The 119,902-nt window shown below is 50.5% G+C and overlaps 4 protein-coding genes and 1 pseudogene across 8 annotated transcripts; 4 read left to right on the top strand and 1 right to left on the bottom strand.

The window, feature by feature from the left end:
• Positions 1–6,947: 6,947 nt before the first annotated feature.
• On the top strand, positions 6,948–10,126 carry LOC142008345 (uncharacterized; annotated as a pseudogene).
• A 2,046-nt stretch (positions 10,127–12,172) lies between these two features.
• LOC142008344 (uncharacterized) lies at positions 12,173–18,933 on the top strand. Its single transcript, XM_074985524.1, has 4 exons — positions 12,173–12,247; positions 14,857–15,223; positions 15,815–16,167; positions 16,778–18,933. Exons 1-4 carry the CDS (start codon positions 12,173–12,175, stop codon positions 17,069–17,071), a joined length of 1,089 nt encoding a protein of 362 aa, XP_074841625.1. The 3' UTR covers positions 17,072–18,933.
• A 5,209-nt stretch (positions 18,934–24,142) lies between these two features.
• On the top strand, positions 24,143–47,775 carry LOC142008164 (uncharacterized). 3 transcript variants are annotated; one of them, XM_074985208.1, is made up of 9 exons: positions 24,143–24,288; positions 24,775–25,137; positions 25,736–25,862; positions 28,539–28,694; positions 33,879–33,992; positions 34,210–34,314; positions 35,705–36,510; positions 45,599–45,645; positions 45,724–46,528. In XM_074985208.1, exons 1-9 carry the CDS (start codon positions 24,265–24,267, stop codon positions 46,517–46,519), a joined length of 2,538 nt encoding a protein of 845 aa, XP_074841309.1. In that variant the 5' UTR covers positions 24,143–24,264; the 3' UTR covers positions 46,520–46,528. The 3 variants fall into 3 exon arrangements, with proteins under 3 accessions (XP_074841309.1, XP_074841308.1, XP_074841307.1); XM_074985207.1 differs by lacking the exons at positions 24,143–24,288; positions 24,775–25,137; positions 25,736–25,862; ... (2 more) ...; positions 34,210–34,314; positions 35,705–36,510 and adding exons at positions 38,528–39,000; positions 39,502–39,864; positions 40,463–40,589; ... (1 more) ...; positions 43,823–43,936; positions 44,155–44,259 and having other exon boundaries at positions 45,381–47,775; XM_074985206.1 differs by lacking the exons at positions 24,143–24,288; positions 24,775–25,137; positions 25,736–25,862; ... (2 more) ...; positions 34,210–34,314; positions 35,705–36,510 and adding exons at positions 38,531–39,000; positions 39,502–39,864; positions 40,463–40,589; ... (1 more) ...; positions 43,823–43,936; positions 44,155–44,259 and having other exon boundaries at positions 45,381–47,774.
• Positions 47,776–48,607: 832 nt separating this feature from the next.
• LOC142008343 (uncharacterized) lies at positions 48,608–93,400 on the top strand. Its single transcript, XM_074985523.1, has 22 exons — positions 48,608–48,752; positions 49,242–49,604; positions 50,268–50,394; positions 54,293–54,448; positions 54,915–55,028; positions 55,276–55,383; positions 56,235–57,456; positions 61,927–61,991; positions 63,578–63,943; positions 70,698–70,870; positions 71,023–71,121; positions 74,187–74,588; positions 75,100–75,226; positions 76,170–76,283; positions 79,390–79,503; positions 79,889–80,008; positions 84,888–85,602; positions 86,008–86,087; positions 86,651–86,722; positions 87,604–87,708; positions 88,956–89,069; positions 89,410–93,400. The coding sequence occupies exons 1-22, from the start codon at positions 48,729–48,731 to the stop codon at positions 90,396–90,398; spliced, it is 5,769 nt and encodes a 1,922-aa protein (XP_074841624.1). The 5' UTR covers positions 48,608–48,728; the 3' UTR covers positions 90,399–93,400.
• A 6,019-nt stretch (positions 93,401–99,419) lies between these two features.
• LOC142008165 (uncharacterized) lies at positions 99,420–109,627 on the bottom strand. 3 transcript variants are annotated; one of them, XM_074985211.1, is made up of 5 exons: positions 109,369–109,390; positions 106,954–107,168; positions 106,153–106,826; positions 102,596–102,799; positions 99,420–101,595 (listed from the first exon to the last, which is right to left on the bottom strand). In XM_074985211.1, the coding sequence occupies exons 3-5, from the start codon at positions 106,685–106,687 to the stop codon at positions 100,556–100,558; spliced, it is 1,779 nt and encodes a 592-aa protein (XP_074841312.1). In that variant the 5' UTR covers positions 106,688–106,826; positions 106,954–107,168; positions 109,369–109,390; the 3' UTR covers positions 99,420–100,555. The 3 variants fall into 3 exon arrangements, with proteins under 3 accessions (XP_074841312.1, XP_074841311.1, XP_074841313.1); XM_074985210.1 differs by lacking the exons at positions 106,954–107,168; positions 109,369–109,390 and adding an exon at positions 109,502–109,627; XM_074985212.1 differs by lacking the exons at positions 106,954–107,168; positions 109,369–109,390 and adding an exon at positions 109,502–109,627 and having other exon boundaries at positions 99,420–101,592.
• Between the last annotated feature and the right edge of the window lie 10,275 nt (positions 109,628–119,902).

The raw sequence follows: 119,902 nt of genomic DNA, 5'->3' as shown, positions 1-119,902 counted from the left end.
TTTTTGTTATTCTGATTGCTCTTAGTCTTATATTTCCTCTATTAAATGTTTGCTTTTATTACCTGGATGGTAAGCAGTTAAAAGATACAGTTTTTCAATTTTTACAATTTTACAATTTTTCATATTGAAAGCAGAACTCTTCAAAAGGTGGTCCATGGGCTCGCTGACTGGTGCTGTTTGTAGAATTGGTTCTCATGTTTCTAGCTTGTCCTTCGAACTGATAAATCACATGGAAAAACAACTAAACATACATTAAATACTTTCCAGCTACTACTTTTCCACATCAGCAGTTGCTGTAGAGTGTGCTCCTAAATACAGATTCTCTGCAATCATGAATCAGTGGGCCTTTGATCCCTGAAATGATCTCTGAATCAAAATGTGATTCAGACCATGAAGTGGTTCAAGAAACCCCTGTAATAGCGGAATACAGTAATCTACAACTAGTCGCTCAGGTGCAACTGTGGGCAGAATCTGGTTAAAGGATTCTGTGTAGAATGTTTGCTCAACAGCAAAAGTAGTTCCCACCTTTGGGACAGTTGCTTGGGGTAGCAATAACTCAGTTCTAGAGGTCATACAGAGCACATCCTGATAACAGGTATAAGATAAAGCAGAACACCGAACAATATCAGTAATCAATAGCTATTGTGAACGCAAAACTTCATCAGCGAACCCTCAAACTCCACAAGTGCTTTGCAGAATAATAGTAGGACTTAGTGGCTACATGTACACTAGCTCCTTTTCAAAAGGGGAATGGTAATGAGCGAGGTTGGAAGAGGCCAATGAGGAGCTGCTATGAATATGCAGTGCCTCATTAGCATAATTATTAAAAAAGGGATCGATAATAAGACAAAAGATATCATACTTCCCCTATATAAAACTATGGTACGCCCACATCTCGAGTACTGCGTGCAGATGTGGTCTCCTCACCTCAAAAAAGATATATTGGCATTAGAAAAGGTTCAGAAAAGGGTGACTAAGATGATTAGGGGCTTGGAAAGGGTCCCATATGGGGAGAGGCTAGAGAGACTGGGACTTTTCAGTTTGGAAAAAAGGCGATTGAGGGGCGATATGATAGAGGTATATAAAATCATGAATGGTGTGGAGAAAGTGAATATAGAAAAATTATTTACCTTTTCCCATAATACAAGAACTAGGGGACACCAAATGAAATTGATGGGTAGTAGGTTCAAAACTAATAAAAGGAAATTTTTCTTCACACAGCGCACAGTCAACCTGTGGAACTCCTTGCCCGAGGAGGCTGTGAAGGCCAGGACTCTATTAGGGTTTAAAAAAGAGCTTGATAAATTTTTGCAGGTCAGGTCCATAAATGGCTATTAGCCAGGGATAAAGTATGGTGCCCTAGCCTTCATAACAAGGGCAGGAGATGGATGGCAGGAGATAAATCACTTGTCTTCTGTTCTCCTTCTCTGGGGCACCTGGCATTGGCCACCGTCGGCAGATGGGATGCTGGGCTTGATGGACCTTTGGTCTGACCCAGTATGGCCATTCTTATGTTCTTATGTTCTTATAATGGTGGCCACAGCAATTCAAAAGTGCTGCTTTCGAATCATGCACAGCTTGTGTAGCTGAGGGCCTTTCTAAAGGAGCACCCCCATCTTCGAAAGCCCCTTATTCCTTTCCCTCATCTACATGGGTTGTGCACGATTCGAAAGCAGCACTTTCAATTTGCAGTGGCTGCTGTTATGCTAATGAGGTGCTGCATATTCATGGTAACACCTCCTTCGCATCTTCTGACCTTGCTCATTACCATGCCCCTTTTGAAAAGAAGGGGCTAGTGTAGACATAGCCAGTATTTATTTAAGCTTGGCATAATTTGATATTTTTAATATTCTAGCAGATCAGTATATTAAAGCATTTTTAAAATTTTATTTACATTTTCACTGTGCAAAGTTATACTTTTTTTTCCCTCAGTTTTGAATTTTCGCAGGAAATTATCTGGGGGTTCACACAATTATTTAAAGATGCAAAACACTAAAGCTTTATAAACCATTAAAACCCAAGTTTTCCACATCACATGTCAAAACATCCATATGTCAATGAATTCTACTTGTCTTTATTATTCATGCTCTAGTCTATTTATAACAAGCCTAAGTCAGTAGTCTTTGAAGTTCTCAAACAGCATTTTTATTTCTTTGCCTTTACATAAAGAGTAGTTATCAATGCAATTTTTTTGTTGATTGGTGTGTGATGAAATTGACATTTATTGATTTAAAAAAATTTAATCCTTCCAAGCCTAGCCATATAGCATTTTATATGTTGAAATGTGCAAATGGTAATGAAATAAAATATTAAGCAGAAAATATTGACCACTGAAGAGGGTTGGCAATAAAATTAGATTTTCCCATAGAGTACAGTGAAAGCTATTAGGCAATAGGGTTCAGCTGGTGAAATGGGAGTTAAGAACTAGAGGAGTGATGAGTTTGGGACAGGTGTAGAAATGGCATTCTGTGGCTTTTGGACCACCAGGTGAAAATCATGAAAGGAGACCAAGATCCAAAATCGCTTTTTGTTTAAATTAATTTTTTTCCTTAGATGGAAATGAGGTGAGTAAAAGAACCTGGAATCATGAGTCTGTCTGTCACTGTGTGACAATTGTACTTTCATTTGCACATGGATAGAAGGACAGTGATATGTTGTCATTTACCCACCCTGTGCTTTTCCCTAATCAGGGACTGAGCACATCTGCAAACTGAGAACCACTTCCCTTTTTAAACTTCTGCTAAGTGTCTCACTGAGTTAGCCTTTTTATAGCCTGTTTAAAGCAGCTGCTGTGATAGAGTACAAAGACTTTATGTCCAATAAAGTAAAAAAGACAACAGGGAGCTTCCGCAGGGCATTTGGAACTAACAAAGGTATATTTTGGCTGTGGTCACACTTGGCCAAAACTTTGAAATGGCCATGCTAATGGCCAAACTGAAGAAGATTAATGAGGCACTGAAATAAATATTTAGCACCTCATAAGCATGCTGCCGGCTGTGGCACTTTGAAAACACCGCTTTTGAAAGCACGTAGCTTGGCTACCTGGGGCTCCTTTTCGAAAGGATGCTGCACACTTTGAAATCCCCTTATTTCTATCAGCTGCTAGGAATAAGAGGATTTTGAAGTCTGCGGGGTCCTTCTGAAAAGGACCTCTATGTAACCAAGCCACACACGATAGAAAGGGGCACTTTTGAAGTGCCACAGCTGGCAGCATGCTAATGTGGTGCTAAATATTTATTTCAGTGCCTCATTAGCAGCAGAAAGGGACCTAGGGGTTCTAGTAGATCACAAGTTAAATATGAGTCAACAGTGTGATGCTGTTGCAAAAAAAGCAAACATGATTCTGGGATGCATTAGCAGGTGTGTTGTGAACAAGACACGACAAATCATTCTACTGCTCTACTCTGCACTGGTTAGACCTCAGCTGGAATATTGTGTCCAGTTCTGGGCACCCCAATTCAAGAAAGATGTGGAGAAATTAGAGAAGGTCCAGAGAAGAGCAACTAGAATGATAAAAGGTCTGGAGAACATGACTTATGAAGAAAGGCTGAAAGAATTGGGCTTGTTTAGCTTGGAAAAAAGAACATTGGGGGGGGACATGATAGCGGTTTTCAGATATCTTAAAGGGTGTCATAAGGAGGAGGGAGAAAACTTGTTCTTCTTGGCCTCTGAGGAGAGAACAAGAGGCAATGGACTTAAACTGCAGCAAGGGAAGTTTAGGTTGGACATTAGGAAAAAGTTCCTAACTGCCAGGGTGGTCAAGTACTGGAATAAGTTGCCAAGGGAGGTTGTGGAATCTCCCTCGCTGGAGATATTTAAGAACAGATTAGATAGATGTCTATCAGGGATGGTGTACGTAGTGGTCGGTCCTGCCGTCGGGGCAGGGGACTGGACTCGATGGCCTCTCGAGGCCCCTTCCGGTCCTAGTGTTCTATGATTCTATGATTACTATTCTTCGATTTGGCCATTAGCATAGCCATTACGAAGTTTTGGACAAATGCGGCCACAGCCTTTATGTCTTAACAGCTTGTTCCTGGTTTTATTGAACTTAATGGGAATTATGTTACTGACCTAAATGGGAGATAGATGGCACCCGTAGCGTATAAGTGAATAGTTTGTATGTGAATATAATCTCTCCCCTTCCCCACAAAAGCAATTAATGTTGTAACATGGAAAATTAGTGGGTATTTTTCACGTGAGGCTAGTCATTTTTACTACGTTATTTTTGAAGATATCTCTTCTCAGTTAAATTGACACCTTATTTAATGTTCATTCCTTGACTCTCTACTAAAATTATCTTTATTTTCTCAACACTGATCCAGAAAACATACTTGGGATTTATTCCTACCATTAATAAAATATGAAACAGTGGGGCTAGTATGATGACTTAAACAGAGGTTTTCTAATCCATTCTTTACCTAAGGACTGTTGTAGAGCCAGTTACTGTCTCCAAACAAAATGAGCAAACACACTATAAACAGTATGATGTCTTCTGGTAGATAAAACTGTGTTTTCTGTGTTGCTTTTAATGGCATCTTGTTACGTGAAAACAACCTACCACAGGGATGATCACTGAAGGTAGTTTAGTGTTAACGCTCAGTAAAGATTATTTTAAAAAAGTGATTGCAGTTTAATTACAAGTTACTGTATGAGCAAAACAGGAGTGAGCACAACAAAATAACTGATTGTCCTAATCCAGGGGCCTGGGCTAGAATAAATTAGAGTTGATCTGAATTCTGGGTAGTGAATGCAGGGAAGATACCACATATAATTCTTTTATCCAGCATTTGTTTAGAAGATCCCCACAAGAGTGTATAGGGGCGGTTTGAGAGAAGTGACATTACAGCCCCAGGAGTAACCAATATTTACTACTGGTGTTACCATAGTGACTAGGAGCTCTAGTCACAGACTAGGCTGCCATTATGTCTCTACGGGTAGAGCTCTGCATGTCCATGGATATCTGCTTCATATCTGTGCTTGGGGGGAGGGCTTTGCATTCTATTCCCACACCCAGCAAAATCTCTCAGCTACCAGGGGCGAGTTTCTAGTCCTCCGTGCCACTGTGACCTACCTCCCCCTGCTGCCCCAGCCTCAGGCCCCCAGCCGATGCTCACAGGGCTGGGCCCAGAAGAACTGCAGTGGCCCTGGCCACTGCTCCACCTACTGCTGTTGCAAGGCCAGGAAAAATCACTGCACCCATGACCCCGCCCCACCCTGGCTTCTCCACCCCGGAGGCTGATGTTACAGCAGGCAGGGGAAAACTGCAGTGGCACTACCCTCTGGCCACAGTGCCCTGACGCTGTCACCAGGAAGGGGAAAACTGGTGCAGCCACACACCCCAGTGCTCAGCCCCACCTTTGCCACTGTGGCTGCCCGCCAGTAAGACCCCAAGACCACCCAATTCCCTGACCTAAGCCTGCTGTTCTGCCATCTACCCCTGGTTGGGTCCCCTCCACACCCCCAAACTCTCTGCCTTGAGCCTTCTACCCCCTGCCCTCACTCCACTATCCTCTGCCCCTGGCCTGAGGCCTCCCCTACACCAAAACCCCTCTTTCAGTGGGCATGATGTTACACATAACAACCATCTACCCCATGGGCTGAATTGCAGAGGACGTGAGCAGTTCTTAAGGATGGGAGTATCTTAATAATCAATTAATTTCAAGCCAATCTGAAATATTTTGTAGGAGCTCTCTCTAATTCACATTTTTATGACACTTTTCTTGGAAGCCTATCCTGCAATGTAATAAACTTCACCACTAGTGACTTTCTACTGAAATTCAGCCTACAATTTGACAATGGGATCTCTTGGGGTGAGGTCCACCAGCCACTCAAACTTCTGCAGGTGTTGAATGCAGCTGTCCAATTTGCCCTCTGGCAAAGAGAAAATTGTCCACAAGGGAGCCTGTCGTTGATGCCAGAGTGAAGGGAAACCAAGGAAGAGGTGGGGTCAAGAGCAGTCAGTGGTGCTGACCTCCTGCCAGAGCCGTGCAGAAAAGTGTCAGCATTTCAAAGGGGCCCAGGGCTCCAGTCACCGCCAAAGTATCAGTAATTATGACCAGAGCTCTTGACACCTTTGACAGGCTGGGCCCCAGAGCAGCTACCCTCTTTGTCCCCTCATCGGTGGGCCTGCTGCTGAGACTACCCTTCTCTGGAGCTAGTGCATGTATGTCTCTTCAAGCAGAGAATTACCTCTGCAGCTCCAGCGCAGACCATCTCTGGGGATCTGCAGCAAGTAGCCATCACACCACACTCATTAATTCTGTTTTGATCAGATTGTTGTAGTGATTTAATGTTGTTTGTACATGAACAGGATTAGAAAAACTTTTGCTTTACACTGTGGGTTTCCTCAAACCAATTAGGACAGCAAACACTATGCACGAGACATTTGTTCCGTGCCATTCCCACTGACACGTGCCAGTGAGGATTGCAGTGAACATGTCAGCAGCCTCTTACCCATCACTTCTGGCACATGGGCTGGCGACAGTGCTAAAGATACAATCCTTGAACAGTCTGGGCTGCCCTTTGCATGTGAGCAGTTGCTTGCCCCGATTTCTTTGTAGATAACTTTGTCGATAGGGAAAGTGACCTCAACTCTGTTTTCATTTTCTGTCCTTGAAACAGGTTGATGAATGGGAGGTGGAATCTCAGCCCTTGGCAGCTTTACAGGCCCCTGTACTCCCTGTGCAAACATCTGTGCCAGAAACAGTGCCTCTCAGTGCAGATGATTCCCTTTGGACTGTATTAGCTGCAGTCCAGGCTGTTAAGAGGAGGTTAGAATCTCATGCAATGTGGTTGCTGAGTCTGGAAAGGAGAATGTGGGTGGCTGAAAAAAAAAAACTAATAGGCTGTGAGAAAATAATGAGTTTGGGAAGCAGCTGGAGAGTAAGCGGTCCATGCTGGGAACTCTGATCCAGGAATACGGGCTGCTGTAGAGGCGTCTGGAGAACATGGAGAACCTGCTGAATAACAGTAATTTCTGGCTCCTGAGGCTCCCGCCAGACTCTAAGAGGTAAGTGCCCCAGGTAGCTGGTAGTAAAACCTGAGAGCAGCAGTCACTGACTGTGACCCCTCTGCAGCAGGTGTTGTCAGACACAGAACAAAAAGACAGACCTAAGGAGACTACAATACAAGTATTGGATGATCTGGAATGGGTGGTACAGGAAAGGAGGCATTTCTTGTTGGTGTGGTGGGCAGTAGAGCAAGGCAGAGAGGTGTCCCCAAGATCTGTGGTCAGAGTGAGAAATGAGTGGGTGGAATAAATTTTTATGTGCACAGATGTGCAAATGTGCACCACCAGTAGAAGCAAAACCTAGCTGTGGATGCTCTGCTAATCAGCTGAGTATCATTTGAATCTCTCCTTGGTGGCCCCACAAGCACACCTCTGACAGGGAACACTGGAGGAGGCAGAAGCAACTTGTGCTGTATTGAAATGTCTGTCAGGTTTTCGCAATGCCCTATGTTAGGTATGTTTGCAGTACTGAGCAGATACACCAAATGCCTAGAAGCAGCATTGGACGGGGTAGCAGGATGTAATCTCTTCATCTGTATTGGGCCGCAGGCTAGCTGTGTAATAGCCGTTATTATAACTCATTCACAAAAAGCAATTTTTGTGTTATGACTTTGCAGTTTAACATTCCCGCCCACAGCCCCAAGTGTACTAAGCAGATATTCCTCTTGAAGGACTAGCTACGTGTGAAATTTGAAGTGGGCTACATTCTCAGCTGTTGGATTGCTGGCGCTGCATTACAGTCAATGGAGAAATGTCAGTTTATCCCAGCTGAGAATATGACCCCAAAAGCTTAAATAATACTTAGTGCCAGTCTGAGCTGTAAAATTCCAAAACTGAGGTTAATTATTTTTCCATAAAAGTCCAAATAAATCTAACTCAAACATTGTTGGGGGCAGGGAAGGGAAATCTCCTTTTGTTTCAGACCATGTAAGAAAAGTTTCAGGGCAAAGGGGTAATTTTTGAAGACTGAATTCCTGAAAATAGGATTACAGTAAACTCTTTCTTACACAGCAACCCCAGGACCGGGAGGTTGCCGGATATTCAAATTTGCTGCTTAATAGCAAGGTAGATGGGGATCCCCAGCAGGAGGGCAGCGGACCCTGCCAGCCCCGTGGCTAGGAGCTGGCTGGCGTGCGGAGCTCCACCAGCCACTCCAGCCCTGGGGAGCTGGCCAGACTGCCAGGCTTGGGGAACTCCCAAAGCTCCAGGGCTGGGGGAATTCCACTGGGGTGGGAGCTCTGTCGGCAGCGCTGGGGCCAGGGTAACCCCGGCAGCCGGGGGGCTAACTGGCAGCTCCAGCCCCAGGTCCAGAGAAGCCCCAGCCAGGAGAACCCAGGTGGAGCCAGCAGGAGATTATGCTGGTTAATTGAGAGTTCCGGTAGAACGAATGCTGGATAAGAGGGAGATTACTCTATAATGGAAATAAAATTACAATCATCCCTTGATAGTTTTGCTGTTCAATAGTGAATTTTACTCTCCAGTTGTCTAGATCTTATGGGCTCAGCACTGATCTTTCATTCTTCCTGATGCTTATATAACACCCTTTTCCCAGACCTCCACCTAAACGTGTGACGCTTCTGGTTTACAGACAAGTTTTCAGGCCAGGAATCTCCTCTCTCAGTTCAAACACTAATGGGCTTATTTTTCACAAGCACTGAGCAGGAAGTGGGATGGGGGAGTTACTCTGCTGATTTGAAAATTGGGTCCTGGACCATGTGTGCTCATTTTTTATCTTGGATAAAATTTTCAAAAACCTAAATCCCAGTTTCCACAGTCTCAAGTAACTTTCAAAAATGGGACTCAGTTTGTCACCTTTATCTGCCAGGTTCCATAAGCTGGCATGGTTATTTTTTCTGTGTTGAGTCATGGAATGGCTTAATCAGCAGAGGCTTCCTTTCTCTCACTCATGCAGGCAAAGAGAGTGCTGAAATCTCTGATTCCCTCTCTCTTGCTGCAGATGATGTGATTGTGATTAAAACAGAGGTGCAGGAGAATGGGGATAATCCTGAAGGCTTAGAGCCACATGAAACGCTCCTGGGAAGTTCAGGGCAAAGTGTTTCCCAGAGTCCAGTTGCTACTAGGACCTGGGAAGATCAGTGTAGCTCAGTAACACCACCTAGTAGCAAGGCAGGCAATGTCTTGGGAGAGTTGACTCCACATGGAAGAGATTTTGGTGCCATCAAGCCTGTCCTGGTGCATCAGGGAGGGAGATCGCATATCACACATACTAAGGATGGGATGAACATCCATCTGAAAGGGACCTTTGGGAAGCAGCACAAGAGCCGGGGGAGAGGGAGACCCCATAGATGTACAGTGTCGGAGAAACTCAGAATGGCACTAGAAGCTCCTGGTGCACTCAGTGCAAGTTCTCCTGGGAAGAGGACGTGTAAATATTCCACCGGTGAGCAGACCTGCGGTTGGAAATGGTTCCTTCTGAACCATGGACAAGTCCCCGTGAAGGAGAGGCCGTTCCAGTGTTCTGTGCGGGAATTGCTTCCAGATGGAGGGGAGTTTCCTCAGATACCAGCAGGGCCACAGGGAGGAGAATCCCCAGGGGTGCATGGAACGTGGCAAGGACTACAGCTGCTTGGTGGCGCTCTGTGGGGGCCAGCAGCTCCATGCCACAGGGAGGTCAGCCAGTGCGCTGAAGGTGAGGGAGACATCTGGTCAGAAACAGTGTCTGTTGAACAGCCAGCAAGGGTGCCATGGTGAATGGCCATTCCAGTGCACCCTCTCCAAAAAGAGCTGCAAGGTCAGGGCCAGCTTCCACAAGCACCTGCGGAGCCACGAGACCAGGAAGCCCTGCAAGTGTGCCAAGTGCAGAGCTGACTTCCCATACACGCCACCACCACAGGATCAGCAAAGGGTCCACCAGACAGAGCAGGCTTCCCTAGGGCTGGCTGGAGACCATGAAGACACCGGGGAGCGGGATGGTTGACTAGGTTGTACCTAGTGCGTTATGTCTACTACGGCCCCTTTTCATCTCAAGAGATGGTGGTTAGCAGTGGTGGTGAGGATCTATGGGCACTGTTTGAGTCTGCCACTTCTCTCATGGCTTATCTGTCGAATATTGGATTTGCATGGTCCATTGCAATAATCACGTCAGTCTGTTTCTGAATGCTTGAGTCTTAAAGTTTTTCCTTCTAAGATGAAGTTCTTTCGCATGGCTTGCACATATACTATCAAAGGATGATGTGCCCTGTTGTAGCAATCGTCACCAGGTATTTCAATCTGATGACCTAGATTTCCAGGATTTTGGATGGATGTTGAATTTTTTCATGGCGTTTTTCATTGTATCCTTGAATCTTAGCTTTGGTCTTCCTCTTATTCTCAACCCACATGACAGATCACCAAAGAGCATTTCTTTGGGAAAACGTTCATTACCCATTCTTCTCACGTGACCAAGCTATCATAGTCTTCTGCTGTTGAGGGTTGCTATGAGGCTGGGTATGCCAGATATAGACAGGACATCTTCATTTGAAACTTTATCTTGCCAGTTGATATTCATAATTCTGCAGAGGCAGCGAAGATGGAAGCTGTTCAATTTTTTCTCCTGGTTTGAGTAGGTGGTACATGCCTCAGAACCATATAGAGGATACTCAGTATACATGCCTGGTAGATAAGTATCTTTGTTTTCACTGTCATCTTAGGATTGTTCCATGCTCGTTTCGTAAGTCTGCCAAAAATCGTAGCTGCCTTCCTGTTCTGATGTTCAGTTCAGTTCAGTAGCTTTGCAGTTACAGTAGATCCAAGGTAATGGAATTGTTGAACCACATCTAATGGGCTGTTATCCAGAATAACATTGGGTCGCTGAGATATACTTTGAGTGAACACAACAGTTTTCTTCATGTTTATGTCAAGGGAAAACAACTTGCAGGCTGTGGACAGAGAATTCATCAGTGACTGCAGAGTGTCTTACTTATGAGCAATGAGAGCTGCATCATCTGCAAAGAGGGGTTCCCTGTTGAGGACTTTCTTGACCTTAGTTTTGCCCTTGAGTCTTGCCAGGTTGTAGAGAGAGCCATTTAATCTTGTGTGGAGAAATACATCGCTGCGTGAGTTTTGAAATGTGGAATTTAGTGGAACTGAGTAGAATATGCCGAATAGGGTAGGGGCAAGAACACACCCTTGTTTGACTTTGCTGTTCATTGCAAACAGTTCCGATGCTGATTCATCATATTGCATTGTTGCTTTCATGTTTTCATGAAAGGATGTTAAGAGCTTGAGTAGGGTCAGTGGGCAGCTAATCTTGGTTAATACTCTGCATAGTCCTGATCTAATGACTGTGTCAAATGCCTTTGTTAAGTCCACAGATGCCACGAGTAACAGCTTTCCTTGTTCTCTGCATTTTTCCTGTAGTTGTCGAAGTGAGAAAATCGTGTCCATTGTTGACCTGCCAGCTCTGAAGCCACATTGTGTTTCTGGATAGATGCGATCTGTGAGTTTTTGCAGGCATTTGAGAAGGACGCAGGCAAATGCTTTGCCTTTGAGGCTCAGTAACAAGGTGCTGCTGTAGGTGTTGCAGTTACCCTTGTCACCTTTGTTTTTATAGAGAGTGAGGATGTTTGCATCCTTGATGTCATGTGGGACATCACCTGTTCTCCAACATTTTAGGAGTAAATCAAAGAGGAAGGGGAAGAACACAGCCTTGTTTGCCTTCCTGACTTCAGCTAGGATTCTGTGTTTTCCTGGTACTTTTCTACTGGAAAGAGCATCAAAAGCTCGAGAAGGTTCCTCCGCCGTAGGCTCTGCCTCTAGCTCAGAGATTTCTGGAAGAGTTGAGATGAGGTTGTCAAGTTCAGGTTGTATTGTACGCTCGTGGGAATAAAGACTTGAGTAGTGTTTCACACATCTGGACATCTGCAGCAAACATGGTCCATGCTGAGAGATGCAATATATGAATGCGCCAAATCTGCCTTTGGAACATGTAAATTTTCTAACAAAGACTGCATCAATTAAAATGCTGACATTCTTAGGCCTCTTCATGAAGAAAAACACAGGGCTCATCTGAATAACATAAAGAACCCATCTCAAAGCACAAGAGATCAACTTCAACACACAAGATCTATTCTTCAGAGAGAATCCAGGTGGTGTGCGAGCAAATATGGGGCCGACCTATGTTCTAATATTCAAAAGGCATCTGATTTGGGTGACGTGGAAACCATGTATGATGGATTGAAGAAAACACTTGGGCCAAATCTTACCAAAGTCGCCCCGCTGAAGCGTTTAAATGGACAGGTGATCACAGACAAAAAGCGTTATGTCTAGGACAGTTTACGCCTGTACTTAGATGGCTGTGAAAGTGTCCACAGTGCTTCTCGTGGCTTCCAGGGCTTGAGTGTGGGTGGGTGGAGCAGGGCTCTCCCTAGCCACTTGTAAATGACCCTTTTGGGTGGAAGTATATCAGGTATGTTGTGAACAAGACACAAGAAGTCATTCTGCCGCTCTACTCTGCGCTGGTTAGGCTTCAGCTGGAGTATTGTGTCCAGTTCTGGGCACTGCAGTTCAAGAAAGACGTGGAGAAATTAGAGAGGGTCCAGAAAAGAGCAACAAGAATGATTAAAGGTCTAGAGAATGTGACCTATGAAGAAAGGCTGAAAGAATTGGGCTTGTTTAGTTTGGAAAAGAGAAGATTGAGGGGTGACACGATAGCGGTATTCAGGTATCTAAAAGGGTGTCATAAGGAGGAGGGAGAAAACTTGTTCTTGGCCTCTGAGGATAGAACAAGAGGCAATGGACTTAAACTGCAGCAAGGGAGGTTTAGGTTGGACATTAGGAAAAAGTTCCTAACTGTCAGAGTGGTCAAACAGTGGAATAAATTGCCAAGGGAGGTTGTGGAGATATTTAAGAATAGGTTAGATAGATGTACATCAGGGATGGTTTAGACAGTACTTGGTCCTGCCATTGGGGCAGGGGGCTGGACTCGATGGCCTCTCGAGGTTCCTTCCAGTCCTAGTGTTCTATGATTCTATGATATTGCCAATGCAAGTTTTTAGTAAAGTTCCAGAAGCACAATTCAATGCTTATATAGCTAACAAACCAGACCCAGTTACATTTGTTAGGATAACAAGATATAAGAGATTTAAAATCTCTTGTTTCAGGGAATTTATTCTCCATCCCCCCATTTATTATTTATATTTTGTTTGAGCCTTCAGTCCTCCATCAGAGATCAGGGTGCCCTTGGATAAGCTTATCACTAATTGCCTGGGATTAGGAAGAAGCTTCCACTATGGAAATTGTTTCCTTGAAGGAGCTGATGTCACTGTCAGAGAAGGACCACTGGTGGTGATTGGAGAACTGGTCTCACCTGGAACAGCAATTCTTTTGTCTCTGACTTCCATCATCAAGAAAGTATATGAGAAGCAGTATATTTATTTCAAAATCATAGCTCCCTTACATGCAGCTACAAAGCTGAGCATAAAAATAAGCACCTGAAACTATTTATCAAGGTGCATAACTTTAAGTAGGAGTAGTCCCGCTGAAATCATAGTTAGGAGTTGAGTTGGGAAAAGTTAGATCTTTTCATTCAGGTTTGCAATACTGTGGTAATCCAACCCCAGCCACAGTGTACATGTATTCCAGCATCTGGTGCTTCATTTATTAAAGCTGGGGCTGCAGGTCTCACAATTTCCAAGATCACTTAGAATACTTGATGTCAACATATGGGCTTGTCTTTATGTGCACCACTGTAGGGCTTTAGCACTTCTTGCTTTGGTGTAATAGTTAATTCACCTCCCCGAGAAGCGGCAGCCATGGGTCTGAGAGGAATTGTCCTGACACTGTGGCACTGTCTACACAATGGGTTAGGTTAATATAACAGCATGGCTCAGGGCTGTGGATTTTAATATGGCTTCCTGAATTCTTAACGGGTGGGGACACCATAGATTGTGCTCAGTTTCAAAATAACATGCAGGCTCTGGCACTGATCTTAGAGCTCATTTCATATGCTTCTGGCTTAATGAAAGTTAGGCCCAGCCCTTCAGCGGGTGGATATCACCATAGCTCAGTGGAAGCTAACAAGGCCAGGCTGTTCTTTGCTTCTGAGGAGCCAGCCCGTAATTTCTTAATGAAAACTAAACTGCTGCAGAACCCAGGGACCATGCTACAGAATAGGTGTTTGTTTGCTGGAGCTGGCTTTGGAAGCATCTCCACCTGTGTCTTTCACATGAGCAAAGCTTGAGGGGACTGAGCCCTCGATCTTGCCCATGACCCTTTGAATGCAGGTGGCAGTGACTTGCACAGGGTGTGATCCAGCTTTGCTTCCCAGCATGGCCACAGCCTGGACCGTGCCTCTGGGGTCAGGTATTTACTTATTCACTGTTGCTATTGGAGAGGGCATCCCAGGTGTGTAATAGGGGCTGGGGGTGAAACACAATGGCTGGGACAGGAACTCAGTCCAGGGCAAGGGGTCGACAACCAAAATAGCAAGAAGAGCCATTTTTTCCCAATTTGGTAAAAAACTCAATAATTCAAGAGCTGCAATGCATGTGAATATGAGACGTCCTTAATAAACAACCTCTAACCATACTTTTTGTAACCCATGTGTTAAGAACAGCGCGCACACAAGGATTTGCAATGCGATACCTGATTCCTGCAGGACGTTCACAAACTTTTTACATATTCTATTTCCTCACACTTTACATGCGTGTTTGTACCTGTCTTCCTGACGTGCACCCCCAAACCTTCTGTCTCTCTGGAGGACGCTCGGGGGAGTACTCGGGCCATTTGAGATCACGTACCGTTGGCTGTTTAGATATGAGGGGTTCCTTGTTGGGCTTTTAGACGTTCACTGTCTATCGAAAGTAATCAGGAGGGTTTTGGTTGGTTTTGTTTTAGGTTGCAGTTAGAGCGGTGGGAGCCACAAAGAAGCCCTTAAAGAGCTCCACAGCCCGGTCTCGGGGCTCTCCTGGGCCCTGAGGGGTTCCCATCTCTGCATCAATAACGAAGGGACATCCCTGCTCCGAGCCCCGCTTGGCTCCCACAGCCTCACCCAGGGACGGGGGTGGGACCGAGCGAACCCGCCCGAGCTGCGTTCTCTGCTGCGCCCTGCAGGTGGCGCTGTCCGCTCGCTGCGCCCTGCGGAGCTGGCGCCAGGTGCTTCTCTTGACAGGACCCTGCCGGCGGGGTCCCGCCATGCACCGCGCTCCGCCTGCCGGCGGGAATCCACTCAGCGCCGCTTGGGGCCGGGCCATGGCCGAGCGGGCCGTTGCTCAGGTAAGGGTCTGGCGGGGGCTCGAACCGTCCCTGGCGGGCGGGCTCGGCCCGGTCCCTTCCCCGGAAGTTGGTGTCCCGCTCGCGGGGAGCGCGGGGCTGACTCGGGCGCTGGGGTCCGCGGCAGCGGCGCTTGGCCTGGGGGTTGAGATCTGCCTGCAGCCAGAGCGCAGCACCTGGCGCTGAGGGGAAGAAGCCCTGTGCGGGTGGGGACAGTGTCCCCCGGGCCGCCTGTCGGTGGGTCTCACACAGTCTGTGCCGGTGATTTCGTTTGGACTTGGGAAAAAAAATCGTGGTCCCTTCCTCCCGCTAGAAAATATCCCTCCCCGCCCTGTGCCCTCAGCGGGCGCAGCTGTCACCAGAGTGTGCAGCCCCCGTACCTCAGGAAAACGGAGTTGGAGGGTTGCACCCCATGGTGTGAGACCCCCTGCCTAGTTATTCGGCTCCGCACAGGACGAAGTGAGTAAAACTGAATGGCCTGTGGTGTGGAGAAGGTGAGGCTCAGAAGATCCTTTCGCGTGTGGATATTCCATGATTAATATGAGCCAGACATTGCGGGAAATCTTTCGAATCTGCTTCAGTTCCTCCCTATAGCGGCAGGCCCCGGCGAAGCCCCTGTGAGAGAAGCCCATTCTCAGGCTGCGGAGATCTCCTTGTGGACGGTGGTGGCCGCCATCCAAGCCGTGGAGAGGAAGGTGGAGTCTCATGCCACACGGCTACTGAACCTGGAGGGGAGAACAGGGACAACGGAGAAGAAGTTAACCGAGTGTGAGAGGACAGCCCGGGAGTTTGGGAACCAGCTGGAGAGTAAGTGGGCAGTGCTGGGAGCCCTGATCCAGGAGAACAACTTCCTGCAGAGGCGGCTGAAAAACATGGAGAACCTGCTGAAAAACCGGAACTTTTGGCTCATAAGACTGTCGCCAGGCATGAAGGGAAAAGTCCCCAAGGTAACAACATGCCAGCAAGTGCTGAGGAGTAGAAACTTAGATACTGAACAGGTTTCATGTCTTCTGGTATGGCAGCCCTTTAATTCACCACTGGATGAGACGCAGGGAGTGATCTTACTAACTTCAAGGTGTCCAGTACGTCACTGGCCAAACCCTGTTGGTTCAGTTCTTTATGGGTAATGTGCAGGACTGAGATGACATGTGGGTTCTATTTCCATTTTAGTCACTGATTTGCTGTTCATCTCAGGTAAGTGCTGAGATGAAAAAGTAAAATGAGGAACATAGTTATGTATTGCTTCTAAAGAATTTGGAAACGGTGGTTGGAAACCTACATAAGAGCCAGTTCATCAGATGCTCTTAACAGAGCACCTGCAATTGCTCCGTTTGGTCAGTAAGAGGTGCAGGAGCACTGCTCCTTTTAGAGGACACTTATCTTTTTCTTGAATTTGGCCCTGACTAATCAAAGTTTCTGCTAAAATTAGTGGTTCAATGTAGGTGCATCTCAGCACACAGCATAATACACACTGTATGGAAGAAGGGTCTTCTCCACAGCCTGTGGATGTCAGTGGCATGCACTTCATTGGAGGTATTGTAATCCTTCTGATTCCAGGTACCTGTGACATTTGATGATGCTTCAGTTTGTTTCAATGAGCAGGAGTGGGAGAACTTAGAGGAATGGCAGAAGGAGCTTTACAAGAATGTAACGAATGGGAACTATGAGACTCTGATTTCTCTGGGTAAGATTATTTTTCACTTTCCAATTAGAATTGGCTCCTCTCTGGTTCTAGTTGCAGATTATACACCATTTCATTTGATTTCCAGTGGATCACTGCTTCCCAGAGTATTTGCAATAGACAGCTCCTACCACATTCCTCCCTATTTAAAACTAAACTGCAGATGTTGATCCAGTGCACTGCTTCCTAAGTGTGGATAACCATTGTAGTTATATGACTCAGTACACAAGGACCATATTTACAACTGCCATGCCTCTTTTTTCAATATTTAGTTTTCCCAACATTCTGAAGCATCTGAAAAGTCTCTCATTGACATCCTGGGGCTGTGGGTCAGGTTCTGCAAATTTAAGTGACTTGCCTGAGTTCAAAGAGGGAATCCGTGGCACAGCCAGGAATGGAACGCAGGGTGTGCTTAGTAGCAGGCTAGTGCCTGAAATACAAGACCATCCTTTGTTTCTTTAAAAGAGATGGATCACCCCTTGTGTGGTTAAATCAGATCTCTGCCTATTAAAATTCACAGTCTTAATATTGTACTAGCTAATTCTTTTAGGCCGTGTCTACAGGTGCCCCAAACTTCGAAATGGCCACACAAATGGCCATTTCGAAGTTTACTAATGCAGCGCTGAAATGCATATTCAGTGCTTCATTAGCATGCGGGCAGCCGCGGCACTTCGAAATTGACGCGCGTCTCATGCAGACGGGGCTCCTTTTCGAAAGGACGCCACCTACTTCGAAGTCCCCTTATTCCCATCATTCCCCTTATTCCCATATGCATTTCAGCGCTTCATTAGTAAACTTCGAAATGGCCATTTGCGTGGCCATTTCGAAGTTTGGGGCTAGTGTAGACAGCCTCTGGGTCACATATGAAGCTTTCTGTGTGTTACATGAGCTGCGTCAACAAGATATGTAGAATCCCTGAATTGTCATGAGGATGTCACATGAGCAAAAGCTGTGTGGTGATTGGCTTATGGGTTGAGGTCCACTTTCTTAAAGAGTAACAGAGAGGAAGCCGTGCTAGTCTATACACTACCAAAACAAAAAGCAGTCAAGTAGGAACCTTTCCCTGCAACAAAGCCCGCTGCCAGCTTTGTCCACATATCTTCTCTGGAAATACCATCACTGGACCTAACCAGGTTACTCACAGAATCATGGGCACTTTCTCATGCTCCTCTGCTAACATCATATATGCCATCATGTGCCAACAATGCCCAGATGCTTTGTATATTGGACAGACTTCTAACTCCCTTAGACAAAGGGTCAACGGGAACAAAACAGACATCAAAACACTCCAGATCCACAAACCAGTTAGTCAACATTTTAATGGAATGGGGCATTCTGTCAACGATCTCAAGGTATGTGTGTTACTGAAGAGAAATTATCTCTCCGTTTTCGAAAGAGAAGTGGACAAACTGACATTTATATTCATATTCGGAACATTAACACATGGTTTAAATCGTGATGGGAACTTTCTGAGTCACTATAGGGGTTCGTCTGCATACTTGACTCAACCTAATTCTTGATCTTCCCCCCCACCCCTCCACTCTCTGGTTTGCTCACCTTGATTATCTTTTTCTGATTTGTCCTCCTTGCTTACTGTTTTTGGTTCTCTGTGTCTTAAATATTGAGTCTGTTCTGGTCTGGATATAGTCTGAAGAAGTGGGTCTGTCCCACGAAAGCTCACCTAATAAACTATTTTGCTAGTCTTTAAAGTGCTACTTGACTGCCTTTTGTTTTGATGGAATGTTAGTGTGTGAATTCAAAGAGATGTTCTCCCAGAGTCTGGGCCCAGGATCTGTGTGGACAAGTCACCAATGGATATATTTATTTGGGCAGGTGGGCCACTTGTCTCTGTGGGATAGTTGTGTTCTTTCTTATGTAAAATGTACATATCTGAGCATGACCCTTAAGATCTAAATATCACATTGTCATCTCTTCCCTCAGACGTAAAAGGCCATTCTTCATCCCATCCCTACCTCCTGACACCGCCTTGGCTATTTCAGGGTTTCTCCCTTAATGTTTTATTTGGACCTGTGTTCTGTAATTAGCCGTGTCCATGGTTAACAATGGTTAAACGGAGCCTCTTGAATGAGCCCAACTGCCATAGGAACACATCTCATTACATCACAGAGAGCTTCCATTGCCTCCTTCAGTGTTTAGGATATCTTAAGAATCTTTAAGAAGCAGCAAAATGGCAAATGAAATTTAATGTGGGTAAGTGTAAGTGTAATGCATGTTGGAAAAAATAACCCAAATTATACGTACTACATGATGGGGTCAAATTTAGCTACGACAGATCAGGAAAGGGATCTTGGAGTTATAGTGGATAGTTCTCTGAAGACATCCACGCAGTGTGCAGCGGCAGTTAGTAAGGCAAATAGGATGTTAGGAATTATTAAAAAAGGGATTGATAATAAGACAAAAGATATCATACTTCCCCTATATAAAACTATGGTACGCCCACATCTTGAGTACTGTGTGCAGATGTGGTCTCCTCACCTCAAAAAAGATATATTGGCATTAGAAAAGGTTCAGAAAAGGGCGACTAAGATGATTAGGGGCTTGGAACGGGTCCCATATGGGGAGAGGCTAGAGAGACTGGGACTTTTCAGTTTGGAAAAGAGGCGATTGAGGGGCGATATTATAGAGGTATATAAAATCATGAATGGTGTGGAGAAAGTGAATATAGAAAAATTATTTACCTTTTCCCATAATACAAGAACTAGGGGACACCAAATGAAATTGATGGGTAGTAGGTTCAAAACTAATAAAAGGAAATTTTTCTTCACACAGCGCACAGTCAACCTGTGGAACTCCTTGCCTGAGGAGGCTGTGAAGGCCAGGACTCTATTAGGGTTTAAAAAAGAGCTTGATAAATTTTTGCAGGTTAGGTCCATAAATGGCTATTAGCCAGGGATAAAGTATGGTGCCCTAGCCTTCAGAACAAGGGCAGGAGATGGATGGCAGGAGATAAATCACTTGATCATTGTCTTCTGTTCTCCTTCTCTGGGGCACCTGGCATTGGCCACCGTCGGCAGATGGGATGCTGGGCTGGATGGACCTTTGGTCTGACCCAGTATGGCCATTCTTATGTTCTTATGTTAGATCACACTTTTAAAGTGGGCCCTATTGCAATGTAACATGAAAGCTGCTGTTGCTTTTTCATTTCAGTTGCTCGTGTCCTCCCTTAGTTCTTGTTGCATTGATTTTCTCCGAACTGATTTTTAATAAAACAAAACAGCAGAAATGGAGCACTTTTTGCTAATTAGGAAGCAGAACCTTCATTCCCACCCCAAAACAATGTTAACTCTTGCATTCTTGTCTCAAGTCTTGGGATATTGTTTTTCAAGCCCCAGCTTTTAGAAGTAACTGAGCTTCTAAAGCTCTGAGTTTTTGTGTAAAACCCCCACGTTTTTGTCCTTATTGTGGAGAAAAGCTTCAAAATGTGACCAAATGTAATCTTTGAAGGCAAAAATTGTCCAACATTTATTATTTTTAAATTATGATTTTGAGGGGCCTGGCTCACAGTGTTTGAACTTACGGAGTTGGCAATGCTGCAAGTATCTCTCTTCTGTGGCTGTATATCGTGGGTGCCCCTCCCCTCACACCTGTAAAGAAACTGCTCTGTCTGTGTCCCATAAGGATTACCACGTTTCAACTTCTTTTGGCCTGACACTTATGTATTACTCGTGTCAGGGTAAATTTAGAAAGACTCCAGAAGTCTACTAAGCCGCTTAGCCAAAGGCTTAAAGCTAGACCGCAGGCTTCAGGAAACTGTGCAACAAACAAAGCTGCAGACAAGCAGGAATCATGCTAAACCACATATACAACCACAAGCTATGGAAGCCATTTTCTATTAAGACTTTGCCAGTTAAGCTGATGCTTTAATACTTGCTGATGTTAGAAGTTTATATTTTATATCAAATAATGAGTAAAGCAAATAAGCAGACGCTAGCCAATGGGGATGGGATGCCTGATTGTGCCAACCTTTAAACCACCAATTGAAAACTGCCATCACAGCAAAAATTAGCATGGAAGGCGAGAAAACAGAATAATAAGTATCTAGCATGGGAAGCATAAAAATGGAATAACGAGGCCAAAAATTATCATGGTGAGCAAAAAAATGGCAAAATGAGAGGGGAAAAACGCAGAATATGATTATGAACTGTGAGTACAAAAGGTCTCATCACCCAGTCACTCATGGCAAGCTTGAGGAATGAGGTACCTTACGGGTGTTAAGCTTGCCATTCGGGGACGCTCGATAGGATGGTTGAATGCTGCTGTTGCTGGTGCAAACAACAAGATACAGGGACTGTCTGTACACTGGATTGCCTCTAAATACCTCTATGCTCCATGAGGACTGGGCTTAGGTAAGACCTTGCCTGGCTAGGGGATCAGGCCCCAGTTGTGAGTAACAGAATCACAGGGCTGGAAGGGACCTCAGGAGGTCATCTAGTCCAGCCCCCTGTTTCAAGCAGGATCAACCCCTACTAAGTCATCCCAGCCAGGACCTTGTCCAGCCGGGACTTAAAAACCTCAAGGGGTGGAGAATCCACCACCTCTCTAGGCAACGCATTCCAATGCTTCACCACCCTCCTGGTGAAGAAGTTTTTCCTAATATCTAACCTACACCTTTCCCTCTTCAACTTCTGACCATTACTCCTTGTTCTGCCATCTGACACCACTGAGAACAGCTTCTCACCCTCCTTTTTAGAGCTCCCCTTCAGGAAGTTGAAGGCTGCTATTAAATCACCTCTAAGTCTTCTCTTCTGTAAACTAAACAAGCCCAAATCCCTCAGCCTATCCTCATAGGTCTTGTGCTCCAGACCCTTAATCATTTTTGTTGCCCTTTGCTGAACTGCTCCAGCAAATCCACATCCTTTTTATACTGGGGGGCCCAAAACTGAACACAGTATTCCAGATGTGGCCTTACCAGTGCCAAATAAAGAGGAATAACTACTCTAGATCTGCTCGAAATGCTCCTCCTGATGCAGCCGAGTATGCCGTTAGCTTTCTTGGCTACAAGGGCACACTGTTTACTCATCTCCAGCCTTTCATCCACCATAACCACTAGGTCCCTTTCCATGGTACTGCTGCTGAGCCAGTCGGTCCCCAGCCTGTAACAATGTTTGGGATTCTTCCTTCCCAGGTGCAGGACTCTACACTTCTCCTTATTGAACTGCATCAGATTTCTTTTGGCCCAGTCCTCCAATTTATCCAGGTCCCTCTGGATTCTCTCTCTACCTTCCAACGTATCTACCTCTCCCCCTAGTTCTGTGTCATCTGCCAACTTGCTGAGGGTGCAACCCAGTCCTTCATCCAGGTCATTAATAAAGATGTTGAATAACACCGGCTCCAGAACCGAGCCTTGTGGCACTCTGCTTGAAACAGACCGCCATCCAGATATTGAGCCATTGACCACTACCCATTGGGCCCGACCATCAAGCAAGCTTCCATCCATTTTAGTCCAAGGATCCAATCCATATTTCCTTAGCTTATGGACAAGAATGTTGTGGGAGACTGTATCAAAAGCCTTGCTGAAGTCAAGGTATATCACATCCACTGACTTCCCCATGTCCACAGAGCTTGTTACCTCGTCACAGAAGCTAAAGGAGCAGTAAAGTAAAGTACTGCTCTAAGGAGCAGTAAACTAGGCCTAAATAAATGTAACCTGGAACCAAGATTGCCCTTGGGGACAAAGGAATTTGGGGAACCTCCGGTAGAGGGTCCCCACTGTAAAGGCTGGTAACGATCACCAAGAGGTAGGCCCCCTTAGCCCACCTTGGCCCTGGAAACTCTGCATCTTTAGTTGTGGAGTTAGCTATAACATGGTTAAAAACGGAATAAATGTTCAGTGTATCCAGGGATGACCTGGAATGCATTCTCTCTGTTTGTATTGTAAACACCTGTGTATCTCTAATTGTTCTCATTCTCTTATGTTTAATATTAATAAACTTTATGAAAAACAAGTAAAAAGCCTTAAGGTGTTAACAGTGATCACATTAATTTCTAATTAAAAATAAAAATTAATATAATAAATAATAATAAAAGGGGTAAAGTCCATGCTTGACCACACAGCCAAGAAGACCCCCAACTTTAACCTCTCACAACTCTTTTGACTTTGATGGAGTTATTGTTGATTTACACCAGAGTAGGTGAGAACAGACTCAGGGCCTGGGTTTGCCTAACAGATTTTCCTCAAAGCGTGTTTGTCCTTGCCCATAATACTCATCTCCTGGCAAAGCCTTCTGATAACACCTTGCTGCTCTGGTTGCAGCAAAGTTCAATCCATCCTTTGTCATCTTTTCTTATCCACATCTATGCTATTTTAGATATTATTTTTAAAAGCTGATTTAGTGATGGATAAACATTAAAGGCAAAGTTTAATAGGAAGGTAGTTTGTTCACTTTAGCAATGGGGTTTTGCATGTTTAATAACTAAATTGCTCATCTTAAAAGAGCATAATGTAACAGCCACAGTGGGTCACACCAATGGTCTGTCAAGCTACTGTCCGAAGACAGCATGCAGAGCCTTTGTTAGGGTGGTTTGAAGGTTCAGGGACACCAACTGTATAGTGTTGTGTCTCTGGCCATCTGGATGGACTTATCCTTGAGTAATTTAGCTATTTTTTTAGATCTATGGTTTTGGCTGTCAAATTGTCCAGGGGCAGCAAGTTCTTACCCAGCCAATACATTGTGGGCCTGAGCCTATTACAGCCAGGGGAGAGGGAAGGGGAAATATACCTGTCAGCTCTCAGAAGTAAAGAGCAGGTGCCGCACAGCACCCAAAAATGGGCGGATGGTGAGGAGGGGGAGACAAAAGGGTTAGACTTATTTTACATTTTTATCCACCTCTCCCTAAGTGACGCACAGTATGTGGCCGAGCAAAGTTGCTAACAACCTTTCATTGCAAACAGCCCCTTTCCTCCCCTGCCCTGGTTTTACCTCCAGCCCAGCAGCATAAGGAACACTACAGGCTTTGCTCTGCTCTCCGAGCCAGTTTCCTGGGGCTGGGTTAGCCTGTGGCTGGAACTCCTTGCAGGGCAAAGGGCCGGGATGGGGAGCGGGCACCCCGGGGCTGGAACCCAGAGAGCGTCAGAGCTTTGTTCCCCGGGCGTTGCTTTACCTCCAGCTCTGCCTGGCGGGGTCGCGCACGTGTTAGAACGGGGGGGGCGGTTGCCCCGCCCCGTCCCTTGTAGGGCGGGGAAAGGCGGGAGGCGGGTCCTTCCGGCAGGGGCCGCTACAGCCGCGTTGTGTTCTAGTCCCAGCATCCCGGCCGCGGCTGCCTCCCTCCCTTTCTCGCTGCTGCGCGGGCCGGTGACAGCGGCGGGACTGCCCAGCGTGCGGCGGGAGCGCAGCTCGGGGCCATGGCTGAGTGGGCCGCTGCCCAGGTAAGGGCCCGGCGCGGCTCCAAGGGCGCTGCTGTGCGGGGCGGGTCCTTTCCCGGCTGCCCTGGCCCGGCTCGGCTCGGTGCTTCTCTGCAGACCCGCTCGGCGGGCCGTGTCCTGGCCGCAGCCCGGGCGGGGACGAGGGCGCTGGCTGTGCGCGGGAGCCGCCCCGACCCCAGGGACCGATCCGAGGCTCGGCCGAACGGGCGGGGCCTGCGGGGCTGCAGCTCGGCCTCGGGCGGGCGGTGTCCGGCCTCTGGGCTCAGCGCCAGGGCCCCTGGGTCCAGCCGAGGGGCCGGTGGTGCGCGGGGGGTGCGGCTCCGAGCCTGGCATGAATCCAGAGCTCACGAGTCAGCGAGAGGCTCCCATTGAAAGGTGCCCGGGCCCGTGTCTCCCCGGCTGCAGCCTGGCGGCGTGAGTAGATCCCGCCCCGGCGAGCGGAGCGGGGCCCTGGGCTGCTCTGAGGCTGGGGTGGGTTTCTCTCCATAGTGGCAGGCCCTGGCTGGCCCCGGCGAAGCCCCTGTGAGAGAAGCCCATTCTCAGGCTGCGGAGATCTCCTTGTGGACAGTGGTGGCCGCCATCCAAGCCGTGGAGAGGAAGGTGGAGTCTCATGCCACACGGCTACTGAACCTGGAGGGGAGAACAGGGACAACGGAGAAGAAGGTAACCGAGTGTGAGAGGACAGCCCGGGAATTTGGGAACCAGCTGGAGAGTAAGTGGGCGGTGCTGGGAGCCCTGATCCAGGAGAACAACTTCCTGCAGAGGCGTCTGGAAAACATGGAGAACCTGCTGAGAAACAGGAACTTCTGGCTGTTAAGGCTGCCGCCAGGCACAAAGGGAGAAGTCCCCAAGGTAACAACATGCCAGCGAGTGCTGAGGGGTAGAAAGTGAGACACTGAACGGGTTTCATGTCTTCTGGTATAGCGGCCCTTTAATTCAGCACTGGATGAGATGCAGGGAGTGATCTTACTAACTTCAAGGTGTCCAGTATCTCACTGGGCAAACCCTGTGAGTCCAGTTCTTTATGGACAGTGTAGAGGACTGAGATGACACCTGGGTTCTATTTCCATCTCAGTCACTGATTTGCTGTTTATCTCAAGTGGATGCCAAGATGGAAAAGTAAAATGAGGAGCATACTTATGTGTTGCTTCTAGAGCATTTTGGAAACCTGTATGAGAGCTAGTTCACCAGATGCTCTCAGTAGACCACCTGCAGTTGCTCCATTTGGTCAATGAGAAGGGTAGGAACTCTGCTTCTTTGAGGAGACACTTACCCGTTTGCTGAATTTTGCCCTGACTCTTCAATGTTTCTGCTAAAATTAGTGCTTCAATGTAGGTGCATCTCAGCACACCACATAATATACATTGCATGCCTGAAGGGTCATCTCCACAGCCTGTGGATGTCAGTTACATCCACTTCAGTGGGCTTATTGTAATCCTTCTGATTCCAGGTACCTGTGACATTTGATGATGTTTCAGTCTATTTCAATGAGCAGGAGTGGGAGAACTTAGAGGAATGGCAGAAGGAGCTTTACAAGAATGTAATGAAGGGGAACTATGAGACTCTGATTTCTCTGGGTAAGATTATTTTTCACTTTCCAATTAGAACTGGCTCCTCTCTGGTTCCAGTTGCAGATTATGCACCATTTCGTTTGAGGTCCAATGGATCACTGCTTCCCAGAGTATTTGCAATAGACACCTCCCACCACATTCCTCCCTATTTAAGCTAAACTGCAGATGTTGATCCAGTGCACTGCTTCCTAAGTGTGGATAACCATTGTAGTTATATGAGTCAGTACACAAGGAACATATTTATAGCTGTGATGCCTCTTTTTTAATATTTAGTTTTCCCAAACATTTTGAAGCACCTGGAAAGTCACTGGTTGACTTCTGGGAGCTGTGGGTCAGGTTCTTTTGGCAAGATTGAGTGACTTGCCTGTGGCCAAAGAGGGAATCTGTGGCAGAGTCAGGAATGGAACGCAGGGTGTGCTGAGTAGCAGGCTACTGCCTGAAATACAAGACCATCCTTTGTTTCTTCAAAAGAGACGGCTCACCACTTGTGTGGTTAAATCAGCCCTCTGCCTATTTCAATTTGGAGTCTTACCATTGTACCAGCTGGTTCTTCTAGCATGCGTCACTATGGTGCTGCACCCCAGGAGGCATGCAGGTCACGTGCTGTTGAGTTGAGACTACAAAGCAGTGTCTGCAGCCCCACGTCTGCCAGCATGATGTCTCCATATGAGGGGATGGACGTCAGCTACTTCTCAACTACCTGCAGCTGGAGACAGAGTGGCTGCATATCTGCTGGTTCTCAGCTTCCTGCCTTTCTTAACATAGTGATTTTTTTTACAGTAATAAACTTAGTTTTTCATGTGAACTCAGTTGTGTAAGAAGGAAGATTATCCTGTCCCCATTTTTTTTATCTGTTTTATATTCTGGTCCATTAGTGTTCTTCATTATGCCAAAGATCCTGGCATTTAAGTCCTGCAAAGCCTGCTGTGGGTCTTGTCTCTGTTGTGACAGGCATTCAAACTGCATTTGAGACCCCCATGTTTTGTCCAGGTGTAAGATCAGTTCGGAGTTTAAAGGCAGCTCGTCGGAAAGACGGACTAGATTGAAGCTCCCTTTTATGGAACACGCAGGGGCCTGGTTTCTCCTGTACAGGGGTGTCCATGTGTCTTGCAGTGCCAATATCAGGACTTCTACCTCTCCCTCAAGACTCAGCTTGGAGAGCTCAATGCTCTTATTTCACACCAAAATAAAGCTCCCTATCAGTGTTTTACCCAAGCCTCTGGAGAGGAGATCTGTCTACTTACCCTAGTGTCAGAAGGGTTTTATCTTCTACTTTAACAGAACTGACACCTGGGCTTCACAAATAACAGGTAGCCCTGTAGCACCTTAGGGACCAACACATGTATTAGTCATATGCTTTCATAAGTAAGACTCACTTCCTCAGATGATGTGATCCTTAAGAAAGTGCCAAAGTGAAAATAGCAACATATAAATGACTCTTTGCCCATAATCACCTTTAAACATGTTAAATTAAAACACTTGAATTTTGTTTTGATTTTACCCAAGTTATACAATTAAAATAAATTTTCCCTCCCAGTTTTGCCTTTCTTGAATTAACATGAGCCATGCTTCCCTGTTGTGGGATTGACAACAGAAATAACTGGCTGCAAAAATGTACCAGTTTAGGATAACAGCCTGATATTTGCTCCTGGGCTCAGCCTCCCATCTCTCAGAGGGCACTCCACTGGCGTGGACCCAAAATTATTACACCCAGTTCCAGAAGTGTCTAGATATGGCATGCTAAGTCTGCCAAGCACCATTGGTCAAGGTACAATTTACTTTTATCCCCTCTCCTCATAGATCTCTTAAACCGGTGATACTCAGTCAATTTAACATTGTCGGCCACATATTCAGCTTCCTGCGTATTGTGTGGGCTGCATCAACACAATAGTTAGACTACCTATCCTGTCATGAGGATCTCACATGAGCAACAGCTGTGCACTGATTGGTTGTGGGTTGAGATCTACTGTCTCAAAGAGATATCTCTCACATAGGCAAGTTGTAGAGCAACGAAGGGTCCTGTGGCACCTTATAGACTAACAGAAAAGTTTAGAGCATGAGCTTTCGTGAGTTAACTCACTTCTTCAGATGCTGGACCTGATGCTGGATCTGCATCTTGGGATGCAGCATCTGAAGTGAGTTAACTCATGAAAGCTCATGCTCTAAACTTTTCTGTTAGTCTATAAGGTGCCACAGGACCCTTCGTTGCTCTACAGATCCAGACTACCACGGCTACCCCTCTGATAATAGGCAAGTTGGTTACACATGTATGGTACTGTGAGCACACCCACAGGGACAAAACATCTGAAAGAACTCAAGTTACATTAAGGTAGGTAACCTTTCCTTTTGTTTCCCCTGGAAATACAGCATTCCACCCTGAACTGGCTCTGGCCTTCAAGAGATTCTGTAGACTTTGAACAGGTTTAGCTTCACAAACACAAGTCCATATACTACTGTGCATATCCACTCCTCTACTATGTGGTGACCCGTGGTGGTTCCCTTGGGAGCACACTCCTCAAGGAATGGTGTCTTTTTATGGGATGCTTGTGAGTTATTGGCTTAATTTCAGATCCATCATCAGCTCCAGTGAGAGAAGGGGAGCTGGTTTAAAATCATTTAGCATTATTTGCAATGAATATTAATAGGCCATGATGTTCCCTTAACATCTACCACCGTGAACAGACTACGCTGTTTCTAAGCCAGATGTCTTGGCCCGCATTGAAAGAGGAGAGGAGCCATGTGTCAGGGATGAAGGGGAATCTCTGGAAGGACTAGAGGAAAGAATCCAGATGAAGGAAGGGCTGGTGGAAAGAGAGATCCCCGTGGATCCCAGCACAGGTGAGTTATGCTAAGTATCTCGTGGTAAGGGCCTGTGAACATGTAGGGTTTGGAGGAGGGCTGTGAGAGAGTTGTGGTCTGGTAGGCAATGAGTCCAGTGCTTTGTTACTCATCATCCAACAAGCTGAAGGAAGATGGGAGGAGCAGGACAGCAGTTGTAGGTCAAGGTGTCATAAAAGGCCCCATGGGCAGCATAGAATCGTAGAATACTAGAACTGGAAGGGACCTCAAGAGGCCATTGAGTTTCAGCCCCCTGCCCCAATGGCAGGACCAAGTACTGTCTAAACCATCCCTGATAGACATCTATCTAACCTGTTGTTAAATATCTCCAGCGATGGAGATTCCACGACCTTCCTTGGCAATTTATTCCAGTGTTTCACCACCCTGACAGTTGGGAACTTGGTCATGCTTTCCAAGTTAAAGCTCCCTTGCTGCAGTTTAAGTCCATTGCCTCTTGTTCTATCCTCAGAGGCCAAAAAGAACAAGTTTTCTCCCTCTTCTTTATGACACCCTTTTAGATACCTGAAAACTGCTATCATGTTGCCCCTCAATCTTCTCTTTTCCAAACTAAACAAGCCCAATTCTTTCAGCCTTTCTTCATAGGTCACATTCTCTAGACCTTTAATCATTCTTGTCGCTCTTTTCTGGACCCCCTCTAATTTCTCCACATCTTTCTTGAACTGTGGTGCCCAGAACTGAACACAGTACTCCAACTGAAGCCTAACCAGCGCAGAGTAGCGTGGAAGAATGACTCCTTGTGTCTTGTTCACACACCTGTTAATGCATCCCAGAATCATGTTTGCTTTTTTTGCAACAGCATCACACTGTTGACTCATATTTAGCATGTGGTCCACTATGATTCCTAGATCCCTTTCTGCTGTAGTCATTCCTAGATAGTCTCTCCCCATTCTGTATGTGTGAAACTGATTGTTCCTTCCCAAGTGGAGCACTTTGCATTTGTCCTTATTAAGCATCATCCTGTTAACCTCAGACCATTTCTCCAATCTATCCAGATCATTTTGAATGATGACCCTATCCTCCAAAGCAGTTGCAACCCGTCGCAGCTTAGTATCATCTGCAAACATAATAAGCATACTTTCTGTGTCAATATCTAAATCGTTGATGAAGATATTGAACAAACTCCTGCAGAACCCCACTTGTTATACTTTTCCAGCAGGATTGACAACCATTATGAACTACTTTCTGAGTAGGGTTATCCAGCCAGTTATGCACCCACCTTTTCGTAGCCTCATCTAAATTTTATTTGCCTAGATTTTTGATAATATCATGTGAGACCATATCAAATGCTTTACTAAAGTGTAGGTATACTACATCTAGGGCTTCTCCCCTATCCATGAAGCTCGTTATCCTATTAAAGGAAGCTATCAGATTGGTTTGACGTGATTTGTTCATGCTGGGTGTTCCCTCTCACCTTCCAGGTGCTTGCAGATGATTTCTTTAATTACCTGCTCCATTATCTTTCCTGGCACTGAAGTTAAGCTGACTGGCTTATAGTTTCCTGGGTTGTTGTTGTTCCCCTTTTTATAGATGGGCACTATATTTTTATATGATTCCAATTTTATTTTGAGATCATGCAAGATCTCCTGGTTAAGCCAAGGTGGTCTTTTGCCATATTTTCTATCTTTCCTATGCAGCGGGATAGCTTGCTTTTGGGCCCTTAATAATGTGCCTTTGAAAAACTGCCAGCTCTCTTCAGCTGTTTCCCCTCAGTTTTGCTTTCCATGGGACCTTACCTACCAGCTCTGAGTTTACCAAAATCTGCCCTCCTGAAATCCATTATCTCTATTTTGCTGTTTTCCCTTCTTCCCTTCCTTAGAATTGTGAACTCTATGATTTCATGATCACTTTTACCCAAGCTGCCTTCCACTTTCAAGTTCTCTACCAATTCCTCCCTGTCTGTTAAAATCAAATCAAGAACAGCTTCTCCCCAGTAGCTTTTTCAACCTTTTGGAGTAAAAAATTGTCTCCAGTGCAACCAAGAACTTAGTGGATAGTCTGTGCCCTGCTGCATTAGTTTCCCAACATATATCTGGACAGTTGAAGTCCACCATCACCACCAAATCTGGGGCCCTGCATGACTTTGTTCATCATCAGTCCCTTGACCAAGGTCGTTGGGGTGCCTTCGTGACAACGTTCTTTATAGTGTCTCTCCATTTTTGGCGGTCATGTGCCAATTCTTGAGTTGCAGCAAAGCTCATCCCTGTCCATTCTTTAATGTTGTCTGTCCATTGCTTTTTCTGTCTGCCACGTCTCCTTTTACCATTGACTGTGCCTTGCAGTGTGGTCTTGGACAGGCCTGATGATCTCATTGTGTGTCCATACCATCTTATTTTGCTCTTTTTCACTCTGGATAGTAGGTCGTGATGAGGTCCTATTGCTGAGTTGATGATGTTTCTGACCTCTTCATTACTTATACGTGCCATGTAGGGGATGTTAAGAAGCTTGCAGTATAGCCTCATTTCGAGGGCCTTGATCTTGCGCTCTAGTTCTGCTGTCAGAGTCCAGGTCTCACAAGCATATAAAAAGGTGGAATGTACAAGAGCTTGCATGAGCCTTACTTTTGACTTTAGGGATATGTTTTTGTCTTTCCAGATTGGTTTTAATTTTGCCATTGCTGCGGTTGTTGTTGCTGTTCTGGCGAGTAGTTCTGGTTTTGTACTGGCATCAGAGATGATCAACCTGACGTATTTAAATTGTTTCACTTTTTGCAATTTCTGTTTTATGGATATTTGTGCGGATATACCCCTAAGATTGTTGGTCATGAGTTTTGTCTTGTCTGCATTTTATTTCCATGCCATATTTTGTTGAAGTTTATGTAGGCATTTAAGAAGGTTATCTGGTTCTTTTTCACTCCTGCCAGTCCAACAATGTCATCTGTGAAACGTAAGTTGGTTATAGATTGACCGCCAATACTTACGGTTCCAGAGTGGTCATCTGGAGCATCTATCATGATATGTTCCAGAAAGATGTTAAAAAGCGTAGGAGAGAGTATGCAGCCCTGTCGTACTCCTACAGCAGTAGGGAACCAGGCACCAATGGCACCATTGAATAAGACTGCACTACTGGCCTTTTCGTATAAATTTTTAATTATGTCAATGAGTTTACTGTTGATGTTAAATTGCTTCATTGTTGCCCACAGTGCTGCATGCCAAACTCTGTCAAAGACCTTTTTAAAATCAATAAAAAACAAGGTTCAGGTCTTGCTGATGTGAATTGTATTTCTGACAGAGTAGAGAGAGGTTGAAAATCTGTTCAGTGGTACTCCTGCCTGATTGAAAACCAGCTTGTTCTTCAGAAATAATCTTTTCGGCCTGGGGTGTTAGTCTGTTCAGTATGATTTTCAGCATCACCTTGCTAGGGTGGCTAATTAAGATGGTGGTCCTGTAATTTTCACAAAACTGTTGGTTTCCTTTTTTAGGAAATGTTATAATTAGTGATTTAGTCCAAGTTGTTGGCCCTTCTCCACTCTGCCATATTTTGTTGCAAATCATCACGAGTATGTCAACCATACTGCTGCCTCCATTTTTTTTACAAGTTCAGATGGGATGTTATCTATGCCAGGTGATTTGCCTGTCTTTAGTGATTTAATGGCTGCTTCAACTTCCTCCTGTAGGATGGAAAAGTTTGTTTCTTCTGTTGGGCTGTTAACTTTCAGAACATTGGGATCTTCATTGGAGTTATAGTTGTAGAGCTCAGAGCAGTATTCCGTCCATCTATTTATAATGTCCTTTTCTCTTGTATGGTACTTACTGTGTTCTGTAGTCTGTGTTAACCCTTTAATAGTTTTAAAAGCTTTCTTACTGTTGTTTGCAGTTAGGCTGTCTTCAATCTCTAAACCAATTTTCTTTGGCTGCTTTCATACTGGTTTTTATTCTGTTGTTAATTATCCTATATTGTGTTGCTCCTTCAGCTGATTTTTTTTCTTAAGTTTTCTTCTTTGGTCACAAAGGTTCAAAATCTCATTTGTAATCCATTGTTTCTTTCTGGGACAATATGTTCCTAGTATCTCTGTAGCTGTTTCTGTGACTATGTTTTCGAAGCTTTTAGTGAGGGTTTCTAGATCTTGCTCAAGTGTGAGCAGGGGAGCAAATTTCCCTCCTATTGTAGCTTGGAACTCATTGACAGTATTTGGGTCTTTAAGCAGGTCCAGACAAAATTTAATGTGACTGTTCTTTGGTTTAGAAATCTTTTTCAGAAATCTTTGACTTTGTCAATTTGTTTAAAAAAAACAAACAAACAAACCTCATACACTTCTTCCACCTGGGTGGGTGGCCTGAAGTAGACTTCTAGCAGAACATCACTCTTGTTTTTTACCCCTCTTAGTCTAACCTAGAGACTCTCAACATGTCCATCTCCACCTCAGTCCAAATGTGTACATTTTCAATATATGAGGCAACACCTCCCCCTTTCTTCCCTGTGTGTCCTTCCTAAGCAGGCTTTACCCTTCAATACCAACATTCCAATCGTGTATTATCCCACCAAGTTTCTGTGATGCCAACAATGTCATAGTTGTATTTATTTATTAGCACTTCCAGTTCTTCCTGCTTATTACCCATACTTCTTGCATTTGTATATAGGCATCTAAGACATGGATTTGATCTTGCCCTCCCTGTTTTGCCCTGACCCTCTTTCAACTCGACATTGTTGCCCATGCTGCCTCCCATTTCTGACTCATCTTCCAGGTTTCCATGCTCTCCATAGGAGGCACTAGTCTTCCTGGTGGAAGTGCAGATACAGAGTATGCTCAGATGAACTGCTACTTCTGGGTGGCAGTAGGCATCTATGAGAGCCCTAAAATTATCTGTCCCATAGATCATTTTCATGAACTGGATTTGCGCTTGGAAACCTACATAGCAGCCATGCCCGCTCTCAAGCCCTGCGTTGACCCCTTGTCACCTTGCCCCCTGCCCAGGCAGAAGTGAATACACTGAGGCCAAGAGGATGGAAAGTAGAGGCGGCAGGGGCACTGGAGGCAGCAGTGTTATGGGAATGTGGAGCATCCTCAGGCTCCCATGGGGCAACATTTAATTTCCTCGCAGTGATGTGCTTTCCTGGACATTTCCAGTTCTTCCTCTGTTCAGCTAAGGTTTAAAGTCACACATAAGTACGTGGTGAATATGAATAAAATGCTCATTTTCCCTTGAACTCTTTCTTCATGAATAGGCCAGGCCATTTCCAAACCTAGCATCCTGCCTCAGGCCGAAGGAGGGGAGGAGCTGTGTACCAGTGACCCAGGGAGCTTGACGGACAAATACATTCCCCTGGATCCCAGCACAGGTGAGCAGTGGGATAGAATTTGGACTGAGTGAGAAGTGAACACCACTTGGCCCATCCACTCGCATGACTGCATCTGTCCAAGTGTATTTTCTCATTTGTTTCCTTCACTACACAACATATTACTTGCCCATCATAGATCCTTTTGTAGAACAGGGTCAGCAGCAGATGGCAGAACTCACGCTGATGTCCTTCTGTTTCTTATTAACGAAACCATCAGGTTGCACATCTGAAACTTTAACCTGGATAAAACAAGAGGCAGAGCTGGAACCTGGGGACCAGCATGAGCTGGGAGAAGGAAGACTTCTCACGTTTTCCAGCATAGGTGAGCAATGGCTTCCTCCTGCAAATCACCCTTGTCCAAAACTTCTGATGGCTCTGAGGGTGAGTGGGGCCCTATAGGATTGAAATGCCCTGAAGGAGATGAGTGATGTAGCTACACATGGCTCCTGGGAGCCCCGCACCTCTGGTTTTTCCTACTTGTTCAAAGTAAAAATTTATTATTATTTTTATTGCATTCCCGGATGAGGGAGCTGTTGTACTAAATGATGTAGGAACACAGAATAAAAGACAGTCTCTGCCCTAGAGAGCTTATAGTCTGATAGCCCTGTTTCAAGTGCACAACCATTGCTTGACAGCATGTATCAGTCACAGCTCCACACCTGTGCAGATTAATGTGGGCTATTGATCTTGTCTTTCTGAGCCTACGTCTGTACTAGGGGCAAACTTTGAAATGGCCATGCTAATAGCTAAATCAGAATACAAGTGAGGCGCTGAAATGAATATTCAGTGCCTTGTTGGCATGATGCCGGCCGTGGCACTTAGAATGTGCCGCGTTTCGCTCATGTGGCTCGTCTACAAGGTGGTCCTTTTTGAAAGGACCCTGCAAATGTTGAAATCCCCTTATTCCTATCTGTTTGCAGGGTCCTCTCAAAAAGGACCTCCTTGTAGATGAGCCGTGTGAGGGAAACGTGGCACTTTTGAAGTGCTGCATCTGACAACATGCTAATGAGGCACTGAATATTAATTTCAGCGCCTCATTAGTATTCTCCAATTTGGCCATTAGCATGCCGTTTCGAAGTTTTCACCTAGTGCAGATATAGCCTGAGTGTTTGGTGGATGCAGAAGTGCAGGCCCCCTCTTTCACCCTGCCTTCTGTGCGGTAGTATTTCTCCTAGACATCCAACTTGGTTTTCAGCCTTTCAACATTAGTCGTGACGTGATGCGGTAGGAGTCTAGGTTAAAAGTGTCATGATATCCGACCGAAATTGTGTTGTCTAGCACATACAAATATAATAAGCCAGCATAAGCCTTCCTTTAGGTCTGTTGTGTTTGTACGCTCCAGCCATAAATTATTGATTAGACTATTAAAAGTATCGGAGGGGTAGCCGTGTTAGTCTGGATCTGTAACAGCAACGAAGGGTCCTGTGGCACCTTATAGACTAACAGAAAAGTTTTGAGCATGAGCTTTCCTGAGCACAGACTCACTTCATCAGATGCTGGTCTTGGATTTCCAAGACCAGCATCTGATGAAGTGAGTCTGTGCTCAGGAAAGCTCATGCTCAAAACTTTTCTGTTAGTCTTTAAGGTGCCACAGGACCCTTCGTTGCTGTTACTATTAAAAGTGTCAGGTGTTTTCTGCACAGAATCCCTTTATCATGGGTGTTTCGCTTCCAGGTCAATGTAATAACGCTTGGCTGTCTGTATTCTGTCAGATCGTGGGACAGAGAGCCAACAGAAGGCAAAGGTGCAGGAGGGATGTGTGGAAAGGCCAGAGCCCCATGGTTTGTCGCTGGTGAAATCAGATGAGGATGTTTTGCAGAGCCTACAGCAAGGAGATGGTGCACGGCTGGCTCACCCTGCAATCATCAGAGAGGAGGAATCTACCCAGTGCGACCGAGACCGTGTCCTGCTCAAGGGTTTGGTGGTGCAGCCAGGAGAGAAGCCCTTTGGCTGCAGTGAATGTGGGAAGAGCTTCCGGCTGAGGGGAAATTTGGTTGAGCACCTGTGGAGCCATGCCAAGGTTCAGCCATGCAAATGCGCCGAGTGTGAGAAGAGCTTCAACTGCAAGTCAGACCTGCTGCGTCACGAGATAATCCAACGTGGGGAGAAGCCCTACAAGTGCAGCGAGTGTGAGAAGAGCTACAGCCGCAAGTTGTACCTGCTGAACCACCAACTCGTGCACACGGGGGAGCGGCCCTTCCAGTGCACGGTGTGCGACCAGAGCTTCCGGCAGAAGGCCGTGCTTATTTCACGCCAGCGCCTGCACACCGTCGAGCATCCCTACAAGTGCACCCAGTGCAACAGCAGCTTCAGTGAGAAGTCCAGGCTCAAGAACCACAACCGCATCCACAGGGGAGAGCCGCCCTACAAGTGCAACGAGTGTGAGAAGAGCTACAGCCGCAAGGTGTATCTGCTCAACCACCAGCGCCTGCACACTGGCGAGCAGCCCTTCCAGTGCGCTCAGTGCGGCAAGAGCTTCATGCTCAAGATGAGCTTCATGAAGCACCAAAGAAACCACGTGGAGGAGAGAGCTTCCCAGGGTGGTGCAGCAGGTAAAGGTCACGCTGGGACTGTTGGCTGTCAGGGTAGGGATTTGAGACAAGGTCTGCAGTGCTGCACTGAGTGTGGAGAAAGCTTCCTTGGGAAGCCTGAGCTGGAAGCACATCAGCAGGTCCACAGGAAACAGCCACATCCGTGCGGTACGGGTGGGAAAAGCTTCCAATATAAGGAATCCCTGAAAGAACATCAAAGTCTGCACAGTGCAGAGACAATGCATCTTGAGGTTTCTCAGATCCCTGGAGAGGAAGCAGAGGCCAGGCTCCTGACTGTAAAGGTGGAGGGCATGTGGTAACGCATGGAGTTAAGATACAGCAGGTGTGTGTTAGAAGGAAGACAAGAGGAGGAATTGAAAAGTCCCTGATTTAGAGAGGGCTTCAGATTAGGCTTTGTCTAGATCCCTGGAGGTGATGTAGAAGCTCAGCCAGTGGGCTTCCTTCTGTCCCCACCTGAAGGCGGAACCAGGCCCATCAGCTGGGGAGGCTTCTTCTTTCTGAACTGAAATTGCAACTGTGGGGACACCCAGGAGCACTGTTCTCGGGTTCGGATAAAATTCATCCACGCTGGCAGGCAGGCGGCACTGGGAGAGAAAGAAGTAGAAGGGCCATGAACGACTGGAAGCAGGAGAACGATGGGCACTCTGTACAAGAGACCTGTTACTGGGCGGCACTGGACAAGACAGAATACAGGTCACGCTTTTAATGAGTGCTTTATTGCAGTGTCATGTGAAAGCTGGTGTTCCTTTTTCATTCCCGTTGCTTGTGTCCTCCTTCAGTCCAGTCCTTGTTGTGTCGATTTTCTCCGAACTGATTTAAAATGTTTTTGCTAATTAGGAAGTAGAACCTTCATTCCCACCCAATAGACGCTGTTAACTCTTGTATTCTTGTCTCAAGATTTTGGGATATTGAGTTTTTCAAGGCCCAGCTCCTAGAAGCAACTGCGATTCTAAAGCTCTTGAGTTTTTGGATAAAACCTCTGCATTTTTGTCCTCGTTGTGGAGAAAAGCTTGAAAATGCAACCAGGTGTAATCTTAAGTCTTTGAAAGCAAAAATTGTCCAACATTTATTGTTTTTAAATTATGATTTTGAAGGGCCTGGCTCACAGTGTTTGAACTTGTGGAGTTGGCAGCTCTGCAAGTCTCTCTCTTCTGTGGCTACATCTCATGGGTGCCTCTCCCCCCGCACCTGTACAGACACTGTTATGTCTGTGTCCCGTAAGGGTTACCTCACTTGAGTTCTGTTGGCCTGACTCGTACGTACAACTCTTTTTGACTTTGGTGGAGTTACTGTTGGTTTCCAGCAGTGTGGGCGAGAGCGGAGTAAGGGCCTGTGTTTGCTTAACACATTTTCCTCGAAAGCATATTTGTTCTTCCACATAATACCTATTTCGTGGCGAAGCGTTCCTTCTCATAACCTGTGCTGCTCTCACTGCCGCAGAGTTTAATCTATCCTTTGTCATCTTTTCTTATCCATGTCTATGGTATTATGGATATTATTTTTCAAAGCTGATTCAGCAGTGGATAAACACTAAAGGCAAAGTTTAATAGGAAGGTGCTTTGTTTCCTTTGGCAATGGGGTTTTGTTTGTTCAATAATTGTATTGCTCATCTCATAAGAGCATGTGATGATAACCACCCTGAGTTGAAACTAATAGTCGGTCTAGTCACCGTCCGAAAAAAGCATACAGAGCTTTTGGTGGAGTAGTTTGGAGGTTCAAGGACACGGAGTACATAGGGTTGTAATCCTGTCCATCTCGAGGGACTTACCTTTGAGTACTTACCTATTTTTTTAGACCTATATTTTTGGGTGTCATGCCATCCGGGGTAGTAAGTTCCTACCCACTCAGTACATTGTGGGCCTCAGCCTTTTATAGCCAGAGGTGAGGAAAAGGGGAATATACCTGTCAGCTCTGAGAAGGAAACAGCAGGTGCCCTACAGCACCCAAAAATGGGATGAAGATGAGGAGGGGGAGACCAAAGGCTTAGCCTTATTTTAGATTTTTGTCTACCCTTCCCTAAGTGATGCACAGTATGGGGCTAAGCAAAGTTGCAAACAAACTCTCATTGCAAACAGCCCCTTTCCTTCCGTCCCCGCCCCTGGTTTTACTTCCTGCCCAGCAGCATAAGGAACACTACAGGCTTTGCTCTGCTCTCCGAGCCGGTTTCTCGGGGCTGGGTTAGCCTGTGGCTGGAACTCCTTGCAGGGCAAAGGGCCGGGATGCGGAGCGGGCACCCCGGGGCTGGAACCCAGAGAGCGTCAGAGCTTTGTTCCCTGGGCTGAGGATAGGGTATGGGCGGGGAAAGGGAGGAGGCGGGCCCTTCCGGCAGGGACCGCTTGGGCCGCGGCTGCCTCCCTCCCTCTCTCGCTGCTGCGCGGGCCGGCAACCGCGGCGGGACTGCCCAGCGTGCGGCGGGAGCGCAGCTCGGGGCCATGGCCGAGTGGGCCGCTGCCCAGGTAAGGGCCCGGCGCGGCTCCAAGGGCGCTGCTGTGCGGGGCGGGGGGAGGGTCCTTTCCCGCCTGCCCTGGCCCGGCTCGGTGCTTCTCTGCAGACCCGCTCGCCGGGCCGCGTCCTGGCCGCAGCGGGAGCGGGGGCGGGGGCGCGGGCGCTGGCTGTGCGCGGGAGCCGCCCCGGCCCCGGGGACCGATCCGAAGATCGGCCGAACCGGCGGCGGGCGGGGCCTGCGGGGCTGCAGCTCGGCCTCGGGCAGGCGGTGTCCGGCCTCTGGGCTCAGCGCCGGGGCCCCTGGGTCCAGCCGAGGGGCCGGTGGTGCGCGGGGGGTGCGGCTCCGAGCCTGGCGTGAATCCAGAGCTCACGAGTCAGCGAGAGGCTCCCATTGAAAGGTGCCCGGGCCCGTGTCTCCCCGGCTGCAGCCTGGCGGTGTGAGCAGATCCCGCCCCGGCGAGCGGTGCCGGGCCCTGGGCTGCTCTGAGGCTGGGGTGGGTTTCTCTCCATAGCGGCAGGCACCGGCTGGCCCCGGCGAAGCCCCTGTGAGAGAAGCCCATTCTCAGGCTGCGGAGATCTCCTTGTGGACAGTGGTGGCCGCCATCCAAGCCGTGGAGAGGAAGGTGGAGTCTCATGCCACACGGCTACTGAACCTGGAGGGGAGAACAGGGACAACGGAGAAGAAGGTAACCGAGTGTGAGAGGACAGCCCGGGAATTTGGGAACCAGCTGGAGAGTAAGTGGGCGGTGCTGGGAGCCCTGATCCAGGAGAACAACTTCCTGCAGAGGCGTCTGGAAAACATGGAGAACCTGCTGAGAAACAGGAACTTCTGGCTGTTAAGGCTGCCGCCAGGCACAAAGGGAGAAGTCCCCAAGGTAACAACATGCCAGCGAGTGCTGAGGGGTAGAAAGTGAGACACTGAACGGGTTTCATGTCTTCTAGTATAGCGGCCCTTCAATTCACCACTGGATGAGACGCAGGGAGTGATCTTACTAACTTCAAGGTGCCCAGTATCTGACTGGGCAAACCCTGTGAGTCCAGTTCTTTATGGACAGTGTAGAGGACTGAGATGACACCTGGGTTCTATTTCTATCTCAGTCACTGATTTGCTGTTCATCTCAAGTGGATGCCAAGATGGAAAAGTAAAATGAGGAGCATACTTATGTGTTGCTTCTAGAGCATTTTGGAAACCTGTATGAGAGCTAGTTCACCAGATGCTCTCAGTAGACCACCTGCAGTTGCTCCATTTGGTCAATGAGAAGGGTAGGAACTCTGCTTCTTTGAGGAGACACTTACCCTTTTGCTGAATTTTGCCCTGACTCTTCAATGTTTCTGCTAAAATTAGTGCTTCAATGTAGGTGCATCTCAGCACACCACATAATATACATTGCATGCCTGAAGGGTCATCTCCACAGCCTGTGGAGGTCAGTTACATCCACTTCAATGGGCTTATTGTAATCCTTCTGATTCCAGGTGCCTGTGACATTTGATGATGTTTCAGTCTATTTCAATGAGCAGGAGTGGGAGAAGTTAGAGGAATGGGAGAAGGAGCTTTACAAGAATGTAATGAAGGGGAACTATGAGACTCTGATTTCTCTGGGTAAGATTATTTTTCACTTTCCAATTAGAACTGGCTCCTCTCTGGTTCCAGTTGCAGATTATACACCATTTCGTTTGAGGTCCAGTGGATCACTGCTTCCCAGAGTATTTGCAATAGACAGCTCCCACCACATTCCTCCCTATTTAAACTAAACTGGAGATGTTGATCCAGTGCACTGCTTCCTAAGTGTGGATAACCATTGTAGTTATATGAGTCAGTACACAAGGAACATATTTATAGCTGTGATGCTTCTTTTTTAACATTCAGTTTTCCCAAACATTTTGAAGCACCTGGAAAGTCACTGGTTGACTTCTGGGAGCTGTGGGTCAGGTTCTTTGGCAAGATTGAGTGACTTGCCTGTGGTTAAAGAGGGAATCCGTGGCACAGCCAGGAATGGAACGCAGGGTGTGCTGAGTAGCAGGCTAGTGCCTGAAATACAAGACCATTCTTTGTTTCTTTAAAAGAGATGCATCACCCCTTGTGTGGTTAAATCAGCCCTCTGCCTATTTAAATTTAGAGTCTTACTATTATACCAGCTTTTTCTTTTAGCGTGCGTCACTATGGTGCTGCACCCCAGGAGGCATGCAGGTCATGTGTTGTTGAGTTGAGACTACAAAGCAGTGTCTGCAGGCCCATATCTTCCAGTGTGATGCTTTCAGATGAGGGGATGGAAGTCAGCTACTTCTCAACTACCTGCAGCTGGAGACAGAGTGGCTGCATATCTGCTGGTTCTCAGCTTCCTGCCTTTCTTAACATAGTGATTTTTTTTACAGTAATAAACTTAGTTTTTCATGTGAACTCAGTTGTGTTAGAAGGAAGATTATCTTGTCCCCATTTTTTTTTATCTGTTTTATATTCTGGTCCATTAGTGTTCTTCATTATGCCAAAGATCCTGGCATTTAAGTCCTGCAAAGCTTGCTGTGGGTCTTGTCTCTGTTGTGACAGGCATTCAAACTGCATTTGAGACCCCCATGTTTTGTCCAGGTGTAAGATCAATTCAGAGTTTAAAGGCAGCTCCTCGGAAGGACGGACTAGATTGAAGCTCCCTTTTATGGAACACGCAGGGGCCTGGTTTCTCCTGTACAGGGGTGTCCATGTGTCTTGCAGTGCCAATATCAGGACTTCTACCTCTCCCTCAAGACTCAGCTTGGAGAGCTCAATGCTCTTATTTCACACCAAAATAAAGCTCCCTATCAGTGTTTTACCCAAGCCTCTGGAGAGGAGATCTGTCTACTTACCCTAGTGTCAGAAGGGTTTTATCTTCTACTTTAACAGAACTGACACCTGGGCTTCACAAATAACAGGTAGCCCTGTAGCACCTTAGGGACCAACACATGTATTAGTCATATGCTTTCATGGGTAGGACTCACTTCCTCAGATGATGTGATCCTTAAGAAAGTGCCAAAGTGAAAATAGCAACATATAAATGACTCTTTCCCCATAATCACCTTTAAACATGTTAAATTAAAACACTTGACTTTTGTTTTGATTTTACCCAAGTTATACAATTAAAATAAATTTTCCCTCCGAGTTTTGCCTTTCTTGAATTAACATGAGCCATACTCCCGTTGTGGGATTGACAACAGCAATAACAGGGTGCAAAAATGCACCAGTTAAGGACAACAGCCTGATATTTGCTCCTGGGCTCAGCCTCCCATCTCTCAGAGGGCACTCCACTGGAGTGGACCCAAAATTATTACACCCAATTCCAGAAGTGTCTGGATATGGCATGCTAAGTCTGCCAAGCACCATTGGTCAAGGTACAATTTACTTTTATCCCCTCTCCTCATAGATCTCTTAAACCGGTGATACTCAGCCAATTTAACATTGTCGGCCACATATGCATCTTCCTGCGTATTATGTGAGCTGCTTCAACACAATAGTTAGATTTCCTGTATTGTCATGAGGATGTCACATGAGCAACAGCTGTGCACTGATTGGTGGGTGGGTTGAGATCTACTGTCTCAAAGAGATATCTCTCACATAGGCAAGTTGGTTACACATGTATGGTACTGTGAGCACACCCACAGGGACAAAACATCTGAAAGAACTCAAGTTACATTAAGGTAGGTAACCTTTCCTTTTGTTTTCCCTGGAAATACAGCATTCCACCCTGAACTGGCTCTGGCCTTCAAGAGATTCTGTAGACTTTGAACAGGTTTAGCTTCACAAACACAAGTCCATATACTACTGTGCATATCCACTCCTCTACTATGTGGTGACCCATGGTGGTTCCATTGGGAGCACACTCCTCAAGGAATGGTGTCTTTTTATGGGATGCTTGTGAGTTATTGGCTTAATTTCAGATCCATCATCAGCTCCAGTGAGAGAAGGGGAGCTGGTTTAAAATCATTTAGCATTATTTGCAATGAATATTAATAGGCCATGATGTTCCCTTAACATCTGCCACCGTGAACAGACTACGCTGTTTCTAAGCCAGATGTCTTGGCCCGCATTGAAAGAGGAGAGGAGCCATGTGTCAGGGATGAAGGGGAATCTCTGGAAAGACTAAAGGAAAGAATCCAGATGAAGGAAGGGCTGGTGGAAAGAGAGATCCCCACGGACCCCAGCACAGGTGAGTTATGCCAAGTATCTCATGGTAAGGGCCTGTGAAGGTGTAGGGTTTGGAGGAGGGCTGTGAGAGAGTTGTGGTCTGGTTGGTAACGAGCCCAGTGCTTTGTTACTCATCATCCAACAAGCTGAAGGAAGATGGGAGGAGCAGGACAGCAGGTGCAGGTCAAAGGGTCACAAAATGCCCCATGGCCACCATAGGAGGCACTAGCCTTCCTGGTGGAAGTGCAGATGCAGAACATGCTCAGGTGAACTGCTACTTCTGGCTGGCAGTAGGCATCTGTGAGAGCCCTAAAATTATCTGTCCCGTAGATCATTTTCATGAACTGGATTTGCACTTGGAAACCTACATACCAGCCATGCCCACTCTCAAGCCCTGCGTTGACCCCTTGTCACCTTGCCCCCTGCCCAGGCAGAAGTGAATACACTGAGGCCAAGAGGATGGAAAGTGGAAGCGGCAGGGGCACTGGAGGCAGCAGTGTTACGGGAATGTGGAGCATCCTCAGGTTCCCATGGGGCAACATTTAATTTCCTAGCAGTGATGTGCTTTCCTGGACATTTCCAGTTCTGCCTCTGTTCAGTTAAGGTTAAAGTCGCATGTAAGTATGTGGTGAATGTGAATAAAATGCTCATTTTCCTCTGAACTCTTTCTTCATGAATAGGCCAGGCCATTTCCAAACCTGGCATCCTGCCTCAGGCTGAAGAAGGGGAGGAGGTGTGTACCAGTGACCAAGGAAGCTTGACGGACAGATACATTCCACTGGATCCCAGCACAGGTGAGAAGTGGGATAGACTTTGGACTGAGTGAGGGAAGTGAACAGCACTTGGCCCATCCGCTTGTATCACTGCACCTGTCTGGGTGTGTTTTCTCATCTGTTTCCTTCACTACACAACATATTACTTGCCCATCTTAGATCCTTTGTAGAAAAGGGTCAGCAGCAGATGGCAGAACTCACGCTGATGTCCTTCTGTTTCTTATTAACGAAACCATCAGGTTGCACATCTGAAACTTTAACGTGGATGAAACAAGAGGCAGAGCTGGAAGCTGGGGACCAGCATGACCTGGGAGAAAGAAGACTTCTCACATTCTCCAGCATGGGTGAGCAATGGCTTGCTCCTGCAAATCACCCTTGTCCAAAACTTCTGATGGCTCTGAGGGTGAGTGGGGTCCTATGGGACTGAAATGCCCTGAAGGAGATGAGTGGTGTAGTTACCTGTGGCTCCTGGGAGGCCCCATCTCTGGTTTTTCCTACTTGTTCAAAGTGAAAATTTATTATTATTTTTATTGCATTCCCAGATGAGGGAGCTGTTGTGTTAAATGATGTAGGAACACAGAATAAAAGACAGTCTCTGCCCTAGAGAGCTTACAGTCTGATAGCCCTGTTTCAAGTGCACAGCCATTGCTTGACAGCATGTATCAGTCACACCTCCACACCTGTGCAGATTCATGTGAGCTATTGATTTTGCCTTTCTGAGACTAGGTCTGTATGAGGGGAAAATTTGATATGGCCGTGCTAATAGCTAAATCAGAATACCAGTGAGGCACTGAAATGAATATTCAGTGCCTCATTAGCATGCTGCCAGCCGTGGCTCTTCGGAAGTGCCGCATTTTGCTTGTGTGGCTCGTCTACACAGTGGTCCTTTTCAAAATGACCCTGAAAACATCAAAATCCCCTTATTCCTATCTGCTGACCCCTGTGTAAACGAGCTGCACAAGCAAAGTGCGTCACTTTCGAAGTACCGCAGCCGACAGCATGCTAATGAGGCGCTGACTATTTATTTCAGCACCTCCCTTTGTATTCTCCGATTTGACCAAAAGGATGCCATTTCGAAAAAGTTTTCCCTGAGTGTAGATATAGCCTGAGTGTTTGGTGGATGCAAAGGAGTAGACCCCCTGTTTCAGCCTGCCTTCTGTGGGGTAATATTTCTTCTAGACGCCCAACTTGGTTTTCAGCCCTTTAACAGCAGTTGTGATGTGATGCGGGAAGCGTCTAGGTTAAAAGTGTCATGATATCCATCCCAAATTGTGTTGTCTAGCACATGAGATTATGATAAGCCAGCATAAACCTTCGTTTAGGTCTGTTGTGTTTGTATGCTCCAGCTATAAATTGTTGATTAGACTATTAAAAGCGTCAGGCGTTTTCTGCACAGAATCTCTTCATCATGGGCATTTTGCTTCCAGGTCAATGTAGTAATGCTTGGCTGTCTGTCTTCTGTCAGATGGTGGGACAGAGAGCCAAGAGAAGGAGAAGGTGCAGGAGGGATGTGTGGAAAGGCCAGAGCCCCGTGGTTTGTCGCTGGTGAAATCAGATGAGGATGTTTTGCAGAGCCTACAGCAAGGAGATGGTGCACGGCTGGCTCACCCTGCAATCATCAGAGTGGAGAAATCTACCCAGTGCGACCGAGACCGTGTCCTGCTCAAGGGTTTGGTGGTGCAGCCAGGAGAGAAGCCCTTTGGCTGCAGTGAATGTGGGAAGAGCTTCCGGTTGAAGGGGAATTTGGTTAAGCATCTGCGGAGCCATGCCAAGGTCCGGCCGTACAAATGCGCCGAGTGCGAGAAGAGCTTCAACTGCAAGTCAGACCTGCTGCGTCACGAGATGATCCACCGTGGGGAGAAGCCCTACAAGTGCAGCGAGTGTGAGAAGAGCTACAGCCGCAAGGTGTACTTGCTGAACCACCAGCGCGTGCACACGGGGGAGCGGCCTTTCCAGTGCATGGTGTGCGAGAAGAGCTTCCGGCAGAAGGCCGTGCTTATCTCGCACCAGCGCCTGCACACCGGCGAGTGTCCCTACAAGTGCACCCAGTGCGACAGCAGCTTCAGCGAGAAGTCCAAGCTCAACAACCACTACCGCATCCACACAGGAGAGTGGCCCTACAAGTGTGCCAAGTGTGAGAAGAGCTACAGCCGCAAGGTGTATCTGCTCAACCACCAGCGCCTGCACACCGGCGAGAGGCCCTTCCAGTGCGCTCAGTGCGGCAAGACCTTCATGCTCAAGACGAGCTTCATGAAGCACCAAAGAAACCACGTGGAGGAGAGACCTTCCCAGGGTGGTGCAGCAACTAAAGGCCATACCAGGACTGTTGGCTGTCAGGGTAGGGATTTGAGACAAGGTCTGCAGTGCTGCCCTGAGTGTGGAGAAAGTTTCCTTGGGAAACCTGAGCTGGAGGCACATCAGCAGGTCCACAGGAAACAGCCACGTCAGTGTGGTACGGGTGGGAAAACCTTCCAATATAAGGAGTCCCTGAAAGAACATCAGAATCTGCACAGTGCAGAGACAACGCATCTTGAGGTGTCTCAGATCCCCGGAGAGGAAGCAGAGGCCAGGCTCCTGACTGTAAAGATGGAGGGCATGTGGTAGCCCACGGAGTTAAGATACAGCAGGTATGTGTTAGAAGCATGGCGAGAGAAGGAATTGAAAAGTCCTTAGTTTAGAGAGAGCTTCAGATCAGGCTGTGTCTAGGTCCCTGGAGGTGATGTAGAAGCTCAGCCAGTGGGCTTCCTTCTGTCCCCACCTGAAGGGGGAACCAGGCCCATCAGCTGGGGAGGCTTCTTCTTTCTGAACTGAAATTGCAACTATGGGGACACCCAGGAGCACTGTTCTCGGGTTTGGATAAAATCCATGCACGCTGGTAGGCAGGCGGCACTGGAGGAGAAAGAAGTAGAAGGGCCATGAACGACTGGAAGCAGGAGAAGGATGGGCACTCTGTACAGAAGACCAGTTACTGGGCCGCACTGGACAAGACAGAATACAGGTCACGCTTTTAATGAGAGCTTTATTGCAGTATGACGTTAAAGCTGCTGTTGCTTTTTCATACCAGTTGCTTGTGTCTTCCTTCAGTCCAGTCCTTGTCATATTGGTTTTCTCCGAACTGATTTAAAATGTTTTTGCTAATTAGGAAGCAGAATCTTTATTCCCATCCAATAGATGCTGTTAACTCTTTTATTCTTGTCTCAACTTTTGGGACAGTGAATTTTTCAAGGCCCAGCTCCTTGAAGCAACTGAGATTCCAAACTCTGAGTTTTTGTGTAAAACCCCCACATTTTTGTCCTTATTGTGGAGAAAAGCTTGAAAATGTGACCAAATGTAATCTTAAATCTTTGAAAGCAAAAAATGTCCAACATTTATTATTTTTAAATTATGATTTTGAAGGGCCTGGCTCACAGTGTTTGAACTTGTGGAGTTGGCAGCTCTGCAAGTGTCTCTCTTCTGTGGCTACATCTCATGGGTGCCTCTTCCCCCGCACCTGTACAGACACTGTTATGTCTGTGTCCCGTAAGGGTTACCTCACTTGAGTTCTGTTGGCCTGACTCGTACGTACAACTCTTTTTGACTTTGGTGGAGTTACTGTTGGTTTCCAGCAGTGTGGGCGAGAGCGGAGTAAGGGCCTGTGTTTGCTTAACACATTTTCCTCAAAAGCATATTTGTTCTTCCTCATACTACGAATCTCTTGGCAAAGCCTTCCTTCTGACAACACTGTGCTGCTCTCACTGCCACAAAGTTTAATGCATCCTTTGTCATCTTTTCTTATCCATATCTATGGTATTTTGGATATTATTTTTCAAAGCTGATTTAGCAATGGATAAACACTAAAGGCAAAGTTTAATAGAAAGGTGCTTTGTTTCCTGTGGCTATGGGATTTTGTTTGTTCAATAATTGTATTACTCGTCTCATAAGAGCATAAGGTGACAGCCACAGTGGGCGAAACCAATGGACTGTCTAACCATGGTCCGATGAGAGGATACGGAGCTTTTGCTGGGGTAGGTTGGAGGTTCAGGGACAGGGAGTATAGAGGGTTGTGTCCCTGGCCATCTTGGTCAACTTATCCTTGAGGAATTGAGCTATTTTTTTTAGACCTATAGTTTTGGCTGTCAAGCTGCCCAGGGTCGGCAAGTTCCTACTCAGCCCCTACTTTGTGGGTCTGAGCCTGTTACAGCCAGGGGAGAGGGAAAGGGGAATATACCAGTCAGCTCTCAGAAGTACAGCAGGTGCTGCACACACCCAAAATTTATGATGGGGAGGAGGGGGAGACAAAAGGCTTAGAATTATTTTACATATTTATACACCCTAGTATGTGGCCGAGCAAAGTTGCTAACAACCTTTCATTGCAAACAGCCCCTTTCCTCCCCTGCCCTGGTTTTACCTCCAGCCCAGCAGCATAAGGAACACTACAGGCTTTGCTCTGCTCTCCGAGCCAGTTTCCTGGGGCTGGGTTAGCCTGTGGCTGGAACTCCTTGCAGGGCAAAGGGCCGGGATGGGGAGCGGGCAGCCCGGGGCTGGAACCCAGAGAGCGTCAGAGCTTTGTTCCCCGGGCGTTGCTTTACCTCCAGCTCTGCCTGGCGGGGTCGCGCACGTGTTAGAACCGGGGGGAGGGGCGGTTGCCCCGCCCCGTCCCTTGTAGGGCGGGGAAAGGCGGGAGGCGGGTCCTTCCGGCAGGGGCCGCTACAGCCGCGTTGTGTTCTAGTCCCAGCATCCCGGCCGCGGCTGCCTCCCTCCCTTTCTCGCTGCTGCGCGGGCCGGTGACAGCGGCGGGACTGCCCAGCGTGCGGCGGGAGCGCAGCCAGGGGCCATGGCTGAGTGGGCCGCTGCCCAGGTAAGGGCCCGGCGCGGCTCCAAGGGCGCTGCTGTGCGGGGCGGGGGGAGGGTCCTTTCCCGCCTGCCCTGGCCCGGCTCGGTGCTTCTCTGCAGACCCGCTCGCCGGGCTGTGTCCTGGCCGCAGCCCGGGCGGGGGCGCTGGCTGTGCGCGGGAGCCGCCCCGGCCCCGGGGACCGATCCGAGGATCGGCCTAACCGGCGGCGGGCGGGGCTTGCGGGGCTGCAGCTCGGCCTCGGGCGGGCGGTGTCCGGCCTCTGGGCTCAGCGCCGGGGCCCCTGGGTCCAGCCGAGGGGCCGGTGGTGCGCGGGGGGTGCGGCTCCGAGCCTGGCGTTAATCCAGAGCTCACGAGTCAGCGAGAGGCTCCCATTGAAAGGTGCCCGGGCCCGTGTCTCCCCGGCTGCAGCCTGGCGGCGTGAGTAGATCCCGCCCCGGCGAGCGGAGCGGGGCCCTGGGCTGCTCTGAGGCTGGGGTGGGTTTCTCTCCATAGCGGCAGGCACCGGCTGGCCCCGGCGAAGCCCCTGTGAGAGAAGCCCATTCTCAGGCTGCGGAGATCTCCTTGTGGACAGTGGTGGCCGCCATCCAAGCCGTGGAGAGGAAGGTGGAGTCTCATGCCACACGGCTACTGAACCTGGAGGGGAGAACAGGGACAACGGAGAAGAAGGTAACCGAGTGTGAGAGGACAGCCCGGGAATTTGGGAACCAGCTGGAGAGTAAGTGGGCGGTGCTGGGAGCCCTGATCCAGGAGAACAACTTCCTGCAGAGGCGTCTGGAAAACATGGAGAACCTGCTGAGAAACAGGAACTTCTGGCTGTTAAGGCTGCCGCCAGGCACAAAGGGAGAAGTCCCCAAGGTAACAACATGCCAGCGAGTGCTGAGGGGTAGAAACTTAAATACTGAATGGGTTTCATGTCTTCTGATATGCAGGCCCTTTAATTAAGCTCCAAATAAGATTGTGGTCAGTGGGTGTAACATTACTGTCTTCAAGGTATCTCATAGCTTACTAGCCAGATGCACTTCATCCCGTCATTTGTGGATAACGTACAGGACTGAAAGTCAAGAATATTTGGGCTCTGCTTCCAGCTCAGTCATTGATTTGCTTTTCACCTCTAGCAAGTGCTGGTATGGAATAGTAATGCTGGCGTTGTACTTAGGTATCACTTCTGATGCAGTCTGTAAACACTGATTGGAAATCTACTTGAGAACCAGCTCCCTGTGCCCAGACCACTACATGTTCTGCACAGACCACTTGCCAAAGCTTCATTTTTGTCAGTGGGAGTCGAGGGAGGGAGCTTCTCTACCTGTAAGGACACACTTTATCATCTTGCTGAATTTGGTCCTGACTCTTCACAATTTCTGCTTACATTATTGCTTCAGGCTTGATGCTTCTAAGAGCACAGCACGAAGTACTTTCTCTGTCATAAGGATCTTCTCCAAAGCTTATGGACATCAGTGGCATTCACTGCACTGGCCTTTGAGTCACGGCCAAAGCTTATTGTAACCCTTGTGATTCCAGGTGCCTGTGACATTTGATGATGTTTCAGTCTATTTCAATGAGGAGGAGTGGGAAAACTTAGAGGAATGGCAGAAAGAACTTTATAAGAATGTGATGAAGGGGAACTATGAGACCCTGATCTCTATGGGTAAGAACTGTTGTTCACTCGCTTGTTAGAATCAGCTCCTTCTCCAGTTCTAGTTGCAGATTATTTTCCATTTCCTTCTATTTCCAGTGGCTCACTGCTTCCAGGAGCATTTGCAACAGACAGCTCATACCCTGTGCTCTTACGTTTAAAACTAAATTGGGAACTGCCAACGGACATCTAGTCAGGTGACCCCTGGCTGCAGATAACAGTTGTAGTTATATGCCACAGAGAATGCAAGGAGCCTGTTTGTAGCTGTCATGCCTCTCTCATTCTAATATCTAGTTTTCTCCAGCCCTTTGAAGCATGTGGAAGGTCTCCCATTGATTTCCATGGGCGTGGGTTTAGATCCAGCAAGTTAAAGTGACTTGTCTGAGGTCACACTGGGAATCTGTGGCAGAGCCAGGAATGGAACCCAGGTATGCTGAGTAGTGGGCGAGTGCTCAAAATACAAGACCATAATTTCTTTCTTTAAAAAGTCCCCTCCTCATCAGACCTCTGCCTATTTAAATTCCAGGTCCTAGAATTGTATCGACTAATTCTTTTGAGTATATGTTCGTAGGGTGCTCCACCATAGCATGCATGTATGCCATGTTCCTTTGACTGGAGATTACAAAACAGTGTCTTGGGGCACCTTGTGCCTCTAAGAGAAGGAATATAAGGGGTCATGGACCTGCCACCCCTCACTTTCTTCTGAGTTGGTTTCATCACAAGATGGAGAACTTGTATTTCTTCTGGTTCTCAGCTTCCCACCTTTCTTAACACAGTGATTTATTGTTAGTTTTTGCTTTATTTCTATGGTTATTTATTTCTGCTTACAGTTTTCAAGTGGTGTTGGGAGGAGGGCTCCCCCGTTTTCTTTCTGTCTTTCCTTTTGGTTCATTAGCATTCTGCGTTGAGTCAAAGATTCCAGGGTTTAAGTCCTGCCAAACCTGTCACAGTTTTTCTCCCTGTGGTGACAGGCATTCGAGCTGCCTTGGAGACACCCACATCTTATACACCAGAAAGACAGAGGCTAGGCTGAGCCTCTTTCTAATAGAACGCTTGCTAGCCCTGATGCGCCTTGTGTCTTTTTCTCTACATTGACTTCAGTGCGCCAGGCCACCCCAGCAGCACCTCGAGAGGCGAGGACTTCTGAGAAGAAGCTGTTTCCTGCCCTTATCAGGAAAAAGAGGAGGAGAGGGTCACCCACTAAATTCCACTGTAAGGAGGTCTCCTGTCTTTATAAGGAAACAGCTGAGGTTCTGTCTGATTCTGGACTTGAGCCCTGGTCACCTCACAAGAAGCAGCATGCAGAGAAGTTGTATAATAAGTAGCACAGGAAGTCATCTACCTCAGTCCAGAGTGACCCCTCTCAGCACGGAGATGTGCACAGGCCTTGTACTCATGCTCCAGGACCATCAGCTGCCCTGCACCATAGCTGTGAGGTCAGAGAAGTTCTACAAGCACCTCTGGTACTGTTCTCACAATCTCATCACTGTGCTCTGCTCCAGGCTCTGGTACAGACTCAGACTTGCTCATGCACCTAGAGGTTGCTGTAGGACTACAGTCTGCATCAAGCAGGCCTTTTTGTACCAGGGGAACCAGAGAGTCCCCAGTCACTGACTGCTGTGAAAGCCTCTTTTCCCCAGTACTGCTCAGGGTTTTGGGCTTCATTTCAATCTATTTATTGCAACAGCAATACTCCTGGATTGAATGGCAGTCAGACATACAGCCTCTGCTACTGGCTTCTGTACCTGGTGCTCTCCTTTTCAGCCAAAGGAATGATATTCCTTCAGACTCTGAGGTTTCACTACAGGGCTCTTTTTCAGCACTGTACCATCACACCCTGCTGAGCATTCTGAGGAGTGGTCAGTATCCCACAAGATGCTCCATCTTCAGGTGTTACAAGTGTGTGTGGTGACCTTTTCCTACAAGTCCCCTACACGGGCTTCCTGGAATCCCTTGGGTCACCTTGATGAACGGTTTTATAGAGTACCAGCCAGAAAGAGTTCCCAGATCTGCAAAGCTCTAGGTGGGTTCTGAGCATGGAATTAACCCGTTTGGATTTAGTCTAGTCAGTCGTCCTAATTAGCAGTAAAACTAACACTTTGAAAACTTATTTTCGAAAGGGGGAAGGCTTCTATTCCTGCTGTTCTCTGCACTCTTCTCAAGGATCAAGGGTTCCACTCCCCAATGTCATGGGCTGCCTGTTGGATTTGAAGGCACAGGTCCTATTAATGAATTCAGGCTAGGTTAATTCTTAAAATGCTGCAGCAGTGCTGTCGCATCCCTGGATTAAAGACACTACTATGTCAATGATAGCACTTTGGCCAGCTGGTGTCATTAATTCACCTCTGCTAAAGATGGTAGATACATGGAAGGAAGAAACCTCTTTATCAGTATAGCACTGTCTACACTGTGGGTTAGGTTGGTATAACTGTATTGCTCAGGGTATGAAAATGGTGTAGTTTATAACATGGACCTGCCATCAGTATAAACTTGCCGTAGTCAAAGTACATTTGGCTTTCTTCAGTCTTCCATTCACCTATGGGGGCTTCTTGTTTTTTACCCGCCTCACTTACATCAGATTTCTCAAGTGGTTATATAACTTGTTTCCTCCTGCTCCTCTTTCTCAGTTCTTTGGTCCTTGAGAACTCTCCCCGTTGTACCTGTGGTCACTTGTTCTCACCTCCATCTCTCATTCCTTACAGCCGTCTCTTAAAGAATGGGAGGGCTTGGTGCGCTTACCACAGACCTGCCATTTACTAACTTCTGTAGAGATGAGGTTACATTGCATCGCCATCCTTGCGTCCTTCCTAAGATCTCTTCAGAATGCCTCTTTAACCAAGAGAGTCATCCAACTGTTTTACCTAAAGCCTCCTGAGAGGAGATCAGTCTACATACACTATATCAGAAGGGCTCTCACCTTCCTAGTCTCCGGAAAACTTCTGGGCTGCAAGATTATTTGTGTCCTCTGCAGAGAGGAGGAAGGGAAACCTTGTTTCTGGTCAGAGTGGCCAAGAGTTTTGGGCTTCATTTCAATTTGTTTAGTATGCACTGGAATGCAGCCCCCTCAGAGTGACAGCACACTCCCCTGAGACTTCAGTCCACAGGTATAGCACTGCTGAAAGAGAGTCCAGCTACACACATCGGTAGGTCTTCTGTTTGGTCTGCCATTGTTGCTTTTGCCAAGCATTAGACCGTCATATATACTTCTGGGGTGATAAAACTTTAAGTGACACAGTCCTCCAGACTTATTTGGACTTGCCTCCCTGTCAAGTTGCTGTTTGGAAGTCTCTTCCATGGGGAGACACTCTCTGAGAAGTCAGAGAGATGACTGTCATTAGAGGTACTTGAGCTCTTTGAGAGGTGTCGTCCCTATGTGTGCTTCACCTTCTCCCTTCCTTCCACCTGGCTGCAGAAGTTCTGCTTCCCAGCAGGGAAGGTACTTAGTGGTGATGAGTTCATGCTTCCTTCTGTGGCCTTTTTTGAGGCACGATGTGCTCCTCTGCATGGCCGCATCTTACTGTGAGGACACCACTAGGGAGAGACGATCTCAAAGAACTCAGGTTATGGTGAGTAACCTTTCCTTTTGTGTCACCTGGTAATATTGCATTGAGCATTTAACCCTGAACTGGCTGTGGCCTTTAAGGGACTCTGTAGATTTTGTCCAGTTTAGGTTTGCAAACAGGGGGCAATGTACCACTGTGTCTATCAACTTCCCTCCCTCCTGGGGAGCACACCTGAACAGCACAACAAATAGTTTCTTTTTACAGGATCCTTGTTAGTTATTGGCCCCTACAGCTCCATCGTCAGCTCCAAGGCCCATCCCAGACAGCTGGTTTAAAATCATGTAATGTTATTTGCAATGAATATATGTAGGACATGATGTTTCCTTAATATCTGCTACCATGAACAGATTACGCTGTTTCCAAGCCAGACATTCTGGCTCGCATTGAACGAGGGGAGAAGCCGTGTGTCAGTTATCAGCGGAAATCCCTGAGAGGACTAGAGGAGCAAATCCAGAGGAAAGAAGGGCTGATGGAAAGAGAGATCCTTGTGAATTGCAGTGCAGGTATGTTATACTGAGTATCACAAATCCACGTCTACTGTTTGGAAGTGCAGCTGCAGAGTAGACTCAGGTGAAATGCTACACCTGGCTGGCAATAGGAGTTGCTGAGAGCTTTAAAATTTCTTCCTTGCACATCGCTTTCAGGAGCTGGATTTGTACTCTAAAAACTTCAAGACAGTCATGCCCTGTCTCAGCCCCAGCTATGTCCCCTGTTCACCTCTCCTCTGCCCAGGCAGAGGTGTACCAACTGAGGACAAGAGGATGAAAAGTGGGTGTGCCGGGGACCACAGTGTGGTACTGGAGGCAACAATATTACAGGAGTGCAGGAAATGCATTTCCTCACAGAGATCTCCTTTCTAGAGGATCACCCGTTCTGCCACTGTTCAGCTAAGGTTTAAAATTACATATAAGTACCTGGTGAATAAGAGTAAAATGCTGATTTTTCACTCAACTCTTTCTTCATGAATAGACCAGGCCATTTCTCACTCTGACACCCTGCCCCAGGCTGAAGGAGATAAGGAGCTGTCTGCCAGTTACCCAGGGAGTTCAACAGACAGACATGTTCTCCTGGAGCCCAACACAGGTAAGCAGTGGGTTAGAATTTGGACTAAGTGAGGGAAGTGAACAGCACTTGGCCCATCTACTTGTATGACTGCAGATGTTCGGATGTATTTCCTCATCTGTGTTTTCTCTTCTGCTGCACAAAATGTTACACAACCGTTTGCCCATCCCAGACAGTTCTAGTCCCAAATCCTTTGTAGAAAAGGGTCAGCAGTGGTTGGTAGAACACACACGAATGTGGTTTTGTTTCTCATTAATGTAATCATCAGGTTCCACATCTGACACTTTAACCTGGATGAAACAAGAGGCAGAGCGGGAACTGGGGGATCAGCAGGAACTGGGAGAAGAGGGAAGACGTCTCTCAGTCTCCAGCATGGGTGAGCAACGGCTTGCGCCTGCAAATCACCCTTGTCCAAAGCTCCCGATGGCTCTGAGGGTGAGTCAAGCCCTACAAGACTGAAAAGCCTCGAAGGAGATGAGTGGAGTAGATGCCCTTGGCTCTTAGGAGCTTGCCCGCCTCTGGGTTTTCCCACTTGTTATAAGCGATAGTTAATTATTATTTGTATTGCACCCTCGGATAAGTATCAGAGGGGTAGCCATCTTAATCTGGATCTAAAAGCAACAAGGAGTCCGGTGGCTTAGTCTATAAGATGCCATTGGACCCCTCGTTGCTTTTACTCTCGGGTAAGGGCATTGTTGCAAGAAGTGCTGTAGGAACAAAGAACAAAAGACAGTCTCTGTCCCAAAGAGCTTACGGTCTGATAGCCCTGTTGCAAATGCAGAGCTATCTCTTGATGTGGATGTCAGTCACAGCTCCCCACCTATCTGGACTAAAGAGGGCAGTTGATTCTGTATTTCACTTTTCAGAGTGTCGTGTGGCTTGACAAATAGTAGGTCCTCACCCTACCTAACCTCCTGCCTTCTTAGGGAAATATTTCTCCTTCAGCACCAACTTTGTTTCCAGCCCATTAACCCCAGTTGCGCTGTGATGCGGGAGGAGTCTAGGCTAGAAGAGTTATGGCATCCAATGTAAATTGCGCTGTGTAGCACATGAGATTGCAAGCTAGCATAAGCCCTCCTCTAGGTCTGTTGCATTCATATGTTGCAGCTATAAATTATTCACTGCGCCATTAAAAAGGATCAAGTTTTCTATGTGTGTAATCTTTTCGCCATGGTAGTTTTCTTTCCAGGTCAATGTAGTAACGCTTGGCTGTCTGTGTTCTGTCAGATGGTGGAACAGAGAGCAAAGAGAAGGAGAAGCTGCAGGAGGGATGTCTGGAAAGGCCAGAGCCTCATGGGGTGCCATTGGAGAAATCAGAAGAGGAGGTCTTGCAGAGCCTATGGCAGGGAGATGGTGCACGGCTGGCTCACCCCGCCGTCATCAGAGTGGAGAAATCCACCCAGTGTGACCGAGACCGTGGCTTGTTCAAGGACTTGGTGGTGCAGCCAGGAGAGAAGCCCTTTGGATGCATCGAATGTGGGAAGAGTTTCCGGCTGAAGGGGAACTTTGTTAAGCACCTGCGGAGCCACGCCAAAGTCCGGCCCTACAAGTGCAGTGAGTGTGAGAAGAGCTTCAACTGCCAGTCCGAGCTGCTGCGTCACGAGATGATCCACCGTGGGGAGAAGCCCTACAAGTGCAGTGAGTGTGAGAAGAGCTACAGCCGCAAGTTGTACCTGCTGAACCACCAGCGCGTGCACACGGGGGAGCGGCCCTTCCAGTGCACGGTGTGCGAGAAGAGCTTCCGGCAGAAGGCCGTGCTTATCTCGCACCAGCGCCTGCACACCGGCGAGCGCCCCTACCGGTGCATCGAGTGCGGTAAGAGCTTCACTCAGCAGTCCAAGCTGACCAACCACTACCGCATCCACACTGGCGAGCGCCCCTACAAATGCACCCAGTGCGACAACAGCTTCAGCGAGAAGTCCAAGCTCAAAAGCCACTACCGCATCCATACGGGAGAGCGGCCCTACAAGTGCCCCCACTGTGACAAGAGCTACAGTCGCAAGGAGTATCTGCTCAACCACCAGCGCCTGCACACCGGCGAGCGGCCCTTCCAGTGCGCTCAGTGCGGCAAGAGCTTCATGCTCAAGAGGAGCTTCCTGAAGCACCAGAAAAACCACGGGCAAGCGGAGCCCTCACAGGGGGGCCCAGCTGCCAAAAGCCAGGCTGGGTCTGTTGGCCCTCAGGGTAGCAATTCGGGACAAGGGCTGCAGTGCTGCACTGAGTATAGAGAGAGCTTCCCAGGGAAGCCTGCACTAGAGAGACACAAGCAGGTCAATGCTGGGAAATGGCCACATCAGAGTGGCACGGGTGGGAGGAACTTTCAATACGAGGAATCCCTGAAAGAACATCAGAGTTTGCACTGCAGAGAGCCAGGGCACCCTGAGGTTTCTCAGAGCCCCAGACAGGGAGCAGAGGCCAGGCTCCTGGTTGTAAAGGTGGAGGACACATGGTAGCCCATGGAGTTAAGATGCAGCAGGTGTGTGTTAGAAGCAAGGCAAGAGGAGAAGTTGAAAAGTCCCTGGTTTAGAGAGAGCTTCGGATTAGGCTGTGTCTGGGTCCCTGGAGGTGATGTGGAAGCTCAGACAGTGGGTTTCTGTCCATCCCCACCTGAAAGGTGAGCCAGGGACACTAGCTGGGGAGATCTCTTGTCTCTGAACTGAAACTGCAGCAGTGGTGCTGTGGGGACACGCAGGAGAACTATCCTCTGCTTAGGATAAAATCCATGCATGCTGGCAGGCAAGCAGCACTGGGAGAGGAAGAACTAGAAGGGCCACGAATGACTGGGAGAAGGAGAAGGATAGGCATTCCGTATAGAAGACTTGTTGCTGGGCCTTGCTGGACAAGACAGAGGATATTTACATAGTTTAAGCAAGATGTGCCGGTGAGAGATGTGATATCGGCCAGGAGGCATGCACTTCTGAGACAGACACAACCCGGATTCTGGGTTGGCTTCATTTTATAGTTGCTTTTGTTCCGTAGGTAACAGCAGAATTCCCCCTCGAGTAAAAGCTTGCTGTTACTTGTTGCTTGTTGTTTCAAGTTGCTGTCAGGGCTCAGAGTTCTTCCATTAAATACTTTTTTGAAAAGCAGTAATAATCCTGATACATTGGTAATTTGAATTAAATGTTTCAAAGTTCTAAAATCAGTGCTTGAAGCAGTTTAAAAGATTCCGGGTATTTTAAAAATGTGCTTCTTGTAATCATGACGTTCTGTGTTGGAAGTGACAGCAATGTTTCATTAGTAGATTTTCAGCAACGTAAAGCAAGTCTTTTTCTTCTGTATTTAAACAAAGATACTAAATTTAAACAAGAATTAGATTTGATGAGTACTATAACAAGACAAAGAATATTTACATAGTTTAAGCAAGATTTGCTTTATTGTTGTAGGGATAAAAATTGTGTCTGAATTCCATATATATGTAACCCTCCTGCAGGTAGCAGTTGGCAGCAGTTAGGGCTGGATTCAATATCTTTTCATCCATCTCGCACAGGAACGGCTCGAGCCCCCAGCCAGTTGCCTGGGAAATTCACACACCCCTGGGCACCTCGGAGAGGCAGTACTTTCCCACTCACGAGCACAGAGTCTGAGTGTAGAAAAGAAACTTTTAATGAAGGAGGCAGAGAAGTCACATGGCATTAGCTTGGGAAAAATACCACACCCAGAGTTCGTAACCAATCCCCAAGTAACTGTCCCAGCTCAAATGCATTGAACTGTGTCCTTTCGCTCTCAGGCTCACCAGTCCAGCAATGTAAGGGTCCCATTCACATACCCAAACTTTCTCCGTACCCCCCAGATTAATACCTTGCTGTTGCTTGTTGTATCAGCTTGCTGTCAAGGCTGTGAGAGTTTTTCCATCAAATGTTTTTTGAAAAGTGATGATAATCCTGATGCATAGGGAACTTGAATGAGATCTTTCAAAGACCTTTCTCTGTATGGGGGACTCCTTCCATCTGATGTAGCCACACAAGACATACTTGTAGCACTGCCAACCTTACTTGTTCAGAAATTGAGACAACCCCCTAAAAATCATGATTAAAAAAATAAAAGTTGGGTTCTTGGTGTTCTGAAATTGTAGGTTACATATAACCACATTTTCAAGTTTTTCTCTGTGAGGAATAAAAATGTGTGTTTTAAGATGAAAGCTTAGAGCATTATGTGATCAGCTGCCTCCAGGAGATGGGGTTTAAAAAGAACAGCATTACCCCTTTCATCTGCCTTTGGCCTGACTCTTGCCTCATGCAGGACAGTGTTACTCCTTTGACTTCAATGGAGTTGTTCTTGATTTATGCCAGTAGGAGTGAGAGCAGACTCAGGGCCTGTATTTTCCTAATAGATTTTCCTGAAAGCATGTTTGTCACACCTCACTAAACTCTTCCCTGCACTAAGCCTTCTGATAGCAGCAGCCAGTAAGGCACGTGTCAGCTTTATATACCCCTCTTTAGTCACTGACATGATGAGACCAAGGAAACTTGCTAACAATTTTGCATTAAAAAACCCTTTTTCTCATCAGCTCACTTCTATTCCCCAGCTAGGTTTTACCTCTGGCCCTGTAGCTCAGAGCCAGTTTCACTTGGGGCACAGTTAGAGATTGGCTGGAACTCCTTGCAGGGCAAAGACCCTAGCTGGGGAGAGCTCCGGGTCCCTTAGGAGCGGGAACCCCAGGACTGGGTTGTTTTCCAGAGCGTGGAGAGGGAGGGGTCTGAGAGCAGGGACAGCTATTCTCCGCCATGACCACGGGGCAGCAAGCGCGGTGGGGGGAATTTAGAGTGCAGAGTAACCACAGGGGGGCAACTGCACCAGGAAGAGTGGCCAGCTGGGGCTGGAGTTCTCCATATTTTTGGCCATGTGACCAGGTAAGTTTTCCCCCCCCTCCCCACATCATCATCCTCATCATCAACAATCATGGGTTCAGCGCTTGTTGGTGTCTGATGCCCCCCTCACTATTTCCTTCCATCTTTCTTGGTCCAGTGTGGCGTGGCTTAGCTTCTGTAGGCTAGCTCTGCGACAATCTACTATGTCATCTCCTTATTCTCTGTGGGGTCTGCCTCTCCCATTCGAACCGTGCATTATGCCAAGTACCAGGGTCTTGATTTTTTGTTCATCATTCATTCTGCAAATATGCCCAAATAGCTGTAATTTCTGTTGTATAACCATCTGCAGTAGGTTCTCGTTCAGCTGTATCTTCCTATATAATTCCTTGTTGGTGACCTGCATCCGTCCTATTCTCAGGATTTCTATAACAACTCCTCTCTACTGCCAATATTCTCTTCAAATCTTTCATTATCACCCGTGTCTCACATCTGTACAACATGCTGCTGAATACACATTTTCAAGATGCTCAGCTTTGTTCCTAAACTAATAGCTTTGCTTTTCCAGATCTTAACCATCGCCTTCAAACTCACTCTTGCTTTTGCTGTTCCCTTCTTGCAGTCTAGATCACACATTATGTTGCTCCCCAGATATGTGAAGTTGTCTACATTCTGTAGTTCAATCCCATCTGTGCTGATCTTCCTATTTCCTTGTCTCCAAATTCCATTGTTTTGTTTTATCAATGTTCATAATCAGTCTGTGCTGCTTCCCTTCCTCATTTAGCACCTACACCATTTTCGCTAGCTTCTCATCTTCCTCTATGATAACTATATCATCCGTGAACCTCAAGTTGTTAATTCTCATGATCCCATGCACCGATATCCCTTCTGCTTCTTCCTTGATCTTGTCCATTGCTCTCTTTAGGTGCATGATGAAGATACCCGGCGATATCAGATCTCCTTGTCTCAGTTCTCTCCTCATTCTAATCCAATTTCCCAAGTCCCTGCACATTCTCGCTGCTGCCTCCACATTGTCACTGATATCCTTCATAGAATCATAGAACACTAGGACTGGAAGGGACCTCGAGAAGCCATCGAGTCCAGCCCCCTGCCCCAATGGCAGGACCAAGTACTGTCTAAACCATCCCTGATAGACATCTATCTAACCTGTTCTTAAATATCTCCAGCGATGGAGATTCCACAACCTCCCTTGGCAATTTATTCCACTGTTTGACCACACTGACAGTTAGGAACTTTTTCCTAATGTCCAACCTAAACCTCCCTTGCTACAGTTCAGCCAACTGATACGGTTGTTATCCACTCCATACCACTCCAACACTGCACAAGTCACTTCCTGATCTATACTGTCAAATGTCTTCTGAAAATCGACAAAGCAAGTGTAGGTGTTCTTGTTCTTTTGTCCAGCTTTCTCCACTATCAGTCTTAGCACCCGTATCTGCTGTATGGTACTTCTATCTCTCCTGAACTCCACTTGCTCGGCCGCTAGATGTTCTATCTGCGATCTTAGTGTCTCCATCAGTATTATCATCAGAACCTTGCCTAGATGACTTATTAGGGCAATCACTTTGTAGGTCTTGCACACCAATGTACTTCCTTTCTTATGTATTGTCATTAGCATGGATCTTACCCATCTTCAAGTGTCCCCGTGGGTGCTCCACCTTAGATGTCAGGGTCACCCTGGTGCTGCAGACCAGAGATCTTGATAGCTATTTCTGTTGGACCATGCACGCGCAGCTCCTCTGCTCCCTTTGTGCTCTTTTCATCACGTACACCGTCCAGTTTGATCCAGTTCCTCTCAACCGCCAATGGCTGCAGACGGCGCTTCCAACTGCTCTCTTCTTGGCTTCAATTCTTTTTGATTTTTTTTTTCCCCCGTAGCAGGTACTTTTATTGTTTAGTTGACAGTTTAGCGTTTAGCCATTGTTGGGCTGATGCTTAGTTCTTGTTAGTTGTTTGAATCCATTACCGGAGCAAGGACTCCATCTGTTTAGCACTTGTTAATATACCTGGGTTTAAGAAGTGTGAGTCTTGCTGGGAGGCGATGCCTGCTTCTGATGGCCACTCATACTGTGTCTGGTGCTTGGGTGAAGGCCACGTACCTGCAAAGTGCCCCCATTGTTCAAAGTCAACGGCAAGGGCTTGCAGAGACAGGGAGGTGCGTCTTCGCTTGCTCCCGTTTGAGAAGGCACTGAAAACGGCTCTGCTGGAGAGTGGTGAGCCCTCTCAGGCGGGCCACCCTAAGTGTAGTGCGTTGTCTACCAAGGAGGTAGCATGTAAGTGCCCAAGAGTCTCCCCCACTCGATCGCTACCCAGTCTGTCTGTGGGTCCGATAAGTGAAGCTGAAACAGGCTCAACTAAGGTCTCTGGCACTCATAAGAAGGCCAAGGCCAAGAGAAAGTCGTCTTCCTTGATGCGGGGGATACAGCCTGGCACCGCCAGAGCCCCTGACCACCCTGAAGCAGCACTGGAGGCTTCAGTCCTGGCAATGGCAATGTCCAAGTCTAGAGTGCTGTCAGCACTGATAGCATCTCCACTGACAAAGTCTAGAGAACCGTTGGCACCGGCACCAACAACACCAGCACCAAAATGCTCGACCTCGGCACTGACAACCACGGCAGCAATAACTCCAATCCCGAAAACCGCAGCACCGTGGTGTTCCTCGATGGCACCGATGCCTTCTGTGCCACACGCTAAAGAACTGCGTCCTCCATGCTCAGCATTGAGTTCATTGGTGCCAGTGCAAGCAACAGAGCATGGAAAGGCAAGGAGTAAATCCTCCTGCACCCATCTCAGGGATGCCCCACGTCAGCACTCTGTATCACCTATTTCTGTCACCTCACAGATTTCTTCGGGATGCTATTGTAGGTCTCCTTACCACGCTATGAGGTCACCATCTCCAGTGTTGGGGCCGCAATCCCCCCACTGGCGTGATGTCCGGACCAGAGGGCGACAGAGTAGTGACAGATCCAGATCACCATCTCAGCATGGCAGGCGCTCTCATTCAAGTTCATCTTATGAATGTGACTATGAACGCTACTCCCCTGCTTGTCAATACTACCATTCTCCATGCTGTGCAAGGCGTCGGGACTATGAGCAGCACCGGTCTTCCAAATGCCATGTGATGAGCCAACAGAATACCCAGCAGAGAGGCTTTCGGTGGCGTCCTGGTCCCCTAGCTCCTCTCCAGTGCCTCCACCTCCGCTGACCACACAGCCATCCTTGCCACTGTCTGGAGAAGAAGAAGCTCAGTTTTCAGAGGTTGACTTCCCTCCAGGCCCTGCTTCATCACACGATTCATCCTCATCTTCACCAGATGAGGCAGTCATTCTGGGCGACGTCTCTTCCCCTGATGACCTCCGTGAATTCCAGTACTTGTTTTGGAGGGTGGCAAAATCCCAGGGGATTCAGTTAGCAGAATTGCCTGAGAAGAGACAGGGGTTGCTGAAGAACTTAAGGTCCCCCATCTCCACCCAAATTGCCATCCCACTGGGCAGAGCTATTGGAGAGGCAGCCGACAATATCTGGCAAATACCAGCACCTACATCAGCCACTAACAAGAGAGTGGCCAAAAGGTATTTTGTCCCTTCTGCGGCATGGAGTACTTGTTTACCCATCCACAGCCTAACTCTCTGTTGGTGGAATCCTCGCTACAGAGAGCCAAGGCCCCACAATATAAGGCCCTGGAGAGAGACTCAAAATGGTTGGACTTATTTGGGCGTAAAGTCTATTTGTCCTCCACAGTGTTGCTGTGCATGGCAAACTATGCTGTGCACCTGTCCAATCGCAACTTGGACAACTACTCCAAGCTTACATCGCTTATGGAGTACTTGCCTGATTCAAAGAAACCCCTGTTGAAGGCCATCGTACAAGAAGGCTATGTGGCCTCCAGGACTCATATTCAGATTGCCCTCAATGTGGCTGACACAGCGGCTCACTCCACGGCCAAAGTCATGAGAAGGGCTTCATGGTTGCAATCTTTGGGCATCCCCAAAGAGCTTCAATCTAAGGTTGAGGACCTGCCCTTTGAAAAACAGAAGCTCTTTGCTGAAAATACAGATGCGGTGTTGCATTCAAGCGAGGACTCACGTACTACCCTCTGGACTTTGGGTACGTACACACTGCCATTTAAACATAGGTGATAGGGGCCTTACCAGAGGAGGTACTCCCAAACTTTCCAGTGGCCGTACCATCCCAGACAATACGAACAGCCCTGGTCTTCCCAGAGGCCACCCAGGTGCAGGCATACACAGCCTCGTGGCCTGCAGCAACAGCAACAACAGCCGAGGCAACAAGTTTGATGGCATCGTTGTCGAGAGCTGAACCTCCCCCGAGCCAGTAGCTTCATCCTCCCCTTGGACACTGTTCCACTACCGCCTGTGACCGTTTTTCAACCAATGGTCCAAAATTACGACAGACAGATGGCTGCTAGAGAAAGTGTCTGCAAGTTACGTGATTCCGTTTCGCAGCACCCCTCCTATCACTCCACCGAGCATGCCCCTCTGCAAAGACCCCCCACACAAAGTCATGTTACGGCAGGAGGTAGACCACCTCACCATAGGGGCGACAGGGCCGGTGCTGGAGGAATTCAGAGGAAGAGGCTTCTACTCCTGTTACTTCCTCACGCAAAAGAAAGCCGGAGGGTTGAGACCTATTTTGGACCTCCGCAATCTAAATCGCCATCTGCAAAAGCGACAGTTCAAAGTGTTCACATGGGCCTCTCTAATTCCTGTGCTTGAACAAGGGGATTGGTTTGTGGCTCTCGATCTATACGATGCTTGCTTTCACGTCACCATCCACCCCACACACAGGCGATTTCTTCAGTTCATGGTGGGGGAGGACCACTTTTAGTACCGGGTGCTACCCTTTGGCCTCGCTACAGCTCCCAGGGTATTCTCAAAAACCCTTGCAGTGGTGGCCGCTCATCTGTGCCACCTGGGCATCCTTGTCTTTCCATACCTAGACGACTGCCTCATAGAAGGACCCTTCTGGGAGGAGGTCTATATGATGGTCTGGGTCACCAGGGCCAGCTTTCTCACTCTGGGCCTACTGATAAACGAGCAAAAGTCGACCCTGGAAGCAGCCCAGGACCTAGAATTTATCGGGGCGAGGTTGAACTCAACCACCGCCCGCGTGTATCTGCCACCTTTCTGCTTTTGAGCCATCCAGGACCTTGTTCACATGGTGTTGGCAGGTCTACAGGTGCAGATCATAATGTGCTTACTGGGTCACACGGCCACCACTACCTATGTGGTGCAAAACGTACAGCTGCGTTTCTGATATTTCCAACTCTGGATAGCAACTGTTTACAGACCAGTACACAGAAACCCACTCAAATGGGTGACAGTGCCAACTGATGTGTGCAACTCCCTAGGATGGTGGACAGTGCCAGGCAATTTGTTGGCTGCAGTCCCCTTTCAACGCTCACAGCCCAAGGCTCTCATAACGACAGACGCCTCCTTGTTGGGCTGGGGAACGCATCTCAATGGACAGTCTGTGCAAGGTGGATGGTCTGCAGCGGAATCGACCCTGCGTATAAACCTACTAGAACTCAGGGCAGGACGCAATACCTGCAAGCTTCTTCTACCGAGCATTGTGGCATGCCCGTCAAAGTCCTCACGGACAATGTTGCTACAATGCATTACATCAACCGTCAATGGGGAGCCCGTTCTCGGCTCCTCTGTATGGAAGCTATCTGCCTATGGAACTGGTGCATCTGCAACAGGATAACGCTAACTGCATGCTATCAACCCAGGGTCAACCATACGGAAGTGGACGCACTGAGCAGACACTTTGCACCAGATCACGAGTGGGAGATCCACAGAGACATCCTTCTCGTGGTGTTTCGTCTGTGGGAGTTTCCAGCAGTGGACTTGTTCACGACACACAACAATCACCAGTACGAGCTATGCTGCTCCAGAGTGGGCCCGGGACTGCACTCCTTAGGCCATGCGTTCCTGATGAGCTGGAGGGGTTCACTGCTTTATGCATTCCCACTGATGATGTTGATCCCCAGAGTCTTACAGAAGGTCAAGGGGGATGGAGCCAAGCTCATACTCATAGCGCTAGCATGGGCGTGTCAGCATTGGTTCCTGATCCTGCGCAGAATGTCGCTTCAAGAGCCTCGGCTCCTACCCTGTCCTGTAGCTCTACTGACTCAGGAGAAGGGAATGATCCTACATCCACAGCTGCACAGCCGCACACCCTACACCTCACGGCTTGGTTGATCACTGGTTCAATGCGGCAGAGGATTGTTGTTCAGACCAAGTGAAAGCTGTCCTCATTCAGAATAGATGAGAAAACACATGAAAAACGTATTCTGTGAAATGGTGATGATTCGTCACATGGTGCTCAAAGAGACAACTAGTATTGTGTGAGACAGAAATTCACTCAATACTTGACTACTGACTTGAGCTAAAAAGTCAAGGTTTAGTGCTGGCATCCTTAAAGGTACATTTGGCTGCTATATCAGCCTTTAGACATATGGTGGATGGCATGTTGGTCTTTGCGCACCCAGCGATGGCACGATTCCTCAAAGGCCTAGCGAACATGTGTCCACCAAGGCGGCTGGTAGCGCCCCCTTGGAGCCTCGATCTGGTCCTAGAGACACTGTCGAGAGGCCCATTTGAACCCTTGGCCACAACTTCGTTCAAATTGCTGGTGCAAAAGAATGCCTTCCTTCTTGCAATCATGTCAGCCCGAAGGGTGAGTGAGCTACCAGCCCTCATGGCAACCTCGCCATATACGATCTTCAACAAGGACAGGGTGACACTGAGGTTACATCCCTGCTTCATCCCTAAGGTTGCCTCGGAATTTCACGTCAACGAACTAATAGTGCTTCCAGCATTCCACCCAAAGCCATATGCCTCAGCGCGGGAAGTGCAGTTGCATTCCTTGGACGTTAGAAGAGCCTTGGCCTTCTACATTGACAGGACCAAGCCCTTTCAGAAGACTGAGAAGCTGATGGTGTCCATAGCCCATCGCTCTAAGGGCGAGGCAGTTTCCTCGCAATGACCCTCTAACCGTACCATGTCCTGCATCACAGCCTGCTACTCACTGAGGGGCATGTCCTTGCCGTGCCAACAGAGGGCACATTCAATGAGAGCGATGGCAGCATCGACAGTGTTCTTCAGAGGAGTCCCCCTTCGTGATATCTGCAGGGTGGTGAGCTGGGTATCTTACAACACGTTCGTGAAGCACTACACCATCTACTGATAGCTGACTGAGGATACCTCCTTGTCCATAGTGGTGCTGTCTGTCCTGGACAAGACCTGACTCCAGTACCCGCCTCCTAGTTTCCTGGGGGGAGGGGACCACTGCTACTCAGTCACCTAAGGTGAAGCACCCACGGGCACACTCGAAGAAGAAAGAGAAGTTACTCACGTTCGTGCAGTAACATTGGTTCTTCGAGATGTGTCCCTGTGGGTGCTCCACCACCCACCCTTCCTCCCCGCTTCAGATTCTTCTTTGAGCTTTATGTTTCAGATCCGGAGCGGTTTCAACAAACTGGATCAAACCGGACCACACCCATGATGAAAAGAGCATGAAGAGGAGCAGAGGAGCCGTGCATGTGCGATCTGGTAGAAACAGCTATCAAGATCTCCGATCTGCAGCGCCAGGGCGAGCCTGACACCTAAGGTGGGCTGAGGTGGAGCACCCATGGGGACACATCTCGAAGAACCATCGTTCCTGCATGAAGGTGAGTAACTTCTTTCCTCAGGCACCTTCCCTTCTTTCCATGCTCTATTACATAGTCTCTGTATTTCCCAAATCATATTTTCTCTACCGTATTTGATCATCTCTCCTGTAATCTTATCATTTCCAGGGCTCTTGTTGTTCTTTAGATGTTTCACTGCTCTTTCTACTTCCTCCTTCAAAATATCGGTCTCGCTGTCGATGCTCAGTGGAGATATCTCTCTCAGTTCTTTGGTCAGTCTCTCTGAGACACACAGGTCCATCTGTGCTTCAGACAGATCGGTGCAATAGCTCATCCACTGCTGCACAATCTTCTTGTTCACGAGCACCTCTTTGTTCTCCTCTTTGATCACCATCCGCTTCGGCTGCCACTTTCTATTACTATTTCTAGTCATCTTATACACCTCCCTGGTCTTACAGTTGCCGTAATACCTCCCCATGCCCAGCCTAGGGAGCATCCCTATGTTTGCGCAAGGAGCTTCCACAATAAAGGAGTGCCTGATGGATCACACCAGGCTTCATGGCATGGAGCTGGGTCACCTGCACACTGCGCCCCACCCCAGGTAGGTACTACAGATGGGCACTGTGGTGTGAGAATAAACACTGGTGCTCATAGAAGTCCAGTGAATAGGCATTAAGAAGAGCAATGTGGCAATGGAGCAGGAAATGGACAAGCCCCAAGCGCATCTGTTCCTCCTAGGGGGACATTGCAGCCAACGGGAACCAGTGTCCACTCAAGTAGCGTGTGTCTAAAGCAGAAAGCAAAAGCAATCTTCCCTGTAGTGGTTTGTGTAGAGAGCGTCAGGGAGGGAACGTCAGCAAAGGGAGTGCAGGCTGCCATTCTGCTTTCTAAATACAGGAAAACAATTTAATAACAGAGTAGGTGACAGAGCACTGGGTTATTCCCAAATTGCCAGTTGTGTCATTGACTCAGTCCAGGCCCTTGCAATGCGAGCTGGGGATCGCCAGAGTTCCTGGACAGCCCCATTAGGGCCAGAGGAGTGAATTTAGTAAATGGCTGATGCCAGGTTTTCCAAGGATACGTCTCTAATACAAAAAAACGTTTAGAGCTGGCCTGGGTCAACTCACTCAGGCTTGTGAGCCTATAAGATTGCAGTGTAGTCACCTGGGCTCTGGGGCCCTGCAAGGGGTGGGGGTGTGAACCTGGGCTCCAGTAGGCATTGATACAAACGGGATCAAAGTTTGGCCCTAAATATCAATTATTTGTGTATATATTTATTTGCTTTCTCCTTGCTGAGCCTTTCCGCAACGCGCCTCTGGCCCAGCTTTTCTCTGTAGCCACAGGGGGTTAGAAACAGACCAGTTCTTTTTAAACAAGATGGTTGTCAGAAGGCTCCAGTGTGGTCTCTGGCTGTGTGCAAAGATAACTGTTGCGTAGCTTGTTTGTGCTCGCCCTGTGCTCTGTGTTGAGTTTGCGCAAGTAGTCAGCCTCCAAAGACCACGCCCTCAGGTAAAGCTCGAAGGCACCAGCCCGGGTTTATTGTCAAGCAAAATCACATGATGGTTCAGTGGAGTCCGCTGATGATTACTACTACGTGGATGTACCGGATGTGGCTCACTCAGTAACATGGGTCACTGTACCCTGGGCCAGACAAAGACAGCCCCTCCAAGACATAGCGTAGAATCCTACAGCTGGAAGAGACTTCAGGAGGTCATCAGGTCCAGCCCCTTGCCCAAAGTACAACCAACCCTAACTAAATCTTCTCAGCCAGGCCTTTGTCCAGTCGGGACAGAAAAACCTCGAGGGATGGAGATTCCATCACCTCTCTAGGTATCTTTATATGCAGGTACAAACAAGTTACACATCACACCTGACCACAGCTGCCTTATCCGTAGGACAAGGTGAGGCAGCTGCCCCAGGCCCTGCTCTTTTAGGGGCCTGGGTGGAGGCTGCCCCAGCCAGCCTATGGATGGGAGTTGGGGAGGATTACCTGGGCCAGGGGATTACGTGGAGTCAGGGGTTGCACGCAGTACATATGCTGCAGCAGCAGCGGGCAGTCACCCTCCCCAGCACTCATCATATGTGTGGTGGCAGCAGCAGCCTGCTCCATTTCATTGCCTGCCTGCCCAGCTCGCTGCACCCTGCTTCTCTGCAGCAAGCTGGGGGACAGGTTGCCTTTTCTGTTACCTGTGGGGCGGAGGGGGCCCCTTGCTGCTGCTATCACCACTGTGTGCAACCCCTGGCCCCAGGGGGGGATAGGGTAGGGGGAGGGGCAAGGCCTGGGGCACAGGAAGGGGTTGTCCTGGGCCCCTGCCTAGAGAACTGATGGGGAGTTGCCCCAGGCCCTGCCACTGCCTTGGGGTGGCCGTGCTTTTCATGCATCAGGGTGATACTCTCTGACATTACTTAGATACCATCCATCACCTTGGTTCAACCAAACCATCTGTCTCTGTCATGCTGTCATTTTAGCTCCTGTTCTTAACCTGGGCTGGTATGTCTCTGCCATCTGCAGGGAGCGTGGGGGAGTGTACTATGGTGCTTCTTAATGACCTGCTGTTTCCAGTGCTTTGGAATGTGCTTTCAGCCCGTGCCTGCTACCACTTAGTGTTTCACGCTTGTGCCTAGCACCAATTAGTGTTCTGCACTATCAGCCCTCCTGGGGCCAAGTCCTTTGAGCAGGGTCCTGCCTCTTGCTCACAGCTTAACTGCGCTTACTCCTGCAGCCAACATCAGGTGTGGTCTGAGCCTGGCCATACCAAGCATGTGGTGTTACTGTGGGTCCCAGGGGAGGTGACACACGGTGGGTGAGGTCAGCTCTTTTCTTGGACCAACTTGCATGGACAAGTCCTTGGATTTCCCAGAGGACTAGCATGATGCTCCTGCTTGTTCCTGGAGAAGCGCTCAGGTGTGGGGGCAGGCTGGTAACAGACATGACTTTGTTCCCCAGATCCTGTGCATGGGTCAGTACCTGCCAGCTCCCCGGTACAGATGAGTACCCTTTGGCCAGTTGAGGGATCAGCACTGCCTGGCCTTGCTCCGGGATCTGGGTAGGGACCAGCAACCCTGGGGCCAAGTCCTCCATAGGGTCCAGCACTGCTCAGACCAGGGCTGGTTTTGAGTGGGGACCAGCCCTGCTGGGCCTCGGGCCAGGATCCGGGTAGGGACCAGCACTGTACAGCCTTGGGCTAGGTCCCCTATTGGTGCCAGGATCTGTGCAGTGGGGACCGGCACCGCCCAGCCTCGGCCCGGGATCCTATAGGGACCGGCACCGGCACCGCCCAGCCTCGGCCCAGGACCCGTGTAGGGGCCGGCACCGCCCTGCCCCGCGTGTCCCCGCCGAGCAGCAGCGGCGGCGGCCGGAGCTCGCCGCTCCGTGCCCGGTAGGCGGCACTGCTCGGGCTCGCCGCCCCTGGCGCGCCGGCCGCCCGTGCTCTTCGCAGGACCAACGAGGCGGCGGCGGCGGCTCGCTCCCAGGCTGCACTCGGGCCGCTCCCTCCCCAGCATGGCAGCGGGGCCCAGCCCACGCCCCTAGGGAGCCGCGGGCCGGGACGCGCGGAGCTCGGGCTCGGCCGGGCCGCTTCCCCCGAGAGCCAGCCAGCGTGGGGCCATGGCCGAGTGGGCACCGGCCCAGGTAAGGCCCGGCGGGGAGCGCGGCGCTGGGGCCCGGCCCGGCTCGGCTCGCCGGAGGCGCGGGGCGCGGCCGCGCTCATCCCCGGCCTTTGCCGAGTCGCGCCCCGCCGCGCCGCGGTAGAGAACCAGCCCTGCCGGGCGATCCCGCTGCCCGCGCCCGAGATGCAGCCACCTTTGGGGGTGGTCACTGTCGTGCCCCGGCAGCGTGGCGGAGGCAGCGGGGCCTTCGGAAGGGGCCTGGCGGCTGACTTGGGCGCCGGGAGCCGAGCCTTTGGTTTCAGGGGAGCCGGGTTGGCCTGTGCCAGGGGCTGCAGCCGCAGGCCGGAGGGGGAGAGGGACGCTGGGGTCGGGAGGTTGTGTTCAGTCGAGCTAGGCACGAGTCCTTAGGCGCCCGCAGCCTTCTGGGGAGGCTTTCCCCGAGCCATGGGCACCTCCAGTCCTTTGTTCCTCCTAACTGAGCGCTTGGTTTCGCACCCAAATCAGGGCAGTGAGTTCTGCAGCTCACCCAGTTTTGCTTGTTTAAAGTAATTTACTTTTCACTTTGAACAGGGGCTCCTGACTGCCTGTCTCTAAGCCGAGTTCGCTGTAAGCTGTGCTGCTGGCCCAGGAGAAGGTCAACTGCCCTCCAGCTGATTAGCAGCTAGGTCTGGGGCTTCTGTTGGTGGTGCACGTTTGCACATGGCTCAGTGGACGTTAAAAATTTATTCTGCACATGGATGGAAAAAGATTAGTGGGAACATTACTTTAGGCCATTCGCTACTCTGTGTTCCTATATCATCTTCCACTCCGTGTAAATTAACCATTCCCAAGCTCTTAAGTCTCTTCCCATGAGGAAGTCTTTTTCAGGCCTCTTAGTTGCTTGTTTTCCAGCTCTGACCCCCTTCTACTCTGCTTATTTTGTCTGAGAAGGAATGCCCAGAGCTGATCGAGGGATACAGCTGCGGGCGTCCCATTGACTGGTGGAAAACACACATTCAGTTTTGCGAAAATGTTTGAGATATCGATTTATTTCCCCTCTGCACCAGAAGGAAACAAGGATCATTAGGTGGCTTTTTTTTTGTTTTGTTTTGTTTTTTTTAAATGAAAAAATGTCAGTGAGCGATTTCCTCTGTGCAGATACAAAATTGGTATCTCCACCTGCTTCTGCAAAAATAATCTACGGAGAGCTGTGTCTACATTTGTGGATGCCAATACCTGTGGATATCTGCAAATTTGAAGGGTTCTGAATACAAAATTTGTATCTGTATCCGCAGCCACAAAAATTGCCATGGATGGCTATAGATATCTGAGGATTTGCAAAGCTGTACCCAGTGGTGAGATATGTGGGGCCCTCGTTCAAATGCCTGCTCACCCACATCCCCGGTGAGCACTCTAATCACTGGGGAGAGATGCTCTCTGGTGTGGACCAGAAATTCCATGTTAGTCCTGGGAAACCAACTTGATATAAGTTTGATCCATTTCTGTGTAAAATTTCAAATTACACAAATCAGCATTTTCCGCTGTATGTGAGTGAGTAAAAGTTCCTAGCTTGCTAGAAGAATGATCTGCTCAACATTGACCAGAGCTGTACATTGATTTGTTAGGCTGAAGTTTGAATCACACACAGCCAGTCTGGGAAGCTCAAATACATTCTCCACTGTGAATCATGTTCATAGAATGCTAGGACTGGAAGGGACTTTGAGAGGTTGTCGAGTCCAGCCCCCGGTTGTGTTTGTCAACAAGGAATTTCATCAGCTCTTGTGCTCCCCATCTACCTGGCTTAGAAAGGTCACACTCTAGTTCCCCACTGTCATCTTTAGTTCTGACTAACCTGAATTATTTTTTGCCATCATCAGATTTATCCCCTTCTTTCCAGTTAGTAAATATTTCATCCATTGATCCTAGTACTTTGGGAAACTGACTTCACCATTTGCCATGATGGAAACTTGGCCATTATTCCTGTTGGCTGTGGAAGGTCAGCCCAAAGCCAATCAGGCTTCTGAGACTCTGACTTCTGTTTTTCTGCTAAACTCTCTTGCTCCGTGTTGCTGTGATCAGATGAGGAAGATGCAGGTTCGGAAGATCAATTCCTCTTTTGTGTCCGGACTCTGACTTGTAGCTTGTGAGTTTTCTGGAGCAAAGTCTCTGTCATTTTTTCTGTGCGGCGTTTACCGCTACAAAACCTTGATCCTCTGTTGGGCTTCCTAAGCCCTGCTGTGATGACAATGAAAGGAAAGACTTCTGTTGAGAGCAGAGGGCTTTGGATAGGTCTTCCCTGATGTTACTGGGAACAGATGTCCCTTCTAGCTGCCCCACTGATGCGTGTGGTGTAAATACTTCGGCACCACTGAAATAACTGAGCACACAGCACAAGACAGTGCACGGTCACTATCCAGGTGACACCAGGGAGGTGTTTTGCTGGGATGTCTCTCAAGTGCTGTGTGTGCGTTTGTTGCGACTGAAATGAATTTCCATTATCTCGTCTACACACGCGTTCTTCCTTCCTTAGACTTGCTTCTCACCTAGTCTCTCTCTCTCCCTGCCCTGGCTGGACAGTCGGCCGTGGGTTAGAACGGTGTGGGAGGAGGACATGACTCCAATAAAACCTGACCTTGTTTGCATGTTCTTTGTTTGGTCTGTGGATTGGTGACTCTTTCTTTCTTGTTGGGATTGTTCCCTCTAATTGTTTTCCGTTGGGGCAGAATAAATTTTGTTACATGCACCCAGGCATGTCCAGATGTGCACCACCAATAGAAACATGTTGCCAGCTGTGAGCGCTCGACCAGTCAGTTGGGCAGCACCCAAATCTCTGAGCTCACAGGGAATACTGACTGGAAGCTCAAGGTGTGAAATACAGTGGAGGGGGAATGGAAGACCTTGTATTTCTAGATAGGCTAGAAAAAGGATGCACTGAAATTCACAGATGTGAGTGCAAGTGCCTGAGAAATCCAGGCCAATTCCCAGCCCTTGGGGTTCAGATAAACGTTGGGTAGTTTGGATCCTGATCTGTGCCTCCCTGGCCCTTTAGCGTTTTGCCGGGAAATCAATATGACGTCAGCCAGTGTCGATTTCTCTCCCTGCAAACAGATTCAGGAATGGAACGTCGAGGCTCAACACCTGCTGCCGCTGCAGCCCCCCCTGGTCCCTGAGCGCGCTCACATGAGAGAAGCACAGCTGCACACGGCAGAGGCCTCTCTCTGGACTGTGGTGGCTACGGTTCAGGCCATGGAGAGGAAGATCGACTTGCTGGCCACGCGCCTGCTGAGCCTGGAGGGGAGATCTGGGACGGCCGAGAAGAAATTAATAGACTGTGAAAAAACAGCAATGGAGTTCAATAACCAGCTGGAGAGTAAGTGGGCCGTGCTGGGGTCTCTCATCCAGGAGTACGGGCTGCTGCAGAGGCGGCTGGAGAATGTGGAGAACCTGCTGAAGAACAGGAACTTCTGGGTCCTGAGACTTCCCCCAGGCACTAAAGGGGAGGTGCCCAAGGTAACGATATCCCAGCTGGTGCTCGGAGGGTAAAAGCAGGTACTGAAATGTTCTGTGATGCCTGTGGGATGTGCAGGTCCTTATAGTCACTGCGGTGGAATGGCTTGGAATAAGGAGGAGGGTAATGGTGGATAATCTGTGCGTCGAGGAACTCCACTTTCTTTCCTGGGAATCGGTGCATGACGTTGGTGTTGGGGGAAGATGTTGGGTGGTGGCATTAGATACCGAAGGTGATCATACTCCGAGTTTCCCTCCACTGGACCACGACCCTCTGCAGAAGGGTGATTGAATTAGAGCAATTCTGTCTCCATGGCCTGTTGGACTGCCAGCAGAGGCATCCCTTGGCCCCAAAAGGGAGGGTGACGTTGGCTGTGTAGATGCTGTTCCCTGGGCATTGGATTGGGACCACCAGCTCACACAGACTGACGTAGGGCCCGTTGTGGTTGTCTGCTCTGAACTCCCGCCTCGCGCAGGCCACTGTTCCTGACCTCTTGCACGCTTGTGATCGCAGATGCCGGTGACCTTTGTGGACGTGGCTGTCTATTTCTCCGCGGAGGAGTGGAAGAATTTGGAAGACTGGCAGAAAGAGCTGTATAATAACCTGATGAAAGAGAACTATGAATCTTTGAGCTCGCTGGGTAAATACTCGTTTTCACTCGCTTCCTGGATCCATGATCTGCAACCAGCTGGGGCAGCCCCGTTCAGGCCAGAACTCTAGGGCTTTTCATTTCAGCTGGAGCGGTGGTTATGCCCTCCAGATCGGGGTGTCTGATACATTCACCATTGGGCACGTGTGGCGAATAGGGCACTATGTTGTGGTGAATATAGGGGTGGCCAGCTGGCGGCTCTCGAGCTGCATGCTGCTCTTGGGGCCTTTAAATGCAGCTCCTTCTGAGAGCTGCACACTGGGCGCGCCGTCTGCCTGCTCTGTGCATGCACCCCACTGCTTGTTAGCAGAATGTGTGGTGGCAGCAGTGGCAGTTCCGGCGGCTCTGGTGAGTCGTCGGCATTGAATTAGAACAGGGGCTGGGATAACCTGGCTCTGGGGGAGGGGGAGGACATTTATTTAGAGCTGGGGATGAGGACAGGGCTGGAAGTACCTGGCTCTATAAAGTTCTGTATGCTGTAATGTGGTGAATGTGCAAAGACGACAATCCACCCTTCAATTCACATGCCTTCCCATTCAAAAGGAGCTACTTATCTCCCCTGTGGTTGGGGGCATGGGGCGGAGGTCCAGTCTGCCATCTCCAGGGCTTGTTGTATCAGGAATGGCGCTTGTTGACATCAGGGCTAAATTGGCACAATGCTGATCCTCACATAGGCACGCTCAGCATGGCCCTGCGTGGCAGTGACGAAAAATCTGCTTCATTAATGGGGAACCAGGTGTGTAATGGTGCAGGCAGGTGCTGCTTGCCCTGCCTTGGTCTGGCTTAAGCTTCTGTAGCTTTATGAAGAGGTGAGCGGCTTCCTTTGTCTGTAAGCTCCTCTCTGGGAACGTAGAGCGCAGCTGAAGAATTGTAATAACAGTCGCACACTGTAAAATGAGACCGTGGGTTCCCCTGTTCTCTTGTTTCTGGACAGACCGTACCCGTTCCAAAGCAGAGCCTGAGCCCCGGATTGAACGAGGGGAAGATCTGTGTGTCCAGGACCAGCAGGGTTTGAAAGAGAGGGAGATCCCTGCAGAGCCCTGCACAGGTGAGCCATGAGATGCCAACAGCCCAGAGGCAGGAAATGGAATGCAAATTGCAGCCATGTGGCTGTATCCTGGAGGCCTGTTTGTGTTGCTCATGGTTTTTCTCCAGTCCTGACTGCTTCTGTCTCTGCTCTGTTAGCTGTTCTGGGCATCTTCCCTTTGGTATGCCTGTGTACTTGGCTGCACTCCTGTGCTTCTGATTGCTCGCTCCTTCGTGCAGATGATGGCTGTGCTTTGGGGTCTAGACCATGTCTCTCGTGGCTTAGCTCCTGCTCTGCTTCACCAGGCCAAGAGCGTAAGAGGGTTCAAAAAACAACTGCGTATATTTGCAGAGATCTATGAGTGGCGATTAGCCGGGGGAATCAGGATGCCACCCTGTGAGCCGGGTGTGCCTAAACCGTTGGCTGCTGGAAGCTGAGAGTAGAAGACAGGTGGGTCATTCCCTAATAGCCCTGCTCTGTTCACTGCCCCTGAAGCACTGATACTGGCCGCTGTAGGAGGCAGGATGCTGGGCTAGCTGAGCCGTTGGTCTGACTCAGTGTGTCAGCTCTGATGTCCCAGGAAGGTGGTGATTTCCAGCTGGTGAGCACTGAGATTTGGAGAGAGGAATTCTGGGTTCTGCCCCTAATTTTGCCACTGACTTTCTGTGTGGTGCTGGGCAAGTCACTTAGGCTCATGTGTTAGAAGTGGCCTCTGCTTGTTGGTGACCTCCATTTATGGTGCCCAAATTGAAACCTCTCATGCCTGACTTTTCAGGGGTGCTGATCCTGTAGCATTCCCATTGTCCTTAGATTACATTCTGGATGCGCAGTGTCTAGATTATTAGTGGCTATATTAATTAAATTAATTAAAGCACACCAGCGGGTCCAGTGCTCCAGGTAACTAATGTGAAACAATGTGGACATAGAAGGGAGCTCAGGAAAGTTTCACTTTCAGTTGTCAAACAAGGAGGTCTTTGGCACCTTATAGACTAACAGACATTTTGGAGCGTAAGCGTCCATGAGCAAATCATAGAATCGTACAACACTAGAATGGGAAGGGACCTCAAGAGGTGGTCAAGTCCAGTTCCCTGCTTTCTTGACAGGACCAAACACCATCTAGACCATCCCTGATAGGTGTCTACCTAACCTGCTCTTAAATCTCTCCAGTGATGGAGATGCCGCAACCTCCCTAGGTGACTTATTCCAGTGTTTGACCACCCTGACAGTTAGGCAGTTTTTCCTAATGTCTAATCTAAGCCTCCCTTGCTGCAGTTTAAGCCCGTTGCTCCTTGTCCTGTCCTCGGAGGCCAAGCAGAACAATTTTTCTACCTCCTCCTTATAACCCTCTTTGAGGTACTTGAAAACTGCTATCATGTCCCCTCTAAGTCTTCTCTTTTCTAAGCAAAACATGTCCAGTTCTTTCGGTCTTCCCCTCATCGCTCACGTATCTGACAAAGTGGGTCTTTGCCCATGGACGCTTATGCTCCAAAACATCTGTTAGTCTACAAGTTGCCACAGGACTTCTTGTTGTTTTTGAAGATACAGACTCATTCGGCCTCCTCTCTGGTACTTTCATTTGTGATGTATATTTCCGTAAGACCGGCCATCCTGAGCCAGACCAATGGTCCATCAACCCAGTGTCCTGTCTGCCGACAGTGGCTGGTGTTAGATGCTCCAAAGGGAATGACCAGAGCCGGGCGGTCACTGGGTGATCCATCCTCTCAGTTCAGTCCCAGGTTCTGGCAGCCAAAGACTTAGGAACACACAGAGCAGAGGGTTGTGTCCTTGACCACCTGTGCTAATAGCCATTGACGGACCTTCCTTCATGGATATATATTCTTTAACCGTATTATCCCTTGGGCCCTTACAACCTTCCCCGGCAGTGGATTCCATTGGTGACCTGTGTGTTGTGTGAGGATATGCTACCTTTGGTTTGTCTTCAGCCTGCTGCCTGTTACTTTCCTTGGGTGACCCCTGGTTCCTGTGTTATGTGAAGGGGAAAAAACGGCTTCCTTTTGCAATCTCTCCACATCATTCCTGGTCGTCATAGACCTCTGCCGTATCCCCCCTTACGTGTCCCTTTTCCAAGCTGAGCAGTCCCAGGCTTTTTCGTTTCTTTTTGTGGTGCAGCTGTTCCTGACCCCTCATTGTTTTTGTTGCCCTTCTCTGTCCTTTTTCCCCGGTGCTAGTGCAGCTTTGTGGAGATGGAGTGACCAGAGCTGCCCATTGTATTCAGCTCCTGTTTGGCCACTTTTTCTGAGAGAGTCGTGGCTGGATGAACCAGGAAGAGTTGGACATAGAATCATAGAATTCTAGGGCTGGAAGGGACCTCAGGAGGTCATCAAGTCCAGCCCCCTGCCCAAAGCAGGATCAACCCCAACTAAATCATCCCAGCCGTGATTATGTCAAGCCGGGACTTAAAAACCTCTAAGGATGGAGATTCCACCACCTCTCGTGGTAACACATTCCAGTGCTTCACCACCTTCCTGGTGAAATATTTTTTCCTAATATCCAACCTACACCTCTCCCTCTGTAACTTCAGACCATTGCTCCTTGTTCTGCCATCTGTCACCCCTGAGAATGGTCTCTCTCCATCCTCTTTAGAGCCCTTCTTCAGGAAGCTGAAGGCTGCTATCAAATTGCCGCTCGCTCTTCTCTTCTGCAAACTAAATAAGCCCAGATCTCTCAGCCTGTCCTCATAGGTCACGTACTCCAGCTCCCTAATCATTTTCGTTGCCCTCTGTTGAGCCCTTTCCAACACATCCACATTGTTTCTATACTGAGGGGCCCAGAACTGGATGCAGTACTTCAGATGTGGCCTCACCAGTGCTGAGTAGAGGTGAATAATAACTTCTCTAGATCTGCTAGATTTGGGCACCAAAAAGGGAGGCCACCAACCATGCTGTGCAGGGGATTCACCCTGGAGCATAATTCCTGCTGATGTCATGTCCATGCGTAGCACGCTCACATGCTGCATGCTGTGTTCACCCTTACGCCCAGAGCCTGTCTCTTATGTCCTAGCTACTGAGAATACGCCCCCTCCGCCGTTCAGTAGAGGCATTGCTTTGAGATGGGGGTGAAGGGTACAGGTGCACCAACATCTTCTCATTCTCTGTCCCTCGAACAGAATCCCTGATGTCAACGCCCGACATTCTGTCCCGGATCAAGCAGGAGGAGGGGCCTTTTGTTGGGGAGCAGCAGTTCTCGGAGGAGAGAGGAATCCCTGTGGACCCCTGCGCAGGTGACTAGTTGACTCAGACAACTTCCAAATAGTGAGTGTGGCGGAGAAATTGAGCAAAGCTGCCTCCTAGAACTCTGCCAGTTCTATGTCACTGCACCTCCCTTTCCTGCCACTGACTTATTGTACAGCCTTGGGCAAGTCACTTGAGGCCCAAATTTAGCGGCCTCTGGTTTTGGAGGGGGAGAAAGCTCCATTTCCCCTGTCTGCTTCTAATCTCTCATTTTTGTGAGCATTTTTGCCCCCCATGGCACAGTACAGACCTCAGTTGCCTTGTGAACCTGCTGCCGTTCCCACAGCTCCCCTCAGCAGAGAGAGTGGCCATCAACTTGAGAGCGGAGTGTTCCTGGGATTTTGGAAAGCACCGTGTCTTCCTTTTCTCCCTCAGGCGCTGATGCTTTGATTTCTGCCCATGACTTTTTATCCTGGATTAAACAAGAGGAAGAGCCCTGTGTCCGGGAGCCGTGGGAGCTGCCTGAAAGAGAAATCCTCACTGGCCCTGGCCCAGGTGAGCAGTGGCTTAAAAGAAGCCAGAACCAGTGAGTAAAGCCCCGAGGCTGGTGGTCCCTTTGGGTGCTCTCCTGCCGCTGGGAAGGAGGTTGGTTCTGTCTTGGTGGCAGGCATTAGTTAGTAGATTTTAAGGGACCAGGGTCGTCCTGCAGTCTGATCTCGTGCATAGCGCTGGCCAAGGAATCTCACTCCCAGGGATTCCTGCAGAAGCTGCCTGATAGGTCTGGCTCTGGGCAGCATCTCCCTTCCTTAGTTTACACTGCCTCTCGCAGGGGCTTCCGCCGGCTGTGCCTGTAGCAGCGTCAAACCGGGCCTACACCAGAATTTTCTGTGGGCATAGCTGTGTTGGCAAGAGTGTGAAAAATTCCCCTCTCCCCAGTACCTGCTTGACCTGTGCCATCAAACGCCCCAGCAAGGACCCAGCACAAAGTCTCTCTGCTGAGATAGCTCATATCACCTGGGGAACTGGTATCAGCACGACTGGCAAAAGCACTTGTCTTGGTCTAGACTGCCTGTCTGCTGAGCAGGGTTGTGCCAGAGCCATAGAAGGACAGTGACAGAAGCAAGGAGCTCAGTGCGTTTAGCTAAACAAAGAGATGGGGAAGGGGTGCTTTGACCCCAGTCTGTAAGTACCTACCGGGGGGTGCATGCTCAGACTATCAGCGAGATGTCTAACGCATCCTGCTGGCTGGAACTTGCAGCCAGACTGATTCAGGCTGGCAATGAGATGCAGTTTTTTAACAGGAAGTCCTGTGGCACCTTATAGACTAGCAGATATTTTGGCGCATAGGCTTTCGTGGGCAAAGAAGCGGGTCTTTGCCCACAAAAGCTTATGCTCCAAAATACCTGCTAGTCTATAAGGTGCCACAGGACTTCTTGTTGTTTTTGAAGATACGGACTAACTCAGCTACCCGTCTGATAGTTTTTTAACAGTGGGTCATGGTGGGTTTCACTGAGGATTGTGCTGGTTTCTCCATTCCTAGCCATTTAAAAATCAAGGTAGGATGTTTTAGAAAACAAATCTGCTCTAGGGATAATTTGGAGGCAGGTCTCTGGCCTGTAGGACAGAGGAAGTCAGCCTAGATGCTCACAATGGTCTCTTCTGATCTAATGTGGACAAGGCCTTCGTCTCCTCTGTTATCATCGTCTCCTACGTGCTGTCCTAGATGGCCCAGAGCTCAGGTAACAGTGGGTGAAGCTGATCTCTGTGCAGAGCACCTCAGTGAGGCCTAGTGGGGAACTTTGCTCCAGAGCAGGGTTGGGCTTGTGGTTAGAACCTCAGTGATGGTCACTGTTGAGATGCAAATAAATACTTTTTCATTTCCACTTCTACCTCCTGGAATAAGCCCTGTTCTGAAAGAATACAAAATACTTCTGCCCTCGGCCGGAGACCTTGGAGTCTTGGGTCTATTTCCCCACCTCTCTGCATCTGTTCAACTCCATGTGTGACCAGCCTCTGGGAGATGGCTGCTCCCAGCTGGGAAGATTCACCAAGCTGTGCGGTTTTGGTTTCAGCCTACAACTAGTAAACGTGCTCAGCTGTGAAAACGCGTGTGTGAGTGTGTGTTTTCGTAGCTGAGTGTCTGGCTTGGTGTTTCCAGTGCCGATCGCTCCTTTGGGTTTCGGTAGAGCCCACAGGCTTCTAGAAGAGATCATGCTGGGTGCTGTGTAGCCAGGAAAGCAGCCCTGCCACGAGAGCTCACGAGCTAAACAGGCCGGGCAGAGAAAATCACCGCTGTGCAGATGAGCAGCAGAACATTTTGCAAAGGAATTAGATAAATTCACGGAGGACAGGTCCGTGAGGGAGGATGGGAATGGTGTCCCTGGCCCAGGGGTCTGCAAGCAAAATAGCGAGAAGAGCCATTTTCTCGGATTCAGTTGCAAAGCCAAGATTTGAAGAGCTGCCGGGCAGGCGAATATGAGGCAGTGCTTGATCAATAACGTCGGACCGCAGCTTTTGCAAGCTCTGGTGTAAGAACCGTGCGCGTGTGTTGGTTTGTGCCAGTTAGAAAGTTTTCGTTACTTTCACCCCTGGGTTGGAGAGCAAATGAGCGCAAGGAAAATGCTGCACCTCCTGGGCTCTAAAGCAGGAGGCAGCAATTTTGCTTCAACCCTCCATGCGCCCACCGCTATTCCCAGGCTCTACCTACCTTGGCCCACAGACCACCCCCCACCTCCAGGTTTTACCCACCTCAGCCCCCAGTCCTTCCCCTGACCCCCAAACTTTACCCCCCCATCCCTCAAACCCGCTCTCCCATCCCTCGGCTTAACCCCGTCAGCCCCCCACCCATCCCCAGAATTAACCCGCCTCAGCCGATGAGCTCCTCCAGCTGTGCCCAGGGTGGCTCCTCGTCCTTCTTGCAGACCTCGCACAGCTTGAACTGTAGGTGCCTGTTGTACCGGCACGTGCGCTTGCGCTCGGCCCGGAGGAGGCGGTATGGCTCGGTCAGCTCAGTGCGCTGCTGCTCCTCCTCCGCGGCCACTGCCTCTCCCCACCTCCTCTTCCTCCACCTCAGGGAGGCTGCACAGCTCCAGCCGGGGCAGACTCGGCTGCACTCCCTCAGCCCTGCTGCAGGCTTAGCACTTCCCCCACCTGCAGCGTGGGTGGCTCCCTGCTCTGCCACCGCTGAAATTACGGAACGAAATTTAATTGGTTTAGTGGCTGGATCCCTCCTGCCAACTGTTAAACCAACTAGATTTAGTTCTACTGAATTTAATACTAAACCGCCGCAAGGGAGGTTTAGGTTGGACATTAGGAAAAGGTTCCTAACTGTCAGGGCGGTCAAACAGTGGAATAAATTGCCAAGGGAGGTCGTGGAATCTCCATCGCTGGAGATTTTAAGAACAGGTTAGATAGATGTCTATCAGCGATGGTTTAGACTGTACTTGGTCCTGCCATTGGGGCAGGGGGCTGGAATCGATGGCCTCTTGAGGTCCCTTCCCGTCCTAGTGTTCTTTGATTCTACTGTTTCAGCAGCAGCAGGGCAGGGAGCCTCAAATGACTTCTTAAGGCTGCAGGTTCCTGAGCCCTGCCCTAGCCTCTGTTTGCCACAAGTTGGCAATGGGGAATGGGTCACTTGATGGTACCTGTTGTGTTCCTTCCCCCAGGGGCATCTGGCATGGGCACTATCACCAGGCAGGATCCTGGGCTAGATGGGCCTTTGGGCTGACCCAGTATGTCTGTTCTTATGTTCTTAATAGAGCCTTAGAGAGACGAAGTGGCTTGGCTGAGGGCCTTCCAGGAAGCAGTGGCAGAGCTGGGAATAAAACCCAGCTCTCCTGCTGGTTTGACTGCAGGCTTAGTAATGTGCTTAGAGTGGAAGCTCGCCACACACAATCTCTTCAAGAGCCAGAAACCTTTGTTAACACTCCCCTGTGTGACTGCCACATGGCGGGTGGCCATTGTGTGACTTACGGTGTGGCCGGAAGATCCTCAGATATTGTGGGGCTGAGGACGTTAAAAGGGCCTGCCTAGAGCAGAATAGAAGTGGGACAGATATGCCCTCAAGGGAGGGAGATGGGACCCCTGGGTTCTCCCCGTCATTGGTTTCCCCTTCTGGCAGCAGGTTGGCAGGAAGCGTGCTGTAGGCGTTAGGAGCCGGGAGCCAGCTCTCCTGGGTTGTCCAGATGTGGTCAGGCTAGTTGGGACCCTTAGTTCATCCAGATGGAGGTGAAGTGGTTAACATTGGTGGAATTTTTTGAGCTCTTCAGTTGGGAGTTGTGTCAGGAGAGGAAATGACTGTAACAGTATGGGGTGTATTTTATTCCCCCGGTTAGGCTGTGTGTGTTACCTACTGTCCTGTAGTAACCCAAGGTGGGTGCCTCAGTTTCCCTAGGCAAAGCATCAGTGCATAGCTGGTGATGGCAGTTTCATTGTGAAGACTTCTCGCCCGTCCTCAATGGCCATTTGTAACCTAGGCAACTAGAAAAACAAGAAGTCCTGTGGTACCTTATAGACTAACAGATATTTTGGAGCATAAGGTTTCGTGGGCAAAGACCTGCTTTGACAGATGCAGTGGGTCTTTGCCCACGAAAGCTTATGCTCCAAAATATCTGTTAGTCTATAAGGTGCCACGGGACGACTTCTTGTTTTCGAAGATACAGACTAACACGGCTCCCTCTCTGATACTAGGCAACCTGGTGACACCTTTCTTCCCAGGGAACCAGGAAAAAGGAGGATGGTGGGGCCTGGCTGGTTTGAATGGGAACTGGGCAGTGGAGGGGGGAAGTCTTGTCTGGCTGGAGGGGGAGGAAGGAGGGACTGGGCTTGGCCTGGGAACCCGCCCCCCCCCAGGCCCCTCTCCCCAGGATGGGTTGTACTGACGGCTTCTGGTTTCTGTGCTGACAAGTCTGTTCTACGCTGTGTTGCTGTCGCCTCATAACCCTTCTGTTCTCCCCGCTGAATGAGTCACCTCTGACTGCGGCCGTGGGGGGACCCCCACGCTCCGTGACAACGCCGCAGTCAAACAAAGGGGGACTTTTGCCCTGCTGCCCTGTGAGGACACATTGGAAATGGCCTGCAAAGCCCTATGTCCTCCGTGGCTGGGACCAGGGAGCGCTGTGGGTGGCGGTGACCCAGTTCTTCCCGGATGAAACCCACCTCTGGGCCTGCGGGTGGGGTGGGTCAGTGGGACTGAACTGGTGCTCAGGCCTGGTGCTGACCCCCTGTCCCCACTCCTGGGGCTGGCCTTCCGCACGCAGCTGGATGTAACCGAGAGAGCTCAGACCCTCCTCGCCGCCAGTCTCCAAAGAGGGCCATCCCCGGTTCATCCTAGCCCTGGCCACTGAGACCCTCGGCTCCGTGGGACCATGCTGTGGATCGGGGCCCTTTTCCCCCAAAGAGCCAGGCATGAGATTCTCTTTCTTTCTTCCGGCAGGCGACGGGCTCCTGGTGAAGTCGGAGGAGCAGCGTCCCCGCCAGGCAGCTCCGGAAGAGCTGGGCCTCCTGGGGGGCTCTGGGGAGCCGCTCTACCCGGCCCCGGCCTACGGGAGCCAGCGGGGCTCGGTGCTGCCACCCGCCGACGCCGGTGAGAACAGACTGGGTAAAGCCTTCCGCTCGGACGGCGCCTTCGGAGAGTTCCCCGGCGCCGGCAGCCCCCGAGGGGTCGGCGCGCCGGGGGAGGAGCGGCCGCACGGCTGCAGCGAGTGCGGCAAGAGCTTCAGCGTGAAGAAGAGCCTGAAGATCCACCAGCGGAGCCACGCCAAGGAGCGGCCCTACGCCTGCGGGGAGTGCGGCAAGAGCTTCAACTGCCACTCGGGGCTGGTGCGGCACCAGATGATCCACCGGGGCGAGCGGCCCTACAAGTGCGAGGAGTGCGGGAAGTGCTACAGCCGCAAGGAGCACCTCCAGAACCACCAGCGCCTGCACACCGGCGAGCGGCCCTTCCAGTGCGCCGCCTGCGGCAAGAGCTTCATCCGCAAGCAGAACCTGCTGAAGCACCAGCGCATCCACACCGGGGAGCGGCCCTACCAGTGCGGGGAGTGCGGCAGGAGCTTCCGCTACAAGGAGTCCCTCAAAGACCATCAGCGGGTGCACGGGGCCGAGCTGGGGGCCCCCCCCGGGCTCCCGCCAGCCCTGGGCAGTGGGGATTAGCGCTGGGGACTCCTTGGACTAAACCACGTGGCAGCTTGGGACTGGTTCGTACGCGACCGCGCGTTCAATCTAAGGCAGCGAAGTGAACACCAGTGCCGGAAATGAAGCTTTTACCAAATACGTCCGTGGGGGCGTGAGGCAGAGGGTGTTTGGCGCGTCCTTGGAGGGACGCCCCCCCCCCCCCCGCCCGCCAAGCGCGTTTTCATCCCTGCCTCCCAGCCCCTGGACGCGTCCCTTCCATGCAACCCGCAGAGAGAGCCAGAAAGGCCAGTGCATGCGCCGCGCACAGCTCCCTGCCTCCACCTGCGTCCCTCCCGAGCCTCCACTCCCGTCACCTCCCGCTGGCCTCACTCCAGGGGCTCCTCTCTAGAACTCACGTCCTTTCTCTCCCTCCGCACCCACAGCGGCCGGATTGCGAGAGCCTTCTCCACAGCTCCCGCCCCTGGGACCGACCGCCTCCCCCCCAGTTCTCCTCCCTCTGGATGTAGATTGATTGATTCTTTCTCACCCGTTGCTCTCTGTGTCCCGGCCCTCCCAAGCCCCCGTTGTTTTTACATTTGAATTTCCTAAGCGTGCAGTTAAACTCTGTCAAGTGTTTGGCGGTGTAGTTTTATATGGCAGATGCAATGCAAAATAAAGTTGTGTTGGGCTGCTCCTAGTGTTGGGATTCTTGCTACAGCTAACTCTGCAGAGCCGGCCAGCCCTGGAGATCCCATGGTAGACCACTGACTCGGGTCCAGCCATATGCTACCTTCTGGGCTTTTGCATTGATGGGTCCCGAGTGGGGCCCCTGGCTGGATTTTCATTTACATGCCGGGTCTGCTGGCGTAAAGGGGCCAGATTTTCCAAGCTCTTTTATGGTGCTGGAGGGGTTTGCTTCTGCCCTTGTTAGACGCAACAAGAGTACCATCGGCATCACTTGGGGTGGGCTCATGTGACACACACCATGCTAGGACAGCTATCCTATGAGCTGCCCACTGGGATCACCACAGCTTGGGCTGCACCAAGCTGAACAAACCTGAAGCCTGACCGTGGGTTCCTTTGCAGCTGCCCGGAGGGTGGAGTTTGCTGCTGTGGTGAAGGACCAGGTGGAGACGCAGCAGAACCTGGCAGGTGGAAGTGGGTGGTTCTGGCCTTACTGGGTCATGGTGATCAGCAGTGGTGGTGGTGAAGTTCTTGCACAGGTGCGGGGAGGCCATGTTAACCAGGAACTGGGTATTAACACAGCAACACATCCTTAAACCACTGCTGCTTTCTGTGCAGAGCATCCTGCGCAGGCTGGTAGTCCTCAGATTCTTCCATCATGTCCTTCTCGGTTAGCCCTGTGGGTTCTAGCAAATACTCTGTAATCTCCAGTTAGGAGCTCATTTGCATGCCCAGCTCGTTGACTTCATAGGATTTCAGTATGCCCTCAGGCTCTCTTCTGCACTCACCAAGAAATACAGAGGAGCGGAAGTCCCTGCTGCAACTAGCTTAGCACTATTACCACCATTCTCCACCTGCTCACACCCTCTCCCCTTCATGCACAAGCACTGGTCCAGAATCCGCAAGCTCTTGACCAGCTGATGTGTGTGTGACCTTACTGTGTTCTGTGCTGTACTGCACCTGCCACCAGGTTCTCCTGTTGGGTTCTTCGTCCCTGTGCTAGTCCTCATTGGCCTCAGCCATTGTGTCTCTTCCATAGAGTCCTTTGGCTTCTGGCAATGAGAGGTGCTTGGTTCAAAGCAGAGTTCCCTGTAAGCTGAGCCCTTGGGCAGCTGCCCAGGAGAGATACAGGTGCTGCCTAGCTGGTTAGCAGAGCTCCCACAGCCACCGTTAGTGGGCAGCATGTGTTTCTATTGGTGGTGCCCATCCACGCGTGCTTTGGTGCACCTAAAAAAATTATTCTGCCCCGGATGGAAGAAATTAGCGGGAACGCTGGTTCGAAGCCCTCTTAAAGTGGCAGGGACCCACTGACAGGGTGAAACGTAACCAGCTCTGATGTCCTTTTCTACGAACAGATGCTGCCATTTCCAAACCATGTCTCCTGTCCTGGGTGGAAGAGCCGTGTGTCAGGGACCGGGGGGGCTTAGCAGAGAGAGAGATCCCTGCAGGACCCAGGACAGGTCAGTACTTGCCTATAGCAGCTGGAGTTGGAAAGAAAAACCAAACCAAACCCTCATCAGCTCCTATACAGAGAGGTGCGAGGAAGGATGGTGCGGTGGTTAGCGACTGAGCCCATAATGCCAGAGACTGGAGTTCATTCCTGTCTGTCTCGGCTCCCCCGCTGTGCAGAGAGGAGCACCGTACTGCCCTGTGTGAGGATAAACGCAAGAGGCGCTTGGGCCCACAGGAGAAGTCTGTCCTGCCCCGAAGCCCCTGGCTCATTAAGCTGAGGAAGTTTTGTAGACCAGTGTTTCTTAAACTTTCTGAGACCACAGAACTCTAAACAATAGTATTTTTTGTGCGGAACTCCTCTGAAAATATTCTTCAAAACAATTGTCAGACCCAACCCCCCCTCACAAAACCAGCAACTTATACAGCAAAACCAAAATGAAGTAATTTAATCAGGTATCAGGAAGGAAGAAGTAACATTGTGTCTGGTGTTAATAACAGAAAATAGACTGTCGATGTGTAGTACCAAAAAAGTGTCAGGCGCTCATGGGCCACCCGCGAGTTGTTCACGGAACACCAGTGTTCCGGGGAATGTAGTTTATGAAACGCTGTTGTAGGTAACAGCGCCCCAGTGAATGATGCGGTCAGCGTGGCTCACAGCTGCCGGCACCAGCCCTAATCCAACCCACCGGGGTTCCAGTTTGCCTCTGGGTGAGCTGGAGGTGGCCTGAGCAGGGCTGAGGCCCGCAGCTTTCAGGCTTGCAGGTGAGCACCTCACCCGCTGCACTACAAATTACAGAAGAACCGTAGCTAGAAATGACGGTTTGGTACAGAATTGCTCCAGGGTCTCGTTGCTTCCCATAGCAGCGAGCGTCCGACAGGCTAGCTAGCCACGAGCCACGTGGCTATTTGGCTGGTTGCATTTGGCTATATTTTCCGAATAATGCGGATAATTTGCTACAGTGGCTACTGCTTCAGAACTGGTTGGACACCCCGGCAATGCTTAGCAGCTCCCTGATCATTTCCTGTACTGCAGCAGCATCTACAAGGTGCTAGTGATTGATGCATAAACGCTTCCGATGGATCGTTACTCATGGTTTCCCCATCAGCTGCTAAACCTGCCATTTTGACAGGTCTCAAAGCCCTCTGTCTTCCTTTGGTTGAGAGAATGCCACTGGCTGGCTGAGACCTCTTTTGTGAGCTGGTTTTCTCATCTCCGCAGAACACTTGGTAATGTTGTTCTCTCTCCCACCACCAGAATCTCGTGTTTCCCCAGCTGGAGTGATGAGCCAGAGAGAACAAGGGGAAGAGGCCTGTGTCGGGAGCCGGCAGGGCTCTGAGGAGAAGGAATCGGTGGTGGCTGTGAGCGCTGGTGAGACACGGTTTGAATGTGGTCTTTTGCCTGGTTGCTCTTAACAGGCTTTGTAAATTCCAGCTAATGAGAGGCAGCAGCTCTGGGCTGGGCCCAGGAGCACCGTAAAATAGAAATAATGATCTTAACTTTTTCCCCATCCTGCACCAGTCAGTTCAGATTCTGTCAGTCTGTGGATTCTCACATGGCCCTTAACCAGCGTAGTACCGGAGCTCTGCTATGCAGAGACGTCTTACTGCGTGTTTGTCCACGCCAGGCACGGGGTGGCCGATCTTGGCTGGGGACCAGCGGGATCTCGTTCTCCTGGCCCAAAGGGTGTCTGATTCTCTCTGTGTTTCAGGGGATGGTGGCATCGTGACCAAAACTGAGGGGCGGTGTTTAGAGGAGCATCACCCCTGCCCCGAGCAGTGCCCGACGGTGTCGGCAGAGCAGGTTTTCTGGAGAGCAGCTGAGCAGAGAGACCCCAGGGATACCCATGGGGCCAAGGATCCGAGCAGAGCTACACTCAGTAAATCCCCTCCGCTCCCAGGGCTGGAGCCCCCGTTGCCCTCTGCAGGGGCAGGATCAGGCTCTGCGGGGGCTGGAGGTCCCCGTGAGAACCGAAATGTTGCTGCCTCTGTGGGGGAGAAGCCCTTTAGCTCAAGTGCTGTTAAATCCCAGGCACGCTCCCTGGTGGATGGGCCACTCCATTGCGAGAGGAGCTTCACCCAGCCCCCGAGCCTAACTGCCCACCAGCCGGGGAGTGGGGAGAGGCCCCAGGCCTGCGCTGAGGGTGGGCAGAGCTTAGAGCCGCAGCAGAACCCCATCGCTCACCTGAGACCCCTCAGCAAGGCCAAGCCCCACGAGTGTGGCCAGTGTGGGCAGAGCTTTCTCCACCGCTCTCGGCTCAACTACCATGCCCGCATCCACACCGGCGAGCGGCCCTACGCCTGTGCCCAGTGCGGCAAGTGCTACAGCCGCAAGGAGCACCTCCAGAACCACCAGCGGCTGCACACCGGTGAGCGGCCCTACCGGTGCCAGGAGTGCGGGAAGTGCTACAGCCGCAAGGAACACCTGCAGTACCATCGGCGCATCCACACCGGCGAGCGGCCCTTCCAGTGCACCGCCTGCGGCAAGAGCTTCATCCGCAAGCAGAACCTGCTGAAGCACCAGCGCGTCCACACCGGGGAGCGGCCCTACCAGTGTGGGGAGTGTGGTAGGAGCTTCCGCTACAAAGAGTCCCTCAAAGACCACCAGAGAACTCACAGCGCTGAGCCAGGCCTGCAGCCAGCTGTGGAGGGCCGGGCTCAGAAGGCCGATGCCTCTGTGGGAGAGGGGAGCCAATGCTGATCCTGTGCCCTTGGACAGCATTTCCCCTGGGTGGGGCTGGAAAATGACAAGACTTGGTCTTGCAGTGGCAGGACTCAAATCGGGGTGTCCTGCATTGCGGCCCCAGGCTCTAACCAGTCGACCACAGCGTTTCCCTTTAGTAGGAAATGTCTCATGGCTGCAACCCACTCTGTGAAACTGAGCTGGGCCCAATTCTCTGTGCTTTCCTCTCACCTCCGCTCATCTGGAGCGGGCCTTTGCCTCCCTGAGCCACGTCACAGCTGCAAGCATGACAGCTCCTTCTCTGCAGCTCCTGCTGCTCAGAACCTCCACGGCTGCTTGCAGATCTCCTGGCCTTCATCCCCTTCTGTTTCTCTCGTACAGTGGAAATAAAGTGTGGCTGAATTCTGCTGGATGGGACTCCACCGCGCCCCCCCACCCACAAGCCAGTGGCAATTCAGGTACCTCCCTCTCCTGTCCTCGCAGGAGGGCTGCCTGCCCTGGGGAGCTAGCATCAGCTCGAGAAAACCACACTGCAGTGGCGGTGGGTGAAGTGGAGCTGCCTGGCTGGTGTAGCTGCTTGGATCATCTCTCCAGCCTTTGGGCACCTGGCAGCTCCTAGCGTGTTGGTTCAAAGGCTGCAGCACTTCAGGGAACTGGCTGTTGACACAGTTTCAACCCCTTTTCTGAGGCTCTGTCTCCCTGAGGGAAATCAGAAGCGGGGAAGCTACACCCATGGAGTTACACCCCTGCACCCCCCCAGTCCATTGTGGTGAATGGCTGGAGCAAGACAACCCCCCTCCCAGTGGCTGCAGCCTTCCTCATTAAAGGTTTGCATGGGGGTAGCTACACCTGCACAAGTTCTCCTAACACAGTCAGGCGTAACTCTGATTACACTTGTCCACACTGGCACTCCCAGCAGGGCATAGGCCAGGCCACAGAGCTGCTCCGCTTCAGTAGGGTGGGATGGTGTTCGTCCCAACCCTGCCATTTGGGCTGGGGAAGTTTCCGTGGCCAGCGTTTACCTCTGCAGCCAGCCTTAGGGATAGGACACGGAGGTTGTGGCCAGGGGCTTGAGGCAAGGGGAGGTGGAGGACCAGGACAGAGTGACCCCACCAGAAGCCCTTGCTGGTGTCCGCCTGGCACTCAGAGGCAGAACAAGGCGAGTCAGGCCTAGAGAGGGGTGGGTCTCGGCCTGCCTCGGCTGCATGTGGCGTCCGGTAGCCAGCTCTGGGCTAAACTGGGGGGCCTACAAGGAAGGCAGTTCCACTAAGCTGGGGGCTGGAGGTGCCGAGTGCTGAGGAGTGGTCGAGTGTGAAATGTGTAGGTTAGCTCAGCCAGGACAAGAGGGCTCTTACAACGAGGTGATTACAGAGCTCTTTACGGCTCTGCCACACAGGGCAGCCGCAGCTCCCTTTCTGTTCTCTACCAGTCCGTCAGCTTCATGGGTCAAGAACGGCCATCCTAGGTCAGACCAACAGTCTGTCCAACTCTGTCTCCTGTCTGACTGTGGCTGTTACCAGGTGCTTGAGAGGGAATGAACAGAACAGGGCAATGATCAAGCAGTCCATCCCGTCTGCCACTCCTGGCTTTTGAGGATGGCACAGTCTGTCTCTCCCCGGAGGGCCAGGGGTGCGGGGGTGGTTAGAAAAATGGCAGACGTGACTATACCAGGAGGTGATGAGGGAGCACTATGAAGCACTCACCTAAGGAGTAGCTTAAAGTTGTAAGAACATAAGAACGGCCACACTGGATCAGACCAAAGGTCCAGCCAGCCCAATATCTTGTCTTCTCACAGGGGCCAGGGCCAGGTGCCCCAGAGGGAGTGACCAGAACAGGGCATTTTATGGAGTGACCCAGCCTCTGTTTTCCAGTCCCAGCTAGCAGTCAGAGGCATAGGGACACCTAGAGCAGGGGCTGAGACACCGGTGGTAGTGAAAGACTCGAAGAGAAGGAGATTGGTATTTGAGAGGAGGAGTTATATGGTGACAGCCTGAGAACAGGATGGATGCAGAAGGCCACCAATGAAGAATTGTATAGGAAGCTACAGCTGAATAAGAGCCTGCTGCAGAAGGTTATACAATGGAAGTTACAGCTATTTGGGCATATCTGCAGAATGAATGACAAACGAAAACTCAAGACCCTGGTACCTGGCATAATGGACGGTTCAAATAGGACAGGCAGACCCCACAGAGGATGGGTAGGTAGCTGGTACAGTAGATTGATGTGGCGCTAGTTTACAGACACTAAGTCACTCTGCACTGGAGAGGGAAAGACGGAAGGAAATAGAGAGGCATTTATGGGCGCTGAGCCCACAGTTGTTGATGCTGATGATGAAGAAGAGCAGGGGGCGTGTGGCCCTGAGCCATCGTGGCTAATAGCCATGGATACAGCCACTAACTGTTTTGAAGTCAGGTATCAGAGAGGGAGCCGTGTGAGTCTGTAACTTCAACAAGAAGTCCTGTGGCACCTTATGGACTAACATATTTTGGAGCATAAACTTTCATGGGTAAAGACCTGCTCCATCAGATGCATGAGTGCAGGGATGGGTGGGTCAGAGAAGGGTTAGTGAGACCACCCTCCCCTTTAAATCCTCTTCTGAACCCCCTCCCCCAGTAACGCAGCTGACGAAGCAGGTCTTTGCCCACGGAAGCTGTGAGCCTATAAGGTGCCACAGGACTTCTTGTTCTTTTGAAGTCAGTTACAGTTTTGGCCCTTCACAACATCCCTCAGTCAGGAGTACCACAGGTTGACTGTGTGCTGTATGAGAAAGCACTGACTTTTCTTTTACACCATCAGTCGGTGAGGTTCATTGGGTAACTCTTGATGCGTATTGCCCTGAAGTGGGTAAATAATAATTAGCCCCCCCCCCCCCCACAGCACCATCCCTGGTTCCACAGACCTCCCTCCTCTGTTGTCTCTTTTCAAAGACCAACAGCACCCCGCAGCCGTGAATCTCATAAGCCTTGGAAACCCCGAGCCCAGTGCTAGGCCATGTGCCAGCATCAGGAAGGTCCAAGCAAAATTTGGGACGTGAGCATCCTGTACAGTGTGTGATTAAATGTTGTTTGGTTTAGTGCCCATGTATTAGAGCATTGCCTGAGGGGCACATGCGACGCAGAAGGGCAAGTTTCCTCATTGTGCGGCTGCTGTGCAGACACAACCACCAGCCCTGTCCTGTGGCACTGAGAGTGTTTGAAACTGAAAAGCTGCCTTGTTTCTCAGCTCATGGGGGGGCGGGGGTTTGCGGGCTGGGCCAGGGGGGTGATGTGCCAGGAAGGGGTGTGGGTGCAGGTTCTGGCTGGCATGTGCTTCCCCCCAGGCAGCTCCTAGCTGGTGGCACAGCAGGTTCAACAGAGGTAGTAACGGCTTGAGCTCAACTTGTGGGCCCAGCTTTCTTTTGCTAGGGTGGCTTTGAGCCCAAACAAAGCACTTTGCACCAGTTCTCGCTGTCAGTGCGGGGGGGGGGGGGGGGGGCCGAGCGCCTTTCTCTGGGTGTGGTGCCACCTCCTGGCCACGCCATTCACCTGTAATTGCAGCATATTGACCGCACTTATCAGTTACTGCCCCCCCCGCCCCCGTTTTGTTAAATGTTCCTTCCTGTTGGCTTGGCAGCCTCCCGTCAGGCGCACACTGCACCAATGCAGGGACTTGTGCCGGTGCTGCTCACTCGGCTCTTCATGGCCCAGTGGGGCCAGGACTGAGGGCTGCTGGCTCCACACGCACAGGAGCTGAAGGAGGATCCTGGCAAGGTTGGGTCTGTGACACACGACTGAGCAGGTCTGGGTCTGTCCAGCAGGTGGCAGTAAAAGAGCCAGGTGGTTACAGCGACAGGAGCAGGTGGCTCAGGATTTGGCAAGAAAATAGGTGTGTAGCTGCATCACACAGCTCGGTTCACATCACACACACTGCTGGGGTCACAACAGGTGTGTGTGCCCCCCCCCCACAGAGCTCCATTCACATCGCATGCAGTTTGGGGCACAGCAAGTTTGTGGACACACACACAGAGCTCAGATCACAACAGGTGTGTGGACACCTTGCACGTGCATGCGCGTGTGCACACACACACACAGAGCTCCAGTCACATCACTGTTTGGGTCACAACGGGTGTGTGCACACCTCTCGTGCTCTCTCTCTCTCTCTCACACACACCTGTGGTCACATCACACACCCCGCTTGGTTCACAACAGATGTGTGGACACCCCCCCCCCACCATCCACCTACTTCCCCTGCCCCCACACTCTACAGGACCCCAAACAGTAGCTAACAATGTGCCTTCTCTTTGGGGTAGTGCTGCCTCTCCAGGGCAAGGAGATTAATGAAAACTCGACAGCTGAGGCCTGGTAAGGTGGAGGCGCGAGCAGTAAATTGCTGTTGTGGGAAATAACTTTACACACTTACCTGAGTTCCTTCCTTTGCAGTGGGCTCACCCATGCTCAGCTGCTGGGACTGGCTGGGCTGTGGTGCGATCTCAACCAGGTTCTGGCTTGTGGACCTCCCAGTCATCTGCCTCCACAGCCTCCTCGTTCTCAGTATCAGTGCTCACAATGGGGGCCTGTGACTTGGGCTGCTTGGGGGTACTTGTGGAGGCCAGTGGCATCTGCTACAAAGGGCCTGCAGCTCTTTGTGAAACCGGCAGGGTTGTGTCATGACTGTTGGCCTTACTGGCCTTCCAACAGGACTGTCGCAGCTCCTTCGCTGCCACAGGGTGCCGCTGCTGGGCCCTGTCAGACTCCTCTTCCTGTATCCTCCATGCCAGTCTGCTCATTAAAGGTCCACATTGCCGTGACTGGTCCATCGCTGCCTTGCTCAGCCTTTCCTTCCCACCAGCCTAGGGAACCCAACAGCCAGGAGTCAGTCTAGAGCAGGTGGTCAGCTCGGCAGGTGAATACACCCAGCCTCTTGCCACGGTTGTGTGCGTCAAGTGGGGGAAGCAGGAAAAGGCGATTCCCAAATTAGGAGGAAGGGGTTAAAATGGAGGGTGTTGAAGCATCTAGTTTCCATGAGTCATCCTCACAATTGTGATCAGCACTGTCAGCGTCACACATTGTGGGACAGCTGCTGGAGGACGTGTAGGGTTGACACAGGCAATGCCGGTTCTACACTCACACGGCATTGACCTCACTATTTTTACCCAGCACATTGTTGAGCTGTGTCGCTGTAAGGAGGAGTTTACATCCTGGGAGACAAATTTACATAGGCACACACATGCAGCCAACTCGGTGCAGGATCACTTACAACACCCACACTTTGTAGTGCAGGCCAAGCCTCGTGGCTTATAGTGTAGACAGATACAGTGGGGGTTAAGAGGCAGCCAACCTCTGAGGCCCAGTGAAACCACACTTTTTGTCCACACTTGGTGCTAAGTAGTGATTTAAAATGTGTGAGTTACCACGTTAGCGAATGGGTTTGCCAAACATGCCTCCTTTCCCCAGCCTAGCCAGGGACAGACATTTAATCATAATCCTTGGAAGAGCTGGTCCCCAGGCAGCACTCACAGAGCTCTTTCATTAATTAGTATTAGAAATCCACCAGGATTTTAAAGGCTGCACCACTTGTTCTCACAGAGCCTAAACAGCTTTTATCTGCAGCCTGGGGGCAGCCAGCCAAACAGGGCAAGCAGCCTCTTTCCTGTCCATTCTTCTTACATTTGAGTTGTAGGGGCTGGCTAGTGCATATGTGCAGCACTGCCTCCTACCAGACAAGCTCAGCTGTGTGTCAGAAGCCCTATTCTGTTGGCACCATGGGGAGAGTCTCCTCCAACCCTGCACTCTCAGCAAAGGATCAGAGTTCTGTCCCAGCTGTCACCCTGCTGGCTTGGGTGGCCACATGTGCAAGCCATGGTCCCACTGAGCCACTGATTTGTTGCAGGGTCTCCCACCCCTAGGGGATTTGGAGCTCACCTGTATTGTTCTGTAAGGCCAAAGGGGAGGCACAGGGGCAGGATGACTCAGAGCCAAAGGACCCCTTCAGTAGTACATTAAAAGCTGCAACCTGCTATGAGGAGAAAGTCACCTGCTTCCTTCCCTCCTTAAGCAGATTTGCTCGGTTTGTGCAGCCCCGGAATAGAACAGGCAGGCTCCTGCGTCAGCAGGATAACAGGCCCAGGAAGAGGAGGGGAGAATGGGGATGGATTAAAGTGGTCAGAGAGGGACATTGGGCAAGCAGCAAATGAGCAAGTTGTTTCCCATGCAATTATGAGCATTTCAGGGGCAGGAAGGCAAAGGTAGGGGAAGAGAGCTCAGGGGTTTGAGCATCAGCCTAGTAAACCTAGAGGTCCTTGAGGGGCCCATTTAGGGAGCTCAGGGCAAATAAACTTTCTAGGAAGGGGAAAAAAAAAAGGATGATGCTTGGTCCTGCTTAGAGGGCAGGGTGTAGACTTGATGACCTCCCAAGGTCCCTTCCAGCTCTACAAGATGTGTATATATGGAGATATTATATCTGCAAAAAGATGCCCCTGAAGAGCCAGCACAAAAGAGGGGGGAACAGAGAGAGGAGCAAAGGTCAGCAAGAGGTGGAGTCTGTACTCAGCATCCACAGCTCTTAGTGGCTTTCAGTGGAGCAGAGTTAACCTCACTTTACTGATGGGGACACTGAGGCAGTCAAAGGACTCTCTCAAGGTCACACAAGGAGTCTGTGAATGAATCAAGAGATAGAACCCAAGCACCAGATCTCCCACACAGCCTGGGCCACTGCCCCCTGGACTGCACTATCCACCCTGTGGTTTGACACCTCTTGGAGGCAGTAAAAGAGCCTGGGAGTGTTGGGAGAGGGGCAGACGCTGTCTCACTACCAAGAGCAGCTCTCCTAGCAGAATCCCAGCCTGGCCCTCCGCCCCTCCCTAACTCTAGGACTGAGGAAGAGCCCACGACACTCTGGCAGGGCACAGTCGCTCAGGACTGGGCTGCAGCAGTTGAGGGAGGATGCTGCTGCCTGTGGCTTCAGCCAAACCTGCTTGCTGCAAAGACAGGCTGAGCTAGTGACAAGAAATGCTCTTCCGCGGGGCATCAGGGGAGCACAGAAGGATCCACTACTCCAGAGGCTTGGAGCAGCCATAGGTCAGCAGCTCCGGGCCCCTGCCTGGCTGCAAAGCTGGTGACAGCATCCAGTGAGAGCTCCACAGGCCTGGGCAACGTTCCCCCTAGTCTTTTCTGTCCAATGGTCGAATGTTTTCCATCCATGTGCAGAATAATTTTGTGCACAGGACATGTGTTCGCTGAGAGTGCCCTGCTCATCAGCCGGGCAGCACCTGAATCTCTGCTGAGCGGCTACCCAAGCACTCACCTTAGCGAATGCGGCTCAGGGTACCATATTTCAAACCCCAGTCCACCTCCTCTCAAGTCCAGAGCAAATGCATTAATTATCTCAGCAGGACACCAAGTAATATACAATCCAACCCCCTGCATCAGCCAGCTGCCTCCTTACCCTGTTGGCTTGTGTACTGGGAACATGCAGCTTGCAGGAGCCAGACTTCTTGTGCTTGCAGTGTGTCAGGAAAAAGGGTTTGCTAAAAAGCACGCAGCCAGTTCCAGCATCGACTTCCCTGCCACTAGGCTGATTTACCCCCAGTGTGCAAACCATGCAAGGAGGGGGCACGGCCCAGGCTTTCTGCTGCTGGCTCAGCTTTCTGCTTCTCAATCCAAAGTGAATGAAACCCACCACCCAGGATGGGAGTCCTTGCAGGAAACATGTCCACAATCTGTTTGCTCAGCTGGATGGGACTCTGGGCTGGCAGGCTCCATGGTTCCCCCTCTGGGCTTAGGAAACAGCTGCAGGCCGTCTCCTTGGTCTGCAGGCTGCCAGACTACCCTAGAGAAATCCACAGGGTGGAGGAGAAGGCCCAGTTCAGCTGAAACTCCACCAGGAGCTGCCCACTGGGTCTCATCTCCAAATGGGAAAATCCAGCCCAGACCTGAGCCCACTTGGGCAGAGCCAGAGAGTCCTGCCTGGCATGCACGGGCTGGCTCAGTTCCTGGCAAGCAGTGACCAAGCCATGGTAGCGAGTGGAGGAAGTACAGAAAACCAAGGTGCTGCCTGAGTGCGAATATACAGCAGGGCCAGGTGCTGCAGGGTAGAGGGGGCAGATCAATGACCCTTCTTAGCATATTAGCCACTAGGGGGCTCAGACTGGGTGGTGAGTCTGACCAGACTGTGCTTGGGTCTTAGACGGCCATCCTGTTCCTGGACACAACCCCAGCTGGTCCCACTCTCACACTGGCTACCAAAGGAGTCAGGCACTGGGCAATGGCTTACTTCATTGTGCCACCCGGCAGGCAGGTGCCCCCACTCCAGTGCGAGTCATACCAAGTGCTGCCGGGGCAAACCCTCACCGGTGTTCCCTGGAAGCTGAGTGCTCGGGTGGCCACCCAGGAGAGATTCAGGTGCCGCCCAGCTGATTATCAGAGCACCCACAGCCAGCAGCCTGTTTCTATTGGTGGTGCACAGCTGCACATGCCTTGGCGCACATAAAATTTATTCTCCCCCGGTTGGAAAAAAAATGGTGGGAACCCTGGTTCTCACTCTGCCTGGCTCAAACCACGCTTCTCTGCACATGGGGACAAGTCAGGTCACACAAGTCTGGCATTGCCTCTTCCGAGCCCTTGATTCATGTCCTGGAGCCACTCTGGCTGCTGGGTTTAATGCCAAGAGATGTGCTGCCTGCCAGCCGGCTGGGGCATGGAAGCCCAGTGTTCAGGGCATTACATAGGCCACAGGCTGTCTGTCCCAGCTGGAGGAGGAACTGATGGAGCTCTGGCTGCTTAGGACCCTGCTGGGAACACAGGCATGTTTTAGAGAAGGGAACTGGCTACTGGAGGCGCAGGATCCAGCAAGTCAATGACTCACCCGCAGCTGAATTCATAGGCCAGGCCATGCACTCAGCCCTGGTCCTCCTGGCCTGAGGAGAGGCTGGGAGAAGCCGACAGTGCAAAGGGGCATTTCGGAGCCTGGGGTGCAGCATCTAAAGGGGCGCTAAATATGGCCCCACGGCCGGAGCCAGCACTGAATCCACACGCAGGCTTGGGCGTCTTTTTTTTTTAAACAGAAGTTTATGGTTATATGCAAATTAGGTCATAAATGATTTGCATAAAATGTTCTCGCAGGACCGCAACTAAGTTTTCCTAATTCCCCTCCCCCTTTGAAAGTAGCAATCCTACTCAGCCTAGCGCACTCGCACACGTGCCCCCTGCTGGCAGGCACATGCCCAGGTGTCTCTCTCTCTCTCTCACACACACACACACACACACACACACACACAGAGACAGAGGAGTGCTGCATGTCTATGCAGCCGACCCCTCAAAGGCCTTGCCTTAAAACAGCACATCCCCAGCTCACACTCAACCCCCTCCAATGCAAACGGAGCCCGCCCCACCCCCAGCCACACCTCCCTGTGCACTAACACTCCTTCCACGCCCACGCCGCCCCAGCCACTCCTGCTTGCACAAGTGCGCTGCTGCATGATTGTCCCTGTGCCCCCACATGCCTGGCTGGGCCGTTGAACACTCCCATGGGCTCCCCTCTAGGGTGTAAAGATGGCCAGGCACTCAAAACCCTCTGACACACGTACACACCCACTGCCACGTCGCTCCTGCACACCCTGCACTCTCACGTGTGCCATCCTAAGCAGAGCTGTGTGCACACACATCCCACACACCTGGACTGGGCACCAGTACCTTCCACTGCTCAGACACCATCTTCTCTCTCTCTCACACACACACACACACACCCCTTGAGACGTATCACACTCACACACATGCCCCGGATACCAGCCCTCCTCTATCCCCTGCCAAACAATCGCAGCCTCCCAGGGCTGCTCCCACTCACATACACACTCGCCTGGCTGCCTCGCTCAGATACGCTGGACGTGTGCACATGTACGATGCAGTACCTGCTTGCACTCAGACATGCGCCACTGTGGCCTTCCCCTGGCCTCACTGTACACAGGCATTGCAGAGTCTCCTGCAAGCTCCAGAAGGCTGCTCTCTCCCTCACACACGCACCTCCAGCACACACTCATCCTGCACGCCCAGCCCCTGCAAGACACACTCCCCCTGCACACTCCCCCCTGCCCTTCCATGCCAGGCACACGCTGCGTGCCCACCCTGTGCGCTCACCCCCAGGCTCCGGGAGGGCTGTCCACACACCATGTCCGTCACTGGGATTGACAGTCCCAGCCACTCCTAGCTATTGGTCAGGAAGAGGCGTCTGTGTTTGGAGGCGGAGCCACGCGGCCGCCCCCTGCGCCGCCCCCGCCCCCGGGCGCCATAGGGGTTCCTGCTGGCAATGGCACTCTCCGCCCAGCCAGTGCTGCCCAGGGGCGGCCCGGCAAAGCTGTCGTCTGCTTTGGGCGGCTGGTCTAAGAGCCCACTGGGCTGCGGCCCCACCTCGGCGGGGGGAGCCTGGCCCTGGCGCGCGCTGGCCCGCTCCTGCCGCAGGTAGCGCAGCTCGTCGCGGATGTCCGTCAGGACGCCCAGCAGGCGGAACTGCAGCTCCCTGTCCCGCGCCCGCTCCTCGCGCTGGGTGGCTCGCTCCTCCTGCCACATGGCCAGCTCCTGGTGGTACAGCTGGTCCCACTGCTCCTCCAGGTCCAACAGGCGGTGGATGTTAGTCCTCCAGCTCTCCCTCCTGCCCTCCCGCAGCCAGGAGCAGCCCAGGCCCCGGGGCGGTGGCTGCACTGGGGCTGGAGGCTGGTCCTCCTGAGGCGAGGCGGAGGAGGGCAGGGACTCCTCGGTGAGCGCGCCGTGCAGCGGCGAACGGGCCTGCTGCTGCTGCTGCTGCTGCTGCTGCTCGTCCCTTTGCTGCTGCTTGTCCCACGTGGGCCCTATCAGTACTCTGGGCAAAGAGGCCACCTCAGCGCCCTGGCTGCCCTCCTCCTCTTCCGGCTGGGAGCCGTCAAGCACCCTGCCCAAGGAGGGGATGTCGGAGACCCCTTCGTGGGCCCAGTCTGCGTGCGCATCCACGTGATTGAGCGCATCCTCCGGCAGCGAGCTCACGGAGCCCTGCGAATTGCACCGGCGGATGAGCATGGCCTGCCGGGACGCCTTGGCGCTTTCCTCCGCCGACAGCTGGGGCTCGGGGCCCGGAGGAAGGCACCCGTCCATCTCCGGCCCTTCCCGCTCTTCCTCCTCCGACATGGAGGCGTAGGAGACCAGGGACTCATTTCTCAGGGACGGGGACATGGTCGACATCTCTGGAGTCCGCAGCTCTGGCCCCGACTCTGCTGGAACAGAAGAGAAACCAGCAGATAAGCCCGTCGGTTCCACTGCCTTCGGTATCATGCACCGGATTTCCGTGCAAACCACCTTCCCTGGGACTGCCTCAGGACCTGGCAGGGGTGCACTGGGCTGGTCTGACCCAATGGGAACGCCCTGTTTCCTTTCCTGACCATGGCCAGAACCAGCTACTTCAATGGCTGATGTAAGAACCCTGGGGTAGCAGATACGGGATCATCTGGGCCCCCATGGGAGTCTCCCCGTAACCCCCATTACATTGACACTGTCTTAAGCCCTGAACCAGGAAGTTATTACATCCCTTCCAGCACCTGTTTGAGGATTTTCTTGGGTAACAGCAGGTATTTCTGTCAACCACACAAATGTCCAGCCTCTGTTGGAAGCCTGACAATACCTTGCGGCAGTGAGTTCCGCAGGGTACTCACTTGCAGCAGAAAGAGGGTTTATGGCTTTAGATCATTTGGGAGTTTCCTGCCTTTTGTTTCACTGACTCTCTCCTTGCTCTTGTGTTAGGAGACATGGAGACTAGAGGGCAACACTGGAAGAGTCACCCACAGTTTGGGCATTGTAAATACCCACGTTTTTGCCCCTCAACTAACCCTGAGGCTGCTTGAGGACAACGGTGGGGCTATGTCCTTGCAGAGCCTTTCTCTAGGAGGGCGTGGAGGTCGCAGATGGGACGTAGGGGCCCTTCTCCATTCCTGGTGTACCTTTCCCGGGGTTGACCAAGGGACACACTTGGCTCAGGCTCTCGGAGTTACAATCACAACCATTTTTAACAACAAACGTATCCACTCCTTGGCCATCTGCAGCATCCCCACGGCAGTGCCAGCAGGAGACAGTGCTCCCCAGAAAAGCCATTTCCATCGCAGTCATTTCCCCCACACTCTCCTGACCTTTAACAGGCACCAGCAACTCCCCCCACAAGGTAGCAAAGAGGCGTGTGAACCAGGCAGAAAGCTCAAGCATCTCTGTGGCTCTCACCCCTACCTGAGCTGCTCTGCCCCTCGCCTCGGCTGTATTCACAGATCACAGATGGGTCTGGACTCTGGACTGCGAGCCGGGGCACGGCAGAAGCTTCTACGTCGGGCAAAGAGGAGGGCTGCCCGTTGGTGTCTATGTAGATGCTGGGGTGGCTGACTGCAGGCTGGTAGGACATGATGGATTGCTTGGCTGCACCCGGGAAGAACAAGTCTGCAGGACATAAAGACAATTGATGTAAAAGGGGAGAGAGGACCAGTTTATAGGCTTCATGTATCACAGGCTAGCATCCCCCTAGGGAGAGGTCATATAGGACTTCACAGATCCCAAACCCAGAAGGGACTTGGATTCACCTGGTTTGACTTCCTGCACAGCACAGGCCAGCGACTGCCCCAGAAGGATTCCTAGAGCAGACTTGATATAGAAAAACATCCCGTCCGGAGTGAAAATCCTCAGTAACAGGCAGTGTTCCCTGTATGCTGAGCACTTAGGTGGCCACCCAGGAGAGATTCAGATGTTGTCCAGAAGATTAGCAGAGCACCGGCAGCGTGTGTTTCTACTGGTGGTGCAGATCCACACATGCCTTGATGCACAAAAAATTTATTCTGCCCGTGGATGGGAAAAAACTAGAGGGAATGCTGGTGACAGGTAAATTCTTCCGATGATTAATGACTCACCTTTAAAAATGTATGTATTAATTCCAGCCTGAATTTGTCTAGCTTCAACTTCCAGCCACTGGAATTGGGATGGAACCCACAGGTGCATGTAAAAATTACTCCCACCAAAACTACTGAACTCGATCATTTCTGTGGGTTTGCTGAACGGTCCTACAAAATTCTATAGCAGAGATCATGCTCTAGTCAATTCCAGAGGAGGGCCACAAAACAGATGACAAACATGAGAGTTATCTTAGGACAGCCAATAGAATTTTCATTTTGTTTCTATATCAATGGTGCCTCGGACAGGGTGGGCAAGATGTGACCTGGGGACTAGATCCGGACCACCAGGCCTGTGGATCCAACCTCCAGGGACTCTGACACAGCTTCCTGCCAGCCCCAGCTCCAGGCTCTAAGTGACTGGTTGCTCCTTCCATAGAGAGAGAGAGAGAGAGAGTGTGTGTGATGATGATGATGAAAGGGAGTTTGCAGGCTGCCCTAATCATAGCAGCTGCCATTGGCCATTCCCGCCTCGGTAAGTGCCTCCCAGTCACAGCCTGCCCCGGCACCTCACCCTCATCACAGTTCCTGCCCCAGGTCACTACCAAAGACTTCTGCACCTCTCCTGTCCCAGGTCATAACTCCTTTGCAGACCCTGCACCCCCTCTACAACCCTTCTCCAGGCCAGAATCCTCTCCTGTACCCATACCCTTCCTTGACCCTGCACCCCAATCCCCCACCACCTTCTTCACCCAGACTCACACCCCACACCCTCTCCCATGCCCCCAATCCCTGCCAGGCTGAGGGATAGCTCAGTGGTTTGAGCATTGGCTTGCTAAACCCAGGGCTGTGAACTCAAGCCTTGAGGGGGCCATTTAGGAATTTGGGACAAATAGATTTTTAAAAAAAAAGATGGTGCTTGGTCCTGCCAAGAGGGCAGGGGACTGGACTTAATGACCTCCTGAGGTCCCGTCCAGCTCTGTGAGATGCGTATCTCCATTTATTTCTGCACCCAACCTCTGTCCCAGACCCCACACCCTCCTCCATAGAAAAGTGACGCCCTTGACCGCTTACCAAAATCCTGGAGTGCCCCTCTCCCCACCCCATCAAAAATTATTGTCACCCCTGGGCTAGGCCAAGGGCAGCCTGGATTTTCTGCACTATAATTTAAAATGCCAGCTTGTGCTCATATGTTCTCCCTTTCCCAAAAGCTTGTGATCTGATCTGAATTCAGAAGGTGATCAGCACAGGGAATGCAACCTGGGTTTGGCCTCTTATTTACTGTTGGTCTTTTATAAGGTATGAATGGTAACCTGCGCACTCAGGCACCCTGCAGTGGGCCTTAATACAACCAAAGGCTTCAACGTTTTGCCTCTTTGACCTTGGCATATTGAGGAACTCCAGCCTGGTCTCCCTTGTTTTCTGACTGCCCCAGACACTGGGACTAGGAGTGCACTCAGTGTTTCACTGAAAGAGGAGAGAAACAATCTTTAACATTGAGGATTTTTCTCCCAACTGTCTCTCCTGTATTTGAGTTAAATATGTGTAACAAAAAGCAAATAAAACAAAGACCAGGTCTATACTAGACTTTAAAGTTGATTGCAGATACATAATTCTAGTGATGGAAATTGCATAGCTGAAATGGACTTCTCAACAATTGACTTACCTGGCTGTTATCACAGAGAGAGGTCGATGGGAGAGTTTTGCTCATCGACCATCTTTACACCCTGAGATATTGAGGAGTTCAGGGGTCAACTGTTGACCCCAGATAATTGGATTTCACATGTCCCTTTTAGGTGCACAAAACTGAACCCTGGAAGATCGACCCTGACAGGGCCAATCTTCTAGGTAGTGAAGACACCCCTGAAACACTCTGGGGAGGGGAAAAAAAAAATCACTTTTTAAATTAAGCCTCACTGTCTAACTGTAGCACCAATTCAGGGAAGCACTCAAGCACATGCTTAACTTTTAGCGCTTACACTTAAGTGTAACGGAAGTCAATGGAAATTAAGCAGGTGTTTCATTTAACATGGATGGCCTAATGCGCGTTTAAAGTTAGACAAACGCACACGCGCTTTGCTGAATCTCTGCTTTACTACTGCATGATTGGTCTGATCTCACGTTCACCCCAGTTCTTCAGTAGAGCAGAGTCATGCAGGAAAAGAGTGCAGAGAAAGCAGAGTTATATTGCAGAATCCCTCATGTCCCCCTTTTCACCCCTTTTGGATGTGGGGAGAGAAACTTGTCAGCCTGACTCGATACACTTGCGGGCTTGTCGTCACTGAAGAGTTAACTCGGGTGCTGGACACACACAACAGCCCTGAACTTGCACGGGCTGGCTTATCCAACACACAACGCGGGCTAACACTCAACATCCCAGCCCGCACAGCTCCAAGTGATATTCCAGCGTCCTTTCTGCCCGAGACGTGTACACTTGGAAGCGAACGTGTTCCCAGGTGGTGAAAAGGGGGCATAAAACCAGGACTCTTCCCCCTTAAGTCACCCATAAAAGGGATGCAATTGGGACGCGGTATTTAGATTTTCTAAAAAAGTTTTACGAAACCAAAGTGGGTAGGAGTATTTCCTGTATTTTCTTTAAAATGCCAGGGAAGACCATTTCCTTTAGTTTGGCAATTCAATTTTCATTATTTCCCAGCAGCCTCTGCCATTCAGACTTAGCATCACAAGTAAACGTTCGCCATGAGCAAAGTCCCAGAGGCTCAGAGATTTGTTACATTACTGTTAGGTGAGGCCAATGGGTTCAGCGGGTGACAAGAGGATGGATACAGTTGTGCATGAAAAACCCCTTCTCGCTCCATATCTTTTATCCAAAGACCTCCCTTACCCTACCACCACTGGGAGCTCAAGCACATCAGAGCTGGTGTCAGGGAAACTCAAAGCTTAACTCACCTGGGTCAAAGATGATCTCGGGCTCTGAATCATGGCTGGCCTGTAGGAAGGTGGAGGCCACCATCTTCTCCAGGGGTGTGAGTCGGGGTTTGTGCAACGGCCCCCCCGCTCTGTTCATAGGGGGATGTTTCTTGGAGGTGATCTTCTTCTTGACATCCAGGCGAAGGTCTCGCCACTTGTGTTTGAGGTCATCGATGGAGCGCTCGGTGTAACCCAGGAAGTTGACCCGGCTCTGGATCTGGGTCCATAGCTGCTTCCGCCGGACGGGGTGAGCACGGAGGGATTCGGAGCCGTAGAGGGCGCTAAAGTGCCGGACCACGTTCCAGACCAGAGTCTCTGTCTCGTCATTGGAGAAGTTGGCTTTCCTCTTCCGGCCAGATGTGGCCAACCCTTGGGAGGCTGCGGCAGATGTGGAAGGGGCACAGCTGAACCTAGGTCCCCATTCCTCCCGGTCGGCTGAGGAAAAAATTGGGCTCCGGGACCCAGACGGAGCTGAAGATGGAGGAGCAGAAGCCAGAGCAGCTGAGGAATCCATGATGCCCAGGGGAAAAGGGCCTGGAGCCAAGCCGGCTCCGGGACACAAATCCGGACAGATCCGAGTGGTTTGGGAGGATTAAAGAGCCGCTCCAGAGTGCCAGGTGGTAGGGGAGACTCTCATGCCAGCTTGAAAGCACCTGAGAGGGGAGAAAAGCCAAAGGTAAAGATGAACTGTCAAAGTGGGAGAGTTAAAAAGTCCCAGCAAGGCCCATCAGCCTGTAGCTGCCTGGGGATCCTCCGTGGGTGGAGATCCAAAGCTAACACCTGCTTAGTAGGACATGCACTCCAGAAGAGAGACTTGCTGTAGGTGCTAGTCTGCTAACTGCTCAGTTTCCCCCTGTGCAGATGGGGATAATAATGCTCCCTGGAGCATCATGAGGCCCGCATGGTGCACGGATACCATGGAGATGGGATCAGGAAGCACTGGGACAGCCGGACGTCCCACCTGGGCCGACACTGCTCACCAGAGCCCTGCTTTTCTGTGAAAACAGAAACGGTGCATGGGAACATGCTCGTGCCGGTGACATTCTGTTTAAGGGGGAAAACACCTGAAGCCAAATGTGGCTTGAAATGATCTCGAGACCTTAGTCGGGTGGAACACTTGAATGCCTCGTCTCAAGGGGACATTGCCTGGAATTTGTCTGGGTTAGAGACCAGTGGCGTAACCAGAATGGGCCCCAATTTTGGGCGGGTGGGCACTAATTGGGGGAGCAGTATGACAAGAGGCTGAGAAATTTGGCCTTATTTAGTTGGCAGAAGAGAAGGCTGAGAGGCGATTCGATAGCAGCCTTTAACTTCCTGAAAGGGGGCTCTACAGACGATGGAGAGAGGCTGTTCCCAGTGATGGCAGACCAAGGAGCAATGGTCTGAAGTTGCAGAGGGAGAGGTGTAAGTGGGATATTAGGAAAAACTATTTCACCAGGAGGGTGCTGAAGCACTGCAATGCGTTACTGAGACAGGTGGTGGAATCTCCATCCCTAGAAGTTTAAGTCCCAATTTGACATGGTCCTGGCTGGGATGTTTTAGTTGGGGTTGATCCTGCTTTAGGCAGGAGGCTGGACTCCATGACCTCCTGAGGTCCCTTCCAGCCCTAGGATTCTATGAAGGGTTAAGTCCTGGCCCCACTTCCTGACCCCAGTGCAGAGCAGAATGGGGTAAGCCTCAGCCCCGCTCCCCAGCTGGTGGACTGGGACAAATGCTGGTGCACGAGAAAAGCCATGGAGGGCTGTGGGATGGGTCTGGAAGCAAAGTGGGTGGGCCACAGCCACTCAGGGCCACCTCTGGCTACGTGCCTGTGAGAGAGATTTATATTTCAGTGTAGAGATTACTTTTGTGAGTCATTAATTAAAATATAGGCTATAGTGCACTTGCACACACACACAGCCACATTGTGCAGGCACACACAAGCCTGATGACACACACAACCAGAGAATGCACAGACATACTGCGCACACACAAGCCTGATGACACACACAACCAGAGAATGCACAGACATACTGCGCACACACAAGCATGCCTACACACAGAGCAACAGTGCATGTACATATATCATGTACACACACGCATGCTCACTACTCACCACACACATGCAGAGCCCTAGTGTGTGCACGCAAGCATACATGTGTAGCTGCCCCAATGCAGGCTTAAACCTCAGACCTCTCGAGCTTAGTGCAGGCACTGCTACAGCTTGAGCTAAAGGCGAGCTGCCTCTCAGCTTCGGTTGCAGAGGACACTTATTCTTTCTCTGTGAAGTGGTCTTGGTACCACAACATGGGACAGTGAACCACACCTAGGGGCATGGGTTACACTTGCACACAGAGGCCTAGTGCTCATGCACAAGCATATATAGTGGGTGCACATGCATGCTCACACAGCAACTCACTGTACACAGCAACTGTGCACGCACACAAGCACACACACAGAGCCACAGTGAGCACACACAAGCACACATACTGTGCACACAACTAAAGAAACAGACACACAGAGCCATAGCACTTGAACACATACTATGAACATACACGCTCGAACACACACACAGAGCCACAGTGAGCTCACACAAGCACACATCCTGCAGTTGTGCACAGTAATAAGACACAGAGGTATAGTGCATACACGCATGCTGTGAACGCATACACGCTTGCTCGCTCTCTCACACACACATGCACACACACTCAGAGGCCCAGAGAGCGCACACAAGCACGCCTATGGTGCACACAACTGCACGCTCACAGACTCACAATGCGCGCGCACGGAGCGCCGGTACGCGCCCGAACACGCTTGCACATGCCCGTGCGCGCACATGCCCGCTCACTATGCGCACACAGCCAGCGTGTGCGCGCGCACAAGCACCCTTGCGCGCGCAGGCCCTGGGCGCGCGCGCACACACACACACACACACACGCTCCCCCCCAGCTCCGCATTTTCTGCATTCCACCGCCGCTGCGGCGCGAAGCTGCTCTCCCCGCCCCCCCCGCGCCGAGGTCTCCCGCGGGCGCAGGCGGGCGGCGGGTCTGGCCGAGCAGGCGCCTTTTGTTCGCTCCGCTCTGCGCGGGGCCCGGCTCAGCCCAGGGGCCCGCCCGCCCGCCACCGCGCGGACAATGGGCGCCCGGCCCAAGCCGCCTCCCCGCGCCCGGCCCGGCCTCAGCGGAGCCCGGCAAAGCCCCGCGGGGCGAGCCCGACCGGCGGCTCCAGCTGGGGCCGGGAAGGGCCCAGGGTCCCGCCGCCGCTAGTGGCTCAGGAGCGGGGCCCGCCCGCCCGCCGGCTCCGGGGGCCGCCGCCGCCCGCCGCCCGGCCCCGCTGCAGCCGCGCCCACCTGAGCGGCGCGCCCGGCGGCCGCGCTCGGCCCCCTCCGCCGCAGGCTGCGCTCCCCGCGCGGCGCTGGCCGCTCCGCCTGCTGGGGCTAATGGCTCCCGCCTCGGAGGAACTCGCCTTCATTTCCTCCGCTGCCTGCGAGTGGCTCGGCGAGCCGCCGGCGAGCCTGCTGCTGCCCTCTGCCGGCTCCCGCCTCGCGGAGGCTCGGCCGCCGAGGGGGCGGAGAGGTCAGCGGCGGCCCGGCCCGGCCCCAGTGCCGCCGTCGCCCCTCGCCTCCCGCTGGGTTGCGGCGCAGCCTCTGGTGGAGCAGGTGGAAAGCAGCCCTGGGGGCTCTGCTACAGCCTGCCCGTGTCCCCTTGGTCAAATCCCTTAGCTTCAGCGCCCCAGCAACTCGCCTGCCTCCCGGGGTAAGTTGTGGGGTGAGCCCCTGCCTCCCCCAGGAAAAAGGGGAGCAAACTTTTTAGCGCAGGTCCCTCTTTTCCTCCCTGCAGTTAGCAGCCCCCTCCCTCCCCAACCCCTCTAATGTAATCAGACCCAGGGCAGTTTTGGTTATGGTCACACACAGAGACGTGCACACCCGTTTGGCCTGCGTAAGAAAATGAGTCTGTAGAACGTAAAAGCGTCATTAATGGGTACAGAAATGTGAATGCAGACACAAAAGCAGGAACATATTTCAACATTTTTAGTGAGCTGGCTGAGCCTGAGACCCACCAGCCGATCGTGCTGCACCCCCCTTATGAAATTTCATGTACACCCCAGTCTAGGAGGTGCTCAGGCAGGGGTAGGGCAGAGAGGAAAGCTTGCAGTGTCAAATTGCGGTTTGCTCTGTTTCTGTATATTCCTGTCTCCCAAGCCCAGCCTGCTTGTTAGATCTGCTTGTTGCAGCCTGACACCCAGACCATGAACTCTGTGGGCAGCAACTGCTTTGTTACTTCTCAGTACAGCACCTAGCACAATGAAGGGCCTCTCTGCAGTGCCTAAGTCCCCTCTAAGGCGCACAGCCATGCAGCAGGCTGGCAAGGGCTGTTCAAGCACATGGCCTCAAGGTCCTGGAGAACAGAGAGGTAAGGGGGGAGGACAAGTTGGAGTGTGTGCAGGCCTCCCACCGCAGAGGAGCATCCCTCCCATGATCCCAATCCCAGCGTTGCTGTGGCCAGGGAGAGAAGCTCCTCCCCCCACCTTCCATTGTGCTGCTGATCGGAGAGAGGGGACAGGGGGAGTCCTCTCTCCCTGTCACATCCCTGGGGCACCCTGCACCCTAAACCGTTCATCCCCAGCACCACCCCAGAATCCACACCTGCAGCTGGAACTCAACCCCCCCTTAACCCAGCCATGAATCCTTGCATTGCAAACCCCTCACCTCTGCCACCCGCCCCCCCGAGCTTGCACAGCTAGCCAGAGCCCTCACCTACCTGCTCCTCAAGCCTGTGCCCCTCCCACATTGCACACCCCTCAGCTCTATGTCACCTCCATATTAGTGAACATTCATTCCACGTATGGATGTAAAAAATCCGGAACATTGTCGAGCACTACGCTAACACAAACAATATACAATGAATAGCAGCTCTCACGTACACTGGACCTCCACAATGTTTATATAGAGTTAAATAACATAGCTAAGATAAAAGTAGTAGAAAGTGGAAGACACTGAGGCTACGTCTACACTAGCATTCCTCTTTTGAAAGAGGCATACAAATGAAGGAAATCGAAAATGCAAATGAGGCACAGATTTACATAGTTGGTACCTCATTTACGTATTCTTCTTTCGAAAGAAGTAAAGCAGTGTAGCCATGGCTCTTTCGACAGTAATCCCCATCTTTGAAGAAACTCTTCTTCCTCGAAAAAGAAGAAGAAGAAGCGTTCTTTCGAAGACAGGGGTTACTTCAAAATCTACACCATCTACACTGCTTTTCTTCTCGAAGCTCTTTCGACAGAAAAATATGCAAATGAAGTGCCAGATATGTAAATATGTGTCTCATTTGCATTTTCAATTTCCTTTGTGTGCATGCCTCTTTCAAAAGAAGAATGCTAGTGTAGACATAGCCTGAGTGTAGGATAAGGCATCTTAAATCTGCAAAGCTGCACTGTTGGGCTGCGTGCAGTTTATCTACGGAGAGCTAAGGCAGCATTGTTCTTGTTGTGCGCTCAAGATAGCTAAATCCAAAGCTGATTGCAAAGAATTAGACAGGCCTCTCTCTACACTGGGTGATTGAATTTCATCTGTCATATTTTGCCCAATGTAGATAAGCACTAGATAGTGCATACTGGAAAAAAATAACTCTATATACAAAATAATTGGGTTTAAATCAGCTGTCACCATTCAAGAAAGATCTTTGGTTGGAGCCTGCTAAACCCAGGGTTGTGAGTTCAATCCTTGAGGGGTCCATTTAGAGACCTGGGGTGAACAGATTGGCTGTGTCTACACTTGCATTCCTCTTTCGAAAGAGGTATGCAAATGAGGGACATCAAAAATGCAAAATGGGGGCAGATTTGCATACCTGGCACCTCATTTGCATATTCTTGTTTTGAAATAGCTTCTTTTGAAAGAAGAAAACCAGTGTAGACAATGCCGTTTTGAAAATAAACCCTATCTTCGAAAAGACTCCTTCTTCTCTTTTTTTATGGGAAGAAAGATTCTTTCAAAGATGGGGTTTACTTTCAAAAGAGCAGTGTCTACACTGCTTTTCTTTCAACAGAGAAATATGTAAATGAGGTGCCAGATAGGTAAATCTGCACCTCATTTCCATTTTCGATTTCCCTCATTTGCCTGCCTCTTTCGAAAGAGGAAAGCAAGTGTAGACACACCCACAGAGAAGCTGTGGAATTCATTGCCTGCAGATGTTGTGAAGGCCAAAAGTATAGGTTAAAACAAACAAACAAACAAGGTAAGTTAATGAAGGATTGTTCCATCAATGGCTATTATCCAAGGTGGCCAGGATGCAATCCCACTCATCAATTGTTCTTGACCTTCTGACTGCACAAGGTTGGGATGGGGTTACAGAGGATGGATCCCCCAAAATTTCCCATTCTGTTCATCCCTTCAGAAGCACCTGACAGTGGACAATGCCAGCAGACACAATACAGCCTGGACTGTTGGTCTGTCCCAATATGTTTTATATTCTCTGTACCTCCCAGGATGGAGGTTCCCTTGGGAGACGAGCCTATGATCTTAGATTGGTGGAGAAAACAAAGGGATTTGGCTGAGATTTGAAATGCAGAGGGAGAGCTGATAGGACAGAGATTATCATTTACACACAGAAGTATAATCCCTTTAATTGTATGGGCATAGCAAAAGTGGTACACCACTCAATGTTCTGCTGGTATAAAAATGCTTATACTGGTATAGCTAATACTTGCCAGAAAGGGGAATAAGCTATAAGGCACCTTTGTACCTGTGTGCACCTTAGCAGCTATACTGACATAATTATAGTTTTGTCACCCCTCAAAATAGTTCTACTAGTACACAAGCTACATATACAACAAAAAGTCCTGTGGCACCTTATAGACTAACAGATATTTTGGAGCATAAGCTTTTGTGGGCTAAGACCCAAGCGGAACATCCCACAACCCTGTCCTTGACTTGGTCCCTGTACCCCTATCAGGATCATGCTCTTTCATGGTGCCTCCTGAGCTCACTCCCAAACAGCTGCTCTTTTCCTCCAAAGGAACTCAGCATCCAGGTTTTAGCCTACAAAAGCTTATGCTCCAAAATATCTGTTAGTCTATAAGGTGCCACAGGACTTCTTGTTGTTTTTGAAGGTACAGACTAACTCAGCTACCTCTCTAGGCTACATACAGGAGAGGTCTCCTAGGAGAGTTACAGGCAGAGTGTGGTTGATCTGAGATTCTAGGTAAAATGTATTTGTCACTGGGGCTCCCCTGTGATGGGTTACAGGGATCAAGTCAAGGACAGGGTTGTGGGGTGTTCAAGAGATGAATAAATCCCATTCCAAATTTGAAAACTGAACAGCTCATGGACAGCTGGTGGCACCACTGAGACTGGATCCTGAGTTTCTTTGGAGGAAAAGAACAGCTGTTTGGGAGCAGGCAGCATGAAAACTGTGTGGTGTGGAAAAGAGGTGTCTGGGTGGCTAATTCTCTGCCCAGTGATGGTGAGGCAACAACCCTAGGAACCAAAGGAAGAAGTGGCAAAGAATTATCTTCAGGAGTTTCAGCTTAGGCTGGATGCAGGGGAAATTTGTGGTTGTTTGCCTGTGGATAGTGGACAGCATCTGTTCCCAGGGAAGACAGAGGCTGTAAATGTTCTATAAATGGTCATTAGTGAGGACAAACCTTTCCTATCATTCTGCTTCCTCCAAAGAGACGATATTGGCATAGAAAGTACGCTTATTATGTTTGCAGATGATACCAAGCTGGGAGAGGTTGCAACTGCTTTGGAGGATAGGGTCATAATTCAAAATGATCTGGATAAATTGGAGAAATGGTCTTTGGTAGACAGGATGAAGTTTAATAAGGACAAATGCAAAGTGCTCCACTTGGGAAGGAACAATCAGTTTCACACATACAGGATGGGGACAGACTGTCTAGGAACAACTACAGCAGAAAGCGATCTTGGGGTTATAGTGGACCACAAGCTAAATATGAGTCAACAGTGTGATGCTGTTGCAAAAAAAGCAAACACGATTCTGGGATGTATTAACAGGTGTGTTGTGAACAAGACACGAGAGTCATTCTTCCGCTCTACTCTGTGCTGGTTAGGCCTCAGCTGGAGTATTGTGTCCAGTTCTGGGCACCACAGTTCAAGAAAGATGTGGAGAAATTAGAGAGGGTCCAGAAAAGAGCAACAAGAATGATTAAAGGTGTAGAGAACGTGACCTATGAAGAAAGGCTGAAAGAATTGGGCTTGTTTAGTTTGGAAAAGAGAAGATTGAGGGGCAACATGATAGTGGTTTTCAGGTATCTAAAAGGGTGTCATAAGGAGGAGGGAGAAAACTTGTTCCTTTTGGCCTCTGAAGCTAGAACAAGAGGCAATGGACTTAAACTGCAGCAAGGGAGATTTAGGTTGGACATTAGGAAAAAGTTCGTAACTGTCAAGGTGGTCAAACAGTGGAATAAAATGCCAAGGAAGGTCGTGGAATCTCCATCGCTGGAGATATTTAAGAACAGGTTAGATAGATGTCTATCAGGGATGGTTTAGACAGTACTTGGTCCTGCCATTGGGGCAGGGGGCTGGACTTGATGGCCTCTTGAGGTCCCTTCCAGTCCTAGTATTCTATGATTCTGTGATCCTGCCTATGAAGTGCCAAGGACCTTCAACTCCGATATGCTACAGCGTACTCAGTAATAATACCATAGCCTGAAGCTATGTCTGCATTGCAGGACTAGGTTGAGTTTGCTAAATTTGACCTTATAATGCCTGAAATTACAAAGTCAAAGGGACTTATCCTTATTGGGGCATTGGATAAACAGAGTACATCCCTGGTAGCGTGGCTTCCTTCAATGTTGAGTGGTGCATTGTGCGTCGCCATAGTAGACTCCTAGGGTTGGAAGAGACCTCAGGTGGTCATCAAGCCCAATCCCCCGGCCCAAAGCAGGACCAATCCTAATTAAGTCATCCCAGTTAGGGCTTTGTCAAGCTGGGACTTAAAAACCTCTAGGAATGGAGAATCCACCACCTCTCTAGGTAACGCATTCCGGTGCTTCATCACCCTGCTAGTGAAATAGTTTTTCCTGATTTTTCCACCTACACCTCTCCCTCATCTCACAGCTCCTGACGCTCCTTTTCATCCTGGGTTATGCGCTCAGCGCCTGATGGGACCAGAACACCGGAGCAGGTGGTGTTGGGCACATGGCATCAGCATCCTAAAATGTACACATTCCCTCCCTCCCTCCTGCCTGAAGGCAACAGCATACAAGCATTTGGTGCACTTTTGCCCCTAGTTATCCGAGCGGGCAGCAGACCACGGCAATCATGGACCTGCTCATCTGCAAACAGCTGTGGCAAGCATTGTGAACACCTCACACATCATGCTGCAATTCCTACACAGCATAGCTAGGAGCCATGGCATGAGGAGAATGTGAGGAGGCTCTGAAATGAGTCATACAGGAGCCCACTGAGCAGATCAGTTGGCGCATGCTGGCAGTAGTGGATCCCACTGATGTAGTGGAATGCCAATTCTGGTCTTGTGAGACAAGCATAGACTGATGGGGCTGCCAAATTACGCAGGTGTGGGACAGGGACCAGTGGCTGCAAAACTTATGTATGCATAAGGCCACTTCCATGGAACTTTGTGAATTACTGTCCCTGTCCCTGAAATGCAGCAAGACCAGAATGAGACAGCTCTGACAGGAAGTGAGTGGCGACAGCCCTGTGGAAGCTTGCAACACCAGGCTGCTACCCTTCAGTGGGGCATCAGTTTGGAGTGGGCAAATCTACACTGGGTGTTGCTGTGATCCAAGTCACCAGGGCTACCAGTACCCTTCCGCTAGGGAGAATAGTGACCCTGGGAAACATGCAGGAGACAGGAGATGGTTTTGCTGTGAATGGGTTCCCTAGCAATGATGAGGCAATCGATGGAATGCACATCCCTCTCTTGGCACCAGACCATGCTGCCAAAGAGCACTCAAACTGCAAAGGTTACTTCTCCAGGGCATTGCCGGTGGATCACAAGGGCTGTTTTACTGACATCAGCATGGGGTGATTGGGCAAGGGGCATGATGCTCCAAGATGGAACTGTCTTCCCAGACCAGAAAATTACCACTGGGCACTGTAAATGGGCATGACTCTCTGCTACAGCACCTTCTGCTGGTCATTCGGGGCATCGGCTCTTCCAGCCTCTGGAGTGTTCTCTTCTAGCCTGTGTCTCACCTACTTGTCCATTCTCCACCCACTTATGTCAGTACCCCTGTCCATCCCAAGCCCAGTGCCCTTCCTCAGGCTCCTGACCTAGTGCAGGGTCCCACACTCTGAGGTCTTCCCTTCCAAGGGAACCCCAAGCCCCAATATCCACCTTGCCTCAGTGACCCACTGGCTACATCTACACGTGTATGCTACATTGAAATAGCTTATTTCGATGTAGCGACATTGAAATAGGCTATTTCGATGAATAACGTCTACACGTCCTCCAGGGCTGGTGCCGTCGATGTTCAACGTCGACGTTGGGCAGCACCACATCGAAGAAGGCGCTGCGAGGGAACGTCTACACGCCAAAGTAGCACACATCGAAATAAGGGTGCCAGGCACAGCTGCAGACAGGGTCACAGGGCGGACTAGCGCTTCCGGGGCAACAGCTAGCCGCTCCCTTAAAGGGCCCCTCCCAGACACACTCAGCCTGCACGGCACGTGGTCTGCAGAGCCATAGGCACACCGACCCCGGGCGCCGCAGTCATGGACCCCCAGCAGCAGCAGCCAGAGGTTCACCCAGCTGCCCCTGCAGGAGCAGTGCTCGACCTGCTCGATGCCATGCAGGAGGCAGCTGATCACATCCTAGCCACAGAGGAGGAGCTGCCCGCAGGGGAGGAGGAAGCAACAAACACCGACTGGTGGGAGCGGCTGGTGCTCGGAGAGTGGGACGACCGCATGAGCCATCAGACATTTCTGGAGCTCACCCCCGCACTGAGGCACCAGGACACCTTCATGCGGCGTGCCCTCAGTGTGGAGAAATGGGTCGGCACTCCAGACAGCTACCGATCCGTGGGCCAGCAGTTTGGCGTCGGCAAGGCCACCGTTGGGGCTGTCCTCATGGAGGTAAGAGGACCCACGGGGGGTGGGGGAGGCAGCCCTTGCACGGGAGGGGAGGGGAGCCCTGGCAGGGGAGGGCCACACACACCCTGCACACCCCTCATTGGTGCTTTCCCATGTACTTCCCCTGCAGGTCGTCCACGCCATCAACGCCCTGCTCCTCCACAGGCTCGTGCGGCTTGGGGACCCGGATGCTGCCATCGCGGGCTTTGCCACCCTGGGCTTCCCCAATTGCTTCGGGGCTCTGGATGGGACCCACATCCCCATCTGCACCCCGGAACACAGTGGAGGACGCTACATAAACCGGAAGGGCTACCACTCAGTGGTCCTCCAGGCCTTGGTGGACAGCCAGGGCTGCTTCCTGGACATTTATGTTGGGTGGCCTGGCAGCACCCACAACGCCCAGGTATTCCGGAACTCGGGCCTGTGCCGCTGGCTGGAGGCGGGGACCTACATCCCCCAGCGGGAGATCCCTGTGGGGGACACCAGCATGCCCCTCTGCATCATCGCAGATGCGGCATACTCCCTCCGGCCCTGACTCATGCACCCTTACATGGGCCACCTGTCAGCCAGCCAGGAGCGCTTCAACATGCGCCTGAACCACGCACGCTAGGTGGTGGAGTGCACATTTGGGCACCTCAAAGGGCGCTGGAGGTGTCTCCTTACCCGCCTCGATGCGGGCCCCACCAACATCCCCCAGATTGTGGGTGCGTGCAGCGCCCTCCACAACCTTGTCAAGAGCAAGGGGGAGGCCTTCTTTCGGGGCTGGGCTGTGGAGGCCGGCAGGGCCGATGTGCAGCCACCTGGTGCCCCCAGTCGCCAGGTGGACCCCGAAGGGACCCGGGTCCGGGAGGCCCTGCGGGCCCAGTTCGACGAGGCCGCAGGGTGAACACTGGCAGGCCCCCCACTGCATCCCCCCCCATCCTCCACAACACTCCCGGCCCCTACGCCCACACCACAGAGCACCCAAGAGCACCCCCCCCAGCCACTTTTCTTGTAAATAAAAACAGACATGTTTTTTGTCAAACCAGAATATATATCTTGAACTCTTCTTCTTATATTATAACTATGTACAGCCAAAATAAATATTATATATATACGTATTATAAGATGAAAGGAAAAAAAAGGGGAAGACAAGGAAGGGGAGAACTATTTACATGGGGGGGCAGGTATCATCATAACAGAACAGGGGTCTAATACAAACTATTTAAAAAACATAGGTGAGGGGGATATATACAAAGGGGGGGGGCACGTCCTGGGCCCCACACCCCCTAATGTCCAGTGCTGGGGGTGGGCGGCCGCGACCCGCGCCTCAGCCACAGCCCACGCCGGGGCTGGCTGGGGCCTGGGCGGACCGGGAGATAAGGCCGGCGGGTGTCAGCTGGCCCCAGGTCCCCCTCGGCGGATGGGCCCTCGGTGGCGGATGGCGGTGCGACGGCGGGTGGAGCAGCGGGTGGAGCGGCGGGTGGAGTGGGCAGGGCGGGCAGAGCAGCAGCCGGCGTGGCATGGGGGGGCCATGTAGTCCGCTATGCGCTCAAAAGTGCACATAAAGGCCCCCCATGCCTCCTGGCACCAGGCCAGCGCCCGCTCTTGGAGCTGGAGGCGCCACTCCTCCACCCGCAGACGCTGCTCGGAGACCTCCAGCTGCTGACGAAGGATGGCCAGCAGCTGGGGGTCCGTCGCTGTCCGTGGGTGGTGCTGGCTCCGCCATTGTCCCCGCCCTGGGGCTGGTTGGTGCTCCGCCAAGGGCCTGGCCTGGAGTGATGGCCCCGGTGGGCTGTCCGGGACCACTGACACCTCGCCGGCGCTCTCCAGTCCTTCCGATGGTGCAGCTGCAGAACACGGGGGGAAGAAGAGTGGAGACAGCCGTTAGTGTGGGCCCCGAGCCGTGGCCCTTGTCCCCCCACCCCTCTGCTGCTGGTTCCCCATCCCTGTCCCCGCGAGATGCTGCTGCTGCTGCGTGTCCCGCCCCCTCCCCCCGGGGGACCCTAGGTTCCGCTCCCCCCATCCCCAGGGATGGGGCATGGCACTGTCGTGCTGGGGGGGCAGGGGCTGATGCACTCTTCTGAGGGACATGCCACTGCTGTCCTTGGGGCCATGGTCATCTGGGCATGGGGACGGCCCTGGTCATATCTATTACCCCCGCCCCTCAACCCCAGGGGTGTGCACCGGGGGGGGTACATACCTGATGGTCCACTCCCACGGTCGGGGGACACCCGGTGGGCGGACGCCCTGCTGGAGCTCCGTGATGGCAGCACGATCCGGAGCCCCCCGTTGCTGGAGGAGCACTCCCCCTCTTCCTCCTCCTCCGGTGCCCCAGGGGTGGGCTCCTGGGGGGCCCCTGGGGTGCGGGGCTTACCTCTGGGGCGGACTCTGCCTCCGGGGCCTGCTGGGGCCCATCGGCCAAGGTATCAAGAGTGGCTGGAGGGGAGGAGGTGTGATGGGGGCCCAGGATGGCCCTGAGCTCCCTGTAAAAGGGGCAAGTGACGGGGGCGGCCCCAGATTGGCCGGCCGCATCCCGGGCCCGGGCGTAACCCTGCCGCAGCTCCTTCACCTTACTCCTGACGTGGTCAGGAGCGCGGGCAGGGTGACCAGGCCCTCGGCCAGCCGAGCGAACTCATCCACGTTCTGCCTCTTGCTCCCCATTACCTGAAGCACGTCCTCCTCACTCCAGAGCCCCAGCAGTTCCCGAAGCTCAGC

The sequence above is a fragment of the Carettochelys insculpta genome, chromosome 2 (assembly GCF_033958435.1).
Source record: "Carettochelys insculpta isolate YL-2023 chromosome 2, ASM3395843v1, whole genome shotgun sequence".
Taxonomy (NCBI): Eukaryota; Metazoa; Chordata; order Testudines; family Carettochelyidae; genus Carettochelys; species Carettochelys insculpta.
This window is presented reverse-complemented; position numbering and strand designations above follow the sequence as displayed.

What these genes read in the sequence shown, in the direction of transcription:
- LOC142008344 (XM_074985524.1), top strand. Translation starts at nt 12,173, where the DNA reads ATGTATGATGGATTGAAGAAAACACTTGGGCCAAATCTTACCAAAGTC. An exon ending in TGAAGCGTTTAAATGGACAG is followed by an intron (nt 12,248 to 14,856) that starts GTGATCACAGAC and finishes GGTTGCAGTTAG; the next exon opens with AGCGGTGGGAGCCACAAAGA. An exon ending in CCGAGCGGGCCGTTGCTCAG is followed by an intron (nt 15,224 to 15,814) that starts GTAAGGGTCTGG and finishes TCCTCCCTATAG; the next exon opens with CGGCAGGCCCCGGCGAAGCC.
- LOC142008164 (XM_074985208.1), top strand. Translation starts at nt 24,265, where the DNA reads ATGGCTGAGTGGGCCGCTGCCCAG. An exon ending in CCCCGTGGATCCCAGCACAG is followed by an intron (nt 28,695 to 33,878) that starts GTGAGTTATGCT and finishes CTTCATGAATAG; the next exon opens with GCCAGGCCATTTCCAAACCT. An exon ending in GAATGTGGGAAGAGCTTCCG is followed by an intron (nt 45,646 to 45,723) that starts GTTGAAGGGGAA and finishes GTGCGAGAAGAG; the next exon opens with CTTCAACTGCAAGTCAGACC.
- LOC142008165 (XM_074985210.1), bottom strand. Translation starts at nt 106,687, where the DNA reads ATGGATTCCTCAGCTGCTCTGGCTTCTGCTCCTCCATCTTCAGCTCCG. An exon ending in CGAGATCATCTTTGACCCAG is followed by an intron (nt 102,800 to 106,152) that starts GTGAGTTAAGCT and finishes TATGTCCTGCAG; the next exon opens with ACTTGTTCTTCCCGGGTGCA. An exon ending in CGAGGGGCAGAGCAGCTCAG is followed by an intron (nt 101,596 to 102,595) that starts GTAGGGGTGAGA and finishes CTTCTGTTCCAG; the next exon opens with CAGAGTCGGGGCCAGAGCTG.
- LOC142008343 (XM_074985523.1), top strand. Translation starts at nt 48,729, where the DNA reads ATGGCTGAGTGGGCCGCTGCCCAG. An exon ending in GTAAAGGTGGAGGACACATG is followed by an intron (nt 57,457 to 61,926) that starts GTAGCCCATGGA and finishes GCTTGGGTGAAG; the next exon opens with GCCACGTACCTGCAAAGTGC. An exon ending in GGTGGTGGCTGTGAGCGCTG is followed by an intron (nt 89,070 to 89,409) that starts GTGAGACACGGT and finishes TCTGTGTTTCAG; the next exon opens with GGGATGGTGGCATCGTGACC.